The following is a 141020-nucleotide window of genomic DNA, read 5'->3' on the forward strand; positions in this document are numbered from 1 at the left end:
CCGGGATTAGTGTGCGCTTCTGTTCACTGTGCTGAGTGTGTTTCACTATTTCACGGATTGGGATAAATGCAGAAACCAAATTTCCATCACGGGATCAAAAGAGTATACTTATATACTTTGGCGCAGTGCTGCTTGCAACGTACAATCTGAACCCGGCTTAACATGATTTGATGATTTGACTGTTAAATAACACGATACAATAATACAATAAAATATGTTGTAGATAGGCGTTTCATTTCTCATTTAACGATGCGCATTCCATTTTATTTGGAGCATGACAAGGGGTGGAAACAATTAAAGCTGTCTTCCTTTTGAGTCAGATTTTAGCAGACGGTGTGAGTGACGTATTCTGAGTTGATTGGGCTAGACGGTCCCTAGAGCCTCCCCTTCTGCAAATCCAACCAATCGTTTAATGGGACGCTAAATCGCGTCTAACAGCCTGTTAACCAATCAGATGTGAAGACTTTTTTCAGTGCAAAATTTGAATCTACAAGCTAGGAGGAAACACTGCCGGAGTTGTTTAATTTGAAATCGCAGTCCACTGTACAACGACGTAGATATTTAGGCAGTTATATGTTAATTCGATGTGCTGGTAGTAGTCTAAAAGTTTAAGACTAAGGCGTTTGGTTTTTGAAACATGAGGAAGAGGTAGGTAACGGGCTTTATTTCGATACTGTGTGGATAAGTTAAGTGAAAATACTGAATCGAATTGCTAGGACTAACGTTAGCATAACTGATAACGTTCGTTTGTTAGCTACCGATAAGTTAGCATACACTGCTAACGTATGGTTAGCTGATGTTTACCCTATATTAACGTAATGACAGAACAAATATTGTGCTAACTCATAATGTCATTAGATAACAATGCGGATTACTTTAGTTAAAACGTGAATGCTGATCTTAAGGATAGACTTCTTGAATTTCCCCTTGAGGATCAATAAAGTATCTATCTATCTATCTATCTAGACTCATGTCGAAACTTAACAGTATTTAACGTAAACGTTGTTTCCGTCAGCTGTAACACTGACGTTAGCGTTAAACACCAGAAGAAACATTGGAATGGTGTTAGTTCGATAACTAGGGTGGGTCACAGTAAACGCTATGCTACTTAACTTTTGCTTAACTTTTATGTTCTTGATTGCTAAAATAGTAACGGTAACTAGCTAGTTAAGATTAGTAAGTTAAGTGCTAGCTGCTACCTGTTGCTACCAAACATAGTGTCAACAGTCTTGTGGGGTAAACTTGAATCTTTCATGGCTGGGTCTCTTCTAATCTGGTTTGGTTGGTTTGCAGTGAGGTGCATGCATCAGAATCGGTGGCGTGCCTGAACAACGCATTGAACCACTTGAAAGACATATGGGAGGAGATAGGAATTCCCGAGGACCAGCGCCTACAGAGGGTCGAGGCAGTTCATATGCACGTCAAAGTGAGTGATATACAAGTTTATGTTTTTCAAACAGTCTAAGATGCTAGATATGTGCCATCTGTCATCTCTCAGTTTTTCTTTTTTGTGTTTTTTATAAAGATCTAGAAAGTCAGAACCCATGCTCAAATACTTATCTCCAATTTTTTAAAGGTCCAGTCACAATATGTGGGCCAACTAACAGAGTTGTTTTGGCTTATCTGTCATAATATATACTTTGAATAAAGTTATTGAATGAAGTAGTAAGCTGCTACATGAGACATTTTTGATGCTCAGAAGGGACAGATTTAGTTGGGGATCAGCCTTTAATTAGAACCCATGCATATTGTTTGCAGAATCTTTTGGATATGATGATTTCTGAAGAGGAAGGACTGCGGACAAGGTTGCTGGCCAGCATTGAGACATGCCGTAAAGACCTGGACGTGTTGTGCAAGGAGCTGCACCTAAAACCTTTTCAAGTAGGCTTTGTTGTTCATTCTCTCTGTACTTTGTGCTACATGAAGGAAACATGTCAATGATGCATCATGCTATGTACAGTATGTCTTTGGGTTAAGGTTGTTGTGTAATGAAGCATTTAAAGGACAATGTTTTCGAAAAGCAACTTTTTTGTTGGAGCCCATCTGTAAATTGGTTGCATACAACAACATGGCAAGGAAGGTTCATCTTTGCCATGGTGTCTTTCTCTAGCACAAATACAGGTGCTTCTGATGGTCACTCAATCAAACATGTCAGTGAAAGATTTTACTGGCACACTGATGTATTTGGAACATGTCTCTATGAATGGCCCAGGGAAGAGCTTTCATTCTGTCTGAAAAGCACATAGTTTGACCACTCTTTTTTTTTTTTACATTAAATTTGTTTGCTGTTTTTTGTGTGTAGGAAGAGGGGGGCTATACTATGCTGCAGTTAGAGAAAGACATGAGGACCTGTCTGAAGGCAATGATTCAAGAGAAGACCCAAAGAATGAAGGACTTGAGGGAACTGAGAGAACGGGATAAGGACCTGTGTGATATCTTGTGCACAAGCCTCTATGCCATTGAGATGAACTCGGTTCCTTCCTCAGAAGAGTTGGATGGATACCGTGGTCACCTTGGTACACTTAGTGCTGAGAGGGTAAATATCCATGTGTAGTTTATACAAAATAAGTTCTTCATATACAAGAGAGCTCTCAAATAACATGCCAATGTTATACATGCATAGAAAAATACACATAGTCAATCACTGTTATACCGTTAAGCTGTAGTACAGCACTGGCAATTTGATGTTCATGTTCCAGTTAGCTACCCCACATACAATTTTAGTCTTTTAAAATGACTGAAAATCATAACCTTCACTTATTTTATCCCATATAGATATTAATGCCCATACATAGCTTATCAGATAATGTGTTTTCAGGCTGTAAAACTGAAATGATGCAGAGAGCTAAAAATACGAAGACACATTCTAATGAAGAAATATTTTGCAGACATTGGTTTAGGGACCCATTCATGATATAGTCAAGGTTTGAATGAAATGGCAACAGTTTAGCAGCAGCCTTATCTGATTGGACATAGAATGACCCATGTAGACATTCAAAGTGTTTCTTGTAGTGTTAGTGAAGTCTGAGCTGTTGGCTGTGATAAAATCTGTTTCACTCCAGTACAGCTCTGAGCTTAGGGGGGAGTTAAGCACCTGTTTGCCCTGTCTCCTCAGGACCGCCGGCATGCAGAGTTTGTGGGCATTAAGAGGCTGATCATATTTTGCATGGAGGAGTTGGAGCAGGAGCCAGACACCAGCTTTGAGCGTGATGTGGTGTGTGAGGATGAGGATGCCTTCTGCCTCTCAACTGACAACATCGCTGCTCTGCAGTTGCTGCTCAGTCAGGTAGGACTGGTCAAGTAGTAACACTCTCACATGTTCTACCTTCACACTAACAGTCAAGAGGTTGCCTTCGTTTACAGTAAACACAGTGAGTTGGTGAGGGTTCTGTACTCACTCCTTTAGTAAAAGTCCCTGATGACTCCAGCAGCCCAGTCCAACCACACCCACCGAAATCAACATGTTTTATTTGCCAAGCCAGGCTTTCCTGGTTCAAGTTGTGAGGCAGTCAGATCACTAGCAGCTTGTACTAGTGGGATTACAAAATCTGAATGTTAAGGAATGACGCTCCCCCAACTAAAAGTTGATTGAAATTGCAATCTTGTACATGTGATCCTTTGATGTAACTGCAAATGTTAAATGACAAGCATTCAGCCCTAGGGTGTTCAGGAGTAGTGTTGTTGGTGCTGGTGGTGGTTTCTCACCTTGTACTCTTGGCCAATTGTGGTTCAAGGAAATACTCTTCTGTTCAAAGTCAGTGGAAACAACTGCTGGAGGTTTTTCAATTTTGTTTTGTTTTGTTTTGTTTTGCTTTGAGAACAGCAGCTGAAGCACCATTTGTAAGCAAACTTTTCCAGCATGTCCTTGTGTTGATATTCTGTGTTGCCGTGCAGCTGGAGGGCCGCAAGGCTGAGAATGAGGCCCTGTGCGCCTCCTACCGTGCGCGCATCCAGGAGCTGTGGGAGAGGCTGCAGATCCCGGCTGAGGAGAGGGATGGCCTCAGTGAGCACATGACCGCATGCAGGAAGAAGAACAGAGAAGCGGTGAGTCCACATGTCATTTCACCCAGCCAATTGACTGAGTATCAATCTGTCCTGGTATGTATGTGCGAGTGTAGTAGAGCAGGAGCAGCGTCACCGCTTGACAATTGGTTGGCCTGTGTTCAACTCCTGAGCCTGCCACTGTAAACCCGCGTCACTTTGGATTCTTTTTCATTTTAATTAGGGATGCTATATATATATATATATATATATATATATATATATATATATATATATATATATATACATACACACACACACACACACTCATACAGGTGTTAAAGCTGTTACATCGTTATGTTACAATGAACTTTCTTCTCTGAACGACCGGTTTCAAATGAAAAGCCCCTCACCCCTTACTACAAAAAGGCATAAGGCCTCTTCAGTCATGAACTAATAAACACATTTCAGACATTATCAAGAATATGATTTATAAACGGATAAATTGCCTTAATTAAATAATGGGGTCATTTACAATAAATATCCTTGATTAGGCTATGCTGAGTTCTGAAAGGGAAATGGGCTGTATGTTTTAGTAGTAGGCCTGCAGTATGGAGTTATATCATCATTTGGATTTGCAACAGATGGATTCACAAATACATTACATTTTGCAGGATACTTGATATACAGACTAAATGCAAATATGACATCACATGTTTATTAAAACAAAATATATACGAATAAAACCGACCAAAAAGGCACTAACACTAATACCAAAAAGGCACAAACAACATTACACTTACGTGGTAGTGAGTAGAGGGTCCCTAAAGCCAAACCGAAGTATCCCGAGGTCTTTATGTGGTCGAATAGAGAGTCCAGAAGGAATTTCATCAAGCCAGTACCTTTCCGGAAATGTTGCTGCTGCAGCTGGCGTCTTTAGGGGAAAGTCCGTAGGAGTCGATTGCTGAGTGTGGAGAAACATTCACAATTTCGTTGCTGGTTTTTTTTTTTTTTAAACATAGTTTTTCGGTCTGGCTTTAGGGACCCTCTACTCACTACCACGTAAGTGTAATGTTGTTTGGAACTGTAGAAGAGGTATAAAAATAGCGTTTTGTAGCGGCGAAATGACTTGCCCTGGTCACTTCCAGGCTAACGAGTTTTGATTAAAAACGGTAAAATCGAACTTTCTCAAAACACATCCGAATGACATGATTTTGATGTCAACTCAACGTATGTACTCCCAATCATCCGTAAAGTGCATTTTACTCCGGATAATTCCTTTAATGTGTTTCATCCATCTATTCATTCTTTTATTTCACTTCACTCCTACTTCAGTTAGCAACAGAGGTTCAGCGTCTGGAGGAGCTGAAAATCCAGAACTTGCAGAACTTTGTTCAGTCTATCCGTGAAGAAATTGACCAATACTGGAATATCTGCTTCTACAGTCAGGACCAGAGACAAGCCTTCACCCCATACTACAGTGGTAAGATGCCAAACTGAACTGATACTCACTTGTCAGGTTTTCCGTAGGGTACACATCTTGTGTGCTGCTGGTTTGTTTATGTTTATGCCATGTTTAATACTAACCATATCAGGGCAGCCATTGATTGTGTACAAAGTGGTGCCAACCGTCCTGTCACTGTATAAAGCCTGCCCCATTTTAAGCCTTTATTTGACAGGATAGTGAAAAGATGACCAGAAATGAATGAATGGAATACATAACATGTTGACATGACGTATGAAATTTCCTGTCTCTGTTTTGGCAGAGGACTTCACTGAGGAGCTTCTGGGTCTGCATGAAGCAGAGATGGAACACTTGAAAAAGTACCACGAGGATCACAAGGAGTTGTTCACTGGAGTCCACCAGTGGCAACAGAACTGGACTTTGTTCCTGGAACTGGAGGTTAGGACTGCCTGCTCATCTGGTATACAGTAAAGATTTGCCAGAATAGCTGATGCTATATGTTATTTTATAAGGAGTATCAAGTACAGAGCTTACTGCTAATCAAACTCAGAAGTGTGGTGTTCGCTTTGGAAATCAAAGCCAATGTTTGCCCTATTAGTTGACATTACAGGGTCTTTGGGTTGATGTAAACCTATTAATATTGAACTGATCAGGACTCATTTCTCCCACAGAAAAAGGCAACTGACCCGTCCAGATTCAACAATAGAGGGGGAAATCTTCTCAAAGAGGAGAAACAGAGAGCAGATCTGCAGAGGAGTCTGCCTAAGGTAGCACTATCCAGCAGTATTACTTAGGCCTACCTAGAGCTGCAACTATTAATAGATTAGTTGTCAACTACTATAGTAATCGCCAAATATCTTGGTAATCGGTCTTGGCCATTTTTAAAGGGAAATGCATCAAAATCTGCCAATTGCAACTTCTTAAACATTTTCTGCTTCACTTACTCCTCTATGATGGTAAACTAAATGTTCAGGGAGTGACAAAACGAGGCATTTGAGGACAAAATGATTACTTTCTAGATTAATTGATTACTTGTTTTAATCTATGTTGTAATCAACAGATCTACTATGAATAATACAATGATAAAATAATCGTTAGTTGCAGCCCAAGTCCTACCGTTTTAAAGCACCGAATTACGCCTTGAGATGGTAGCCCCTCTTTTATGGACTAGAAGCTACACAGTTTTATACTGTTTTAAAGCCCCTTTGAGTTCTTAAGTCCTGTGCTCTTACTCAGTTGGAGAAAAGCCTGAAGGCACAGATTGACCAGTGGGAGCAAGCACAAGGGCAGTCCTTCCTGGTGAACGGGCAGAAGTTCCTGGAGTTTGTTCAGGAGCAGTGGGAGCTGTATCACACCGAGAAGGAGCGGGAGAAGCAGGAGCGGGTAGGAGTCCTAAATGCACTCCAGCCACTCCATCTCATCTTCTGCTTACCCACACGTTTCCTGACCTGTTTTATTTTTTTTCTCCTGTCAAAAATAAAGCAATTGAAGAAGAGCAAACAGATTGAGGAGGATATGCTTTATGGAACAACAATGAGGACACCCACGAAAAGAAGATTGGCAGGGACTCCCACACCAGGAAAAACACGCAAAGTATGTACACTCTTGGTGTTCCCTTTCAGATCAGAGTAGCCGTAAGCTTTGTCCAAATCAGATTGGGGACTTCCATATTGTTACAAATAGAAATCCCAAGATTCTCAAATCTTAGGTTGTGCAGAAAGTAACCTTTATGGCATCAGGGGGGAAAAAGTCAATTTGATGATGTGATCATGTTTCTCTTGCCCCATCTCTGCAGATGAACACTACATCCATCATGTCCACGCCAAACACTACACTGCGCTCCACTTTCCAGTCTCCAGTCTTGAGACCACCTCTGTCTGCAAGCAGGGTAACGGTCACTAAATTGGCAGCAGCAAATAATAAAAAATACAGCAGAAGCCTATTGTCCTACCATGTAACTGATAATGCCTTGTTTTGCAATTATCTTTATTCTGTCCAGCCATGGCTGTAGGTTTTATCTGTACTCTAAGAAACATGTGGCATTAATCTGTGAACCCCAGGTTGGCCTTGGGCTGCGCACTCCAGGGCGTGGCAGGACTCCCCTTGGGCTGGAGAAGAACAAGGAGAACATCTCTCATCTCGGAGGCTCTCTGAGGACCGTGGCTGCGAGTCCACAGAAGAACTACAGCATTAACTCGGTTGCCAGCACCTACTCTGAATTTGCGGTAATTCAAACTTTTCCATTTTAATCACTTCTCATCCTGCTTTTGCAACATGTTGTGAAGCTCTGGGCCTTGTTTGCACCAAAAGCGTTCCTTTGAAGGAGTAGTCTGGATGTTCATGATCTGCACACACCAAAGCTGAATATGTAGTTTGCTAGAGGGCTGGAAAGTCTAAGTCTAATTAGTCAGCTGAGGGGGAAAAATTTCTGGTTGGGCAGGGTCAGATTCCACACAACACCTGTATCGGAACTCCCCCTATTACCGCCGGTCCCGTATTTCTGCCGGCTTGCGTGTATGTGTCACTTAATATCCATTTCTATACAAACCAAAACGGTGGATTCCTAAAGAAATGCAAACACCCACACCATAGGTGTATCTAAATTAGCTATGTACCAAAAATTACATTTTACTGTGACTCGAAGAGCTGTAAACAGTGTTGTAAGGCTGCGTGTACACATCCGCTTGGAGCTCCAGTGGAATTTTAATTTCATGACGAGAATTCTCATACTAACCGTTCATGTGCCGTTGAAACGGCGTAAATAGGCGACCCATCAGGCCAGCACTATAACTCCGAGCGTGGTAAACAAAATCGGATATTTCAGGCAGTAAATGTTACCGTTAAGAACCAAACCAGATTTTGTTCAAATGTACACACCTATGGCTACTGAAACATGTAAGGTTAATTTAGCAAATGTTATTTTGAAGTGTTAAAAAACATCGTTGTTTTAGAATTTCTGAATAAAAGTGGTGATAATTGGGGGTGTACCGATACAAACTCTTCAACTTTTGACGAAATGTGTCATTTTGGGGTCATGGATTTAGGTTCAACGCAGTAATTAAGCTTATAGGTTAGTCAAGCCACTGAAAAGTCCATGGCTTTTCCATTTGCTTTCATCTTCTTGTCAGCAGAGGGCACTTGTAGTCCAGAGTAGCTCACTACCTGGTTGGGTGTTATGTAAGAGAGTGGTACCTGTTCCCATCATGGTAATTTATGAGTTTTAAAATTCAAACCATTGCTCAAACACGTTCCAGTTAGCCATGTCCATGCTGCACTGTCAGTATCCTAATATAAGTATTCACTCACAATAACATGTTGCGCAAGCACCAATGCCACAAAGACACATGGAGGGACATTAGTCAGTCAGCTGACTGTTCTATGAATATGGCTCCTGTTGGAAACCCTGTGTCTTCACTCAGTCACGTAGGAGTTGGATGAAGTTGAATACTGATTATGAAGTATGACCCAATCCCATGCTTTGCTTTTTTACCAGCCGTTGTATGGTAAGACATTGAGTTATGGTTTACATTTTGTTTTTAGAGGGATTGTATCAACCTTGAGTCTACCATCATAAGGTTTGTATGCATGTTCAGTACTAACACATCACCAAGAGATCCCTCTAACTCCCCACCTCTTGAGTTCGGTTTCCTTGGAACTCCTTTTTATTGAACTATGAAGGGCTACTTAGACAGTAGGGAATAAAATGACCCTAATAGAATTTGGTGTTCTGAGAAGTTGGCTTCCTTTTTGTATTTTTTATTGACCATGTTCTGAAAGGTTTTCTCTAACACTAATTTCACCCTGAACTAGGCTTATATCCCTCTGCTTGGCATTTTAGTTTTGTTCTCTACTTCTACCTTCTTTGTCTCTCCAAATGATATAAGAATGTACATCCTGTAAGTAGGTCCTCCCCTGTTATGTCTGCCAGTCAGGTGCATCGACTAGTATTGACTTCAAAAAGTTGTTGATTATACAACACCAAGAACAAATTGGGGGCCTGGTTCTGACTAGGGATGCACTGATGCGGCTGCTGCTATCAGGCATTGGTGGTATTGGGTGCTGCTCATACACTTGTACTTAAAAAGCAATTCTGATACTATGCACCATTACCAGTTCATGGCAACATTACTTTATTTTTTTGTGTATTTTTGGTTGGAGATTGCCTCCAGTTACACAGGAATACATTTTGTGATTTATTTTCATCCATCTGATGAAAATTAAACCTTTCTTCAAATTCACTGTGTTAAGATGGTAACACTCCCTTAGTAAGTACAGTAATGTCCTGTGTATTAGCCGCATTGTGTATAAACCGCAGGACTGCTGTATAGATACTTTTGATTTGTACACTTAGTATGGAGCACTCATTCTTGGTTTACTGTATCAGTGCATCTCATCATGACACTTTTGTAACTTAGGGCAGACCACCTGAAATGTGTATACTATTAAGTGATGTATATATTTTGCATTATGGAATTTGTTTTATGTATATATCCATGTATATATCCTATGATTGTATGTATGTATGTATGTATGTATGTATGTATCCATGTATATATCCTATGATTGTAATTGTTCTCCTTTTCATCCTCCAGCGTGAACTCTCCAGTGCCTCAAAGTCAAACGGAAAGAAAGGATCACTGAACTCTACCATTACACACTGATAGCTGAAGAGACTCCTCTCTGCTTGCCATTTTAATTATCTATATGCCTTTGAAGGAAAATGTAAGCTCTCTACAGGATTCTGCTGAATGTAAATGTACTTTAAAATCGTTAATATTGTGTGTGTACAGTATTTTTCTTAGCACCTTTATTCAGAACTCTACACTTACTTTTATTTTTAATCAGTTAAACTATTGCTGATCACCTCTGTCTGAACTTTATCTGTTATTTTATTATTATTTTAGCAGTGTACACAGTACATTGTATGTTTTAGGATGGGGAATTATGCAGGTGGCTTTCTGCACAGTATTCTGTATATTTGTGTATTTTTGTGCTCCACCGGAAATGTAATGATCTTTGAAGATTCTCACTGTATAAATGACATCAGCAGTAGCAGTGGCCCTGCTGTGAAGGCCATAAATCAACTCCAAAGGAATGTGTTCTTACTTTTTTGACTTGGGGCACACACAATGGGCAGAAGAGTTTGTGATGTTAAATCAATACCAAAGGCCTACACACTCTATACAGTATCAGAGTGAGTTAGCTTACTATGGCCATAGAACTCAGGTTCAGCTTTTGTCAATACAGGGATGAGCAACTTGCAATAAATGTTTTAGCGTTCCTATGTTTGGTGCTGTTGCTGTTTGTCTTTTCTACATTAGTTACTGCCTTTGATTCCTACCATTTGCCTCTGTTGACTTTTACTACCATGCTGCGTAGGGGCGGAACAAAATGTTTAATATTGAAATATATTGACAGTGTTTGTAATACGTTATTGATATACTAGTGTGAAATATCAATATTTTTACAAAAAACATGCGAGCGCGCTACATGTTTAACCAATTTGACCAAACCAATCTGATGTTCTAGTCACTTCATGACTTGGGGCATATCAAAGAAGAAACTAACAGGGAGAAAATGAACTTTGTTGTACATCAAATACACAATTTTTGCCTACTCGGGAGTATTTTTTCTTCAGCAGTTATATTGTGATGAATCACAGATAGTTTTCTATCAATGTATTCAGTGTTGCAGTTTCACTGTATTATGATATTGTTATCGTGTCTGCATCGATTCATATTGGCCCACCCCTAATCCTGGGTACAAAATGTAGTTTACACCACATGGTTAACCATCTGTTGAAGAAGAAAAAAACACCATTGGGTTTATGTCTACTGTATTTGTATAATTTCTCCATGTGACCACGTCAAAATTAATTTCGGCCTAGTAAAGTGTCATGAATAATGTTTCTATGTGCAAGCATACAGTTTTTTCCGGTTATGCATAATTTCTGCAAAAACAATTCCTAAAAGGGGACTGGGTGGTAACAACTAATCAAAAGCATGTGTGTTGAGCTAAATGCAGAGTTTTCACAATGTGTTCATCATGAGCTCCTCTAAGGCCCTCTCCCGGTGGTTGCCATGCACCAGCAGCACCTCTTTAATGGCATTCTCTTTAAAGCCCATCTCGTTGAACTGGGTCAGGAGGCGCAAGAACTCTGAAGCCTGAGGGGAAAACAAAGACATTGTCACAGACAAATTCTGGACAGCTGTCATGTAACTAGTCATGTAGTTTCCACTCTACTCCACCTTGGACTGTTTCCCAGTATGTCAAGACAATTAGCTCTGTGCACATGATCGGTTCTCTAAACCCTTGAGGAAGCAGTCACCTTGCTTTCGCTGTAATGGAACATTTCCAAAGCCTCTTCCACCTGGACTTGGTCATAGCCCAAACCACGTAATCTTTTGCAGGCCACCAGGTAACTCAGGATCTGTGAACAAAAAGCCTTTGTCATTGAGGTCAATGTAAAAGGACTATAAGTAAAACAGTGTGAACTGCAGCAATTCTCCTATAGTTTCTCCAGTGTATTGGTTGATAAACGCCACAGTAAAACTGAGCAGAAGCAATTATTACTGAGTATCAGACCTGTTCAGGTTTGCGAAGGCCGGTCTTCTGCAATGCAATGATGGCTGTCCGGAGAGAATAGCCCCGCTCAGTTATGACGTCCAGTAGCTCCTTCTCGTCCTGACTCAGGGCAGAGAACAGCTCTGTTGCGGAATCTTGCCCTGATGGTCGTCCATGTGAAGTCTTGCATCGCTGAGTCCTCTAGAGATTCACAAAATAGACAGTTCCATTGCCTTGTTCTAATAATCAAACAGATCATGTTTAGGAGGTAAAATTATTAGTTTTAACTGTGGTACAATGTCTCCTGGCAACTATGGGAAATGTGATATTTTCACTTAAATCAAAAAGTTTGTCATCTAATTGGCCATACCTGTGCAGCTGGTTGGTGATTTCTGGATGTAGAGATGTGCCCAGCTGAGGATGGCCTGGTCTGTATCAGCGTGGAGGACGGTGTGATTGTGGCTGGATTCAGTGTGGCTGGATTTCGGCTCTGTGAATGCCTTCGACCACTGGAAGCAGGAGTGCCACGCCTGTTGGATGTCCTTTGGCTGTGGCACTGTGGGCTGGCCAGCCGCTGTGGTGCCAGCTGAATGTCCTGGCCAGTGGACATGGATCTCCTGGGACGTGACGTGGTCCGTGGGGAGGACTGTCCGGACAGACGAGGAGAGGTGTTCTGCTGGATCTCAATCCACCTGGAGCCCAGCCGCTTTGGCCCTGAGCTACGGGGCCTATCCCCACACTGGCAGGACTGGCAGTGCGCACTGTCCTCTGTGGATGAACCTTCATCATCTTCAGAGTATCCACCAGCGTCACACTCGGACTCAACAAGGAACTTGACTGTGCGGTGCTGTTGGGGGTAGCCCATGTCGGCTGCGCCCAGACTGTGGCTACGCGGGCGACGCTTGGACTCCCAGCTTTCACTGCTTCTTCGTCGGGACATGCGACCTTCCTGAGGGCTGCTTAACATCATCCAGTGAGGGGGGCAGGAGGGATGCGTGCTTGACCAAGAACCACAGGAACCTTGAAGACTACTTAGAACCCAGTTTTCCACACTAAAGTCATACTATAGAGGATAAACATACACATTATGTAATAACCAAGTGTCTAAACTGCAATAAATGTCAGAACTCTAAACTGTCAATATATTATGCATTATTTTGCAAAAACAGTTGGTGTGGTACTCTGGCCAACTGATAGCTGAAATGTATCTTGTGAAACAGGTCTCCACAATTATAAAGTATGGCAAATATCAGTGGTTCCCACCTTTGTATCTTGAAGTATTTGAAGGCAATCTGGAACGTTGATGTCCGGAGCTGTTACCTCTCGAGTCTCTTCCAGTGGCTCATCTAGGGCACCCATGGGGATCTTAAAGGGGATGTCCTCAAAGCTACTCATGCTGTTCACAAACACACCACAGTTATATTTTCATTTACTGAAGTGTATCTGGAAAAACAGTCTGCGTGTTCATAACATGATGACATATCTATTGTTGTTCCTGATGTTTAAGTTCATCCTGTGGTCCTGTATAATACCATGCGTAGTGGCATTATCCTACTTTAATTAGTCAGTGCTTATCTTTCACGTGTCCAATACACACGTATACATCTTCATATCTTTGTACAAGTCTGTTCTAGAAATATGTATACCTAGATGCTGAAATAAAACAACATAACTATTTAGGAGAAAATCTAATGTTACATTTACACTCAAAAGTCAACCACTGCATTGCAACTTCAAATTCATTTCTAGATATATCATACAAGTGAAATATATTAGTCTAGATTCCCAGTACCCAACAATACCACACAATACACAAAATACTTACAAACACAGAATGGATAAATCCCAAAAACTGAAGAAACAGGAGAGCAACCTGCACTTCTGGGTGTAACGCAGTGTTCAGTGGCAGCCCGCTGGATGGTCTGTACTGGAGGCAGTGTCCCAGTGAGGCACAGGCTGTGCTTAAAGCTCTTATGGCTTACACATGGCTTACACATTCTGAGTCACGCATGATTCATACAACTTGTTTACAAATGCAGATCCTCTAGGAACCTGTTGCATTTGCATAGTGCATTGGCTTTTTGGTATTTTCCTCATGCATTTGACACATTATTGTAATGACTACAATAACATGGCTATTTCTTGCTTGTAAAACTATGATGCTCCCTTTCACCATAACAGGAAGATGAAATGTGGTCTGTGTTACTGGTCTACATCAAAGCTGTAGAGGACTTAAGTTTTTTTCCTTCATCAGATTATCCAAAATGGATATTAACCACTAAATTACTAAATGGGACTGGCTTGAAATTCTAATTCCAAGGTTTTACTTTCAGATCATTTTTACAAAATGCATTCCTCAAAGTCATAAGACAAATGGTTGTGCTCTTGGTTTGCCCACATCATGTGTGCACACTATTACAGTGATCACTTCAAATCCTAGAATCAATTCATTAAACATACAATGAAGACAACTTTTACAGATATACATTTTATTTACGTATTTAAACAATCATATCTATAAATTCTTTGCTTTTCCAAACTTAAGGGCATATAGGTTGTCGTGTCGACCTCTGAGGGAGAGAAAAAGAGCAGCAGGATCCTAAACAACTAAATGAATCAAAAAATAAAATAAAAATTAATCTCATTATGTACTGCACTTTAAAATCACAGAAATGGTAATGTGGTTCTTTTTGGATGCCATGTTTAACAATGTGAGATACAGTGTGAGTTAATGGTGAGGAGACCCATGACAGCCTAGTGTAGCTCACACCTCCATCTCCTGCCATTCCTCAGCCTGCAGGCGACTAGTGCCGCTGGGGCAGAAGGACTCCAGAGGAGACATTTCAAAAGAAAACAATACTTTCTTAGCCATTTCAAAAACAGGTCATTATTTCTATCTGTGCTGGTTTTGGTGTGATATGTTCTTTTAGTATAAAGACAGCCTGGACATTAGCAACTCTACTGAGCAGAATAGCTTTAGATTCCATGTACCATTTTTAAAATGGTGGGGAAAATAACATCACAGTTATGATGTGTTTCTGGAATAGTATGCCCCAGTAAAAAGGGGCATGGTAGTAGTATGTACTATCTTAAATGAAAAGACTAAAATTCAAACATTCCTTTCCTACCCTATGCCTTCAAATGTATCATATGATCCCATTCAGGGCAATTCTTTCCCTTACTGTTGTCGCGACACACTTGAGGAAAGGAACAAAATACCCACAACGAAAATTATCTTTACACAGATAAAAATGTTAACAATCCCCAGAGATTGAACAGAACATAGTCAATGTGCATCCTTTTCCTAATGAGTCCAATAATCCGATAGGTAGAACCAAAAGAGCTGGGGAGGGTTGTTCGTGATTACTGAAAGAGAAGGTCTCTTGCATTAGCTAATATCTTCCGCAGTCTACCAGCAAGGAGCAGCAAGACCAGATCAGGAATCCAGATCTCCGCTCCATGACCGTGTACTACAACTCATTGTTTAATTTGAGAATTCGTGAAAATCACTGAAGGGTCGACAATCAGTTTTTGGCAGCGTCCGCCTGCCGTGGCCAGTTCTCCTCCTCCACTCCTGAGTCGTATTCCTCCTCAGCGGCGTCCTTGGCCGGCGCTCTGGTGAGGAAACCACAGGATTTTAGAGGAGGAACTTCATTCTAACCTCTGTCCAAGTGAGATGGTTATAATTATGGTGTGTACAGAGTTCAGAGTTATTTCAGAGGCTTCACTTGCCTGATATACAGAGGATCCATCTTTCCTTGAACAACTTCTTGGTTCAGTTCCACAGCAACTATGTCAGAATGGGGCACCTCAAACATGGGTTCCAGTAGAAGTTTTTCCTGTCAAAGACATTCAAGAGCACCAAGATTTCAGACACACAGATTTTGAAACATTAAAAATATGCAGTATATATTTTGGGAAATTTCTCAGAAATTATGCAGTATATATCGGGAAATTCTCTATACAATCTTAGGCCCCGTTTACACGAAGGGAAGGCGCAGATATTTTCCTGCGGTTTGGCCTCTCATTTACACGAAAACCCCGTTTTTATCACAGAAAACGATTATTTCTAAAAATTCTGGCCAAAGTGGAGATTTATGATAACGCCGGTTATGTGTTGTCGTGTCAACTGGGAGAAACGGGGTTTTAGGTTCTCAAACGTCACATTACGCGCCAGAAAATGCTTAACGTCATGTGAGTGCCCTATGTTTAGTTTGTTTGGCTACTGATTATGGATGCTATTAAGGTGGTACACATTTTTACGTTTGTGCAAACGCTTTAGGCCTGTTTGCATTGGCAAATATCATTCAAAAGAGAAATAGGAAGTGATTTGTTTCTGTTGTTGCTAATTTCGGGATTCTGATTGGCTAACGTGGGATTGAGCTTCTCCTTACACTGCCACCGACAGGTTTGGCATGCTCTCGACGGCATATATATACACGGGGAAACTTCTCTGAAAACTGACAGGTGTGCATGATGTTATTTTTGAAAACGGAGAGGGTGAAATGTCCGTTTATGAAAATAGCCGGCCATGTATAAATGTAGCCTTACTGATTGACGCAACAAAATGGTATTGCGTATGGGTCATGGGTCATGTAAGTACTGTAAAGAGGTGAACATGTCTTTACCATGATGGACCTCAACCCTCGGGCTCCAGTCTTCCTGTCCAGGGCAAGTCGGGCGATGGCCCTCAGGGCGTCTGTAGTTACATTCAGATCACACTAGGAAAAAGTGGAAAAAGAGGAAAATATACAATTAACATTTGGTTCAATGTGCATCACAACTGTTCAGATATCTTGAATACTACTTTAAATAAGCAACTACATGTACATGTGCCAAACAAACAGAAATGAAATAAAATAAAATCAAAACAAATGAACATGCAAGGTCTAATGGTGGTCTGTGTCTACCTTATCCATGCTGAACAGGGCCTGGTACTGGGGCACCACGGCATTGCGGGGCTCCGTGAGAATGCGAACCAGCGTCTCCTCATCCAGGCTGTGCAGGGGCACCACCACAGGCAGACGGCCCACAAACTCAGGGATCATGCCAAACTCGATTAGGTCCCGGGCCTCCACGTGCCGTAGCAGTCGATCCTTCTCCTCCATCTCCGCCACCGCGTCCAGCTCCCCGCCCGTGGTGTTGGCCAGGTCTGCTGCCGCCGCTGCCCGCCGGCCCTTCCCCAGGTTAGACGGCGTTCCAAATCCCAGGTACTGCAAGGGAACAACGGAAGGTCACTGGTGCAAGTGACCACTTTCACAAACACCTAGGGATACTGAAGAGGCTGAATCTGTATGTGGCGGCCTTTGTTAGCTCACCTTCTCATTCTTCCTTCTGCTGATGATCCTGTCCAGGCCATTGAAGGCCCCTGATGCCACAAACAGAATGTTGGTGGTGTCCACTTGCACGGTCTCTCCCCTCAACTTCCTAGAATTCTTCTCAGGGACATTCACTATTGTGCCCTCCAGCAGTTTTAACAAACCCTACAGATACAGATACAGACAGAGACAGAGACAGAGACAGAGACAGAGACAGAGAGAGAGAGAGAGAGAGAGTCCATCACATGATTTCCAAGAATGGTCCGTCCAGTCAAGGCTATGAGGGTCGAGCTAATCAAATTAAGCCAAAAGCAATCTTAAATATCAAGGCGTTCACAGGGGTGGCCTAAAGCACACATCATTGGGAATGGCAGTGAGAGCAGAGCGAGTGCACTCCAACCTGTTGAACTCCTTCTCCCCCCACATCTCTCAGCTGATGGATTCCAGGAACACTGCCAATCTTGTCCACCTCATCCAAGAACACTATGCCTGCAAAGCAAGGAGACTGCCATCACCTTCTGGACACTGGTTTATGATTGACTACATGACTAATCTATAATAAAATCAATAAGTCATAAATTCCCATTAGATAAGATATCAACATTTTGATGGATCAATTAACTTCCTGAGGAGAGATATACTTTGTGAGGGTGTGCAAAAGGTGAGTTACAGAAAATTCAACACACACTTGCACCCTAAGGCCCCAGAGCTCATCTATACTCAGGCTTAGGATGCCTTCTACCACGACCCATTCTGAGCACAGCTGTTTACAGAGAAAATCCACAGGACTTGAGGAAGTGCAACTGCAAAGCTCTTTTTTTACCTTGTTGGGCTTTATCTACTGAGTAGTTGGCATCCTGCAGTAGTTTGGCTATGACCGACTCTATATCTTCCCCAACATAGCCCGCCTGAGTCAGGGTGGTACAGTCACAGATGGCAAAGGGTACATCGAGGCATTTGGCCAAGGTCTGCGCCAAAAGAGTTTTACCTGCCGATAAGATATTGCAAACATTAGGGTCAAGTTCACTGTTGTGTCACACAAGTGGCATGTCTAAAATGTTTTCATTGCACGATATTGTTTATCAGTGACTCATTTCATTCAAACGAAAATAGAAATCGAGGTCTACCTCAATCAACATAAAAGATTTGTTTTATTATGCCAGTCTTATCCAGCTCAACTACTCCCTGTTTCAGCAGAACAATCATCAGAATGAATTATCAGCGCAAAGCCAAGACCGACCTGACCCAGTTGGTCCCAGCAGCACGATGTTGCTCTTCTCCAGTCTGATGTCACTCTGGGTGGAGTCTAGCACCTCCCCGCCCCTTTTCTCCTGCGGGCTCTGCTGAGTGGCCTGCTGCTGCACGGATGCACCCAGAGCGTTGCCATGAGGACTGATGCCCGCAATTTGAAGCAGCTCTGAGAAATAAAGGATAAAAAAAAAAATATATATATATTATATATATATATATATATATATATATATATATATATATATATATATATATATACACACACAGTATATTGTTAGGATCGGTTAGGGTCACATGTTTGGGGTAGCACTGACTTACAGGCGGGTATGGTATAATTATATATATATATATATATATATATATATATATATATATATATATATATATATATATATATATATATATATATATATATATATATATTTATTAGGGGTGTCACGATTCTCCAAATCCTCGATTCGATGCAATTTTCAATTTTTAAGTCACGATTCGATTCGATTTTCGATCTTTTTTTCAACATTACTATTAATGCATTCCTTATATGTTATTTACTCTTTTTGGCCTTTTCCTTTTCTGTTTCGGGGGGCTTTTATTTTGAAACCGTTCCAACTGCAAGGTTGTAATATAAACAGAACCAACATTAGGCTAAAACAGAGACGTGAACATAGTGAAATGAAACAACACAGAATTATAATTTGATCGTTTCAGCACACTTCGAATAGACCCAAGGTTAGTGTTCATGGATACTTATCAATGTGCATTTTAAGCCTTAAAGTAACTTTAGACTGTAACTAGATCATCTTTTCACTTGCTAAGTTGAGTAGGGTAAGTTAGTTTTAATTTCAAGTGATTTCAAAGTAGCAACAAGAGGGGCTTTGATTTCAGTAGGTTGATGTGTATATTTTAACTGGCTGCAGCCTAAAATTAGAGGAGTGTTGATGCTGCAGTTCAGCACGTGCGTGTTTGTGCGTCTTGGCATACATGCTGGATGTGACATTGGGGGTGTGGCTGCATCGTCGATTCTACTTTTAAATTCGAAGTTCGAGATTGAGATGTAATTTTGAACGATTTCGATATAAAATCGAAATCGTGACACCCTATATATATATATATATATATATATATATATATAACCAGTAGCATAATTTTGCAGCCTGACTATTTCACCAAATCCCTAAAAAGTATTGGTCCAAAACGTCAAAGCACATTTAAAACAATGGCAGTTAACCAATCTGCTGAACATTAAAAACAAAAGATCTGCAAACATAACAGTATACACAAATATAATCAGTTATCAAAACTAATCCAAAAAGTAAAAAAATGACGAGACAGCAAATAATAATAATACAAAAATACTAAAGGGTGTAAACATAAAAAATAAATACTTAGAGTAAGGTGATGCCATCTATAGCAAATCAAGTCAAAATTAGTTGATCAGTTTTGTCTGTGTTATATTAGCTCTGTAGGTTTAGTTGTAGTAGGCCAGTGGGTGATTCGGGGTAAAAAAAAAAAAAAAAAAAAAAAAAAAAAAAAATATTCACTGCTGCTTAAATGTCACAGGTAACAAATAATTCTGACTGTCTGACTGAATTTTTGCAGAAATGTAGGCAGAATAGATTGTACATTTCAATCCAATTCAGGTTTGGAAAATACTTTACTCCAGTGAGCTGTGGGACACGGCATAGAAGTCCAGTTTTACAGAAACAAAGAGATGTGCTGTAGAACTGCAGTACTCTGCATGTGGGCCCCAACTACAGTAGGCCTACTCATCTATAGAGTGGCAGCCTACTCAGCAGCTCCGTGTCTTAGTGTTTGTTTCTACGTCTTGTTTACTTTTTACTTCGCAACTTTTTGGATTACACACTTTGAGGAGTGTTTTTATTCTATCCTATGGATACGGACATATTACAACGCTCCAGCGACAGCAAGCTTGTGTACACAAGGAACCAGCTGATCGCACTACGATGGAATGCTGGCTGTGTTCGCGACAACATTCCAGAGGAACTGTGGTGCTTTTGGGGTTGCAGAGCGGGAGTTGACTGCCCTACAAGGAAAAACAGGACAATAGAGGAAGTGCATACAGTGCAAACCCCCTCCCCCACTGGGAAAGTCAGACCACAACCTCATTCATCTCCAGCCAATGTACAAGCCCAAAGTACAGAGGCTACCAATTGCCACACGCACCTTCAGGAAGTGGACACCTGAAGTGGATGAGGCTCTGAGAGACTGCTTCAAGTGCACTGACTGGAGTGCATTACAGAATGGAGAGGACTTAGAGGAGGTCACACAGTGCACAACTGACTACCTGAACTTCTGCATGGACATTGTTGTTCCCACCAGAACTGTACGCTGCTTTCCCAACAACAAGCCTTGGATAACCAGCAATGTCAAGACCCTTCTTAACAGGAAAAAGATGGCGTTCAGAGAGGGGGACATGGCAGAGCTGAGGCGTGTGCAAGGGGAACTCAATTTCAAGCTGAAGGAAGCTAAGGAGGACTACAGAAGGAAGGTGGAACAGAAGCTCCAGGAAAACAACTTGAAGGAGACATGGGACTGCATGAAGGTTATCACTGGCCTAAAGAAGAACAGCAGCTCTGTGGAGGGGGACCTGGACAGGGCGAACCAGTTGAACCACTTCTACAACAGGTTTGACTGCCCTGCTCCAGCTCCAATGGCGGTGGTCTGTCCACCATCCCCCACCCCCACACCCCCTCAATACCAGTGCAACACTCACCTCCATCATCACAGGCTATCGTACCCCCACCATCACTGGATTTTGCACCCCTCCCCCACATGGCGATCATTAACAATGAGGTGACAACGACCTCAGTCAACAGCCATCAGACACACATTTCCCAGATGCACCCCTCACCATTACAACAGATCAAGTGACAGTCCAACTAAAGAAATTGCGCAGCAATAAAGCAGCGGGGCCTGACAGACTGTGTCCAAGGCTACTCAAGGCCTGTGCTGCTGAACTGGGGGAGCCACTAAAGCACATCTTCAATTTGAGCCTACGCCTTGGACAAGTTCCAACACTGTGGAAGACATCATGTCTTACCCCTGTCCCTAAGAAGCCACACCCTAGTGAGCTTAATGACTACAGACCTGTCGCTCTTACATCACATGTGATGAATAGGGATGGCCTTTGCATGGAATCATTGCCTCAATATCAACAAATCAGGATGGAGGCTATGAATCTGATTGAATTAAGTATTGGCCATCCCCAAAATGCACCAGAATACAGAAAATCACATCAAACAAATTAAAAAAAATTCCCCCAAACCCCCTCCTCCCACATATACGACAATAAGTATTAATTATTACATCTGGGCCCAGGGGCCCGAAAGTTCATAATCCGCCCATGGTGATGAAGACAATGGAGCGATTAGTCTTAGGTATGCTCAGACCCCAGGTACGCCATGCACCAGACCCGTTACAGTTTGCATACCAGGAGAAACTTATCACTTATCTTCTACACAGGACACATTCCCACCTAGACAAGGGGAAAAGTGCTTTGAGAATCATGTTCTTTGATTTCTCAAGTGCTTTTAACACCATCCAGCCCCTCAGATTGGGAGACAAGCTCTTGCAGATGGGTGTGGACACTCACCTGGTAACCTGGATTTCAGATTACCTGACCGAGCGACCACAGTTCGTCAGACTGAAGAACTGTCTCTCTGACACTGTGATCAGCAGCACCGGAGCGCCACAGGGAACTGTGCTCTCTCCAGTCCTGTTCACCCTGTACACATCTGACTTCTGCTACAACACCGAGTCATGCCACATGCAGAAGTTTTCTGATGATACTGCAATTGTGGGATGTATCAGGAACGGGCAGGAGGAGGAGTACAGGAGCCTGGTGGAGGACTTTGTGCAATGGTGCAAACTCAATCATCTTCAATTCAACACTTCAAAGACCAAGGAGATGGTGGTGGATTTCCGCAGGTCTAAGCCCACTCTGCTACCAGTCCACATTGATGGGGTCAATGTGGAGGTGGTTAGCACCTACAAGTATCTTGGTCTCCACCTGGACAATAAACTGGACTGGTCAGCCAACACTGATGCACTCTACAAGAAAGGGCAGAGCAGGCTGTACTTCCTGAGGAGGCTGCGGTCCTTCAATGTGTGCAGCAAGCTCCTCAGGATGTTCTACCAGTCTGTTGTTGCCAGCGTCCTCTTCTATGCAGTAGTATGTTGGGGAAGAAGCACAAGGAAGAAGGATGCGGGACAAATTGACAGGCTGGTAAGGAAGGCTGGCTCTGTAGTGGGAGCTGAACTGGAGTGCATCACTTCACTATCTGACAAAAGGACCCTGAACAAACTGATCAACATCTTGGACAATGAGCGTCACCCACTCCACAGCACTATTGTTAAGCAGAAGAGCCTGATCAGCTGGAGACTTCGCTCACTGCCTTGCACAACAGACAGACTGAGAAAGTCATTTGTCCCCAGGGCCATTGAACTGTTCAATGCTTCACTTAAGGGAAGAGGAGAGATAGACTTCTCTGCATAGTCTGTCTGCCTCTTCACCCCCTCCATGATACTGTCTGTCCACTAGCCACTTTTACCACTGTCCTTCTGCCTCACTGTGCTGCGTGCTATATTAGCACATTAGCACATATGCATAACCCCTCCCTCCATGCCACAGCCGAACTGTGGCCACACTTATACCTTTTCTTAAAATAGTTAAATATATAGATATATAGACTTTACATTACTTCTGCATTGTTGCATCACCATGACCACCATCACCATTGCACTATCACCATGACACTCATTCACACAGAGCACCTTACCTTACCTTACTATGCACAGAGAATCACAGGCTCAGTCCCTGCCTCAGTCATTGCAACGCCTCTGATTGATTAAATCACCACTATGTGGATACTGTTGTTAGAATTGATTTAGATTAAGTGTTAGTTAGTATCATTTGTATTTTAGTATATTTAGCATATTCTTTATCTTCTACTGTCCTTATTGCTTAGTTGTGTTTTTCTATTATATACTTTAATTAATCTTTCTGCCATTAAAGAATGTGTTTGTGTTGTCTGTATGCTGCTGAGACCTTGAATTTCCCCTGGGGATCAATAAAGTATCTATCTATCTCTGCATGAGGGTGCATTTTTGCAAAGTTAAACAATTTGTGAGCTTCTAAATGGGCTAGATGCTATATACTTGAAGGTAATTTAGCAAATGTCTATCCTTATCAAGTTATGTGTCTATGTGGCTATGAATATGTGAATATGAGACATAGCCAATAATTTTAGCATTAAAAGGGACACTAATGGCATTTAGCTTAGCATACCCTTCTAAAAATACCTCAATAGCAGTGCATAGGGTGTGTCTGTATGTTATAGGGTAAACATGCCATTGATACGGTTGGCCCCAGTGCAGGGCCTGTAGACATACCCAAAGTAGGTCAGGCCAACTTTACAGCACAGCTGATAAAATACACTAATCATCTGGCTATCTTCCCAGTAACCCAGCTGCACTGATACACCTGAACATAGCAAAATAGCACACATTCACATGCACGCATACACAAAGTTAGAAATGTATGCTGTTTTTGTCCTCAACTGCACGTATACAAATAACAGAATGTCGTTGATGCAGCAAACATAACTGACTGGATCTGGGGATTCTGATTAGTGCAATTAATGCAATGCCACTCTCACTAATGATACTGTTATTATGTCATAAGACCAACCTAATTTCTAAGCCCAGCTGCCTAGGAGCTAAAATGTCATTTCAGTGGAGTTAAGTCCAAGTTTTAAATATAACCAGCTTGAGCTACTGAATGAAGGCCGGGTGACAGACAGTGGGTCCCCAGACTGGTAAACTAGGTCACAGGAATACAGTAGTTTCCTTACATAGGTCAACATCAGCCTTCGTCTTCACCTTTCACATCCTAGGCCTAGTTTATACTCGTTTATAAGTTTATTTAGTTTATAATAGAACATATTAACAGATCTCATCTGTCTAGATCTACAGAAGTTGGGCATTTTTGTAGCATCAGTTGCAAGGGCAGGCTTCAAGCACACAGCCAAGGGGCTGATGTTGTCCAACAACAAATGGAAAAATAAACAAGTTCACTTCTACTCAATCACCTTATCAAGTTTCCTTTTCAGCAAACATGCAGAACAGAGAGAATGGTCATACCACTCATCTTGAGTTATGATTTGGAAAATGTCTTTTCAGACTCTTTATCCAAAAGGCGCCCTAGTGGGCTAGCCTGGCCACGCCTACCTAGATCTCCTTTCAGAGAGATACTAGTCTGGAACACCATCGTTCACTAACGTTTCCATCGGCAAGTGGCTGTGGTAAACGGTGGTAGCAACGCCTACAAACATCAAACATTGCAGTTGGTAGAATGTGTACATTTATTTACAGCAAAGGTAGGCCCACATACATTGTTTCCTGACTGCCAGTGCTGTTTAGTGTCAGTTTGTAAAGTTCAGGCAAATATGGAAGAATCCCTGATTAATGTGATTGGTTAGGCTGGACCAATGATTTGGAAAGAAAAGGAATCCCAATTGTGAGTGACCAGACTCTATTCACTTCCTGAATGAGTTTTGTTTACCAGGCTATGGCGGGGCTACTCAGATACCTAAACGCATCTGGTGCTTATTCTGACTGGAGCATAAATCACTTTTAATACCTCCTGAGTGTGTGACGATGTGACACAAGCATACAGACATGTCTGTAATATTTGGCATTTGTACAACCACAAGGGACCAAAATAATAAAACAAAGTAAATAAAATAAAGACAGAGAAATGGGTGAATGATGTCAATTGTAGTGTCTGAAATGTGCCGGTGTAGTCTATTGGACATGGACTAGACATTATGTGAGGTGGAACTAGCAGAACACTTACTTGTGAATCTGTATTCATCCTCCCGTCTTCTGAGCTCTAGTTCTACAGAGAGAGGGGGACAGTTATCTTACCGTGGCTACTGGGACTACAACTGTACACCAAAAACCGTTAAATGCTCTGATTCCATGAGGACGGGATCGCGTTCCTTCCCATGAAGGTAAAATGCCTTTCGCTGCTGCCTTCCATCGGTCATTACTCATTGGACAAATGCCAAACCATACAGACAAACACACTTCAACATGGAACTGGGGAGCTTTCACAGGTCTAGGTACAATGAGCGGCGCATTAACACAGTCAGCTGACAGCAGAGCAGCAAGTGTGCGTTTCCATGCGAGAGCTCTACCCACCCCGTGGAGTGAGGGAGGTCTGCTTCTCCACCTCCACCTGCTGCCGGCCTCCTGCAGGGATGTTGTTGTAGATTCTCTTATAATGGTTATACACAGCTACTGCCAAGACTTTCTTGGCATAGGACTGGCCAACAACATACTTATCGAGGTAGGCATAGATCTGAAAAAATAAATCAAAGACAAAAAAAAAAAAAGGATCAATTATGATAGATAGTAGTGATGGGCAAATGAAGCTTTGGTGAACCACTAAATCACAGCAGTGTGAAGCTAGCAACACTAATGAAAAAATCCAATATGGCTGCCACATGTAGATTTTTCAACATAAAAGTCCTTACCCAAACCAGTATATGTAACCAAAAATATTGGTTTGCTAAGGACTTTTATATTGAAAAATGTATGTGTGGCGGCCATCTTTTCAGCTAGTGTCGCTAGGTTCACACTGCTGTGGTTCAGTGGTTCACCAAAGCTTCATTTGGCCATCACTAATCGATAGCTGAACCGGTAAAACTATTGTGACCGACTTAAAACTTTGGGACAGGCAATGAAATTTATTGAACTGAATAAATGAAATTTATTGATTGATCTATGTATGACCGGACGAAAAAAAGCCAGAGCCACAGTTCAAACATCTGTGTACATTTGAGAAGATGTGAAGTCTGGAACCAAAGCTTACCTTCTTAGGGGGAGGAGGTGGCTTCTGTGCAAAGGCCAGTTTGACAGCTTCAGCAGCAGATTCAGCCTCCTTATTCAGACCTTTTTTGGAGTCAGTCTCTGACAGCACCACAAAAAAGTGGTGACATTTTTCACATTTCACAAACCGCGTTGAAGCTGACAAACACAAAAAAGTATTTAGGCAAGAAATACACTGTTGCAGAACAATTAACTGCTCCAAATGTACAAAGGTATTACATCTCTTAGACAACTGCACACAGATAAATCACCCAAACTTTGCCATAGTCCTCACAGAAGGATATCTACATGAATCTTTCATATGAGTGTCACTTACAGACGAAGGTCTCCACGTGAGTGCAGGGATCTCCACACTTTGGGCATCGGAGCTGACCGCCTCCCTTGCCAGAGCCACCAGAGCCTGACAGCCTCTTGCCTTCAGTCATACTTTTCTGCAGAACAAAAATTACAGTACTCAAGAAATACATTTGTCTTCGAGAAACTTAAAACATGAGCAGACACATAAACAGATGCAAAATACGTCCAACAAAAATTACCGTAGAAAAAGGCATACCTTTGCTCCATCACCTGAGCCTTCCTTAGTGGTCCCATCTTTTGAGGCAAAACACACAACAGTTTCCGAGAATGACCTGACACGCACTGAGGGAGGTAGGTGGGTGTCACGAGATACTGGTCTGCATAAGGCAAACAGCTGAACCCGTGAACTGGAGAATCCTGCTGTAGGACATAGAACATTTAAATCACTCCACACAGTACAAACAACCATATCCGTTCACTACAATCACAGACAAATACCTGGATATAATGACGACCGTGGTGAGCATTTAAGAATTCAGTTGGACATAATGTGAAACGCTGTTAAAAATGCACATTTACACGTTGTAGGCCTATATATAAACATGGACAACAAGGACGCGGACATTGTGCGGACAAAGGGGCAATTGTCCCTCTCCCCTGGACAATTGCCTGTTAAGGTGTCCATGACCATGGCAACCTTGACAGGGACAAACATTTACCTCAGGTTTTAACAAAATGTACCGATACAATTTTAAAGATCATAACAACCGATCAATTCAAAACAGTTCAAAATCATTGGTAACTCATCCAAAACAGTTTTCTGTCCAATAGTGTGATGTCCAATCAAAAACGAATGATAATTTGCTATACAAATTTGCTGACAACTTACTAAACTGTAGTTCTGTAGATGTTAACACAGGGCTTAATAAGTAACTGTACATGTATTGTATACAAATATTTAACTGTATACTAATGCTGATGGCAAGAAACATTTGTTCCAGGTATCCAGGGGCATTCTGAAAAACGTCTTACATTGATTGTGAAATTGCAGGCAACAGTGCATTGACATATTTAAAATTATTTTTCGATTCAAGCAAATAATATTAAAATGTTCCTCAAGTTCAAAGTCTGCATTCCAAATCAGTAGCCTTTGCACCCCTCATCAGCATACTTGCTGACATGTATGGGCAGGTGTGTAGTGGTAAAATAAGATGTGGGTAAACTATGAATTCTGGGATCACGGTAAGGTGGACTGTGCCATGTGGTATCAGATTTGTAAAAAAAAGGCATTCAGAACATGTTTGATATTTTCCAATGTTTATAACAATACCAGTGGTATTAAATGGTTGCTAGAGTGTTGATGAGTGTACATATTGTGAATTTGGATAATGCAGTGGGATTTTAATGTTAAAAGTTACAATTGGTAAATAAACTCTTTTGAGAGGTGGATAAACTCCATTTCTGAAATTTCAGGTGGATAAACTGTGTTTACTTGCGTTTAACCACCACTACAGCCATGTTTATGGGGGTATCGCTTCAGAGGCGTTACATAAACCCTCCTCAACTATTTCACAACCCCACTGGATATTATGCCATAGAGGAACGTGTCTACATAATTATTGGAACAAGCACATTTTTAACACTGTTAATTGGAGTATATTTTATTCATACCAAGTTCCAACAGGCTGTACAGGGATAACCCATAAACTGTATAAAATAGGGATAACCATGTAATGTATCCAATTTACCAGGAATGTTACATATATGACTTAATAAGCTAGAGAAACTTCATCAGACTGAGGCGGACAAGAATAATTCCATCCCTAGCTAATCATTAACGTTACGTAGCCTAACCAAAATGAATGAACGTTCATGTCAACTCTTAGACAATTTACCGGAACGTATAAACGTACCTTTCTGTGCTGTATTAAGAAGTACCCTCGCAGCAGACGTGCATGTGCAGCAGGACATGTTTCTGTCAAGGTCTGGGAAAATTCAGAAGCACATTATGACGCTTGAGGTTGGTGCTTTGATGCACACAGAATCACAAACACTACACCAAGCGCAAATTAAAGCTCAACAATTGTGAGTTATCTGCTACTGGTTCTGGTAATCCTATAGGCCCATGCCTATGGAAAGAGAAGGAAATTCATACCAGCAGAGTGGAAAACCACTGGCTGACCATAGAAACAGCTAGGTTAGCATTAGCAGTCAGGGACGAGCTAGTTAGGTTAAAACCACAACACCCCATAACATGCATCGTTTCCAAAGTTAAACATTAAAATGGAACATTGCATACAGAGGATTGAGCAAACCTCGATAATGAGGTTTGGTTCTAATAGATTCACAAGTATCGTCACTTACTGGTTTGTCCGAGATAGGACCAAATAAGTATATGGCAGGATTTCCACCAGCACTTCGTTAGCTCGCCAGCTAGCAAATAATGTTAGCTAAATGATTTCGTCGAGTCACTGTGTGGATATCACGGATAACGTAACACGGACATGAAATATGTCATGCCAATGTCACAGTATGCAGATCGCATGAGTCTCTCTCACTCAGTTATCTCACTGTCAAGGGCCTACTTTTGTGATGTAACCTCTGCTGTGGTGAACTAGGTCGGCCAAACCATAGACCTAGGGCTAGTTATCAAAGCGGCTAGTTTAAGTTGCGTAGACGGGTCCCTTGATGACTGTTTGCATCACATGGTACAAAAGGGGAGGGCAAGGTGTTCTTCTGCAGATACCAAGGGTGCATTCAGGGCACCTCGGAATGACAAGGACCGCCCCCATGGCTACTTTGTTTTTCTGACAGCAAGTGTTCATGTGCTTTGCCATCGGAATGTGTGACAAACACAGATGCCACAACAAAGGTTAAAACATACACTCACTAATCCTAAATAAACAACTGTATTTGCTTAAAATATAGTGTAAGATGCTTGTGAAAGAAAGACATGCAGCTTTCAAGTGACAAAAACGGCAAATTCCCAAGTTCACATGAAAACTGTTGGACATGAAAGGCCACATGGACTACAAACTTTTACTTTTCTTTTACTGTCTATGACTACAAACGAACTACAACGTGACGACAAAAGTAATGACGAGCCCCTAACTGGGCAACTCCGTTAGCAAAATCTAACCCGTTTCCGACCTTTGATTCACACATTAAGTGACGTGAATGACGCGTAATGATGATGTTTTCACTCGGAGAAAGATTTTTCCGAAGCCCATGAACGCTAGGCAACCATGATATGAACGTCACATATTACCAACAGTCACGCATGTCCAACCTCTTACGTGTATGTGTCACTTAATATTAATGTCTATACAAACCAAGACGGCGGATTCCTAAAGAAACGCAAGCACCCACACGATAAGTTTACCTAAATTAGCTATGTACCAAAAATTACATTTTACCGTGACTCGAAGAGCTGTAAACAGTGTTGTAAGGCTGCGTGTACAAACCGCTTGGAGCTCCAGTGGAATTTTGATTTGCCGACAAGAATTCTCTGGCTAACCGTTCATGTGCCTGAAAAAGGTTGGGAATAAGCACCCACCAGCCCAGCACTAAACTCCGAGCGTGGTAAACAAAATCTTATATTTCAGGCAGTAAAAGCCCCGTTAAGAACCAAACTAGATTTTGTTCAAATCTACACACCTATGGCTACTGAAAAATGTAAGGTTCATTTAGCAAATGTTATTTTGAAGTATTAAAAAACATCGTTGTTTTAATGGTTGGTAATTAGCACGTTTACGTACAGAGTGATGGTGCCGCCTACCGTGGCGGCTGACTGACCCCGTTGTATGCGACAATTTCATAACAACACGTCACAGACAAGCATAGCACAACACTGCAATTTTAATACAAACATATCAGAGTCTATTACATGCCTCTCATATTACAATCTGTATCCGTGGCATGTTGGACCACACTTCAATAAATAAAATAAAATCGTTAAGAAGTATCAAAAGGGGTTTCCAGTTTGATTGCAAGTGCTAGGAGAATCCAGCATAAATAGTTACTTTATCATCCCTTTTGAATGTTCATGTGTGATGAAATAAAATAAAATAAAATCCAAGTGATACATTCACACATCCTGTTTGCACAAGAGAACATAGGCTAACTGAAGTTAGACACTCCAGAATCCGTCCCCATGCAGTAAAATAAAGTTTGTTTGGCAGACATGCAAAGAAAGATCGAGTGGTTTCCCTTGATTATATTCAGATTATTCATGTCCCTTTCCCCCCAATACTTTAGTGAAAATCAGGCAACAGAATAGGCTACACGGCCATCCCTGATGATAATTGTGTCGTAATATTTTAGGCTTTTGAAGTTGGGGGGTGGGGGGTAAGTGCAACGCAGGTTCAGTCGAAGAGCTGTTCTCTCATCTTGGCTGTGATTTCCTCCCTTAGCTCACAATGCCTACTTAAGTCTTTCACTTCAAGGGGGAGGGTGCTGTTCCAAACCATCAGTACAGAGTCTTCATCTGGAGTAAACAAATGTATAGATTAACATAGAGTAACAAATGTATAGATTCATATAGATTAACAAATGTATAGATTAACATACAGTGGCAATACATCTCACTGCAGTGTCTGACATGTGGCAGGAGTTATGAGAAAGCTAACAAAAACATTCCCCCTACCACACTGATTCCTGACTTGATCTTGGGCTAGTCGTTGCCGTTTCCCCAGTACCATCACAACACTTTTCCTGTTGAGCGTTTCTAGGTTTACAGAGGGGAAAAATATTTACTCCACAAGACCCGTGTAAATGAGACAATTAGCCCATATGGAGTTGAAATTAAGACATGTTGAAAAAAGAGACCACCTAATTTAGTGTTTTTAATGTAAATGTTTACATGAGTCTGTCTGCTTGTCAGCTTTATGTTTGTGTGGATGATGTAAACATTCAAATACAGACTATTTCTTTAAGTTATATTATCTTACAAGAGTTTGCTTAAAAACAACAGTGAAAGACAGCTGGATTTGTTCCGTACCGATCAGCACAGATGCCATGCTCCGGACAGAGTGGCAGTGGAGACTGATGGCCTGCAGTAGTTGCCTGTTGGTCAGTTCCACCAGCAGGATGTGTCCAGCTCTGGTTCCGATCCATAGTGTGGTGCTGTGCTGCACCAACAAAGCTTTTACAGTGGCCCAAGATGGCTCCATCTCCCCAAACATGTCCGAGCTGGCTCTTCTAGGCTTACGGCAGGCGTTCGGTCTGGTAGCATTCACAATCAACACATGAGCTGACAATTACTACAACTCTTCAACAATGGCAAAGCATAATGAAATTGTCTGTTACCAAGACATTCAACATTACAGCCTTGTATTTATTTCATGCTAAAGCTTTGCCTGCAAGTGCTTTATATAAAAGTCACTTGTATACATGTGTGATGCGGTCATGAACCCACCGAAGTAACTGAGCGCAGTCAATGAGGTCAATGGTCTTATCACTCTTCTTGTCCCAGACCTCCACCACCTGGCCTCCAACTTTGCTCAGGAACACATGCTTGTCCACCACCAGTCGCGATACATTTGTGTCACTGCTTACTCCACAATGTTGCTTCCTGAGAGTATGCGTGCGTACACACACACACACACACACACACACACACGTAATGTGTTTCTTCTTTTGTGGAGGAATGGTATGGAATGGCATGAAGAATGGACTATATCTAATTCAAACACACTGGTCACAAAACTACAAAAACGTTAAAGCTATGGGTGTAATGGGTTTCCCTATAGGCAGTCTCAGTGGTTTTGGACTGATTTAGACTTGTCTTTATAATAATGCCTTTGTTATACAAATTTTGTCTTTTTGATTTTTCCTGGAGTGCCTTGACATCTTGTGATCAACACTGAGTTATGAATGTATTTTCAATTCCTCATATCTCATTTTGTAACATGCACTTACTGAGTCAGTTGCCTGTGTTTTGTGTCTATGGTTTTCCAGACGTCGTAGTCGGTAGTGAGGGAGAGCACCCTGGTGCCACAGCCTGCCCAGACTGTGCTCCTGTCCTGCGAGTGAGTGGACTGACAAAGACTGACCAGCGGGGTGTTGACATTCCCCACCTGAACCGTCTTCACAGGTGCCCCATTCTTGTGCTGTGACCAAAAGAGTACAGAGACCTACTAAGACATGGGTGTGCTTATCATAACAATGCAAGAAATCGACAGCAGGTCTGCACTGTCACTTAGGTACGTTTGTGTGGGTAGATCGTTTTTATAACATCAAATTCATGATAATGGCACGTGGTCATGTGTAGGGTACATCCTAGGAAGTGCCTAACAGATGCTGGTGTCTATTAAGATGACTCAATAGTACACACCAAAACATGAGTGAACCAACCAAATACTTTTGAATTTTCACTGCAAGGGAAGGACATGAATTCAGATAACACTCAACGTTAAAAAATAGTGATCCTGTACCTTCAACACTGAATCTTCATATATAACCAGCATTCCATCTGCAGTCCCAATCAACAGGTAATTCTTCAAACCACTTGTGAATAATAGAAAAAATAATCTCCATGAATAAATGGCATGTGATTTTGCAACAACACACCAACAAATCTGTGTATGCAGTGGCTAATCAAAATTATGTAAAAATTATGTGCAATAAACCAACACTTCAAATAGCCCAGGCTACTTTGGACTTGAGACTTTGAATAAACAAATGACAATTCCGAATGCAAGGTCCCAAATTGAAACAAGCGATAGGCAAATGGTCCCGAATTTATGGACGTTTTAGAATGTCACACAGCTACAGGCAACGAGTGGCAGACATATCACTTATGTTACCAATGACTGTTTTTGAGTCACATCGTTGGAAATTGTTCCTGGTCTGGGCGAGGAGATTTCTCACCTGCGTGGTGTGTGTGTGTGAAAAAACAATGACGTCACAGCGTCTGACGCCTTCTGGAGATGATGAAAACTGGAGGGGTTACTAGTGTCGATGACAATAAGTGAGCCAGCCTGTGTTCCTGCCACGAGCCAGTCGCAGGGCTCTCCAGGGATCCGCACACTCACCACACAAAGCACTGGGCTACTGTCAACCTCCTGCAAGTTAACATCACACAGAGAATGGAAACAACATCTCAGTATGTGAGCTCAACAAGCAAGTTTGTAGCTCCCACTTTTGAAACTGTCAGTACCTGAGAAGAGGATTTCTCAGACTGTAGATCCACTGAGGAGATGCAGCCAAGTCTCTGGGTGCAGCTCCCTCCACCCAGCCACACCTGTGAGCCCTGGTCTCCGGAGAGAGTGAAGCACTCTGAGGGCATCCCGTACACGGTCACCTCCGTCATCAGACACAGCATCTCCCCTGAGTTCAGCCTGTCAAACACCTACACTCCAATCAATACAGGGGATTTGCTGAACACGTGCTGTCCACAGGTTACACACCACTGACACTCATGCTGTACAGCTCACTCATATATTCTCTATATGGAAAAGTAATTGGTGGGCAGCTCTACCCTGACAGGGTTGATGTGGCTGCTGTCCACTGGAGCTGGACTGACCTGTGCTGAGGTGGGCCTGTCCTGTGGGCTCTCCTTCAGGCAGTCCTTCATCAGAATCTGGAAGCCTGGCCACGGGGAGCAGCCGTAGTACTTCACCGGGTCTTGAAAGGAAGTGGAACAATCAATCCCTCTCTAAAAACCCTCTGCTTCAATGCTGGGTTAAACAGACTAGTGTTAAAGGATCAGTAGGAAATAATGGAAAATTAATTGTAACCATTCCAAAAATGATCACCATATATGTTGTCAGAGTAAGGAAACACGATGCATGGAAGGAATGACTTATTTGACAACATTACTATAACTCGTAAAACCCATGGAAAAAAATGAGTTACGGGGCGGAATCTCTTGGAATTTCTGTTTATGTTTTGAAAGATTAATTCTAGAATAGCGTATTAATAATGGGCTGGCGTGTCCTCTTATTTGTGTTGCCAAATTAGCAAAGGCCAACTGTCAACTTGCTGTCAGTTGTAGTCATGAACGCCTACGAGAGGCAGGCAAATTTCCAAAATTAAAACAAGAAACAAATTAAAGGAGAATTCCGGTGTGATATTGACCTAAAGTGTATCGAAACATGATACCGAGTGTGAACGTATGTCTCATAGCCCATCTCGGCTTGTCCCCTGCACTCCAAAATCTGGCGCTAGTTAGCCGATGCTACCAACATCTTTTTCAATAGTGGTGCTTCGGCATCGGGCTAGCCATGCAAATAAATCACTGTTTTACACCCATTTACGAGGCTCAATGTATCTCCACACTTCATTGGTAGACTTCCGAGGGCCCTGACATTTAAAACGAGACATTGAGAACTTTGAAAAAGCACTGGTAGTTTACTTACAAGACGATTTATACAGACAGTATCTTCACGAAGTTTAGCGTTTGCAGCCATCTTGAATTTAGTCACGATAAGTCGAGCAACGAGTAAGAATGACCAGCTATGATAAGGGATCAGATTCCAAAAATAATTCAGTGGAAATGCATGGATTCCAGTTGCTGCTACTGGAAGAAACTGGAATCCATGCATTTCCACTGAATTATTTTTGGAATCTGATCCCTTATCATACCTGTTCATTCTTACTCGTTGCTCGACTTATCGTGACTAAATTCAAGATGGCTGCAAACGTTAAACTTCGTGAAGATACTGTCTGTATAAATCGTCTTGTAAGTAAACTACCAGTGCTTTTTCAAAGTTCTCAATGTCTCGTTTTAAATGTCAGGGCCCTAGGAAGTCTACCAATGAAGTGTGGAGATACATTGAGCCTCGTAAATGGGTGTAAAACAGTGATTTATTTGCATGGCTAGCCCGATGCCGAAGCACCACTATTGAAAAAGTTGTTGGTAGCATCGGCTAACTAGCGCCAGATTTTGGAGTGCAGGGGACAAGTCGAGATGGGCTATGAGACATACGTTCACACTCGGTATCATGTTTCAATACACTTTAGGTCAATATCACACCGGAATTCTCCTTTAAGTGGACATCGGAGGAGCTTCCTGAGATGGCGATGTCTTCGTCAAACGAAGAATATCAAGTCTGATGCAGAGCTGGCCATATTTCTCCACGACAGGTAGCTAAACTTCATCTGCATTGCTAACAGCTGCAAGTCAACTAACGTTAGCTAAGTCTTCATTAGGCTACATCTGGCAACCCAGAAGAGGCTCGCGTCTGGTAGTCGCCTACAGAAAGTTGGATAACAACCCTACAAATCGCTCCTTTAAACTGACTCCTTTAAACACTAATGTTAAACTGGCTTTGAGAGATTTCTGAAGCGCGTTTACCTGGTAGTTTGCCCTGTACCGCTATCTCATCAAACTCGCTGGGGAACTTCATGCCGTCAGCGATGCGCTCTCCGCAAGTCAGGAGGTCATACAGCAGCAGACCGAAGGAAAACACATCTGCCTGCAGGTTATAGATCACTCCACCACGGGCAACTTCAGGTGCACGGAAACCTGAAGGAAAGATAGTAGACACAGAACATTGCCCATAATATTATACTATACTCTTTTATACTATACTCTTTCACTCATCTGATTTGATCTCATTTATAAAACTCACTGATCTGATCTACAAGGCAACTATTTCTCTATTTATATTATTATATTCATGAATGTATTTATGTATTTAAGTAAGGCCCACTGATGTCAAGGCTAACAGGCTAAAGCTAATCCTTGAAGTGTGGGTAGAGGGCCTACCTGGTGTTCCCTCAGAGCTTCTGACGCCCATGCTGCAGCAGTACTGGGAAATGCCATAGTCAGTGATCTTGGCAATGATCTCAGAGTCTGTCTTCAGGTTGAACAGAAGCACATTATGGGGCTTCAGGTCTCGGTAAATGATCATGGAGGAGTGCAAATATCTACCCACACACACAGAGAGAGGGGAGTGGGGGAGAATAATGTCTGTTTAGGATCTACAGTTTGAATTCCTATTAAACTTAAAATAGAAGAAAAAACAAAAGTTTTTTAAAACGAAAGTTAAAATGTTTAATGAGTCAGTAGAGTCATTAAAATACACATATTTATGAAATGGGAATTGAATAAAGTATTTATGTGAATATTATTGTGGGATGTTTAATTGCCCTTTAGTAGTGAAGCGTGTTTTAGGCTATACATGAACACTCTCTGTTAAAGACATAAATGCTCACTCTGGATATCGCTGGATATGAACTGAACTTATGGTGGGGACGGTATCTGAAAAACATGCTAAGCTAAACAGTCTTTGGTGATTGGGGTTGTGTAGTGTGTGTAAAAGCAATCTTTGGCGAGTGGGGTTGTGTAGTGTGTGTAAACTACCTCAGGCCATCGGCCACCTGTAAGGCGATCCTATGCTGGAGCTTGCGGTTCAGGCTGCAGTTTTCATGCTCAAAGAGTGAGTCCAGTGAGCCGAGCGGGGCCAACTCCATGACCAGCACATGGCGGGGGAGGATCCCGGCGGCCAGCAGACTCACCAGACTGGGGTGGTGCAGGCGGCCCAGTACGGCCAACTCCTACGGGGAGAGGTTAAGAGACTCTGCATGTCAAACCCTCTCAAAACCTGTTTTGTAATGGAACAGTAATGGAATGGAAATGGAATGCTACCCGTGTGTGTTCAGCCATGATTGACATAACAGGGTTGAGTTCATACGGGAAAAACAGAAAAACAGATTGTGCTACAGGGTTAGGCCTGTTACTTGATGACTCATTGGCAGGGGCGTCATGCAAGCCAAAATTCAGGGGGGGCACAATCAGGCAATTTTGTTCGGGGGGGGGTCATGTTAGAGGGGGGCCGGAGATTTCTCCCCCTGGAAATGTTGAAGTTCTGGCTGCTAAACATACCATTTCAATGCAGTTTGGGAGGGACAGAAATAACAGAGCAAGCAGCAACCCTCCTCTATCTGAGGACTAGAGTATCTATTTTGTAAGTTAATGTAAAACACATAGGTTGGTGAAAGAACTGTAAGCTCAAATTCAGCTCATTAAAGTGTAAGCTCATTAAAGCATGTTTAGACACACACATTTACACTTAGGCTTACTACACATGATTTAAAAAACAGTAGGCCTGCAGTTGTTATGATTTGATTGATATGTGACCTAAGAACAATCTTACATTAAAAAAGGTGCTGAGGTCTGACTTTGTGGTGCTCAGAAATTAAATTATTTTAATCTTAATTCATGTGATAAAGGACTTTGAAAGAAGTTTGACGGGTTTCAGTGCTGAGTATGGTTAAAGGGGTGGTTCAGGATTTTGGACATAGGACCTAATTTCCAAGTAAGCAAGTGTGATATTTATCAGTGGAGACCGTTTTCAACACGTTTCATCCAGTCCTTCTAATTGCAGAGTTCGCAGGTGCTAGGCTAGCGCAAGTCAACGGTATGTGCTAGCCTGCCACTAAAAACAGTCTTACCCTGACTCCACTGCTCATTGGTGTCTGAAATAGCATTTCCAGGCGGAGCAAACAATGCCACTGATACAAGACAAACATGACACGGCAGAATGAATCAGGAATCTGAGCCTTAGTTGTTTGCATGGCTGTGACTTCAAGTGCTAGCATGGCTGAGTGAATAGCTAACCTGTCTGACCAGTCGGTGGATGTAGAGGTCTGATGCATGCTTGTTGAAGATCTTGACTGCAACATCTTCATTCTTGTAAATGGCTCTATAAACTGAGCCAAAACCTCCATCTCCTTCAGGTATACATGCATCCACACAAAACACACAGTTTATACAATTTAACATTAAGTTGAAGAGAGTCACGGAGCATCAACCATCAAAAAGTAAGTATAGAGTTGTAATATTTAGTTGAGTAAAGTTTTGAGAAAAGAAGTCAACACGGCTTCAGGATAGACCCATATCGTCTACTGTACGCAGCTGCGGGACGTGCCCAACCACACACATCATCAGATTTAATCTGAGCTGCTGTTTAATTTCCTGATCTTTTACGCCTCTATGAGGACAGGTAAGACTAAACAATGATGTCTATCTATCAAATCATGCCAGTTTCTTTTGCCATGTTTGGCATTCTGTGCTAACATGTTGTGCATACCTGCCACTTTTTAAAGTCCTTGAGATACGGGAGAAACCCAGGAAAAATGGGAGTGTTGGCAGGTATGATGTTGTGTCTTGTATTTCATGCATGTCGGCATAACCTCTAAATAAAAGGGAGATTCATACTAATGTTACAGAATAGCTCCTCTAGTCCTCTCACCCAGAAGATACTCTTTGGAAAGGTCCATCTCGAGCTCCTCACTGTTGAGCATTGTGCTGGCAGGCTGGTCACTCAGAATGAGGTCAGGGGAGATCTGAGCGATGGGCACAGTGCAGCGGGAGTCCTCTGAATTCACCAACAGGCAGTCTGAAACACAACAGTCACACATGACCCCATTCAGCCCTTTGAACGAATATGACACCAAAATGTGGATATCAATGTCTGGGTCATGGACAACCTGAAGCACCCATGCATTTACATCATGGCATTAATACGCACGCTTGTTGCATGGTTGCAAACTAAAACAGACCTTCATCTATGTGGTTGAGCACTTCCTCAAGCAGCATCCTGTTGCACTCTTGTCCATCATCAAAGCTGTACAAAACCCACTTCTTCAGCAGGGTCTCTCCATTCCCATGGATGTCTGTGGTGAGAAGACCAGGGAACCACTCCTCCAACAAGGAGTCAATGTGGTCCACCACTTGCCCAAGTAAAACACGACCTACAGGAAGAAATACACAGTCAACTGAGATGCCAGGCTATCAGCTACTGTTGGTGATGCAGTCTTCCCCTGGTCTGTATACCTTCAATGGCATCTTATTTGGCTGATCGATACCTTACTAATGACATTGATGTAAGCCAGGTGTGTTTGGAGAAGTGATAGATTAAACATACACCAAGATACTCAAAGAACTTTGTCAAGACAGCATTGACACCTGATGCAAATATAGTTTTACTGTTTCTTTTTCCCCAGGATGATACTGTTGCACTAGAAAAACATCTCTTAAAGTGAATCTAAGAATTGCCTCTTTAGGACAGAAAGCCCTTGTTGAGAGCAGTTACCTTTGCGAGAGCAGGGAACAGTGATCTTTATGACGTTGGCTGGGCCATTTTCCACGGCATCAGCCTCTACTAGGCAGTAGGCCTCTGGGGACCAACTCAGGTAGATGCCCCTCCTCCAGTACAATCGGTTGGGTTTCAGAACCCTCTCTGTTCAACACAAACCCACCACAAACACTTGACAAAGGAACAATAAACCACCAAGTTAGTTCAATGTTTCTTGTTATGGTTCTTGTAACTGGTTATGCAATACATATTATGTATGCACAGCATATGATACACATCACTAGTGTTGAGTTCTGTTGTTAGATGGCGGTACCTCTTCCACACAGCATGAATGGAGAGACCTCCAGGAGACGGTTGATCTGTCTGGACCAGTAGCCCATGGGAAAGTAGGGCATCTCGTAGAGTCGGATGATGACCTCCGAGTGCTCACAGTGAGGCAGATCAAAGATGGGTTTCTCCTCATATAGACTTGTGCAACAAACACAAGGAATAGTGAAGTCAGAGTTACCAAAAGCAGGTCAACTAGGCCTACATGGACTGCTGATGATGATAATATCAACATATTTATCTCTCTGTCTAGTTCCTCTTCTGCTTTGTCCATATACCTTTGTGCTTTTTCTCTGTTAATGCATCCTTGTCCATGTACCCCGTGTCTTTGCATTTATGTATCTATGTGAAAACTGTGAAGTGTCTGAGTGTTAGGTGCCTTGCTCAAGGGCACTTCAGCTGTGCCTACTGGTCGGGGTTCGAACCGGCAACCCGCCGGTTACAAGTCCGAAGCGCTAACCAGTAGGCCACGGCTTCCCCCTAAGTAGAGTAAAGAGTAAAGTCTACTTTGTCTACATATACACAATTAATACTATGAATAGATTCACCACCAATGGTTTGCTAGATGGCAATAGAAAAGGCTACCTGTTAGGAACCAGGAACTGGTCCTGGCCAAGAGGGAGAGCGATCTGAAATTTCTCAAGCAGTTTGAGGTACTGAGTCAGGAGGCTCTTGGGGAAACTGCGGCTCTCCGTGAGAAACACCTCCAGAACAGCGCGCTGAACCACTCCCCTCAGATGCTCCCCACCACTACAGATCTTCAGGCCCAGGGTCTGTAGGACAGTGCCAGGCCGTTAGAACTGGAACACAGCCATGCTTGTGGACAGGAAAGTGATTTGTGTGGAGAGAAGTTGCCATTGATAGAGCTAATCATGACTGACTGGATGCACAGATGATTAAATATGGATGTAAGAAGGAGATGATCAAACATTCAGTTTTCTGACACTGTGTGGGTGACCCGTGTGTGTGTGTGTCTACCTGTGAGATAATATTGCAAAGCCATTGAGGGTCTATGAAGTAGAGCTCCCCAAGCTGCAGGGCAGGGTCATCAAAATGCAGGAGTATCCCTAAAATGGTAAACACAGAACACAGGATGAAGTTGCAACTTGTAATACACATTGGGGCATTTTGACATCTATCCTTTTGTCAAAACATACAAACAAAAATGACTGAATGCCTTCAGTTTGGCCACAGGTGCAATTTAACATACAGTAAACACCATCCCTATTTACAAGAGAAAATGGCCATCTGAACACAGAGAACTACTTCTGGGAGTTCTGCCCAGGAGACCCACGGCTGCACTGGACTGGAGGAAACTGCACTTGCTCTCCATGCACTGCAGGCATGGAATGAGTTCAGATATTCTTATTTAGCCTCCCAATATATTGTGCCTGTGACATGGGGAAAACAGTGGCTAGTCTGGCTCTTGTAAACTTTAGCTTTAAAATCTTGAGCATTGTTGTTCATACATTTTACATATCTAGTCACTATGCCACCCTGGATTTGCAGTTATAGTATATTCCTACTACAGTTAGAATAGGACACACTGTGTTCCCCTATGTTTATACTGAAGATTTTGCTTAAATGATTATTGTACTTTTAATTTTTGTATTACTGGAGAAAAATATGTTCTAGTGGCTTGAGCAAGGCTTATTATGGATATAAAAATCAAATGAGCACATTTAAACACCACTAATAGGCACCATTTATAACCAAATAAATGTTCATGTTAGTACATTATGTTAGGCTTATGTTGTGGTTCACAGCAGCACAGTTGAGCTGGAGTAAGATCCTTTGTGGTGATAGGGCCTTGAGTCTCACCGGTCTCGCTGAGGAAGCTGATGGCGTGTGGTAGCTCCGCTTCCTCCAGCTGCAGCTGGCTTTCCTGGATCATCTGCAGCAGGTGGCGGTGCGTGAGCACGGGGAACTCCGGGACCACAAGCTCACGCTCCCGCAGCAACCTCCGCTCCAGCTCCACATAAGAGTCCGGCACCAGCTGGCCCATCACATGCTGGCCCTGGATCTGACCGGCACACACACAGCAGAGCAACAAGATGGGCCACACAAAACCACATCTGTGCAGTTGTATGAAAGCACATTCTAATATCCTAAACCTGGAACCTGGATGATCCTGCTTTCAGTCACATAATCCTGATTTCCATATACAGTGCATACGGAAAGTATTCACAGTGCTTCACTTTTCCGACATTTTTTATGTTACAACCTTATTCCAAAATGGATTACATTATTTTTTCCCCTCAAAATTCTACACATACCGTAATACCCGATAATGACAACTTACAAAAAGTTTGTTTGAGATTTTGGCAAATTTATTAAAAATAAAAGACGAAGAAATCACTTGTACATAAGTATTCACAGCCTTTGCTATCAAGCTCAAAATTAAGCTCAGGTGCATTCTGTTTCCACCGATCATCCTGGAGATTAGGGTTGGGCGAATGAAGCCCCATGAGGCTTTGGAAGGTTCTTCCTGATTGTATCGTAAATGTTTCGAAGTGTCAAAGCATCGAATACAAAACAGTGACATCTGGTGGTTAGCAGACATAACGGCGGCTCTCATTAGCGATTAAACAATCACAGACAAAGGCACATGCCGACCAAATGGCCCTTCTCTGACACTGGAAAAACAAAGCGGAGAGACAACGTGTTCTGTTCCCTTGTGAGTAAAAACTATTAGGCCTACAGTCATTGGAATAAACATTATAGTTTTCATATGCTTCTAATAATTTGAATTGAAAATGTAATGTGCTTGGTTTTAAATAATGCTATGTTTCCATGAAAATCTTAAAATGGCCTTGGGAGGGTGGTAGCGTGTTCGTATACCGCACGCGCGACCGCGGTTCAAATCCCGCCATGTTCATAATTGCCATGAGTTAGCATTATTTGATATTGCATGCTTCTCTATTGTGGTTGTGTTTAAGACTCCATTTGATGTTTTGCAAAAACTAATGGCAAAATAACGTAGGCTAATTGCTGTAGATGACCACAGTAGTGTCAGATAACAGAAACACAAAACAAGCATGAAGTTGAAGGAATTGTCTGTCCAAGACAGGATTGAGGCACAGATCTGGGGAAGGGTAAGAAGTTTGGGACCACCAGGAGACTTAGAGCTGGCCGTCCCTCTAAACTGAGTGATCAAGAGAGAAGGGCTTTAGTTAGGGAGGCGAACAATAACCCGATGGTCACTCTGACAGAGCTCCAGAGTTCCTCTGTGGAGAGAGGAGAACCTTCCAGAAGGACAACCATCGCTAAAGTGAAGCATGGCGGTGGCAGCATCATGCTGTGGGGATGTTTTTCAGCGGCAGGAACTGGGAGACTAGTCAGGTTTGAGAGAAAGATGAATGCAGCAATGTACAGAGACATCCTGGAAGAAAACCTGCTCCAGAGCGCTTTTGACCTCAGACTGGGACGACGGTTCAGCCTTCAACAGGACAACAACCCTAAGCACACAGCCAATATATCAAAGGAGTAGCTTCAGGACAACTCTGTGAATGTCCTAGAGTGGCCCAGCCAGAGCCCAGACTTAATTCCATTGAACATCTCTGGAGTGATCTGAAAATGGCTGTGCACCGACGCTCCCCATCCAACCTGATGGAGCTCGATAGGTTCTGTAAAGAGGAATGGGCGAAACTGGCCAAAGATAGGTGTGCCAAGCTTGTGTCTTCATATTCCACAAGACTTGAGGCTGTAATTGCTGCCAAAGGTGCCATCAAGTATTTAGCAAAGGCTGTGAATACTTATGAAAATATTATATGTTCGTTCTTTATTTCTAATTAATTAAATGAACATGAAAAAACAAGGTTTTTTTTTTTTTTTTTTTTTTTTAAATGTTGTCATTATGGGGTATTGTGTGTAGAATTTGAGGAAAAAAAATGAATTGAATCCATTTTGGAATAAGGCTTTAACATAACGAAATGTGGAAAAAGTGAAGCGCTGTGAATACTTTCCATATGCACTGTAGTTACGTAGCAAAACGGTATAAAGCATTTAACAATAACACTGTTCATGGTGAGGAACAAGTAGAGCAAATATGGATATGCAAATAGTGCAAATCATTTAGATTACCTTAAAGTTAACCACCTCCCTGACAATGGCTTTCCGGAGTCTGTTGACAGAGTCTGCGTCATCAAAGATGGAAACCACGTGATAATCCCGGATGATTGGGAACCCTGGCTGTCCAATCAACTCCTCCCGCACCTTCTCAAAACACTCCTCCTTCTGTCGCTCGTCACACTTGTCTTTGTGAGTCCCCACCAGAATCACAGGGGACAGGGGGGCCACCGCCTACACAGGGCAACAGCAACACAGCTAGCATCACCCGAGTGAAGAAACAGTGACTGAAGCCATAACGAACAAGCATTTGGACAGAGCGTACTTTGATGTTGAAGAGCCAGGGTTTGATGGCATCCACCTCACTCACACCCTTGCTGACATCGTAAACCACAAGGTAGAGTGCACGAGGACCCATAAAATGAGGATTCGACTCGCTATACTCCTCTCCACCTGTTTAAACACGCAAGTTTGAGAGGTCAAGCCTGTGCTAAACAGCAGACCACTGACTAGTTTGTATTCCAATCAGTGGAGTGGTAATTGTCCTTGTATGGTGTCACACACCTGAGAAGTCCCACACGTTGAGCACCATGTTCTTTTTGTCGCGCTCGCGGATGCTCCAGTCCCTGACGTGGATGCTGGCGGGGCTCGGCCCCTGGTGCCCCTGCACCCTCTTCAGCCTCATCAGCTGCTGCATGAGCGAGGTCTTCCCACTCTGCCCATTGCCCACCACCACTAGCTTCATGCGGTGGTAGGGCACCGCCTTCTTCAGCCGCTGTTGCAGAAATCTGCACAAATGAGCGACAATTAATCAAATACACTTTTAAAACATTGGGTGATTTCTTGTGACTTAAAAAAGCATTTAGTAAACTTGTAACTTTTTTACATTTTTGGTTGAACAAACACTGGCAATGTAAAGATATCATTGAAGTGGCTGTACAAATACTCCAGGACATTTTAAAGCCATGGCAATATGAACCTGACAATGTCTTTGGTTTTGTTCCCGATGTGTTTCAGGTCCAGTTGGAGTTTCAGCCCATCCAGGGGCAGGTCCCACAGCCGCCCCAGTTTTCCCATCTCATCCGGGAAGGACCGCAGGCCGCTATTCCGGCTTACATCTAGAGATGTGAGCTCCTCCAGCAGGCCAATCTGTGGAGGAATCTGTGACCACAGACACATGTCTCAGAATGAGGTCATCAACAGTAACTCTTTTAGTAGCACAACTGTCCTATGCACAACAGAGGACTGATGGAATGGTGAATACCTCAGTAAGCTTGTTGTTACACAGATGGAGCTTCTCTACCCGAGCCCATTTGTAGGCTGGTCCACTCAGGTCCAGCGTGGCGATCTGATTGTGACTGAACATGATCTCTCGGAGATTCACAGATGCCCATGCAGATGGTCCAGGCAAGACGGAGATCTGATTGTTCTTCATGTCCACAGATTGTAAACTGAAGGGAGAGAAGAGTTGTGTCTTTGAAGTTGCCTTAAGTATTTCACCTCTCCAGCAAATGAAATACAATCCCTTTCCTTTCAATGGGCAAAAACTAATCAAACCATGATCATAACCAAAATCATACATATCAAAATAATGCCATCATATTTCTTTTGTGCAGAAGATCTACTTACTTTGGCAAATTCACAATGACATCAGGTACAACTGTGAAGTCATTGTTTGAAAACTTTAGAGTAGTTAGTTTTGTGGGAAGGTGTGACAAAGAACCTAGGAACAGAGTACATCATGACAATATTTAATTCTTTAGAAAAAGAAATATCAGAAAAAGAAAATATTTCCATTTCAATCATTAAAGTAAACTGTGAACTGATTTCTTTAACTTACTGAGTTTGTTCATGGAGGCATTCAGAGTCTCCAGTCTGGGGCACTCAGACAGGCAGTCACTGGAGATGAGTTCTATACTGTTCTTACTCACATCGAGAACTTTCAGTTCAGATAGACAGAGGGCACCAGATAGAGCACTGATCTGGTTCCTGAAAAAAAGTGTCAGAGGAAGTATGTAAATAAGTGATCTGTGCTGTCCAAGACAACTCCATTTCCCAGCAGTCAACTCACCCCTCAAGAAAGAACTCCTCCAGTCGTGTCATGACGTAGCCGAGCTGGCTCGGGAAGGTGGTGATGTGGTTGAAGGACAGATTAAGCTGTCGCAAAGTCGGACAGCAGACCGCAGGGTCAAAGGTTAACACTGGGCCCACACAGTTCCGTGACACGTTGAGCACGCTCAGAGCCGGCAAGCCCAGGATTTGGGCTGGCAGTGACTGTAGTTGATTGCCTTGGAGATCCAAACGAGTCAGTCTCCTGAGACACTGAGACACATTACACAGATACAGATGGGTGCTTTCATTCAGCAGAACAGAGTTTAATCCACTTTGAACTACCTGAACTATTTAATCCACTATCTGAACTTCTGAAGTTCACACAGGAGCAGTGGATACCTCACACAGGGAGCTGGGGAACTTGGTCAGGGCGTTCTGACTCAGGTCCAGGCGTTGCAGATACTCTAGCTGCTTCTGGACTGTGAGGCTGTCCATCAGACAGCTCAGGCTGTCCAGCTCATTCCCGGACAGGTCCAGCAGGCGGATGTGCTCTCGGTCTCCACCCGACAGGGAGGGAGAGGGGCTCTCACCAGAGTTAAGTACTGACCAACACAGCAGAGACCACACAGAGGCAGATTCAATTTAAAACAGGTCCTTAAAGAGTACCACAGCAACTGGCCTTGGAGAAGGAGGAGATATCTGGCAATTCTGTTCCTGCTTAAAAGCCCACAATCATCTTACAATAGCTATCAAAGCCTTCAAGCTTTTATAGGCCTTACATATGACAACAAACATATATGTTATATTATAAAATCAATATGATCTGATAAGTAAGTCTCAAAGAAAAAAACAATACAAATCACTCAGAATATTTTCCACTGTATATATTCCTACCTCTGTGATTCTGCACGTGTCTATTAAGCTTCTTGTGTAAAAACTCCTGCGAGTCTGACTCTACTTGGCCTCCCTGTGAGAGAACGAGAGCACAGGCTGAAGTAAGCCATCAAATGAGACCATCGTAACATTGGTAAACAGATGGCATAAATCCACACATTACCTCAGAGCTGTTGTGTCTGGGTCGGCCGTTTTGTCTTGGTGTTGACCTGGCCCTCTGCTCCTCCGGCGAATCACAACAGAGCTTCAGAACACTGTGGGCTCCTTCACTTCCTGTGCACAGCAAATGATATGGGGTCAGATCTCTGTTTTAGTCTAGTCTGATTTATTTTCTTGACTGGTTTAACTGCTGTTGTTTTTAAATGGGCTATATAAATAAAGTTGACTTGACCATAGATTATTTTCCCCCTGAAATATGTCAATATTATATTATTATATTATATAAAGTAAAAACAGCTGAAAACAGAGCGAGACCCACCATCACTCTCTATGTCCTCAAAGGTAAAGACAAGGCTGTCTTCAAGAGAGATGTGACTGGAGTCATCACTCTCTTCCCCTGAAAGGTACCCAGAGAGGTCATTCAGCATTCCTGGTGAGCCCACAGTTCCTTTCTTCTTTTGGAGTAACTGGATCTGTCGAGCTAAACTTTGGCCTTTACCTACACACACACACACACACACACACACACACACACACACGTATAAATGGGTCAGCACCCTTTATATGGCTACAACAGTGGAAGGGACTTGCAGGAGACACTTACAGTTCCTCCTGTGGCCACTGGGAGGAACTCTGCGCTCGGACAGGAGAGGGCTGAGCCAGGCAGCCTCCAGGCGGCCCAGCCTGAAGCCCCCCAGGCAGAGCGCACTGTTGTTGAGGTCCAGGCCCAGGCGGCCCAGCAGCAGGATGACCACGGGGCCATCCCCTCGCCTCACGCACGCGCCCAGAGCTCCCCGCAAGTGCTGCTCGTGAACGCCCGCACTCAGCAGCAGCTCCACCAGAGCCAGTGGCCCGCCACGCTCACACACCTTAGAGGGTGACAGAGAGGGAGAGTGTGAGAGAGTGTGTTGTGGACTGTGAAAATGATGACCACGTCATGAGCAGTGAGGGTCATTTCTCTGACAGGGCCATCATATCATATCACCACACACTGACAGGGTGTGCCGTGTGTTAGGATAGGCTACTGACCTATACTGCCTTCATGCCGGCTGTAAACTCAGAGGACCCGACTTTAAGTGTGTTCAGCTCAGAAAACAAATACAGATCAGCTCAGAAAACAAATACAGGACATGCAAAATAAGTTAGAGCTGCTTACTATGGTTGAGCAAGAAGGAAAATGTCTTGGGGGAGTGTTTCTATCTGTAGTGTTAATTTGGTGATAAATTACCATGCCTATTTGTCATGAGAGTGAGATTCGCCTCTTGTGTTGTTGCAAGGGAGGCCGCTGTGGTTGGAGAATATGATAGTGACGTCAAGTCGGATACCTCAGGACACAAGAGTTCAGCACGAGTCTCCATCAAATCCAACCCAACTTTGCATTCAAGTCATTCTTCCGAATTTCCGAATAGCCGATGTGGCATGAAGGCAGCATTACAGGCGGAGCATCAGTGATGTCACTACCTGTGGCTAATTGGTAAATTACACCTGTCCTTTCAATCAGGTCAGACAATGAGTTGAGGCCTGCTGTGGGAGCAGGGCCGATATTCTTCCCTTTTGTTTGTAGCCACATGAACAGTAGCATTAGGACAACCTTTTGCATTGGATTTTACACCACCTTAAAGGAAAATAAAAACTTGAACTTAAAACCCGAAACGGCTAGGGCTGGCCCAGCTTAATGGAGGAGTACCAGGCAGGGAGTGCCAGCACGTCACCGGTATGTTGGCCGCTCTCTGAGGCTCCTGCCAAGCTGACATGCAGATGCATTCATATATGGTTAGAACCATACTACCCAGTTCTGCACCACATGTAGCGCTAGCATGTAGGGAGCAGTAAGGTTCTTTCATTGTTTGGTTTGTGTTGCTTTAGTTTAGTTTAACCTCTCGACGATGTACAGCTGTGGCCTTCCTACTTTGTTACACGTGCCCCCCCCCCCCACACACACACACACACACACACACACACATACAACTCAGAACAAAGATAGCGTTCTGAGCGAATTGATCATTACACAACATCTCTCTTGCCTGGTATATGAGGGACTCTGTTTTGGTTTTCTTGTTGATGTCGGCTCCCAGCAGTATGAGGCATTCAGCCATGAGCAGATCCTCCGCTTCACAGGCCTTCTCCAGCACGGTGTACTTAATCTCGCCATCAGCCACCATCTTAGACAAGCACAGGCAGCTCAACCTGTGCAGCTGCCACACACACCAGCACACGTTTACATTGCAGATCAAATAACATACCTTTTACATATCAGCAAGCAGAGAGCAGAGTATGTATGTAAATCTAACTCCTCCTGACAAAGTTGTTAATCACCAGCTCATACTTACAGAATCGCTACGTTGTTCTGAGGAGTGTTGCCTCAGCTGATCAAAGATCTCCCTTGCAAAGTTTTCACTCTCGAGCGCAGCCGCTGCAGCAGAGCAGGTGTCCATCAGTTTCCATGCTACCCTGAAACCCTAGAAAGAGCGGGTGTCAGCCTCATACGCAACAGAGTAAACTAAACAAAAACAGAAAACCAATGACGGTCACAAACATTCGCACACCCACTTTCATTCGCATCTCTCCATCCTCCATGTACTGCCGCATAGACTGCACGAGCACCGAGGCCAGGACAGGAACGATTGTGCGAGAGAGCTTCTTTTTGCTGATGAGGTAGACCAGGAGGCTTAACCCCCAATAGTGGATTTCTGAAAAGGAGGAAATCTGCTCATTAATATTTCTTATTATGCGGCTCGTAAAACAATGGAAAAACGCGTTCAACACCTCCTGAGAATTAGACACTGGGTGCTGGATCCTTACATGTAAATAACTGAATATCAAGGAAAAGAACCGCACTCACTTGGTTACTAATCGCCGATGACTCGCTGAAGAAGAGCTTTTTGCTCAAAACGTCTGTGGGGCGATTAAACATTTTGTTTAAAGGAACTGTGAGTGCGGTTCTTTTTTTTTTTATTATTCAGTTATTATACGGCTCTTCAGAATGCTGCAGAGTTCTAGTGCCCTAGCTGTTAAACTACAAACCAGTGGTGGTGGCATGTGGTTTGCCAAATAATGTATAATCCTTGAGTAAGCATAGCTCATATACAGTGCATTCTTCTTCCCTGAAGTTGACTCGCTAGTAATTGCATTTAGATTTGTCAAAAGTGTTCCCAGACTCACCACGTTTCCTTGGAAACATCTGTAGTGTATGTAGGACTGTATCAATGGCCCCTTGTTGGCACATGAGGTCAACGGCCCCCGAGCAGCCGGCCAGCTCAGAGAGGACACAAAGGCCGTACTCCTGAATGTCTTTGTTGCTGATGAACTAAAGACATAAGACATAAAACACCAGCTCATCGACACATTCAACCCACCAAAAGTCCACTCCGATATGTAATGTGAACAAAAATACATAGGCTGGCAGCGGTTTTACCCAAAATCATGTTTTAGTGTTTATGTCTGATTTGTTGACAACTTAAAGGTGCTCTAAGCGATGCCACGCATTTTTTAGGCTAAAACATTAAATGTCACTTACTGCAAACAGCACCTAACCAACCGCTAGCTGTCTGTGTCCTGAATACACTGTAAAAAAAGGCAATCTCTGTGGACAGCCCAGGCTCCAAGAACGGCAACAAAAACAACCTGGGCAAACCTAGCCCATGAAAACATAACAAACTGTTCCAGCAAATCACAGACGAGATGTGTGTTTAGGAGAGTTTCAATTGCACGGGAGCAGCACGGGAGGGAGGGGAAGGGAGGTAGCGAGCTAGCTCTCTGTTTTGTTTGAAAGTTAACAGAAGTGACGTTGCCCAGCATCACTTAGAGCACCTTTAATGTTGCAACTGAAGATGTGCAATTTCAGTTATGGATTGAGATGCCACTGAGAGATGTTTATCTCTTACTCTGTTGAGAGCCTCCAGGTAGACTGTGTGAGCTCCCTCTAGCACACACTGATTCTTCAGAACCCTCAGAGACACGTCCTCTGCATCCGGATCCGCCACAGACATGCCATGCTCCTGCAAACTCCTGTCTGCTCAGCAAGCAGTCACAACATTGACTTAAATAACACCATCTTCCTTTACCAGAGAGCAGTTGAACATATCGCTGTACTACATTGTTTCATTTTAGGGTGTTGTAACACCTGGTTTCATTTAGAGCAGCTGAATCTGAACGTGGAGCATTTCCCCCCAAAGCTCAGTTCGATTGGGTATATGTGAAAGCAGCAAATGCACCCTGTTTTAGAACAAAACAAATGGACCGAGACTGCTGGAAAGTTTTGTTTTTTCCAGCCAAAATCAGCATGATATTTTATTTGTCAAGCCTTTCCTTTGTATGCCCAAATAAACCAGCATGATTAAATATTTTAGGAGATATCTTTGATGTTGGGGACCACACAGAATCAGAGAACAATTTATTTGAGCGTGGGTTTGTGAACACAAAACAATCCCAGGGACAATGGAAAAAAATGTTGATTCAGCCTGTGATTCGGAAACAAAATAGGTATGAAAGCGCCCTTACTTATTTTGTAGGTTAGATTGTATATGGAAAAACATAAAGACCATAGTCCTTACCTGGGCTTAGGAACGTTAGGCTGGCTTGTAGACCATCTAACTGAACTTGTAGTTGAAAGTTATGCTTCACCATAGCTTTTAAGATCAGATTCATAGCCATGGTGGCCTCATCTAAACTTGCCCTCCTGTTAACAGAACACAGGAAGAAGCATTTTGGTTACCCCTGGTTTCCATATCTCTTCCCACAGTAGCTGTATACAAAAGCAACACCAACAGTGTCTCTAAGAGAGTTGGTATTTTCAGGAACAATATGCCGAGTTCACATTCCACAAATGGTGCAAAAAAGATTATGCTTTTAAGAAACTGAAGCATTTTTGTGATATGAAAATGGTGCTTCCTTACCATCCCTGAAAGAGCTGCTTGAGCAATCTACAACCACTGCTGGACACTCTAGTAGAATGTATGTGCAGCTTCATAATCTCCACAACGTTGAAATGGATGCCATGGGACAGCAGCTGTCCTCGGATTTTACCTGAATAAAACATAATAAATAGTTCCATTAATTTGTACAAATGTGTAGTGTTGTAGGCTATAGGTTGAGCAAGATTAACCAGCTTGTCAACTCAGTGGAATTTACACTGACAAACCAATGTATTAGGTACACCGTGCTAGTATCGGGTTGGACCCCCTTTGCCTTCATAACGGCCTTCATTCTTCGTGGCATGGATTCAACAAGGTGCAGGAGACATTCCTCTGAGATTTTGGTCCATATTGACATAATCGCATCATGCATTTGCTGCAAATGTGTCAGCTGCACATCCATGATCTCTGATCTCCTGTTCCATGACATCCCTAAGGTTCTCTATTGGACTGAGATCTGGTGACTGGAGACCATTTGAGTACAGTGAACTCTTTGTCATGTTCAAGATACCAGTTTGAGATGATTAGAGCTTTGAGACTGGTTGCATTATCCTACTAAGGAGCCATCAGAAGATGGGTACACTGTGGTCATAAGGGGATGGACATGGTCAGCAACAATACTCAGGCAGGCTGTGCAATTATCGTGAACCCAAAGTGTGCCAAGAACATATCCACTGAACCATTGATACAAGGCAGGATGTGTCCATGCTTTCATGCTTTCATTCTGACTCTACCAATGTCTCTTCCGAATGTCACAGCAGAAGTTGAGACGTAGCACACCAAGCAACATTTTTCCAATCTTGTTTCTGTTGTCCAGTTTTCGTGAGTTAGTGCAAATTGTAGCCAGAGTTTTCTGTACTTAGCTGTCAGGCGTGGCACCCAGTGTGGTCTGCTGCTGTAGCCCATTTGTTTCAAAGTTGACATTTTGTGCATTCAGAAGTGCTCCTCTGCACATCTCAATTGTAAGGAGTAGTTATTTGAGTTACTGAAGGAGTTTATCAGGGCTGCACTAAAGCTCCATAAAGATTGTCAGCCCCATAAAGGCTCTCAAAAATCCTTTTTACAGGGCGGTTCCAGCAGTGAAGACACGCGCAAACTGCAGAGACCCCGTAAAACTACCCTGAGTTCCTGTAGTGGTAACCCCCACATGTCTACATGGCATGCCTACATCCATTGAGTTGCTGCCATGTGATTGGTTGAATAGATGTCCGTTTTAATTGGTAGTTGAACATACCTAATAAAGTGGCTGGTGAGAGGATATTGAGTGGATCCACCTGTTCCTAAACTTCCTGTGGAGTTGGGCCAGTAAATCAGGCATTGACCAGGCCAACTCACCGTTACGCTGAATGAGATTGCAGAGAGTAACAGCAGTTGCCTGGAACACTCCCACACAGTTGGAGTGCAGCAGCATGGCTGCCATGATCTTCCTCTGGACTGGATTCCTGACACAGACATATAGGAGAAGGGTCAGTGTGTGTGTGTGTGTGTGTGTGTGTGTGTGTGTGTGTGTGTGTGTTGGTTCTGTTCAGCAAGCGTACCTCCCCTCCTCCTCCTCACAAACATGATCCCACATGAGTCCACTGCCATGTATCAGCAGGCTGTTCAGTGCCAAGCATGCCGCCTGCTACAGAATGACAATAAGACAGTAGCCACCAATTGTTAGATAATCATGTTCAATTCAGTTGTCTGGAGATTAATCCTTTTACTTTAATATTGCTCTCTACTTAAACACTATTCTTTACAAGTCTGTTTAACATACAGGTCATGTGTAATCAGAACCCGTTTTTGAAAGAAGATAAAGAAAGATTTTTCTCCATGATTAGATGTCATGACAGGATCTTTAATCAAAGCAGGAAAAGGTGAAAGAGTGAGCGACATTCTGCCAGCTCACCTGTACTGCAGCATCTGCTGTGTGAAGCTCCAGAGCTCTGCAGCTCGCCTCCATCCAGCACAGGTCTCCACCCTCTTCCCCCTTCATCTGATGCCTCTCCGCCTCACCCTCCTCCTCCTCCTCCTCCTCCTCATCCTCACCCGTCGCATTCTCAAGCCCTTTGTTCAGCACAATCGTTTTTGCTAGGTGAAAACACAAGAGTCCCCCACACATTTACTGCAACTCAGTTTGGACTTGCATGAGCAAAGGTTTGGAGTTCATGCATTGATATGCTGATATCTGGGAGAGACTCAGTGTTGTTTTGGGTGTGAAGATGTGTGTGCGTGTGTGTGCATGTGTGTGGGTGGATGCGAGTCAGAAAGTCTGAATAGATGGGCATCTATCGCTACTCACTGAGGGCAGCCAGGCAGGTTAGGGCAGATGCTTGTAGTGTTGCATTTTCTGGGTAAGTGAGGCACGCTGTCACTGTGACTCCATGTATTCCATTCAGTACCAGTATGTTGTAGTAACTCTCTGTGAATTCCACACAGCAAGTGAACTTAATTATATGATAACCTCACATCAATAGCAAATCTTTACTGACCTAACCTGACAGTTTTCTTCAAACTTCAAACCAGACTTCAAAGAGCCCGCGGTGACCTGCAATGTTAGCAGAGGGGGCCCACCTGAGGTGAACTTTTGAAGCAGGCAGCAGCCAACCTCCTGCAAGGCTTCCGAGTGGGGAAACGAGAGCATGGAGTGACTGATGAGGGAGTAGCACCTCTCCTTTTTGGACATGAGGATCTCCACATTACTGGCTGCAGAAAACAAACACACAAACAAAGTTTGAGTGGAAATTTAGAGAACAGAGGGCGAGACAGATGGAGGCAGATACCTGCCCGCGCTGGGAGACACGACACTCACGGGGGTCAGCCAGGGGCAGCAGCACTCTAAGGGCGTGCAGGAGCAGGTCCTCATTGTCCCGGAACTCGTGAGCTGCTCTCACCACCACACTGTGATCCTGTCTGTCCACAAAGTCCACCAGGTGCTCATCTGAAACTGGGCATGGGATGGAAGATGTTGCATCATCCCACAAATACTTCAATGACGGCCAGGTAAATGTGTGTTTTACTGCACATTTTAGGTTTTAAAATACATTATTATCCATTTAATTGAAATACATAATGACGATATACTGTTGCATTTCATATCACAAAAGGCTCAAATTAACCACAAGAACATATATATTAGTAACACCTCCTCATATCCACCAGACATAAAGCAACACAACATAACTCACAGGTTCTGTTCCACATCCTATTAGTGCACACCCGCTTTCTCCACAAACTATACTTCCTTACATATTCAGTCAGGAGAAGATATACACCAAATGTTTTAGTCTGTTTTGCCTGAAATTGTATCATTTAATAGCAAGTAGCACACCATTCTTGGAATGGAAAATATGTTATTTCACCAATTCTAGGTATTCTTTTAGGGGGCAGCCGTGGCCTACTGGTTAGCGCTTCGGACTTGTAACCGGAGGGTTGCCCGTTCGAACCCCGACCAATAGGCAAGGCTTAAGTGCCCTAGAGCAAGGCACCTAACCCCTCACTGCTCCCCGAGCGCCGCTGTTGTTGCAGGCAGCTCACTGCGCCGGGATTAGTGTGTGCTTCACCTCACTGTGTGTTCACTGTGTGCTGAGTGTGTTTCACTAATTCACGGATTGGGATAAATGCAGAGACCAAATTTCCCTCACGGGATCAAAATAGTATATATAATTATATATATATATAACGGCATGCCAAACAAACCTCTTTCGAGAAGCAATTGCAATGCCCGACAGCCCTGCAATTGCAGCTCTTCACTACCTGGAAAAGACTTCATCCCTTCTACGATCAGGTCAAACACATCCACATCTTCTTCCAGAACCTGCAGCAGTATGTCAGCTGGCAAAAGAGCAAAACATCACTAGTATGTTTATCATCCTAGTAAAGGCCAAAATGTGTTTAGCATGCAGGCAGTATCTAGTGTGGATGCTCTTCAAACTTTTTTATTGTCTGGGTGGTATAGCACTTTACAGTCAGTCTAGAGCTCAGGTGAAGTGTAGAGTGAATAGTGTAGTGAATAGTTGACAGTTTTACATAATACTGGAACTGTATGTGTACCCTATGATTTCAGTTCATCTAATGGTTTAAGTTGATTAATTATATCCTAGACCACAATCTGACTTACATTAGGGGCAGCCGTGGCCCACTGGTTAGCACTCTGGACTTGTAACCGGAGGGTTGCCGGTTCGAGCCCCGACAATTAGTGTGTGCTTCACCTCACTGTGTGTACACTGTGTGCTGTTTGTGTTTCACTAATTCACCGATTGGGTTAAATGCAGAGACCAAATTTCCCTCACGGGATCAAAAAAGTATATATACTATACTATACTAAGACTACTACAGAATGCCTGTTGGCTTACAGCCATGCACTCAGCTATATTAGACAACAATGCATATTATGTATCATGTAGTTTTGCAAATGACCTACAAGAACTACCATAAGCAACTGCAAAAGCAACATTTTCAAGACATTCAAGACATAACATGTGCTTTGATTAAAAAAAAAAAAAAGTCAATACAATTAAATATTTTGATATGACACATAGTCTACATGATCTCCTGCACTGACTCCACATCTGAAGCGTGTTGTGAATAGCTCTGAACTGCTTTCTTGCTTACGTGATCTGAGAAGATGTGCCAAGGCTCGCAATGTTACCGTAAAGACCCCACAGTCTGTGATATGCATGGCCAGCACCTTAAGAATCTGCCTGTCCACACACACAGAAACATACATACTTGGGTTGCTTTCATCTACACATAGAAACATACATCTTTCAAATATTATATTTCATAATAGTTTAATATCATAACCAAACTACAATTAGCAAAATTAAATGGCTGCCAACATAATTAATACATTAATTGTGCAGACATCCACTCTGCTCCCACTCACTCAGACATAAACAAGCGATGTGTATTATTTATAGGCTACTTACTGGTGAACCCCCAAAACCTCCCATTCCTTTGATAAAGCCAAAGGTTGGGCCAACTTCTCCAGGGTTGTAGGACATATTTCTACCAGCTTGCAAAGCAGTGACCACCCTGCCTGTAAACCAGACAACCACAGTCTTTCAAAGAGTATTTTTTCTCTGGAAACTGCCTTAAAGGTGTAGGTTTTTGAACGTTCTAAGTTCCGCAACAATTGAAGGTTCTAAAATTCTATGTTGAATTCAATGAACCCAGATATTCTTTAGAACGTTCATTTCTCAACAGTACTCCTTTAAGGGTTAACTGCGTGATGACAGTTCTACTTACCTGCTGTACTCCCTTACTGCTGGTATACGATAACAACACTATCAGCAGTGGCATGTGTGCATTTTTGCCTTCAAAGAGTTCAGCAGCTGAAAATAAATACATTCATCACCAAACGTTACAATAAAAAAATAGATCATAGTTCGATCTATTGTTGACAATTTCATCTAAATGGAATATTTCCACCACTGCGGAGGATGTAACCCAGGCTATACGTATTGCATATGCACACTGCCTGATGCACAGTGTAAAAAGACTGAAATAAATGTTATGCACAAATCTCACAACCGTTCAAACAAAAAAGGGTCTTACCACAACCATCCGTGTGCGCCAGAAAGAGCAGATCCTCCATGATCTGCACCATGGTACTTAATTGTTTCCCCTCCTGTATATTACTTAGCCGCACGAGTAACTTTTTGAGTCGCTCCTCCAACTCCTCTTTATTCACCATGTTCCTCTTCGTCGAATTAGTGCTATCTTGCCCTTGAATACATCTACAAATCCTTGTGTTGAGTTAAAATCACGTGGCTTTGTAAAAATGTTGCAGCGATGCTAAACTGTTACAGAATGTACAGACAGACAGATGTTGAAAACATTCCATAATGCGTGACAACATAAGGTTACACCACGCTCCATTGCTCCAGATAACGCAGGTCTTCCCTACAAATGTAAACTGCGTTATGGTAAGAAAAACGTAGAAGTTTCCTGTTGGCGTATTCACCCTGAACGCAGGGGCTTTCGATTTGAAAATCACGGCTGTAGGGGACCACAGGCGTGCCCAAATCTATCGCCAAATGAATCATATGACTCCTGTAACTTCGGAACTTCCTGTTTGGGAACACCGGGAGGTAAGATCGGCTTGAATCAACATGGTGCGTTTTCAAGTTATTATTGGTTCTGGTGTTTAGTCAGTGAACCTACATTTTATTGCGTTTAGCACATTGATTTACTAGACCTTTATGGCAATCCACCGCTGGTGTTAAATTACTATGCCTTGCCTAGGCTACTAGCCTAAAAATATTGGAACGAACAGCCTCTTGGGTTAGAGAATTTTGAGCTATGCATGCCCATAACCTAGCCTATTCAAATTTGATATACATTGTAGCCTACAGTAGGCCTAGGCTAATCAAGCGTAGTAAGTGAAAGAAGAAGAAAAAACAAAGTGAAAATAGAATGCAGATCTGCTGGAAATTATGCTGATGATGGAGATATTATGTTTATATGCCTACACGCAACTAATTCGTTTCCTTGTTGCACCAACATTAAAAGCACTTGCAGGTGCTGTCATTTCAAATAAATAAATAAATATGGGAGACAATATTACAGTTGGCTAGGAGATGTAGGCCTATTTGTTGGTTGGTTTGCTCTATAAACTTCCGTAACTTAAAATGGACACGCCCCTCGATCATGACGTAAGAAAATAGTCATATGGCAAGCGATCGAGCTCAGTATCTCGACAGACAAAAAGACATCAACCAGCCACAGTTGCTTTATTATGGGCCAATCGTTGCATATGCAATAACATTATGTTTACAGCATGCTGGTCTTGTAGTAGTAGCCAAGCAGCTAGGTCTAAGTGTTTGGCTTTCACGCTAGGCCTACTAGAAATAGCCTGTTACCGGTTAGGTTAGGTTGGTTGTCCGTCTGACAGCTCTTCTTCCTATGTTTTCTAAACAAGGTGACAATGGGCACAAGCTGATTAATATGACCAAGTCCATGGAGTCAGAGGGGAAGACAGATGACGAGCGAAGCCTCATCAGGACTTCCGCCGACCAAAGCATTAATACCCCAGACTCTGATCATGTCACGGGCTTCAAGGATGCTACTCATTCATTCGTCTACGTCTTGTCCTTCTTCTCCGCCCTTGGTGGCTTTCTGTTCGGATATGACACTGGAGTGGTGTCTGGGGCCATGCTCCTGCTCAAGAAAGAGATGAATTTGAGTGCACTATGGCAGGAGTTACTGGTCTCCAGCACGGTGGGCGCTGCGGCGCTATCTGCTCTGGCTGGCGGGTACTTAAATGGACTGTACGGGCGACGAGTCTGTATCTTGCTGGCAAGCTTTATTTTCACTGTCGGTGGCCTTATGTTGAGTTTAGGTCCGAACAAAGAGGTTCTACTTCTTGGGAGATTAATAGTTGGACTTGGGATAGGTAAGTTAATTTCTGATGAGTTGTTCGATATTTCTCATGGTGAATTCATCAGGCCTCTGTAACCAAGTCTGATAGCTAGTCTGATTATAGTGATTAATACAAACAATCAATCAAATGTATATGATAGTAATAGTTATATTTACCCTGCTGATCTGTTCCGCAGATTAACCTAAGTATGAGTAACCTGTTTTATGAGTAACATGCATCACTCCTGCACATAGGCCTATGCATGGTCTGTATGAGGCTCATGAGCTCTCTCTGTTTTCACAGGGATCGCCTCTATGACAGTGCCGGTTTATATCGCCGAGGTTTCTCCGCCACATCTCAGGGGACAACTGGTTACCCTCAACACCCTGTTCATCACTGGTGGCCAATTTATTGCCAGTATTGTTGATGGAGCTTTCAGCTATCTGCACCATGGTGGCTGGAGGTATTTCCAATTTAACCTTGTAGTTATTAACACTTAACACCCAATAATAGAATATGAATATTAGCTCCTTTTAGTTTAATCTCTTTAGTATTGGTATAATAATACCACATACCATAGTATCCTTGTATAATATGGTAAAATGACATTACATAGTGGGCAATATCTCAATATCTCTTTTTCCGCATCTGGGCAGTTCACACTACCCTGAATAATCCTGGTTGTACTCCATACTAATGTTTTCTCTCATAGTATAGTTATGTGGATTCCCCCTTGCCCTCAGGGAAGAACATCAATAATCTTCTTGGTTGTAAACAATAAAGAGTAAGCAGTGCGTTGTAATGGTCTTAAAGAGCCGTGTTGTGATCACTTCAGGTACATGTTTGGCCTCTCAGTGGTACCAGCTCTGCTGCAGTTCCTCGGCTTCCTCTGCCTCCCTGAGAGTCCACGCTGGCTCCTCCAGAAGGGACTCCTCCAGAAGGCCCGGCAGGAGCTCAGCAAGATCCGAGGAACTGCACACGTGGATGAGGAATATGATGCCATTAAGACCAGCATTGAAGCCGAGAGGGATTCTGGAGGAGGTGAATAAACAAATATGTATCTGTGACAGCATCCATTTATGGCCTATGAACATTTGTAGAATATATGTCAGTATTACATTCTCACTGATTGCCTTCCATCATGCAGAAGGTGGGTTAAGTTAATAGGATTTGTTCTTTGAAATCTCTACAAATGCAGGCAATAGAGGCTGCTTGAAAATGTAGTCAGATTTTTTTGCATCATAAAGGGAAATGGCTCAGCAAGGAGATCAAATCACTGTACTTAGAAAGAAAGAAAGCATTTCAGAGTGGTGATGTATGTCAATACACTATAGCTAAATATACTTTTGAACAAGCAGTTAAAAAGGCTAAAGCCAACTACAGGGCCAAACTAGAAACCAAACTCAATGCTCATGACAGCAAGGGTGTTTGGAACAGCCTATAGCAGATTACCAATTACAAATCTAGCAATGCAGTTCTATATGATGACCCCCTGCTCCCTGACAAAGTAAATGAATTCTACTTCAGATTTGACTATAGGTCCATAGACAGCTCCAACCTCCCCTATGATGCCACTCTCCTTGACCCACCATTTTTGATAGAAGAGCATGAGGTCAGGAATCTGTTGAAAAGACAACAGCAGGAAAGCAGCTGACCCTGACTCGGTCTCTGCAGCCACTATCAAATGGTGTGCCGATGAGCTGTCTATGCTATTTACTGACATCTTTAACTGGTCTCTGAAAGAATGTCAGGTCCCAACATGTTTTAAATCTGCCATAGTTATTTCCATACCCAAAAAGACTAACATCAGTTATCTTAATGACTATAGACCAGTGGCCTTAACTTCCATCATAATGAAAGTGTTTGAGCGACTAGTGGCTAACCACCTGCCTAGTGGGTTACTTGATCCATTTTACTCATGACATCTTACAACACCTAGAAGAGAAAGCCACATATGCACGGGTACTGTTCATTGATTTTAGCTCTGCTTTTAATAACATCATCCCAGTAAGACTGTTTGAGAAACATATTGAACTTTTTAACCAATACGTAGATGCACTGTAAGTCTCAACATCTCCAAAACTAAGGAAATGGTAGTAGACTTCCATAAAAATAGAAATAGGCTTTCACCTCTGATCATCACTGACCAAGCCGTAGAGTGGGTGAACAGTTTCAAGTTCCTGGGTACCACCATCTCCTTCAACCTCAAATGTTTTCTTAATGTTAAACACATTGTGAAGAAGGCTCACCAGTGCCTGTTCTTTCTTCGCCAACTGAGGAAATTCAAGGTGTCTAAGGCTGGAATGAGGGACTTCTACAGAGCTGTGATAGAGAGTGTTCACACACCCTCTGTCCGACGACAAGAGGGTGCTAAATAGGGTTGTCTAGACAGCGTCAAAAATCATAGGGCAGGACCTCCCTGACATCAAGGACATAATAACACTCGACTGCTTAAAATGGGAGGGGAAATAGTCAGGGAGCCCTCCCATCCTGCCAATGCCCTAGTCACCCCTCTTCTTTCAGGAAAAAGGCTTAAAAGCATCACAGCCAGAACTTTTCACCAAGATTCACCAACAGTACCCCAGACAGTAAGAACCCTCAACATCCCAACATCCCAGAGTATCTGATCTGCACAGGACCTGGTTACGTCCTCCTCAGAGTCAGTTTTAAGGCACTAACACTACTGATTTGTTTTCTTTATCTTTTTTATTTTGTTTTATTGTGCAAGTAATTTATTTAACTATAGGGCTTCAGACACTCCTGTATTTTATCCATTTGCATTTTATTCTGTCCTCTGTGTATGGTGTCTTACTGTATGTGTTGTCTGTCTGTACTATATGAGCCTAAGCACTAAACCAAATTCCAGGCTATGTTCCATCACACTGGCAATAAAGCATTGACTTGACTTGACTTGAAAAGCCTCTAGACTGTAAGATGTTTTAAGGCATGATGGAAGAACAGCATTACTAGGGGTGTAAAGGTGCACATTTGTACTGAACCGTTTAAGTGCAGGATGTTACAGAAACACATTTGACACACTTTTCAAAATACTATTCTTTATATGTGTTGAGCATCAGCAATATTGTCAGTGAATATCAGGCTAGCAGTACTTACAGGTTTACTGTACCGAAAATGAACCGATCCTGTCCTGCAGATGGTCCAGTGCTCTGTCGTATCCTGGCCAGTCCCCCAGTGCGACGGGCCCTGCTTGTTGGATGTGGGCTTCAGATGTTCCAACAGCTGTCTGGGATCAACACAGTCATGTAAGTTTTCTAAAATCTCCTCAATTATATTTCAGGACTGAAATCTAAATGTCAGCCTTTCATAGTTTGTGTGAATGTATACTTTGTCATATGTTTGTTAAACTGGAGATCCTCTTAGTTGTACACAGGTTAAGCTGTGAAATTCCTTGGGCCCTTGTTTGGCGGAGGAAACTTGGTCAAAAACGGCCTATTCCACCCTGGCACCAAGGTGCGGTTGTGGGAGTAGTGACATATTCTTCTCTGACAGGGAACTTTCAATGTGTCAATCATATACAAATCTGGTCTCATAAAAATGGCAACAATACACTATCAATATTATATATTATATTATATATCAATATCGCAAAGTGACACTATGCTCCACTGTGTCCGTGTTATAATGCTCCAGTATAAGCCAGCAATCCCACACCCTAGATAGCAAAATCAGATTGGCAGATAGTGGACTGCCAGTGGTATGCCGTAGGTGGCGTGCCACTTGTGGTCCGCCGTTGGACCACCATCTCTTTTTAAATTTAACTCGTCATCAATATAAAAAAAAATATTAAAATGATATATGGAGTATAACTGAACAAATGAAAACAATTTTAGACCATTAGTGGCAATATATTGGGCAATTTGTCTGTAACCCGCCAGCGGACTGCCAGAGAACCGATGAGCAAAATGTCAGCGGACCTCCAGATCTGCTCCCAGTGGGCCGCCAGTGGTCCAGCAGCCCCATGCTATCTGGGACTTAAAGCCCATTTTCAAGTGTTTTCTGTATGTTTCCCTTTATCTGCCCTGCATATACAAAAGCAACATTTCTGTCCATGTCACCAGCAAAGAGTTTCAGTACATATAGTGTTATAGAGTCAAATGATAATGAAACTGGCATTCAGCACTCTTTCATTTGTATAGAGTGATTAAGTAGTAGCTTGTTTATAATTGTTTGCTTATATTATTGAATTCCCAGGTAAATTAACCACCTTTAGTCTCTTCTCAGGTATTATAGTGCCACCATATTACAGATGGCAGGTGTGCGGGATGATAAAATGGCCATTTGGCTAGCAGCGGGCACTGCTGGCACCAATTTCCTCTTTACTCTGGTGGGGGTGTGGCTTGTGGAAAGGGTTGGGCGCCGGAAATTGACTCTGGCCAGTATTGTTGGTAAGGCAAATGCAGACTTGCCAAGTAATCAATTGGCATATTTTATAACCAGCATAACATGGTGTTACCGTGTTAATGTAAAGACAGCTTTGTTTTCATCAGACGTGTCTGTGTGTGTGTGTGTGTGTGTGGGTGTAGGTACAGCTTTGAGTTTGGCTGTGCTGGCTGTTGGGTTTCTGTTGTCCGCCCAGTTGTCTCCCCCAGTCAATTTCCATCCCATCGGCCCTGTTCTGAACTCCTCCTGCACACAGTACAGGTAGGAATGCTTGCATTCAACCTCTCACTAATCAGCTTACACACTCAAAGACAGCACACCTGTGTTTTGTTACAGAGTCCCTATGTTTTTTTCTGTTCTTAGAATTGTGAAGCATCTAAATCTATTCTAGTAGACCACAAAATGAAATGATGTACAGTGAAAATTAGCAGAATAGGGTCTGTAATAATAACTACTGTATTCTTTGAGACTGTATTATTATATGAGGGCAATTCCACGCAAAACTGTCACATCTATAATGGCAACACAATGCCATGGTATTGTATTTGCATTTGATTGCATTTCTTTTTCTTTTTTTTTTTTCAGATTTTTTTTTCCGTAAGTGTGGAATAGTGAAGTAATAACCTGACATTTTTGTTGCAGTTTCTGTGAGCCCTGCATGCTTGATCCAGATTGTGGTTTCTGCTACCGGGAGAATGGCACGTCTTTGTTTGACACATCTTGTGTCTCTGTCAATCAAGCCAACACCGAGGAGGCCTTATCGGGCAGGTGGGGAACTGGGAGAGACCATTTTTATCTCCTCAGCATGTCACATCTTCTCTTCTTGTCAAGTCATGTTGTGGTCTATATGACCTATGCTTTAGCTGGATGTCATAAATAATTTTTGTTTTATTTGTAGGTGTTCCAATTCCTCTCAGGAAAATTCTGGGATATTCTGGGCTTATAATTATTGCCCTACTCCCTACTCATGGGTTGTCCTGCTGGGACTTATTCTGTACTTGGTCTTCTTTGCTCCTGGTAAGAACTCAGAGTATAGGAGGTCAGGCAGCATGTTTGTTCAATATCTGTGCAGTCGCTCTAAAACTGCATTAGCTGAATATCTGTGGTGGTTGACCCCTCTGTAGGTATGGGACCTATGCCCTGGACTGTCAACTCTGAGATCTATCCTCTGTGGGCAAGGAGTACAGGAAATGCTTGTTCAGCTGGCATCAACTGGACCTGCAACGTCTTGGTGTCTCTGACATTCCTGCATGTGGCAGAGTACCTCACTTACTACGGTGGGATTGATTATCTGATAATATGATCTCAAAATGATGTATATCTGTTAAGTTTTTTTAATAGTATAGAATTAAAAAATGATAATGTTGTATGTATCTCTTATGTTAGAGAAGTAGCCCTCTGCTGTGTTGGTGGGAGTGCTGAAGTGGTGTTGTATGTGATGTGTCAGGTGCGTTATGCTGAAGTGGTTTTATATGTGCTGTGTCAGGTGCGTTCTTCCTCTACTCGGGCCTGGCTCTGCTGGGCTTCCTCTTTATCTTCAGCTGCCTGCCCGAGACTAAAGGCCAGCAGCTGGAGGACATAGAGGCCCTGTTTACGGAGCAGCTGTGCACCTGTGGGAACTCTGGCGCCTCCCACAGACACTACATCAGGGTAAACGACGGCAACTATCAGTCTGAAAATGAGGTGTCGGATGAAGAGTTACCCTAAGAAGGTGTGGAGACTGGGTGTCAATCTTTCGTTTCTGTTTCCGGAGTTAGGGTTGGGTGAGCGAAACTGCATTCACTTTGATGACCTTTGCTCTGCATGCACTCCAGAGAATCAGCACTTTTGTTCACAGAACTTCAGCTATTTCGATGACCCTTGCTCTTATTGCTTTTCAAACAAGTTTATGCTGTGAAGGTCTATGCTGTTGATCAGTATAGCATATGTTACAAAATAGTGAAATTATTTATTTACTTGAATATGTGTTGTGAATTAAAATAGTCACGTTACAAAATTAGCACACCCATGCTAAAGTTGTCTAAAAAGAGGAATAAAAGAGGGGTTATTATTTTAATTCCAAAAGCCAATGGAACTTTATCAGGATGCATAGTATCATGGATCCATGAAATAACTGGCCTTTAAAAACTTTGTAATGTGACTGTAACTTTCAATTCTGGAAAGAGAAAGATACATTGAAAAACTGTAAATCATATGCCTTAAATATATTGTAGTTTTCTAAGCTACACCAGTAAGCAAGAAAAACCCTTGAAAAAAAAAAAAATGTTCAATCGTGAAAGGGTTATGTTGAGCTCTTCTTGGGCGCTTTTTGTTCACTCATGTTAATTGAGACTTTCCAAGTAAGTATAAGTATATATACTCTTTTGATCTGCACTTATCCCAATCTGTGAATTAGTGAAACACACTCAGCACACAGTGAACACACAGTGAGGTGAAACACACTAATCCCGACGCAGTGAGCTGCCTGCTACAGCGGCGCTCAGGGAGCAGTGAGGGGCTCAAGGGCACTTCAGCCATTCCTACTGGTCGGGGTTTGAACCGGCAACCCTCCGGTTACAAGTCCGAAGAGCTAACCAATAGGCCACAAGTGACAAGTTTCAATTAGGCTGATTATGATAATGTCAACAGTGCGCAAAGCAGTCAAGAAGGTAAATGGGCGGATGCTATTTTGAAGAATCTAATACATTAAATAAAACAAAGTATGTTTCATGAATCAGTTTCTTGAAAGTAGCCTCCAATAACTTTCATGACTGCACACTATTGGCATAATCATAACCAACTTCAAGAGATGATTATCTGGAGTGCTCAACATGTATAGGAGCTCCTTCAGGACTGTGGCTGAGAGAATGCCAAGATTATGACATTTGAAAAGCCTAAAATATAAAACATGCTTTAAAAATAGTAGAATAGATAATATAGGAGTAACGGTGTCCAAACGTTTTACTGGTAGTTTACATATTTGATCTGCTTATGATAAATACTGAGAATACCTCATAAATATCTTGTAACTAAATAACATGTTATTTTGGTGGGATGACAAGATTCTATGGTGATGGAACTGTAAAGTTGTCCAACAGCAGATGTCATTTGTACGTTTTGACAATTCAACAATGATTCATTTCCCAGCCCCAAATGGAGTTAACCCAAATGCACTATGGATCGCTGAAACGAAATACCGCTGTTTCATACATAACAGTGAGTAATGCAAACGCACATTAATGGACATGGCACAACTACATGAATAATAACAGTAGTTATTGAAGCCTTATTCTGCACTTTACTAATAGTTTTACCCTTCTTCACACCATCATTTATCTTCAGTTGTCGTAGTGCTACAACAGTTCCCCCTCATGGAATGCATTACTGGGAACAATACAGTGTAAGTAGCTTTCTTGAAGACAGAAGGCCTCTGTTTCTGTTAGTTTTCTTTCTTTGGTTTGTTGATTTTTGAATTTCAATCATTTTTGCCTTTTGCAGAACACATGTTGTCGCTGCTTTTGGAGTAGGCCTACTCTGTGTAATTTAACTGATATGTATTATTTTCTGGATGGCATTTTGTTGTTTTGGAAGCAGTCCTCTTAATACACAGCCACAGGGATCCAATTGTATTGTGCAATGCAGTGTATGTTGCTAGTTTCTAACAGTGAAAGGCTATGATCTGCCATTTATCAAAGGGACGGTTTATTTATTTGTCTAGATGAATGATTGCATATTTGGTTTTAGTTGACCACATCATAAAGTCTGTATAGGATTTCTCTCGAAAATGTATAAGATAATGAATAATTATTTCTGTCCATTAAATTTTGATATTGAGACTGTTGCCACTGAAATGTCTACTTTTGTGTGTGAGAGCCAAATTATTCCTTACTAAACTAAAACCAAAGGGGAGGATTCATTGTAATTTCCCTTGTGTCTAGGGGCAGGCATTTACAGACGAGTAGAACGGAATCTATGAATTCCAATAACGTGTTAGTGGCGATTTTTATATAAATTTGATTTGATATAAATTGCAATAGTCAGAGTAATAAAAATCAATTTTATGAAAAGGAGGATGCCGTGGACCTTGTCTCAGACCTACACGCAATAGCCAGCGCCTAGAGAGGACAATTTAGTCAAATGAGTGCACTATTTAGTAAAACGTGCGCACGTTTTACTAAATTGAGAGCACAATTTAGTAAAATGAGCGCACATTCTCTCGATACACAAACATATAGTGCAATGACACCTCCTGGGCTCCGTAGTAATGACATTAATTAAGGTGCTGATGGTACAAATTTAAAAACCATGGGGTTGCACTATGTTCCCATGGCCACTTCATTTCTACAGTAAGGCTGGAAAAGAAGATAGTTGGCTCAATATTGATCATATGCTTGTTTCTTTTTTTACTATTACCTAGCAGTGGTAAAAGTAGTCAATTGTTGTTTGTGTCAGATCTAACAGTGCTATGAGACAACCCCATATTCTTGCCACTCATGCAGAAGTCCAAGTCCACCTTAATAAAGGATCTTTGGTTTGCTCACTATCAATCTTTTGACATGATTTGCCAGCCTGGGTTGGACTAGGACGCAGCCCAACTTTTCAAGGTAGGTAAGGTTTTATCTCTGTTGGTTTAAGCTTATTCAGAGACAACAACAAGCAGCCGAGCAATTGATAACTTTACTGTAAGGTTATACTATTATTTTCCAGCAATATACTAGCTTAGCTTGAGCAAAACAGCCCTCACAATAACTATTTTGGAAAAACAGTGATAACGCTAGCTGCTAACAGGGTCACTGATGAAAAAACGAGTGTAATTGTGACTTAGCTGCTAGCCTATTTTCAAAAAGGAATAAATGGCTAATGTTTATTTTGTGTTGTTTCAGATTGACCATGGAGATGACTGAGGCCTGGATATCGATGGGAACAGTGGAATTAACACGACTTAAACTTTGTCTGGGATTGCACTTCTACAGCCAGGTTGTTGAATAAAAAATAAGACTCTTATGTGTAAAGTTTTTTTCCCCCCCTATTGTGTTTGTAGCCTAGCTAAGTTGAGCTGTTGGGAAAACGTTACGAACTTTAACCTGGGTGAACCTATAACGAACCTGTTAGCAAATGTGTAGCAAATGTGTTTTCAGGATAATTAACTACCAATCACATTTCACATGTCAAATAAAGCCGGCTGATATCTGATAAACGGGTCCGTACCACACACAATAAGCGGACCCTTATTAAGCAGATTTGGAACACGTCAGTAACACAGACTATCATACGGAACTGGGCGCCAGTCTTAGCCCTTATTGGCACCAGATCCGTCAAACGGATCCAGACCATTTTTGGACCGATGTGCGTGTGGACGCCAGAGCCTAGTTTCCCGAAAGCATCTAAGCCTAAGAGCGTCGTAAAGTCCCTCTTACGAACGTCTTAAGATTTGCCGACTGCTTCGCGAAACCATCGTAGCTTAAATAATTACAATTATTTAGTTATGTGTGTGGTAACCTGGCCTACTTGAGATGCTTACATGCAGATGTTAATGTTTCTATTTTCGTATTGATGTGAATTAATGTGTAGATCCGAAGTTTAAATGGAGGCCTATAGCTGTGACGTGCAGTCACCTGACATCACCATCAAATTAGAGGATATTTCAGAACTATTAACGTGGACAGCTCCTCTTAAGAGCAGTGCATGCGCGTTCACGCTACGAGCATGTTCGGGAAACAGTCGGAAAAACCAAACGAACGATCGTAAGATGAATCGTAGAAAACCCTCTTAAGAGCGTGTCTCCGTCGTTATCGGGAAACTGGGCCCAGTTCCGTCCCAGTGTTTGCCATCTGGGCCGTGATGTTCGAATGGAACCCATCTTTGCTTCTGTCTTCTCTGCTCTGTGGCGTCAGCATTCACTGGAATTAGCCGTCACAATCAAACAACATTTATGTGACCCTGCCTACAGCAAAAGTTCAAAATAGCGTTTGATAAGAGCAGGCACATTTCTAACACATTTTGCTCAGCAAATTTTTCGAATATGATACAAATTCTGGTAACATCAGGTATCTATTTCTATCTATTATGTATATTTAATTTTTACTTTCTGTAACTTCTCGAAATGTAACTTTAAACGTTGAAATTCGAACATCTATTAGGATGTCTAAAAGAAAAAAACAATCTTAGCATGATTTTTAAAAAGTTTCTTATAGTTAATTTGTCCCAGTTAATTTGTCTGCTTTTCTTATACATTGGGAAAACTAAAATCATTTCATGAGTATATGAAACATCTTACTCTAGGCTATATAACTATAATGCATTAGCAACCACATTGCTCTGACTGTCTTTATATAGCCTTATATAGACTAGTGTTGTATTCTGAGATATTGAGTTCCAACCTTCTCCCATACTTCCATATATCCAAAAGGGCTATAGCTAGCATCAGTCCTGAGACCATGGCTTGCCATGTCACTGGTAGATCTGCATATCCTGACAACTGGAGATCAGTTGTTGGACAACGCAGTCCAGGCCAGTGGCATCAGGGTGACTGTGGATCTCCTCAGTACTACAAGGTAAGAAAATGCTCCTATATGGGCATGGACATTGTCAGAAGACACTGGTCCCTCAGGAATATTTGGTATCACACATATGTTGGTGGTCTACTGCGGGTGGAGCAGCTGCATCTGCTTACATTATCAAGATCACTCACTGTACTGTATTGTACTAGGTGGACCCCAAAGATTGCAGGGGCTTTCTGGGAGTTCAGGACAAGTAAGTCAGATATACCATCACACCATGATTTAAACTCTATACACATTCATAGACATCCACTCTAATTATTTTAAAAGATATGACCACATTTGTTAACATTTGCACATTATTACTTTAGTTGACAAAAATGGCTTTTTTATTCATATTTTGTTATTTAACGACAGCAATGACCCTCCTAAAAGTGAGGTCATGGCCTTCTTAAAAGGGAAGGCCTTGGAGTGCCTCCGTGACCTCAGTGTGGAGGACCGCTGCTCAGCATACCTCTGTTGGCAGCTCACAGCTCTGCTCTGCCAAATGAACGGAGTGAGTTTCAGAGAACATGATATACACAAATGCCAGAAACATATAATTACTTGATCGTCATTAGGATTATGGATGCTATGGTTGTTGCTAGGTTGACAAAGGTATCGGAACTCCCTCTATATTAGCCTACCGTCGGTCCCGTATTTCGGGACGTCTTGCACGTCTTGCGTGTATATGTCACTTAATATGCATTTCTATACAAATCAAGACGGCGGATTCCTAAAGAAAGGCAAGCACCCACACCATAGGTGTATCTAAATTAGCTATGTACCAAAAATGACATTTTACCGTGACTCGAAGAGCTGTAAACAGTGTTGTAAGGCTGCGTGTACACATCCGCTTTTGGAGTTCCAGTGGAATTTTAATTTCATGACGAGAATTCTCGGTCTAACCGTCCATGTGCTGTTGAAACTGCGTAAATAGGCAACCCACCAGGCCAGCACTAACCTCCGAGCGTGGTAAACAAAATCGGATATTTCAGGCAGTAAAAGCTCCTGCTAAGAACCAAAACAGATTTTGTTCAAATCTACACACCTATGGCTACTGCACGTAAGGTTCATTTAGGCAGAAAATGAAAGCAGCTTAAAGCAGTTTTGATGCCCCATGGGTCTGCTTTAAGCTGCCTGTCCATAACTTGGCCTACGTTGTCCCAAATTGTCTAATTTTTTTCCCCGATGGGCTGCATGTGGTGAGCTTATACAACAAGGCTATGGGTCAATTTACACTGAACTTACACTTTAACTGTTACCATGTCGCCTTAGTTAAAAATGCGTCAGCCAAATGTAATGTAATGTAAAAGTCAAAGTTACACACCTGCAGATAATAATAAGGTGCACACTTTTTGACCAATCAGTTGAGCATATATGTAGGCCTACTTTAGCCTTTGATTTTCTTGGAGTAGGGGGATTCCTTAGCCTGAACTTACGTACGTCAGGCTATTCCTTGTTAGTTTACACAAACCAGGCCAAAAAGGCTGATTCTATATGATCTGCACAAAAGATAAACGTTACTTAAAAGCAGTCGTTAATTTACAAGGTCAGCCTATATGAATTTACTTGATGACCCTAAATAAAGAAAAACAGATGATGTCACGGATTAAACTCAGGTAGTCCATCATTAAGTCTCTGTTATGTCCAGGTGTGCCCGTTCACGTGCTACTAAACGTCATTATACCTTAGTCCAGACTACTGAAGTTTGGAAACTATCATGGTCCAAACTTACAAAGTACTATGTAAGTATAGGCCTACGACAGTTTTGGGAAACAGTCGTAACTTACATGTTGGTTAGTTGAGCAATGCATCGTAGGCCTACCACGTTAGTAAAAAGCTAACCTCCGTAGTTGTACGGGAAACGCACTCCTGGTTGCCAGGTAGATACTGGGATCATGTTGAATGCTATGGTGGTTGCTAGATTGATGGTAGTGGTTTGCCAGACAATTGCTATGGTAATTGACGTGGTTGTTAGGTTGTTGCTACAGTAGAGGTGGTGGTTGCTATGCTGGTTTCTATGGCAATCATGTTGGTTGCTATGGTGATTGCTAGGTTGACATAATGTGAGTGGTTGCTACGGTATTGCTATGGTAGTTGGTTGCTAGGGTGTTGTTAGGGTAATCATAGTGGTTACTATGCTATATAAAGTAGTTGCTATGCTGTTTGCTAGGGTAATCATGTTGGTTGCTATAGTGGTTGCTAAGTTGACATAATGCTAGTGGTTGCTAGGGTGTTGCTAGGATAATTAAGATGGTTGCTAGGGTGTTGCTAGAATAATCATAGTGGTTACTATGCTATGAAATATAAGTGACTTGACTTGATATAAAGTGGTTGATCTGCTGGTTGCTAGGGCAACCAATGCTATGGCGTTTGCTAGGTTGACATAATGTTAGTGGTTACTAGGGTGTTGTTATGGTAATTGAGATGGTTGCTAGAGTGTTGTTAGGGTAATCAGAATGGTTACTATGCTATATAAAATGGTTGCTATGCTGTTTGTTAAAGTAATCATGTTGGTTGCTCTGGTGATTGCTAGGTTTACATTATGTTAGTGTTTGCTACGGTGCAACTAAGGTAATTAAATGGTTGTTAGGGTGTTGCTAGAGTAATCATAGTGGTTACTATTCTATATAAATGTGCTATAAATAAAAGTTATTTGACCTGACTTGATATAAAGTGGTTGCTATGCAATTTGCTATAATCATTTTGGTGTTATATTGGTTTTTACTGTAGGTTGACATTATGTTAGTGGTTGCTGAAATGTTGCTAGGGTAATTGAGATGGTTGTTATTTAGGGTAATCATGGTGGTAGCTATGCCCAAAAAGTGGTTGCTATGCTGGTTGCCAGGATGATTATGTTTCTGATTATGTGTTTGTTAGGTTGGTTGACATTAGGCTATCTTATGGCTGAGGTTGGTAGGGTTTATTTTTCTTTCAATATTTCTTGTTTTGTTTCAGGCATTTTTTCAGGACACTGGGGCACATGCAACTTTGTGGGCATGTAGCACCACTAGGCTGATACTGAAAATAAGCTTTTGGTCCCCAGGGGCCACTGTGACTTAAAAAAAAAATGTTTTTGTCTTTTCACTCGTCGGCTTCTCGTGCACACACTCTCTCACACATTCACACTCTGAAATATATACTGTAAGGAAAACGTATTGCGTACAGTAGGCTACATAATGCAAAATAGCCTTGTAATAGCTCTTGAAAAAATATACAGATAACTTCAGAGTGCATTCTTCAAAAGTTTCATACACACACAGATGCACAGACCCCTTTCTGTCAGAAAAAGTTGCATGTCACAACAGCTTTGTGAACAGCAGTTTCACTACATTTTCAACTTCCCTCTAATCGCTCATTCAGAGTATTCTTCCTAGTGAAGAACCACATATTGTATCCTTGATGCTTTTCTACCCAAAATAGAGAAATGCATAGTAATGAATAGAAAGGTGTATTAGGTTGTATACTGTAGATGAACATGCACATCTCCTATATACTGAAGATACGTAGCTTACATATTCATTTGTTTTCTACAGAATGTTACAGGCAATGATATAGCTGAGCTCCTGCTCTGTAAGGAAACAGCAAAATTAAGACAGGAGGAGGAATCTACAGTCTACGATTTGGTAGATATAGATGGCAAGGCAAAGCGTAGGGCTAAGGGGACCCTTAGTGTAAAGGCTGTAGATGTCAGCAAACCTGGCGACTGGAGCGCCGCATCACAGCGCTTCAGGCAGTTGCTCTGTGCTGGCAGGGCAAAGGTAATGGTAATGTGTTGTTTACTGTCATTATATTAAGGCTGCAGTGCATGTGAGTTGTCAATGTAAAGGTGAAAAATGTGCTGTGTTATCTGGAATTCTTGACAGGAGGCACTGGAATACGCTGTCCAGAAGGCGTTGTGGGGCCATGCCTTTCGACTGGCAAGCAGGATGGGCACCACAGAACTGCAAAGAGTTGTGGCAAGGTGAGAAAAAGTACCCCAAATGATCTACTATTTCTTTTATCATTATTTATTCATCCTTTTATGTATTAAACTATTATTTAAGTTATACATTGTATTACACCATTACTACTATATCATTATTCTTATGTTTTTATGTTTACATGTTTTACATTTCTATTTCATGTATGTAAACATGTGCACAGCTGTGATGTACCCTTTCCCTGTAATCCTGACACCATTAATAAGGGAGGTTGCCACAATGTGTTACCCCAGGATTAAATAATGAATTTAATTAATTTAAAATGTCTTGTAAAATAAGCCAATTTATGTAAAGACACTCCATGAGACTGTACCATTAAAATAATTACACACAAATCTAAACTACACTAATCTAATATTGATTAGATTAAGGGAACAGAATTACACAAGGAGGGCCCAGATATCCCAGGAGAGGATGTGATATATACAGAGACAAAGAGCAGGGAAATGGGGGAGGCAGTACTGAGGCAGGGGTCAGGCCATGCTGAACAGATGGGGATTCAAAGGAGAATAGTGTTGTACATGGGTGATTTAACACATTTTTTTTCATAACTATACAGACCTGTAAATCATGTCATATTGTCAACTCTTAGATTTGCTGATTCTATGGAGGAGGGTGATCCCCTGAGGACTCTATATCAGATAGAGTCTGGAAGAATACCAGACGTTGCCACGGTATGCATTCCCTAGTTGTGCTGGTTCTGTATTTGTGGTGTGAGAAACATATTTTGACCTTTACACAATGTCAAATGGTTCCTCTTCCAGCGTTGTGGTGAAAACTGGTACACTCATCTGGCCTCTGTTTTGACTGCGGTGTGTCCGAAAGATCTACGGATCACAACAGCAAAAATGATGGGAGAAAGCTTGAGTAAATATGAACAATTACTATTGCTTTACTTTCTTAATGCAATTTCTTAAAGACGTTCTACTACATTCTACCATCACAAACATTAATGACTAACCTTGAGTCTGTCATCAGGATCGAAGGGCATGATGGAAGCATCCCATTTTTGTTTTGTGGCTGCTCAGATCCAGGTGGGCACACTATATAAAGTGCCATTAAAAGTTGAAATTGACCCTGACCAAAGGTGAGAGGTGGAGTGATGGTGTGTATGCATTTGGTGATATCCAGGCAAATGTATCAATGTATTTACCGGTACAGCATGTCTTTCCTTCTACCCCACAGAACTCCTCTTGTTCTAGAAGCAACGAAGGTTCCACTAGCTTTCAAGGTTTGACTTCTTAATTACCATCCTTATAAATTGTTTAAATGTGCTCTTGCATTTCTGTCTCTGAAATATATAAGCCTCGTTTCCATTGGATTGCAAATTTAGAAAGTGGAAAAATTACAGGCTACGTACGTTGGCCCTCTCAGCCGTTGTGTCTCCATTACAAAAAGGGATCGTAGCGGGATTTGCCAGACTCCGGAGGTGACGTGATCACCACCCAAGCTCATTATCAGTCTACTTTTCATACATTCTTGTCCTTGTTCTTGTCATACTTTCTTCTCTTGTCTTATTTTCTATCTTCTGCTAGTCATCACTCTTCTTCGACTGGCTTTTAAAAATGGCACTGTTGTTGTAGCACGAGGGTCGACTTTTATTTACGTGACATCCCGCCTTTAGTCATATCAAATCAGCATTGAGGATTTGTTCGCGATCGAAAAATAGGCTACCTTTCACTGGGTAAGTATTCTTTTGGCCCTGAAAAAGCCTCGAAATAAGCCCTTAAGGGCAGGGTCTGTGAAGGGAGACACACCCAGACGGGTAAATTTACCGGATAAATTTGTTGATGGGTTGAGGCTATTTTAACTCTTATTCCAACAAATTCAACATATCATAATCCTTGTCAGAAGGAGGTGACGGCGGCAAAAGCCGAAGATCCTACTCTCGCTGACATGGAGGCTTCAGTGCCTATCTCTGCAGGGCCAGCACAAGTGCCCATCCCAGCACCAATGACCATTACCGTCCCATTGGGAAAAGTGAAGCAGTCATATGCTGACCACTATCATCTGAATAGTGAGTGTGTTTGTTTATCTCATAACGGTGTTTCTGAAAACCATTGCCTTGGAAATAGACTCCATGTAGCTGATCAGTCTGGAGCTGACATGTCCCATAATATCTCTTCGAATCAGCTGTAGGTTCAATTAGATGTAGTTTACCATACTATAGCAAATGCATTGATCGATGTATCTCGATTCACATTTACAGATGAGACTGGACAGTGCATAAAAACGACTCTGTCTGCTCAGGTATCACATAATTGTTCAATTCAAAAGTAAAATCAATTCAAAAGTAAAAAAAATACATTTCTGTTTTAAATTATACAAATTCAAACATCAATATGTCACACCTGTCTCCTCTCAATAGGAGGTGAAGGCTGTCTCTCCTGCTCCTGATGTGGAGGCTGCTCAATCACAGTCTCTGATAGAGCAGAAGCTTCTGAAACCAGCTGCTGATAGTGTCACTGGCACTCCATCACTCAGAGGAGTGAACACTGTGGATCCTGGCAAGATGGAGGCAGTGAGTCCTCCAGTAACAGCTGCCTTCACTAAGGATGACGCACCATCCTTTAAGGTTTGGATGAAGATCCTGGATAAAACAAACAAATGTTACTGTATGTCTTATTCATCACAAGATTACATTCCTTTTGCTGGAAAAAGCTCACAGATTTTACAAGTTGAATTTATTTAAACATCATCAGAAATAAGTAACTACGGTAATAGGATGATGTAAGGACGACACAATGTTGTGCAATCAGTTTCATTTTTGATCCAATAACTGCATTCAGAAGGAAAACGTACCTTTTCTTAAGGGTTATTTTGAACTCACTGTCACAAATGTAACCATTACAAGCTATTTTAACTCCAACAAATACAACATATCATACCCCTTGTCAGCAGGAGGAGACAGCAGCAACAGCTGAAGTTCCTCCTCTCGCTGACATGGAGGCTTCAGTGCCCATCTCTGCAGGGCCAGCACAAGTGCCCATCCCAGCACCAATGACCATTACCGTCCCATTGGGAAAAGTGAAGCAGTCATATGCTGACCACTATCATCTGAATAGTGAGTGTGTTTGTTTATCTCATAACGGTGTTTCTGAAAACCATTGCCTTGGAAATAGACTCCAAGTAGCTGATCAGTCTGGAGCTGCCATGTCCCATAATATCTCTAATCAGCTGTAGGTTCTTATGGGATGTTTAGAATGTTTACTGGTTTATAGCAGACATATGAACGCAGCTCTGGTCCTCCTTTCTCCAACAGGGCCCAGGCGGAGGTATGTGGATGTATTTGCAACATCAGAGCTGACAGTGCAAGTCGCCCCACCCAACATGCTGGACCTCATGGCACCAATGGCCATTCCTGACCTCATAGAACATCAAGGTTAGTCACACAAAAGCACACTGTGCAGACATCCATTAGTGTCCATGGTATCTGTGTGAAGAAGTCATTTGAAAACAAAAAGTATGGCTGACAAAATTAAATGTAGTTTACCGTACTATGGCAAATGCATTGATGGATGTATCTCAATTAACATTTACAGATGAGACTGGACAGTGCATAAAAAAGACTCTGTCTGCTCAGGTAATCACATAATTGTTCAATTCAAAAGTAAAAAATATATTTTTCTGCGTTAAATCATTCAAATTCAAACATCTTCAATATGTCACACCTGTCTCCTCTTAATAGGAGGTGAAGGCTGTCTCTCCTGCTCCTGATGTGGAGGCTGCCCAGTCACAGCCTCTGATTGAGCAGAAGCTTCTGGAACCAGCTGCTGATAGTGTCACTGGCACTCCATCACTCAGAGGAGTGAACACTGTGGATCCTGGCAAGATGGAGGCAGTGAGTCCTCCAGTAACAGCTGCCTCCACTAAGGATGATGCACCATCCTTTAAGGTTTGGATGAAGATCCTGGATAAAACAAACGTTATGTCTTATTCATAACGAGATTACATTCCTTTTGCTGGACAAATCTCAAAGATTTTACAAGTTGACTTTAAATAAATATCATCTGAAATAAGTAACTACGGTACGATAGGATGATGTAAGGACGACACAATGTTGTAGGAAAACGTACATTTTCTTAAGGGTTATCTTGAACTTACTGTCACAAATGTAACCATTACAAGCTATTTTAACTCCAACAAATTCAACATATCATACCCCTTGTCAGCAGGAGGTGATGGTGGCAACTGCTGAAGTTCCTCCTCTCGCTGACATGGAGGCTTCAGTGCCCATCTCTGCAGGGCCAGCACAAGTGCCCATCCCAGCACCAATGACCATTACCGTCCCATTGGGAAAAGTGAAGCAGTCATATGCTGACCACTATCATCTGAATAGTGAGTGTGTTTGTTTATCTCATAATGGTGTTTCTGAAAACCATTGCCTTGGAAATAGACTCCATGTACAGTAGCTGGTCAGTCTGGAGCTGACATGTCCCATAATATCTCTTAGAATCAGCTGTAGGTTCAATTAGATGTAGTTTACCATACTATGGCAAATGCATTGATGGATGTATCTTGATTCACATTTACAGATGAGACTGGACAGTGCATAAAAACGACTCTGCCTGCTCAGGTAATCACATAATTGTTCAATTCAAAAGTAAAAAAAATACATTTCTGTTTTAAATCATTCAAATTCAAACATCTTCAATATGTCACACCTGTCTCCTCTTAATAGGAGGTGAAGGCTGTCTCTCCTGCTCCTGATGTGGAAGCTGCCCAGTCACAGCCTCTGATAGAGCAGAAGCTTCTGGAACCAGCTGCTGATAGTGTCACTGGCACTCCATCACTCAGAGGAGTGAACACTGTGGATCCTGGCAAGATGGAGGCAGTGAGTCCTCCAGTAACAGCTGCTTCCACCAAGGATGACGCACCATCCTTTAAGGTTTGGATGAAGATCCTGGATAAAACAAACAAATGTTATGTCTTATTCATCACAAGATTACATTACTTTTGATGGAAAAAGCTCACAGATTTTACAAGTTGAATTTATTTAAACATCATCAGAAATAAGTAACTACGGTACAATAGGATGATGTAAGGACGACACAATGTTGTGCTATCAGTTTCATTTTTGATCCAATAACTGCATTCAGAAGGAAAACATACCTTTTCTTAAGGGTTATCTTGAACTCACTGTCACAAATGTAACCATTACAAGCTATTTTAACTCCAACAAATTCAACATATCATACCCCTTGTCAGCAGGAGAGAGCAGCAACAGCCGAAGATCCTCCTCTCGCTGACATGGAGGCTTCAATGCCCGCCTCTGCAGGGCCAGCACAAGTGCCCATCCCAGCACCAATGACCATTACCGTCCCATTGGGAAAAGTGAAGCAGTCATATGCTGACCACGATCATCTGAATAGTGAGTGTGTTTGTTTATCTCATAACGATGTTTCTGAAAACCATTGCCTTGGAAATAGACTCCAAGTAGCTGATCAGTCTGGAGCTGACATGTCCCATAATATCTCTAATCAGCTGTAGGTTCTTATGGGATGTTTAGAATGTTTACTGGTTTATAGCAGACATATGAACGCAGCTCTGGTCCTCCTTTCTCCAACAGGGCCCAGGGGGAGGTATGTGGATGTATTTGCAACATCAGAGCTGACAGTGCAAGTCGCTCCACCCAACATGCTGGACCTCATGGCACCAATGGCCATTCCTGACCTCATAGAACATCAAGGTTAGTCACACAAAAGCACACTGTGCAGACATCCATTAGTGTCCATGGTATCTGTGTGAAGAAGTCATTTGAAAACAAAAAGTATGGCTGACAAAATTACATGTAGTTTACCATACTATGGCAAATGCATTGATGGATGTATCTCGATTCACATTTACAGATGAGACTGGACAGTGCATAAAAACGACTCTGTCTGCTCAGGTAATCACATAATTGTTCAATTCAAAAGTAAAAAATATATATTTCTGCATTAAATCATTCAAATTCAAACATCTTCAATATGTCACACCTGTCTCCTCTCAATAGGAGGTGATGGCTGTCTCTCCTGCTCCTGATGTGGAGGCTGCTCAATCACAGCCTCTGATAGAGCAGAAGCTTCTGGAACCAGCTGCTGATAGTGTCACTGGCACTCCATCACTCAGAGGAGTGAACACTGTGGATCCTGGCAAGATGGAGGCAGTGAGTCCTCCAGTAACAGCTGCCTCCACTAAGGATGATGCACCATCCTTTAAGGTTTGGATGAAGATCCTGGATAAAACAAACGTTATGTCTTATTCATAACGAGATTACATTCCTTTTGCTGGACAAATCTCAAAGATTTTACAAGTTGACTTTAAATAAATATCATCTGAAATAAGTAACTACGGTACAATAGGATGATGTAAGGACGACACAATGTTGTAGGAAAACGTACATTTTCTTAAGGGTTATCTTGAACTTACTGTCACAAATGTAACCATTACAAGCTATTTTAACTCCAACAAATTCAACATATCATACCCCTTGTCAGCAGGAGGTGATGGTGGCAACTGCTGAAGTTCCTCCTCTCGCTTACATGGAGGCTTCAGTGCCCATCTCTGCAGGGCCAGCACAAGTGCCCATCCCAGCACCAATGACCATTACCATCACATTGGGAAAAGTGAAGCAGTCATATGCTGACCACTATCATCTGAATAGTGAGTGTGTTTGTTTATCTCATAATGGTGTTTCTGAAAACCATTGCCTTGGAAATAGACTCCATGTAGCTGGTCAGTCTGGAGCTGACATGTCCCATAATATCTCTTAGAATCAGCTGTAGGTTCAATTAGATGTAGTTTACCATACTATGGCAAATGCTTTGATGGATGTATCTTGATTCACATTTACAGATGAGACTGGACAGTGCATAAAAACGACTCTGCCTTCTCAGGTAATCACATAATTGTTCAATTCAAAAGTAAAAAAAATACATTTCTGTTTTAAATCATTCAAATTCAAACATCTTCAATATGTCACACCTGTCTCCTCTTAATAGGAGGTGAAGGCTGTCTCTCCTGCTCTTGATGTGGAGGCTGCCCAGTCACAGCCTCTGATAGAGCAGAAGCTTCTGGAACCAGCTGCTGATAGTGTCACTGGCACTCCATCACTCAGAGGAGTGAACACTGTGGATCCTGGCAAGATGGAGGCAGTGAGTCCTCCAGTAACAGCTGCCTCCACTAAGGATGATGCACCATCCTTTAAGGTTTGGATGAAGATCCTGGATAAAACAAACGTTATGTCTTATTCATAACGAGATTACATTCCTTTTGCTGGACAAATCTCAAAGATTTTACAAGTTGACTTTAAATAAATATCATCTGAAATAAGTAACTACGGTACAATAGGATGATGTAAGGACGACACAATGTTGTAGGAAAACGTACATTTTCTTAAGGGTTATCTTGAACTTACTGTCACAAATGTAACCATTACAAGCTATTTTAACTCCAACAAATTCAACATATCATACCCCTTGTCAGCAGGAGGTGATGGTGGCAACTGCTGAAGTTCCTCCTCTCGCTTACATGGAGGCTTCAGTGCCCATCTCTGCAGGGCCAGCACAAGTGCCCATCCCAGCACCAATGACCATTACCATCACATTGGGAAAAGTGAAGCAGTCATATGCTGACCACTATCATCTGAATAGTGAGTGTGTTTGTTTATCTCATAATGGTGTTTCTGAAAACCATTGCCTTGGAAATAGACTCCATGTAGCTGGTCAGTCTGGAGCTGACATGTCCCATAATATCTCTTAGAATCAGCTGTAGGTTCAATTAGATGTAGTTTACCATACTATGGCAAATGCTTTGATGGATGTATCTTGATTCACATTTACAGATGAGACTGGACAGTGCATAAAAATGACTCTGCCTTCTCAGGTAATCACATAATTGTTCAATTCAAAAGTAAAAAAAATACATTTCTGTTTTAAATCATTCAAATTCAAACATCTTCAATATGTCACACCTGTCTCCTCTTAATAGGAGGTGAAGGCTGTCTCTCCTGCTCCTGATGTGGAGGCTGCCCAGTCACAGCCTCTGATAGAGCAGAAGCTTCTGGAACCAGCTGCTGATAGTGTCACTGGCACTCCATCACTCAGAGGAGTGAACACTGTGGATCCTGGCAAGATGGAGGCAGTGAGTCCTCCAGTAACAGCTGCCTCCACTAAGGATGATGCACCATCCTTTAAGGTTTGGATGAAGATCCTGGATAAAACAAACGTTATGTCTTATTCATAACGAGATTACATTCCTTTTGCTGGACAAATCTCAAAGATTTTACAAGTTGACTTTAAATAAATATCATCTGAAATAAGTAACTACGGTACAATAGGATGATGTAAGGACGACACAATGTTGTAGGAAAACGTACATTTTCTTAAGGGTTATCTTGAACTTACTGTCACAAATGTAACCATTACAAGCTATTTTAACTCCAACAAATTCAACATATCATACCCCTTGTCAGCAGGAGGTGATGGTGGCAACTGCTGAAGTTCCTCCTCTCGCTTACATGGAGGCTTCAGTGCCCATCTCTGCAGGGCCAGCACAAGTGCCCATCCCAGCACCAATGACCATTACCATCACATTGGGAAAAGTGAAGCAGTCATATGCTGACCACTATCATCTGAATAGTGAGTGTGTTTGTTTATCTCATAATGGTGTTTCTGAAAACCATTGCCTTGGAAATAGACTCCATGTACAGTAGCTGGTCAGTCTGGAGCTGACATGTCCCATAATATCTCTTAGAATCAGCTGTAGGTTCAATTAGATGTAGTTTACCATACTATGGCAAATGCATTGATGGATGTATCTTGATTCACATTTACAGATGAGACTGGACAGTGCATAAAAACGACTCTGCCTGCTCAGGTAATCACATAATTGTTCAATTCAAAAGTAAAAAAAATACATTTCTGTTTTAAATCATTCAAATTCAAACATCTTCAATATGTCACACCTGTCTCCTCTTAATAGGAGGTGAAGGCTGTCTCTCCTGCTCCTGATGTGGAAGCTGCCCAGTCACAGCCTCTGATAGAGCAGAAGCTTCTGGAACCAGCTGCTGATAGTGTCACTGGCACTCCATCACTCAGAGGAGTGAACACTGTGGATCCTGGCAAGATGGAGGCAGTGAGTCCTCCAGTAACAGCTGCTTCCACCAAGGATGACGCACCATCCTTTAAGGTTTGGATGAAGATCCTGGATAAAACAAACAAATGTTATGTCTTATTCATCACAAGATTACATTACTTTTGATGGAAAAAGCTCACAGATTTTACAAGTTGAATTTATTTAAACATCATCAGAAATAAGTAACTACGGTACAATAGGATGATGTAAGGACGACACAATGTTGTGCAATCAGTTTCATTTTTGATCCAATAACTGCATTCAGAAGGAAAACATACCTTTTCTTAAGGGTTATCTTGAACTCACTGTCACAAATGTAACCATTACAAGCTATTTTAACTCCAACAAATTCAACATATCATACCCCTTGTCAGCAGGAGAGAGCAGCAACAGCCGAAGATCCTCCTCTCGCTGACATGGAGGCTTCAATGCCCGCCTCTGCAGGGCCAGCACAAGTGCCCATCCCAGCACCAATGACCATTACCGTCCCATTGGGAAAAGTGAAGCAGTCATATGCTGACCACGATCATCTGAATAGTGAGTGTGTTTGTTTATCTCATAACGGTGTTTCTGAAAACCATTGCCTTGGAAATAGACTCCAAGTAGCTGATCAGTCTGGAGCTGACATGTCCCATAATATCTCTAATCAGCTGTAGGTTCTTATGGGATGTTTAGAATGTTTACTGGTTTATAGCAGACATATGAACGCAGCTCTGGTCCTCCTTTCTCCAACAGGGCCCAGGGGGAGGTATGTGGATGTATTTGCAACATCAGAGCTGACAGTGCAAGTCGCCCCACCCAACATGCTGGACGTCATGGCACCAATGGCCATTCCTGACCTCATAGAACATCAAGGTTAGTCACACAAAAGCACACTGTGCAGACATCCATTAGTGTCCATGGTATCTGTGTGAAGAAGTCATTTGAAAACAAAAAGTATGGCTGACAAAATTACATGTAGTTTACCATACTATGGCAAATGCATTGATGGATGTATCTCGATTCACATTTACAGATGAGACTGGACAGTGCATAAAAACGACTCTGTCTGCTCAGGTAATCACATAATTGTTCAATTCAAAAGTAAAAAATATATATTTCTGCATTAAATCATTCAAATTCAAACATCTTCAATATGTCACACCTGTCTCCTCTTAATAGGAGGTGAAGGCTGTCTCTCCTGCTCCTGATGTGGAGGCTGCTCAATCACAGCCTCTGATAGAGCAGAAGCTTCTGGAACCAGCTGCTGATAGTGTCACTGGCACTCCATCACTCAGAGGAGTGAACACTGTGGATCCTGGCAAGATGGAGGCAGTGAGTCCTCCAGTAACAGCTGCCTCCACTAAGGATGATGCACCATCCTTTAAGGTTTGGATGAAGATCCTGGATAAAACAAACGTTATGTCTTATTCATAACGAGATTACATTCCTTTTGCTGGACAAATCTCAAAGATTTTACAAGTTGACTTTAAATAAATATCATCTGAAATAAGTAACTACGGTACAATAGGATGATGTAAGGACGACACAATGTTGTAGGAAAACGTACATTTTCTTAAGGGTTATCTTGAACTTACTGTCACAAATGTAACCATTACAAGCTATTTTAACTCCAACAAATTCAACATATCATACCCCTTGTCAGCAGGAGGTGATGGTGGCAACTGCTGAAGTTCCTCCTCTCGCTTACATGGAGGCTTCAGTGCCCATCTCTGCAGGGCCAGCACAAGTGCCCATCCCAGCACCAATGACCATTACCATCACATTGGGAAAAGTGAAGCAGTCATATGCTGACCACTATCATCTGAATAGTGAGTGTGTTTGTTTATCTCATAATGGTGTTTCTGAAAACCATTGCCTTGGAAATAGACTCCATGTAGCTGGTCAGTCTGGAGCTGACATGTCCCATAATATCTCTTAGAATCAGCTGTAGGTTCAATTAGATGTAGTTTACCATACTATGGCAAATGCTTTGATGGATGTATCTTGATTCACATTTACAGATGAGACTGGACAGTGCATAAAAACGACTCTGCCTTCTCAGGTAATCACATAATTGTTCAATTCAAAAGTAAAAAAAATACATTTCTGTTTTAAATCATTCAAATTCAAACATCTTCAATATGTCACACCTGTCTCCTCTTAATAGGAGGTGAAGGCTGTCTCTCCTGCTCCTGATGTGGAGGCTGCCCAGTCACAGCCTCTGATAGAGCAGAAGCTTCTGGAACCAGCTGCTGATAGTGTCACTGGCACTCCATCACTCAGAGGAGTGAACACTGTGGATCCTGGCAAGATGGAGGCAGTGAGTCCTCCAGTAACAGCTGCCTCCACTAAGGATGATGCACCATCCTTTAAGGTTTGGATGAAGATCCTGGATAAAACAAACGTTATGTCTTATTCATAACGAGATTACATTCCTTTTGCTGGACAAATCTCAAAGATTTTACAAGTTGACTTTAAATAAATATCATCTGAAATAAGTAACTACGGTACGATAGGATGATGTAAGGACGACACAATGTTGTAGGAAAACGTACATTTTCTTAAGGGTTATCTTGAACTTACTGTCACAAATGTAACCATTACAAGCTATTTTAACTCCAACAAATTCAACATATCATACCCCTTGTCAGCAGGAGGTGATGGTGGCAACTGCTGAAGTTCCTCCTCTCGCTGACATGGAGGCTTCAGTGCCCATCTCTGCAGGGCCAGCACAAGTGCCCATCCCAGCACCAATGACCATTACCGTCCCATTGGGAAAAGTGAAGCAGTCATATGCTGACCACTATCATCTGAATAGTGAGTGTGTTTGTTTATCTCATAATGGTGTTTCTGAAAACCATTGCCTTGGAAATAGACTCCATGTACAGTAGCTGGTCAGTCTGGAGCTGACATGTCCCATAATATCTCTTAGAATCAGCTGTAGGTTCAATTAGATGTAGTTTACCATACTATGGCAAATGCATTGATGGATGTATCTTGATTCACATTTACAGATGAGACTGGACAGTGCATAAAAACGACTCTGCCTGCTCAGGTAATCACATAATTGTTCAATTCAAAAGTAAAAAAAATACATTTCTGTTTTAAATCATTCAAATTCAAACATCTTCAATATGTCACACCTGTCTCCTCTTAATAGGAGGTGAAGGCTGTCTCTCCTGCTCCTGATGTGGAAGCTGCCCAGTCACAGCCTCTGATAGAGCAGAAGCTTCTGGAACCAGCTGCTGATAGTGTCACTGGCACTCCATCACTCAGAGGAGTGAACACTGTGGATCCTGGCAAGATGGAGGCAGTGAGTCCTCCAGTAACAGCTGCTTCCACCAAGGATGACGCACCATCCTTTAAGGTTTGGATGAAGATCCTGGATAAAACAAACAAATGTTATGTCTTATTCATCACAAGATTACATTACTTTTGATGGAAAAAGCTCACAGATTTTACAAGTTGAATTTATTTAAACATCATCAGAAATAAGTAACTACGGTACAATAGGATGATGTAAGGACGACACAATGTTGTGCAATCAGTTTCATTTTTGATCCAATAACTGCATTCAGAAGGAAAACATACCTTTTCTTAAGGGTTATCTTGAACTCACTGTCACAAATGTAACCATTACAAGCTATTTTAACTCCAACAAATTCAACATATCATACCCCTTGTCAGCAGGAGAGAGCAGCAACAGCCGAAGATCCTCCTCTCGCTGACATGGAGGCTTCAATGCCCGCCTCTGCAGGGCCAGCACAAGTGCCCATCCCAGCACCAATGACCATTACCGTCCCATTGGGAAAAGTGAAGCAGTCATATGCTGACCACGATCATCTGAATAGTGAGTGTGTTTGTTTATCTCATAACGGTGTTTCTGAAAACCATTGCCTTGGAAATAGACTCCAAGTAGCTGATCAGTCTGGAGCTGACATGTCCCATAATATCTCTAATCAGCTGTAGGTTCTTATGGGATGTTTAGAATGTTTACTGGTTTATAGCAGACATATGAACGCAGCTCTGGTCCTCCTTTCTCCAACAGGGCCCAGGGGGAGGTATGTGGATGTATTTGCAACATCAGAGCTGACAGTGCAAGTCGCCCCACCCAACATGCTGGACGTCATGGCACCAATGGCCATTCCTGACCTCATAGAACATCAAGGTTAGTCACACAAAAGCACACTGTGCAGACATCCATTAGTGTCCATGGTATCTGTGTGAAGAAGTCATTTGAAAACAAAAAGTATGGCTGACAAAATTACATGTAGTTTACCATACTATGGCAAATGCATTGATGGATGTATCTCGATTCACATTTACAGATGAGACTGGACAGTGCATAAAAACGACTCTGTCTGCTCAGGTAATCACATAATTGTTCAATTCAAAAGTAAAAAATATATATTTCTGCATTAAATCATTCAAATTCAAACATCTTCAATATGTCACACCTGTCTCCTCTCAATAGGAGGTGATGGCTGTCTCTCCTGCTCCTGATGTGGAGGCTGCTCAATCACAGCCTCTGATAGAGCAGAAGCTTCTGGAACCAGCTGCTGATAGTGTCACTGGCACTCCATCACTCAGAGGAGTGAACACTGTGGATCCTGGCAAGATGGAGGCAGTGAGTCCTCCAGTAACAGCTGCCTCCACTAAGGATGATGCACCATCCTTTAAGGTTTGGATGAAGATCCTGGATAAAACAAACGTTATGTCTTATTCATAACGAGATTACATTCCTTTTGCTGGACAAATCTCAAAGATTTTACAAGTTGACTTTAAATAAATATCATCTGAAATAAGTAACTACGGTACAATAGGATGATGTAAGGACGACACAATGTTGTAGGAAAACGTACATTTTCTTAAGGGTTATCTTGAACTTACTGTCACAAATGTAACCATTACAAGCTATTTTAACTCCAACAAATTCAACATATCATACCCCTTGTCAGCAGGAGGTGATGGTGGCAACTGCTGAAGTTCCTCCTCTCGCTGACATGGAGGCTTCAGTGCCCATCTCTGCAGGGCCAGCACAAGTGCCCATCCCAGCACCAATGACCATTACCGTCACATTGGGAAAAGTGAAGCAGTCATATGCTGACCACTATCATCTGAATAGTGAGTGTGTTTGTTTATCTCATAATGGTGTTTCTGAAAACCATTGCCTTGGAAATAGACTCCATGTAGCTGGTCAGTCTGGAGCTGACATGTCCCATAATATCTCTTAGAATCAGCTGTAGGTTCAATTAGATGTAGTTTACCATACTATGGCAAATGCATTGATGGATGTATCTTGATTCACATTTACAGATGAGACTGGACAGTGCATAAAAACGACTCTGCCTGCTCAGGTAATCACATAATTGTTCAATTCAAAAGTAAAAAAAATACATTTCTGTTTTAAATCATTCAAATTCAAACATCTTCAATATGTCACACCTGTCTCCTCTTAATAGGAGGTGAAGGCTGTCTCTCCTGCTCCTGATGTGGAGGCTGCCCAGTCACAGCCTCTGATAGAGCAGAAGCTTCTGGAACCAGCTGCTGATAGTGTCACTGGCACTCCATCACTCAGAGGAGTGAACACTGTGGATCCTGGCAAGATGGAGCCAGTGAGTCCTCCAGTAACAGCTGCTTCCACCAAGGATGACGCACCATCCTTTAAGGTTTGGATGAAGATCCTGCATAAAACACACAAATGTTATGTCTTATTCATAATGAGGTTACATTACTTTTGATGGAAAAAGCTCACAGATTTTACAAGTTGAATTTAATTAAACATCATCAGAAATAAGTAACTACGGTACAATAGGATGATGTAAGGACGACACAATGTTGTGCAATCAGTTTCATTTTTGATCCAATAACTGCATTCAGAAGGAAAACGTACCTTTACTTAATGGTTATCTTGGACTCCCTGTCACAAATGTAACTATTACAAGCTACTTTAACTCCAACAAATTCAACATATCATACCCCTTTTCAGCAGGAGGAGACAGCAGCAACTGCCGAAGATCCTCCTCTCGCTGACATGGAGGCTCCACAGTTACAGACTCTCATTGATCCGTTGCCGGTGAATACTCCGAAGCAGCCTCATGTTGCTCCTGGCAGCATGAAGGCAGTGAGTCTTCAAGTGAAGACTGCTTGCACCAAGAATGACGAACTATCCTTTAAGGTTTGGATGCAGAAACTGAAAAACTGAAATAATTTTCATAATTGCCTTTCTTGTTTGTGATGTTATTCTGGCTTATTCTTACATCATTTTCACTGAATTGGTCTTGCTGTAAATGCTTTATCTAATTCAAGTTCCTAATTAATTATCTAGTTCAGTCAGTAATCATTGTTGTGTTTTTAGGCTATGTGATTACTATAGCTTCTGCTTCTGATTGCGTTTTCATGTATTTGCCGCAGAGATATTGTAGGGGTTGGCTCTCGTGGATAATTCCTCGAAAGAAAGAAGCTCATCTCCCTGATGACAAAAACAAATCTGTAAGCAATCTAGTTTGTAAAATAAAACCTGCTGAAATGGTATGAGGAAGATGTTAAACAAATGTTTAAAAATTCTTACAGATTTTTTGGGATGAGTCTAAACAAAAATGGGTGGATCGGAATGAACCAGAGGAAAAGGTAACCTATTAAATGAGCAATGAAAATTAAATAGTCAATCAGACAACTATTGCCAGTAATCTTTTATTACACTCTTAAATGAAAACGAAATAGTACCCGAGGTTTACACAATGAAATACCAGTTCATGATTCTCTTACTGATTTTGTTCTACTCAAAAGACCAAAGCCGTCCCACCACCACCCATGGGCCCTCCACTGATGCCCCCCAGGAACACAGGCAGTCCAACAGGAAGTGGTGGTCCATCTACTGCACTCTCCACCAATGGACCACCAGTCAACATGTTCCGAAGAATTGGTGAGTTCATCTTCAGTGTGCTATTACAGTTTTTTCTGATTGCTTAAGCACATTTTTTGTAACTATGGCTTTTTTTTGCAAAACTCTACACACAAATAGGAAAACCTTTCACCCAATCAGCAAAACATTGTAGTTCTCTTGCAAAAGCTAACACACCTTGCTTAACTCTTCACACCTTCGTAAAAATTGTGTTTTTCGTATCAAACAGTAAACACAAGCCATCACAATAGGAAGCACACAATGTGCCAACTACACACTGATGGTATAAATAAAAAACACATCTGGCTTTTGCTTTCTCTGTGCACAAGGTAGACAATGTCAGTTTGAGGTCATACTTTTGTCATAGTTCTGTAAACATACAGGGATCCAAACTTCAAGTATTTGTGCTTATTTACACACATCAAAACAAACACAAGTGTGTTTTTCTAAGTCAAAACACAAAATAGCAATTTCACTACAAGTCAAAACACGAAATAGCAATTTCACTGAGACAAAACAAATCAGTCTACATCGTGTCGTCTCTCTCAAAATTTCGTCTACATCACATGCAATGTCCTAGTCCAAGGCACCGGGGAAAATATATTGTGGAATGCCGTATCCAGGCCTGACATGACAATATCCCCACATGTAGACTGATTTTTTTGCCTGTAAAAGGGCTATTTCTTTCTCTTCTTACCCTTCCTCTTCCTCCTCCTCATCCTCCTCTTGCTCCTCCTTGTCCTCTTCCTCTAACTTCACCTCCTTGTCCTTGTCATCCTCCCCCTCTCACTTCTTCACCTCCACGTCCTCTTCTTCAGCCTCCTCTAAGTCTTACTCTTCTCACTCTTCCTGCTCCCTCCATTGTACCCATTGTACATTACCTGTGGCTTATTTATAGTGCTTAGGCTGATTGCAAAGTGAACTAATTATCTAAAACAGTTTTCACATGAGAAAGTGTGCCAGAGAGTTGGCAAAATAGTGAAAATAATAGCCATAGATGTGTATAGATTTGCTAGGAGTGTGTTGGAAATCATCATTTGGAAATTGAGTGTAAAGCATGAGTTGTGTTTACAGTTCTGCAAAAAGAGTGCTGTGCAGTGAATTGTGCCTACAGTTGTGCAAAGTGTGTGTTACAAAATTGCAAACTGAGTGCAAAGCAGTGTTTGTGCTTTTAGTTTTGCGAACTCAGTGAGTGGTTTTGCTATACGTATTAATAGTTTTAGAAATTGTGCTATAAGAATTACAGTTGTGTTTAAGCATTCAGAAAAAACTGTAACAGCACCTGGCCATTGGGTCAGTCTGATAATTCAACTCCAGACTGAGAGATGTCTTGTGCTGAAAGTCCTGTCTTAACAACATCAGATCACTTGTTTGGCAAAATTATCCTTAACATTTTGCAGCCAAGTATAATTGTTTTAACACATTTGACCAACATCAGACCATGACGCATCATATTTTTCATCATTTGACATTTTTGAGCAATCGATTTGTAAATCTGGTATGAAAAGGGTTTTGTGTTAAGTGTTAGCACATACAGTAACTCAGCCATATTGAAGCCCACTTGTTTTAGTGAATAACATGTTCCAGTACCGGGTCATTTACCCCCCACCCCCACCTCCCCCCAACATTCTAAATCAATTGTATGCACCATATTGCTATGTGGCATAGTAATGTTATACACCATTTCAAAGCTTTGACTCTTGGGAATCCAAAAATGCCAACTTTTTTCATGTACAATCTGTATAGTGCTGTACATTCTCAAATTAATCTTATTATGTCTCAATTAAATTTGATCCAAAATGCCCCCCTCCCCCTCCTCCGCTTTTGGTGCTACTCTGACTTCTGGCTGCAGTGTAGCTGCAGCACCATACAGTATGTAGATGCAACATATTGGGTACTGAAAATTGAATCTTCATGTTGTATTATCCAATATTAGTTGTACAGATGTATAGTTTATCTTATACACAACCATTAAACAAACAAAGTAAATACAAAAATTTTGACTTTTTTGTAATTATTCCATATTTTGTGTAGTCAGTCTATATCAGAACACCTGACATACAATCTAAATAGTCCACAAGAAACCACAAAGTGTTACCTTTCATCTGAGACCAGGATTATGCTTTTACACCAAGAGGTTGCCACACAGTAAGCCTTTTATTGTCAGTGTGCATTTTGGGAACCTAAAAGTCCTATGGGGAGTTTCCATAGGGCATTTTACAAAACGCATGAGCATACCTTGGCAAATAATAGTCCAAAGCAGTCAAATTTTTTTCTATATTGATCTACTTTTGCACACAGCTTTACAAGACCTGCTGCTAGGGCTCAGTTGTGTTTCTAAGTCATCTCAAGTGACCTAGAGGACTGAAACGGTGGTCAGTTCAGAGATATTTGTTATCCAGCAGAAATATAAAACAGTATTCTAGCCTCTGTACCTCTGTGCCAGTACTTCCCACAGCTATTTTTTTTTTTTTAAAGTATATTTTCTGGGCTTTTTATGCCTTTAATTAGATAGGATAGTGGAGATTGACAGGAAGTGAGTGGGAGAGAGAGTCGGGGTGGGATCCGGAAAGGACCACGGGGCGGGAATCGAACCCGAGTCACCGGCGTACGGTGCAGGTGCCCCAGCAAGTTGCGCCACTGCTGGGGCCCCCACAGCTATTCTGATTGTTGTCCAAGAAACTACAGTGTCTAAGCTTTCCAAAGAGGTCAGGCATTTGATTATAGGCAAAAGTATGTAGGAGCAATGATCTCCTAAGTAGATGATGTACAATGCCGGGCAAAATACTCAAAATGGGCCATATGCAGAAGAATTTAACAACAAGCTACTGACATCAGTGGTCATCTTGTGTGTCTTCTTCACTATATAGGAAATAAGAACCGATATGTTGACATCATGAAACCAAGTGGAGACAACACTAAGCCTTTGGAGTCTTTCGTTTCACCAAGCATGCTGACCCTGTGGACTCCTGTGGTCAAGACAAATATATTCAACCCAGCTCAAGGTCAGTCGTAGATGTATTGTCCTCCTTTTAGGCATTGATTGTTTCATTCCAAGGCAAAGAGGCAATTTTTGATGTTCCTGCAACTGGATAGAAATGGCTGCCTTGTTTGTTTTGCAAACAGTGAGTGCAGGGGATATGGTTGAAAGCGTTACACAGCCTTGTCCACCTTTGGCTGAGCTCTCAAGACCCCCTACTGAGACTGAGGTAACGCTTACACACCAGTCATATACCATTAGTAAGAAAATAGCAAATGTAGATGTTTCTGATATATTGCAATGCTGATTCTTTGGTCAACAGACTGTGCATGACCCTGCTTAGGGATTTTAATCCTTCTATAGATCAACTACATTTTGGTGGTAAGTTTCTGTCAGTAAAAGCAACCTGAAATTGCAAATTCATTTTTGCATACTTTAACTCGCATTGCATTTTCTCAGTTTAATCTCAATGATTTTGTTTGTTTGTCTGCTTGTTTTACAGCCTTACAGAATGCAGGACATTCTAAAAAACATACAAAAGCCAGACACTTTAGTTTACTGTTACAAAAATAAATTTTCATTCAGCATCCTAATTGCATTCTCCTTTCATCTGTTCCTGGATGCTACCATTATGACCGCCACGGCACAGCAGTGGTCATTTAGGTTTAGTCAGAGTTGCTTTACTTTTTTCTTCAGTGATTTTGTGTCAGCAATTCCTGGGAAACTGAAAGACCGGGCTGCACGAAACTTGGTGGGCATGTAGACCTACAAGGATGACACGGAACCATTGATTTTTTAATCCGTCACCCACCCATTGCACTGAACCCCCAAAAGGAGTGTAGGGCAGACAGAGTTTTCTGTGAATATCTCAAGAATTGTAGGGCCTGACCAGTTTTTTGTATGTGGGTCTCAAGGGGCCATCTCAGCCTATCCCATAACCACGATTTTAGCACTACATAGTTAAAAATTAAAAAGCAAAAATGAGGCGTAATTGCAGGTATCTGCAGGTAGCTCACATGTTCAAAACGAATTTGAAGGGTAGGGTCGTTATGACACCTCCTGAATGCATGCTTCAATGCAAGTTTTGTGAAACATGGGGGGTCATGTTGAGTACTTACTACATTTTTACAAGCACGCACACAAATGCATGCACACAAACACACACACACACACACACACACACACAAACGTACGCACGCACACACACATACACCTGCACACACACACACACACACACGCACACGCATATACATAAACACATGCACAAACACACTTAAAAACACAAGCACACATGCAGGCACGTATACACACACATGCACACACAACCATGCAAACACTCACACACACACCAAGCACATACATAAACACATGCACAAACACACTTAAAAACACAAGCACACATGCAGGCACGTATACACACACATGCACACACAACCATGCAAACACTCACACACACACACACACACGCACACACACACACACACACACGTGCACACGCAGGCACACAAACACTCACACACATGCACACAAGCGCGCACGCTCACGCACACACAACCATGCAAACACTCACACACACACAAGCACATGCATACACACACGCGCACACTCTCTCACACACACACAGGCACGCACGCACATTCACACACACATACATGCACACACACACACACACATCAGGGATGGAAATTAAATATTTTGTCCACGGTGTACTCCAAAAAGCTAAATCTTCGTCTCATCAGATCAATGAACCTTCTTTCATTTGACCTTGGAGCTTTTCACATGTCTTTGGGTGACTCACGCAGGAATACTTATTGACCAGTGAAAGGACCTTCCAGAAACAGATGCCTTTATATTACTATTATACACATTCACTGCACTCAGGGGATCTCCATTTCACTGATTGTGTGACTACTAGCACCAATTGGCTGGATCGCTGTTGATTTAGGTCAGTCACTTTAACAAGGGGTGGGTCTTCTATCTTTCTATCTGCTTACACTATGACATTATAGAGGGTTTTTTTTTTTGTAAATTATTGTAAAAAACGCCAAATTCAATTGATAAAGATCCCATTTCTAAAAGCAGTAAAAGGGGAAATATCCAAGGGGGGTGATTAATATGATTAATAATCTATAGCCACTGTATGTAGAACAAGTGATATAAGTGTTTTGGATACCCTAAAAAGGGTATAACCAAAGTCCTTTTAGGCAAGTCCCTCCACTTGGCGGCCATATTGCAACGCTTTTTGGGCACTCATCGGGCATCCTATTCGGCAGAAATGTGCGTGTGCAAGGCTTCACCACACCAATCTTGCTCCAGCTGCGAGTTCACAACACATGATTGGCACGATGTCTTCACAACACACCATATGATTGGCTCAATGTATTCACATCACACCACATGATTGGCTCAATGTATTCACATGTCGACGTTTTGCCGAGGAAGGGGTGTGTGATATGTGTAGACAACGGCCATATTGCCGTTACAAACTAGCCCCATGCATTTCTATGGAGGATTTTTTGAGTGCTGTGTCTTCTCATTAGAAAGTCTCTGGCATAGCTACATCTACAGTAGGTTGCATTGTAACTGAACTCTTGGTTCTCCACACTGGGTGGCAGCATTTCCTTTCTGAAGCACTTTTCATTCACTCTAAGCCCTACAGGGTAATCTGGATACACCATGCATTTAATGGACTGTTGCATTTATTACTTGTGATATAGTTCACGTTGAAAAGTACATACTCTGCAAATACTCTGAAAAGCCGTACTTTGCTTCTAGCTAGTAGAATCTAGATTGAAAATGTACACAAACTTGCACATGAGGATAACCAAGAGATGCAATAAAGACATCTGTCAACCTCCAAATGTTCTGTATGGGAATGTAAAAAGGGATGTGCAACCTACACAACCCAAAGAAATGTCATTAAAAATCTGCATTCATGAATAAAACAAGATATAAAGCATAGCGATGCATATTATGACCGCCACATGGTACTGCAGTCCATACTATCAAAAGAAAATAAATCACGCTTGTCAACTTCTCCATCCTACTCTTGCAACTCCTTGTAAACTGCAAGTCTTACATGCTCTCCCCTTGGTTGCTACAATCTCTTTCAATTCAGCTGCCTCAAGATGATTAACAGAATGCCAGATTTCCTTTCCAAGGAAACTAAACAGCTGATTCATCCGTTTCAACAATTTACAACTCTCACCTAAATTATGAGTTTCTCATGTGGGGATCTTTCCCAAAGGCACACCATGTTTAAAGTTTAGAGAGAAAACTCATATTCAATATGTACTCAACCTCTGGCATCAGATGGACTCCAGTGTGTATCAGACATCAGACCTGTCTCTGAACTTCCTGTTTAACTCAGCAGTTAGTTGTCAAAGTTGCCGATGACATCATCACAAAACTTGGTTCAGAGACGGATAAGAATTCTATTCTCCCACATGTGACCTCTCTACAGTCAAAAAAATAAAAGTGCTAATAGTGCAATATCTGAGGATTTCTTACTGTTGAATATTTATATCTTTTCATGGAAGGAAAGCAAAGTAGAATGTAGAACACAACGTCTATGATTGTAAACACAACTGCTGGCTGAACAGTGATCTGCCACAGAGAGGCATCCTGATGAACTATATGAGGATAGGATGAACTATTAACTTGACAACGTTCATTTATTAGTCTGTGAAACTACAATAGAGAAACTTTGGAATATCATGGGGGCACAAGACCTAATAGCCTATAGCACAATAATTCTATTTTGCCTTTTGTTCAAGTACATCATGGATTTTAATTATAATGTGGCACAGAGTAAAGCAAAAGAACATTATAGGTTATAGGATTAATATCGACTTCAAATAGGCCTAGTCAAGACCACTTCTACTTTGCATGATATGTGCTTCATTCCCACCAACCGGGCCTATGATGAAGCTTGTGGCTTTACCCTTTACTGGTCAGAAGTTTCTGTAGCCGCTTAATGCAATGTGAGATTAGATCAAATCGAATGTCTCATGTCAAAATAGTGAAACTAGCCTAATTCGAATAAAGCCATGATTAAAACAGCTTCATTGAATATAGTGATGTCAACTCTGAACCATGTTCCGGCGCGGAGGGCGTGGTTTTGTGATGCATTGCGGCTCAGTTGCTCTAGCCAGTGAAATGTGTATGAGGGCGAGGAGTTGCCTGTGGTCCCGGTGTTCACTGCACACACCATGCTGAAATGAAAGAATATGGCACGCCACCGCTAGGGATTCCGCGGATCGAGAATGAAGGGGAAAATGATCTGGAAAATATGCAATACTGCACGGGAGTACAGCAGTCTATTCATTTAACACAGTTGTGTAGTTTGACAACATGTATCGGGTAAATCAGAGGTGAGTTAGGGCTGTTGCTTGCCCTCTCACTGGTTTAGAAAACTGCGCACTCTCGCCTCCTTGTCGATTGGGAGGTGCACCGCTTGCTGGTCTAGACCGATCATTTTTTCCACCTCGAAACAATAACATACGGAAATCATGACAACGGGACAAGACGAGAGCTCCGTTCGTGTGGCTCTACGGTAAGATGCTGTCATCACCTTTGTACAGTGATGCTGCAACGTAAGCTAACATTCAAAGAATAACTTGGCCTCAGAGTTATCTACCTGCCGCCGCACAACATACATGTCTGTGATGCCAAGGGACTATCAACACATAGGTCTATGATTTACACTATAGACCTACTATCCATTGCTGAGTAACGTTTTACCTTCTCTTATTGTTGCGAGTGCAAGGTGCTCTTTATCTACGCACCGTCGTGTTCCTCGAGGACATGTCGCTTGCAGCGCAGCCTGTCCAAGCGATAAACCAGGGAATGATCATCACGAGCATTGTTGTTTACTGTGATCACGTTAGAGCCAGCGCATATATGGACAATAAGTGGCAAAATGGAAAGATGATTATCGATTAGGCTACCGTGTCCCTCCCCATGCGGCTCAGGCCTAGGTGTCTCCAGTGCTGATAACGCAACGCCATACCACGCCACGCCACGCAGCAACAAATAGGCTACACATTATGGGCCTCTGTAACCACCTAGCGCTGAACTGGGTGTTTATTTCGTTCAGTGTTGTCTTTGCATAGTATTTAGGTCAGTGTGGCAAATGCAGGTGTTTTTTTCTCTCAAAGTAGACGGTTGAACGACGGGTAATCAATGAAAGGAAAGCTTTATCGACCTTGTGAGGAAGACGCAATTCGCTGAAAGACTCACACCGTTAGGTTGTAAAAAGTAATTAAGTTTTTGTTTTAATCACTGCCGTTTACCCTTAGGCCTACTGCTTGAATGTGGCCTTTTCATGTAGCTCCACCATTGTAAACCAATTCCAATGGTAAAATATGTAGCCGACCACCTGCTGTGCAGACGTCATATTTCACCCATATTTTCCCCAAACCAATTTACTGCCAATTTATTGTGTTAGACTGGGCGTGGAAGTATGACATAAAGGATGTGACATTTGCATCAGTAGAATTTGCTAGTACTAAGTGTTTTTTTTTAGGCATATCAGTGGTAAAATGGATTTGCCTCAACTTCCTTCCACTGTCCAGCTGGTAACCTGTGTCCACAGATTTCACCCAAAATGAGTCTTAGTGCCCTCAGGTCTGATTTTGAGGCCTCAGACTGGTTACATGGAGATTCACTAAGAAACTTCAGAAGGGAATATTTACAGAGTCTGTCAATTGAGCCTGTATATTGGGGACATATGTGTTCATATTAGCGTTGCAAATAAATAAGAAATGGCAATACTCCATATTGTAGCTTAAACACAAAAATAAGTTGTGATATACAATAGCACTGGTTGAATAAGTTGATCAACTTATTCAACCAGTACTTTCTTGGTATTTTCTTTTTTTCATGCGTGCCTCACAGTGTTGACTTTAGGGCAATAGCAGTCTCATTAACAAATGGCTTTGCAGGGTGTCAGTTTTGCACATTTGACCTACACTGGGCTCCTCACAGCTTCTTACAAACTGTCAACACACAAACCTCACGCCATAGGCTCAGCACCTGGTTTGTCTCACTTAGCAAGTTATGCATTTTGAATGTGTGGTTCTGACTATATATTCCTGTAGAGAAAGTATGTGCTGTGTGTTTCTAACTGAATGGTGATACTTTATGATCTGTATGAAATTTGCTTTATTAATTTGTTGTAAGGTATGTTGTCTAATACTCAATACTTATTGAAAAAACAATGATGGGCAAAATGAAAAGTCACAATGGCTTGACATGAAAGAATGTAATTGTATAGCATTACACTGTTTGAGAGATATATGAGACATTGACAGTTTCTCAGTTTTTCTTTTGCTAAGGAGTGGAGTGACGAGATTGACAGTAGCCTACTGACAAGAAGCGTACTAAATATTTGGTTAATGTTTGAGGTCCAAAAATGCTTAGTATAGAAAAAGAAAATGCCTTGGGAACAAACTCAGAATTCCAAATTGGCAGAATATAGTAGAGACATAGCCTATAATACAATATTATATAATAATTCCTCTGTGTCAGCAAAGTATGTCATGTTTTAGCTGACCAATGACAAGGCAGTGACAGTGCAGTTTTACTGTGATGACAGACCTGTTTTACTGTGATAGCAGAAGTACTGTAGCCACTACTGGATGAGTCGGCATCTCCAAGGACAACTGTAATCTGGTATAGGCATCCCCTGGAGAGCTAAAAGGATAATGTACATAAATGGTATACATTTAATTTCTTCACATCGCACACCAACCACATCTCCTTTTTATTCACATAATCTAATTTTAAGAATGAATAGAAATAGTTAATCCATGTGACATTCAAAAATGCTGTTACATTAGCTTTATATAGTTATGATCCAGTAACCCAACGGCCTCAACCAGTGTTTGGGATGGACATAAAGACACTTTAGACAGTAGAGTATACTGACTTTTTAAAGTAACTGTGTCATTAACCTAATCTCATTTCCTAAACAGTTTAATCTCACGAAAGTTAAAAGTCCCTCCAGCACTGGTCATGAGGTGTATCTCTCTCTATGTTTGCCCTGTAATGAAATTAAAATACAGGATCAAAATGGAATTTGTAAGCCCTGTATATAATATCTTCTTATTTTTTCTGTTGTGTATTCTTACAACCGAGAGCTAAGCATATAGAGGGAGAGCAGCTTCATAGAAGCGAACTTCTGACGGCAAATTTGAGGAAAAGTTGGTAAACCACCCTTCTTACCTAATTTGAGGGTGCTGATTCTGAATATTTTGTTTACCAAGCTCAATTCTGAGATCTAAGCCGCATAATCAGCATTTTAACATAAAATAGCGATTATTTTTCCCTAAATTGGGTTGATTTCAAAAGTAATCACTAAAACCAAATAAAAGTGTTCTCTAAATACATGTTTGAGCATTAAAGAAGCCATACTATAGTTTATTAACATATTTAATGGAAACATGATTACAGTTAACACGTAATAAACTCGGAAATTCTAATCAAAACACAACCATATTTTTATTGCTAACATAGTGAGTCACTCGTGGTGTTTAATGCATTTCATCACAATAACAAATTGCACAGATAACCTTCAACTCAGAATATATCCTACAGTACATATGAACTTAGATAGCGGGAATAAGCCTAATGCAGAACTGCATCTACCGTCAGCAACAACCGTCAAGTAAAAAACATTTTACTTCTAGTAACACTGGATTTGGTATGTGTGCTTGCCTCTATACTAGCTTGATAATGTGCTCTTCTAATATGCCATTGAGCAGCATCACTTGTTGGTGGTAGAGCCTCCGATCCTCAACATCTAGAAAACAGAGTGGCTCTGGCATAGTGTTGTCATGATACCAAAATTATGACTTCGATACAATACCTGCCATAAATATCTTGATACTCGATACTGAAGCGATATTGAAATCCTAAAATATCTGGAAAAGAAAGGATGCAGGCCTCCTCCAAGTGTATTGAGTCATTTGTGCTGAATTTGGTGCACTTTTGGTCAATTCTGGGTTTCAAACTTCTAAACTTCCTACATAATTATTATTTTTGTAGTCAGATAAAATAGTAGTTTGTGTGTGATTAAGTCCTTTATTGTTTGTTATAGCTCATTTATATTGTGTGATGTTTTGGCAATAAATTACCTTTAAATAGCCAAAGTAGGCTAGATCAAGGTCAGTGTTCAAATTACTGCATGCAAATCACTTAATGCTATGCAGAAGAGCCTAATCTTTAGGCCATCTGATGTAGGCTACCCTAGGCCTTCCTGTATTTACAGTTGCAAAGGGAAAAAAGTGAAGATGGTCTTCTTTGCTCCAGTGTAATTTAATAAGTACGTTTCAACCACTCTTTGGGTCTTAATCAGATATGCCTACACCATTATTACATTACATTACATTTGGCTGACGCATTTTTAACCAAAGCGACTAACAACATGGTATCGGTTAAGTTTTAAAGCAATTCTCTCAACAATTTTAGGACAATTTAAAAAACGGTAGAGTACAGTAAGAATAAGTGCATCAGTGAGTGCTGTTTTTAAACAGTTGAGTGTCAGTTCAAGACGGGTGGTAAGTGCTAGGATCAGCAAGACTTGTTGTGGTGCTATGAGAGGATATGTTCTCTAAAGAGCTGGGTCTTCAGGAGTTTTTTGAAAATGGAGAGGGATGACCCTGCCCTTGTAGGAACTGGCAGTGTGTTCCACCAACGAGGAACAGATGAGAAAAGTTTGGATTGGCCTGAGCGTATCTGTTGCAATATCTGTGTGCATTCCTACATTAGGTCTATTTCTTTGATAGTCAACATCATTTGCTACCACATAACAAATACCAAATAAAAATACAAAAGTTTCTTACAAACTTTCCTGCATACTTCTTTAATGTGCTGCAGTCAGATGGGTGCCCTAAAGACATAACTAGATCTTGAGCATCTATTACCAGTGTTGAATGAGCAGTTTTTGCAGTGATCACTACTGGACATTCCACATTGCTAGACAGCACTTGAGTGAGGATGACTTATTTCCACTTCACAAATAACCATCGCTATCTGCAATAGCTACAGTACAGGGACATTAATCAGTTCATAGCTGAGGATTTGTCCTAGGTCCACTTCCCTTTCAGCATCATATGCAGTAATGATGCACTGGAGAATGTTTCTTTTTGTTGCACTATAAAGGATATCTTGTCTAAATTTTATTTTTATTTGCAAATAATGCAATCTCCATAGCATTCTTCAGCAACCCTCAAACATGCACACTCTTCCATTTTTTTGCATGGCTGGGATTTGAATGATAGGAAATAGCACCAGTGAGATGTTTTAACTAGGCAAGCACAGTCGCCTTTACAGTAAAAAAAAATACAGTGTAAATCCTCTGTAAAGACTGACAACTGTCCATAATAGTTAGTAACAAAGTACTTTCTACAGAAAAATGAGCAGTCACCTACTATTCTATCAATTTATTATCAAGGAATCTATTTTGCTTCTAAACGTCATACTGAATTTTAGCTATTATTTCAATTTATATTTTAATTTTGGCTTATTTTCATTTGCTACTTGAGGGTCATTGGGGTAATTCCTGTCCTGTCCCACTACATGTCTGATACATAAAGAGTATATTAATGTCTTATTTTTTGCAATTCCTATGATATCTGATGGCAATACCAAAAAGTATGTGAATTATGCTAATTAGCAAGCTTAAAACTCAAAATTGAGCTTGGTAAACAAAATATTTGAATTCAGCACCCTCAAATTGTGTGAAATAGCCCCTTTACCGACTTTTCCTCAAATTTGCCAACAGGACTTTTTCTGAACGTTTGTTAGCTATCTGCTCTCCCTCTAATAGTCCTCCGTTAGACTGAGGCTGTGCTAAAATAGACATCAGCCTGTACTGCGGGCACACAGACCCTCTTATTTGATCTCAGTGCAATAGGCAGATTTTGCAAGTTGTGTCCTGAATAGTGTGGAAAAAATGCCATGGTGGAGTCCATATACTAATTTGTCTCTCACAAAAGGAGCAGAGAAATCCAAGCATGTGTTCTACTTACAGAGCAAACAGTCTATGCTAAACAGATCAGGATAATTATACAGTGTCTGGCATGCTTGCCCCACCCATCCATTCCCTTGTGTTTTCCACTTCCCTGATTCTGCTTAAATGAATGGTTGCAATGTGCATCTCAAAGCAAACAAAAATCTTAATTTGGCATGAACATGCACCAGATTACATGTAATAACTATATGTCCTAATGCATTAACATTATAGACAGTGTCCAGTACTCCAGTGCTATTTTTACCTCCACCATTCTTCTTGCAACAGTCTCACTCAACTTTTGACCCCACCACACACCCAACACTTCAGTACTGTCCACATTTGCAATCTTCTACTCCCTCTGAGCACACTTGATCAGTATGTTTTCTACAGGCGCCCTTCTAAACCCAGGCCGGAGACATATGGTGGTCATCTGGCACTCTTCCAGAATGTAATCCAATATTAGCTAAGGATGAATAATGCAAAGTGCTTCCTAAGAGGCATGTACATTTTTTTTTTTTACAGCATTGTATAGTTGGAGTTTTCACAACTCACTGTAGGTTATCACCTCTTGTGACTGCCTCGTCCTACCACTTATCACGTGTTGTGATGCCTGAAAAGCCAACATGGTGACAGTCCCCCACCCCCCAGTGGTTGGTCTCTGCTTTGTGATGCTTTTTGTGCCACTCTATGACCTGTCAAGGCTCTTGTTGACACAGAGTTGAGAGTCCTCTGTCAACAAGTCACGCTTGAGTAGTGGTGAACTCAGAACTGGGAGGTGGCTGAAACCAGCGAGATGAGTTTGGCCCATACCTCTCTATACCTACCAGTGTCCATTAATCTGTCTCTGGCCTCCAACATGACTTGCATCTAAATCAGTCTTTCCAAAATTGTCATGGCAGACCTTGAGCAGCTAACATTTAAATTAGCTTTTCATTAATATTTAAGCAAGCATCTTTGGGTTTAGAGTTCTCTTTCTGTTTTTTTTCACCCTCAACCCACACCACCCTTGCAGTAACCCCCTACCCCAACACACCCACACACACACTCCCCTTTTCAGCATCACCTTCACTACATGAAGTGTTCTATGGATCTTGATTCAGTCTAACAGAAATGTTTCATAACTGCCCATTGAATCATTTGGCGTGTAATGCAGATCATGTTCTTAGTTAAGCTGGTCAAATAGGCGCTGGAAGGCCTCCAGCATGACCCGGGCCTCATACAGCTGACTTGATCCCCCAACTCAGCATGTACGGGATTAAGAGCAGAGCTCACTGGGTCACTCTCAGTATATGGCACAGTAGCCTTAAATCAGTGGTTTGACTATTTTAGTGTACTAAAAATGCAGACTGGCATTACTGAAGACTACTCTTTTACCCTATATGATTATGTGACTCAAACTGTTAAATGTGAATGTGGTCTTGTGTGTGTGTGGTAGAATTTAGTTTCTCTCTTACTTCAGATTATCACTTGTAGGCTACTCTTCTCTTTATGACAGAAGTACATTACATTACATTACATTACATTACATTTGGCTCACGCATTTAATAAGTAAGTAAGAAAGTAATAAGTAAGTAATGACACTAAGAATATATATAGCTAGTATTTCATTCACTAAGTTATTTTACTGGATGTTTTAGTATCATGACCTACAACAGTTTTCAGCTGACCCCAGTGGGAATTGTAGTCTTGTGCAGAGGCTGAAGAGTTAACACTTTGGCTGTACACGACTTGTTGGTGCCTGCTGAACATACTTGTTTGAAGTAGTGAGATACACCGTACAGTTTTAGAAGACACAGAGTTATGTGGGAATTGTCCCATATTGGTGTTCTTGTGTTATATTTATATTTTACTTATATTTGCTAAAGAGGCTGTAAAATTGAGGGGATACACATGCAGACTCTTGGTCATCCAGCACCATGAAGAATATAAAAAAAACTGAGTTTAAGACTTCGCCCAACTCTGACTTACTGTATCATCTGGTAGGTTGCCATATGAACCCCTGCCTCAGTGTCAAAAGGTTAGCAAAGCAAGCACAGCCGTGAAAATAAATATATCTGTTTATTCAGCACAGCAGTTTCTGCAGCTTTTGAATAGCAATGAGCTGAGATGGCATGTTTGTAATAAAACTAGGGCTGTCAATCGATTAAAACAAATTAATCTAATGAATTATATACTCTGTGATTAATTAATCTAAATTAATCGCATTTTGCTGTGAAAGTATTTTAAATATTTAAATTCAAATTAATCATTGAATAATCAGCATTAGTGACATTAAAGTTCAAAAACTCTTTTATTATTATTTTCACTGTTCAAATAATGGCCATAATAATCTATGATATGACCTAATATGCTGAGGAAATAAATTCAAAAGTGCTTCGGGAAGAATTTTTTCACATACAAGGCATTTCAGGCCACAGATATAACCTAGGGGACACAATGAAAATAAATTAACACTCCCCTCAATGTCAACACTTATTTCTTTGCATTGATGTGCGACTATAGAGTTGATGAACTCCGGTGATATGCAAATTCCTTGCTGCAGACATTGCAGAGGACTTTATTTTCAACACTTTATTTTTATCAACACCATCAGGCCGTTTTTTTAAAAGTAAATGTTCCAATCAATGATCCAGGCAGCACGTTCTCTTCTCTCTCCTTCATTTTACAGTCTTATTTTTACTGACTAGAACGGCTCGGGGTCAAAGGTCATACGGAATCGATTAATCTGCACTAATTTTTTTAATCAGTTATTTTTTCTCAAATTAATTAATCGAAATTAATCATTTATTTTGACAGCCCTAAATAAAACCAATACAAGCAAGTTGAGATATGAACTGAAAACTTGCTTATTGTACAGTCCATTTGGATGTGTAGTACTTTTAAATTAATGTTCTTTAAAAATAATTCTGTGGAAATGCATGGATTCCAGTTGTTGCTACTGGAAGCAATTGAATCCATGCATTTCCACTGAATTATTTTTGGAATCTGATCCCTTATCATACCTGTTCATTCGTACTCGTCGCTCGACTTATTGTGACTAAATTCAAGATGGCGTTGAACGGTAAAATTCCTTAAGGTACTGTCTGTATAAATCGTCTTGTAAATAAACTACCAGTGCTTTTTCAAAGTTCTCAATGTCTCGTTTTAAATGTCAAGGCCCTCGGAAGTCTACCAATGAAGTATGGAGCTACTTTGAGCCTCGTAAATGGTGTAAAACAGTGATTTATTTGCATGGCTAGGCCGATGCCCGAAGCACCACATTGAAACACTGTGGGTAGCATTGGCTAACTAGCGCCAGATTTCTGAGTGCAGGGGACAAGCTGAGGTGAGCTATGAGACATACGTTCACACTCGGTATCATGTTTCAACACACTTTAGGTCAATATCACACCGGAATTCTCCTTTAAGGTTACTGATGGTCCAATGTAGAGTTTTATGAACGTTGAAAAAGCTTGTGAAAACAAAACTTAAAATCCTGGAATCAAAGCTTCATCTGCAGATAACACAATACATGGAAATTTAGTCCATTTATTTATTTGACCTGCTGGCAGGTGGGAAAATTAGCAGTCATGGCTCTGTTCAGTCCTACTTCCCTGTAGATATTTAAGTGATCTACAAAGTGCTGCTACTGTAGATTTGTGATTTATGAGAATCTGGGGTCCAGGGACATACACTTTATGTTCAGTTACTTCATGACTTTTTTTCTGCATATCACTCTTCTTCAAGTTGCTGCCAGAAATTCTGGTGTTGAAAAACACAGGGGAAGTCTCAATGCATAGCATTAAGGAACCTTTAATGAAGGCTTATACAGCATACGATGCTCTTCTTCACTTTCGTGTTACAAGCTTTAACTCTGCGCCATGGTGGTGATCTTTGCTCTGGATGAACCAGTCCTGAAATAGAGTTGCCATCTTGTGGTGCTGCCATCTATCTGACCCTGTCCAACCATGCCTAACCTTTGACCTGCAAACTGTAAACTAAGTCTTGTAATTGGTTGAGATACAAATAGCTTGCTCTTCAGTTAAACGTAAGGTGCAAACATACTCACTTCCACTCACACCCTATTACACCAACCAAGAGACTCTGGTTCCATAAAGACAGCTGTATTGCTGTCAACTGTCAACTTTACAGCTCGGTTATACAGGTTTTTTGAGTTCTGTATTGGCACGTAGCTGCATCCTCAAATTAAATCTCATGCTATATGGTTATGAGAAAGAAATTGTCACACCTGTTGTTTCCTGTTTAGATTATTCACTATGTTGGCCTATAATCTGGGTCAGAAACCCACAGAACAGCGCTTACAGCATGACTTTGTTTATTGGCTGTTAACTAGTTGGCTAATGCCTCTGTAAACAAAAAATGTGAGGATATGAGAGGATGTAAGATATGAGTTATTTATGACCAGCACTTGTTTTGCCAAATGACAACTTGACAACTACTAGCTCTGTTGCTCTGTCCTACTTTGTCACTATGGTGTTGGTCTCGGTGCTAAGATCTCAGGTTCCACCTCGCAGGCCCCAGCGTGTTCTTCAGAAGAGATGGAGAGCAAATTCCCCAGATACTGGAAAAAGAGGAGGGATAATCAGGATTTGGGGATGAGCTCTGGAACTCGGTGGGAGAGGGGATACAGACAGAGCAGGATTACACAGACAGTTGGAGAGGAAACAGGCTAAAAAATGGAGATAAAAAGAAGCCATGCTCTAATGGAGTGCTTTTGTTCCATCTGTTTCCCATAATGTAAGAAGGATTCAGTTGCTTGATTCATGCCTGGTTTCTTCTATATGACTAATGAACCTGGGCTGATCATAACCCAAAACGAGCAAAGATCTTAAGCCTCAAATGCACTATGGTTGTGGCTACCCTTTTAAGGGTTTAACATTTGTGTCCACAGATAGACAGTTCAAGCTTCTTACAGACCCAGCATTTATCTTCGCATGAAACACTTAGGTTCTTATCCTATTTTCTCTGTAAAAGTGACATGTATCCATTTAGCAGACAGTTTGTGAGTTTACTACAGTTTAGTCTGGTTCGCAGGTCAGAACCAAGGCTGCCAGAATAGCTGATTTTGCTGTATTCTTTCAGATGCCAGTGGAGGACTGGCACTTGTTCTTCCTGTAGAGAACATACCTTTGTGTGACCTTTGTGTCCTTTAGTGCAGGCACAGAAGGGCACATGGAGCCTGTCCTCTGCCTGTCTTCTGAGGTCCCCTCATTCCTCTCTTTCTCCAAGTTTTATCTCTCCCTCCCTCTCTTCTCGGTCCAGTGCGAAACTGTGCCAGTGCCCAGGTCCAGTGTCACCCACAGACACAATGGAGCCAGTGTTGTTCTCTCAGCGTATATTGTCCTCTGTGCCCAGGGCTCTACAAAGCTGCTGTTATGCGGCCTGTGAGAGGCAGATAGAGGGCACAGTCAGGTGCCTCTCTCAGCCACTGCTAGTGTCCCATTATAAGTTGGGTTCTCTTTTCAGCACCGAGCGAGCTTCTCCAAGACGTTTGCTTTTAGATTTTGCCAGATTTGTGGCTTAACACTCATACAGCACAGACATAACACTGTGAACAATGCATCTTGTGGATCCAGCAGAAATATTGACTAAGGAAGCCACATGACTCAGTTTGTGAGAGCTGAATTTAACTTGTGAATCCACAAGCTCAAGCACACATAATTGCACATAGTAGATGGCCACGGATAGTTATGCCAAAGTAATTTGGTCTCTTTTATCAGATGTTCAGTCTAAAATGAGTAAATTCCTTCAGTCTGATGCCATCCACATTTAGTCTCTAAATATGCAATTTCTGCCATGGATATGGTATCAATTTGTCTGTTTGTCTTTTTCTGTTAGGATTCGTCCACAGCTTGCCCGAGAGAAGATCGAGGGATGTCACATCTGCACGTTTGTGACCCCTGTAGAGCCTCAGGTCATCCTGGGAAAGGACAAGGCCTTTACATACGACTATGTGTTTGACATGGACTCCCAGCAGGACGCCATCTATGCCAACTGTACAGAGAAGCTGATTGAGGGCTGCTTTGAGGGCTACAATGCAACCATATTTGCTTATGGACAGGTGAGCAAGCAGGAGAGCTCAGAGCAACACAAGTCATTCTGTGCCTTGTCTCAAGCTGAATTTATATACAACTAACACCACATTGATCTTTGTGCAGCAGTGGAACTCTACTTCCAAATTCCTCTCCAGAGGCCGTGTTCACCCTTTTTCCTTACATTCACTCACTAAGCTAATACTACACTAAGCTAGGACAGCACCAATCAAGACATGTTGTGGGGGTTTTTGTGATGGGCCGCAATACAGCGGGACAAGCACCTGTCTCTTCCAGCTGACTCAACAGTGCCTGTCTATAATTCCGTGTGTTTACAGAGATGAGCCGCTCCCTCTATTTCCCTGTCAAATCCTGCTGATTACTCTCCTCCAAGCATGCTGCCTTTCGGCTTTTCATGGGTCCCCCCCCCCCTCTCTCTCTCTTGCTCTCTCTGTCTGTCTGTCTGGCTTACTCTGTCTCTCTTTAAAGATCCTCTCACAGAGGATGACAAGTTTGGCTCCAGCTCCCTTCCTTCCTTTCCCCCTCGCTGACGTTACCATGACAACCAGGCTCTTGTCTGTGGGGCTCATTCAGGGGGTATTTAATTACAGTGGCATGGTGGGTGGAGCAGCAGTGAGGGCAACTTGTAGGAGGCATTAAGCACACTCTTCTGTGCTATCCATGTATATTTCATATGGTAGCCCCCCTCCCCCACACAGTAGGCAAAGAGTGATGACCTACATCATGGAGCCGCCCTGCTTTCCCCTCTGAGTTTGACCCCATCCCACCAGCCCCACACCCGCCTGCCTGCCTCACGCTCAGTCCTGTCCTCATCCATGTGCTAATCCCAGCTTTGTACTCGCTCCAGAGTGACCTCAGCCTCCAGGCCATGAATGCCACCTCTGGAAAATCATCACTGTCACTCTCACTGCTTTGTCTGCACCATGTTCACCTTAACTTGTTATGCTCATATTCAGATTATCAAGGGGGACATGTAACTTTTCGTATTGCCTCATTATCTGTTTGAACTTACTGTAACTAGATATCTCATAATAATACTGTTAGATTAAAAGAACAAGCCAACGTTTTGAAAATAAGCTTATTTGTCGTCTACCCCTGAGTTAGATAAGAAGATACATACCCTTCTTTTATCTGTGTGTGCAATAACTCGAATTGATACGGCATAATTTACTGGATGTAGGTTAGGCCAGTTAGCCTCTAGCTCCCTTTTAGCCAATCATTGGCATGTTCCTTTAAGATCTTATTCACGCCAATTTTGAATAATCTGCTGGCAGATATTGAACAAACAATGATTTTTTTCACCTGCACACCACCACAGGTAATGCACTCTGAGTGTTGGCACATCCCCCCAGGAGGGAAGCTTGGGGAAATAAGATCCAGCATGTGTTGATTAGTGTCCCCCTCATCACCTTATCACACAGACGGGCTCAGGGAAGACGTACACCATGGGCACGGGCTTTGATGTCAACATCACGGATGAGGAGAAGGGCATCATCCCGCGGGCGGTCACGCACCTCTTCAAGGGCATCGAGGAACGGAAGCAGACCGCTATCGAGCAGGGACGCCCAGTACCTGAATTCAAGATCAACGCCCAGTTCTTGGAGGTATACGCTTTCTTTCACTGTGCAGGACATGCATGTACACTGTTGTCTATATTAGCCACTGAATTCAGCCTGCTCTTAGTTTGACCCTAATGCTCAAAAGCTGATTTGACCAAAGAGGACTTTCAGGATATTTATCTTGTTTATTGGCGTATCATGCCAAGCTGATTCTGGCATTGGGCGCCTGCTGGCCGTGTGAGCCAGCCCAGTACTGTCCACTGTCCCCACACTGTAAGGTCTTCAGTCCTGAGTTCCATGACAGGTCTCTTGGGTTCACGGCTCTATTTCTGTCCCAGTTTATTGAGGATGGGTGTTATTTATCGTGTCCCCTCCCCTCCTCCCTCCTCTCTCTCGTTCTTAAATTAACCTCTGACAAGTGCCCCCCTCAGCTGTTTCACAGGGGAAGAGTGTTGGGCTGGGGTGGGCTGTTAGAGTAACAGGGAGCTAATTAATCTGCACTGTACTTCCAATCTCCATCATTTTCTCATAGACTCCTTCTAATATGTTTATATTTTTAACATCTCCTGAAAAAAAAACTGTAATTCCTTGAGTTTCCTGAGTAAACACATAGGATTGTATCTTTTCTGTAAATGGTAAATCTGGGCTATTTTATTGAAGGAATGAGAATAAATATAATTATCTATTCTTTACTTTCTCTCTCTCTTCCTCTCTGTGTGTGTGTGTGTGTGTGTGTGTGTGTGTGTGTGTGTGTGTGTGTGTGTGTGTGTGTGTGTGGCTTGTTTGGAGCAGCTCTATAATGAGGAGGTGCTGGACCTCTTTGACTCCACACGTGATATGGAGGCGCGAAAGCAGAAATCTCACATAAGGATCCATGAAGATGCCAATGGAGGCATCTACACGGTGGGGGTGACCACACGCACTGTGGCCTCAGAGGCTGAGGTACGTAGACAGTCAAATGTGGCTGATCTTTATGTAATGTGTATCTGAAAGATGCATTCATCTTTTTTGTCTTATCTTCCATGTCTGTCACATATTCTAAAACTTAACCTAAAAGTTAAGCATTTGAGTCATTTAGAGTAAGCCTTCCTCCCTCTTTCTATCTATCTCTCTTTTTGTGTGTGTGTGTGTGTGTGTGTTTGTTTCAGATGCTGCAGTGTCTGAAGCTGGGGGCCCTCTGTCGCACCACAGCCAGTACCCAGATGAATGTCCAGAGCTCCCGCTCCCATGCCATCTTCACCATTCACCTGTGCCAAGTCCGCGTCTGCACTACGGACAATGTAGGTTCCAGCTCACTGATCAGTCTCCCGTATTGCAATAAGCCGGTCACAACAAATGAAAATGAACTTTCCATATGTAACATATTCAATTTTATGTTTCTTTAATAGAGATTATAATGTCAAATTCTTCAAACATGATTAATTAAAAAGCGGTTAACAGTTAACTGCATAGTGATTATTTTTCCACAGTACTATATATTTGCTCTGTGGTTCAACATCTATAAAAAACGTATGACTTATTATATTGTGAGCTAATATTAGATGCACAAGCATCCACAAGACACTGTATTATATTGTCAATCTGTCAGGAATTGAGGTGGTAATAATTTTTTTCTGTGGGTTGAAGCAAGGCGATGAGACTGACAATCGTCTGGCAAATGGCTCATCTGAGATGGATGAGTTTGAGACCCTCACGGCCAAGTTTCACTTTGTGGATTTGGCCGGTTCGGAGCGTCTGAAGCGGACTGGAGCCACAGGGGACCGAGCCAAAGAGGGCATCTCCATCAACTGTGGCCTGGTGAGACTCTGCTGCCAACCCTGGCCTTTGGCCTGCTGCTGTCTGATTGTCCATGTTGTGAGCTTATGTTGAACTGATGTCATTGATTGGAGTTTCACAGCCAGTAGAGGCTGATCTATTGACAGATTGTTCTCTGTTGTTTTGCTGCACTTGTGCACTCCTTACACTGGCAGGAAGCTTTTTACGATTATGAAAAAATTCCATGTTTCCAGCCTCAAACCTTCACGTTAACGTGATGGCCATCTAGTGGCCAGAAGTGATATTGAATTGATCAAGCAGTTGAAAGTGAATATGACATCCAATGTCTTGATATGTTGTTGAATAATCATCTTTTCTTGATGCAGTTGGCGTTAGGAAATGTCATCAGTGCTTTGGGAGATAGAAGCAAAAGAACGTCCCATGTGCCTTACAGGGATTCCAAACTCACCCGACTCTTGCAGGACTCCCTGGGGGGGAACAGGTGTGTGTGTGCAGCATAGAGCTACCTGCTCTCAGTAATCTCTCATGCCTGTCCAATATGTCCACATGAACCTGCTGTCTGTGACTCTTGTTGATGTGGTCATGTCTCAGCCAAACAGTGATGATCGCCTGCATCAGCCCGTCCGATCGTGACTTCATGGAGACGCTGAGCACGCTCAAGTACGCCAACCGGGCGAGGAACATCAAGAACAAGGTGATGGTCAACCAGGACAAGGCCAGCCAGCAGATCAGCGCTCTGCGGACGGAGATCGCCAGACTACAGATAGAGCTCATGGAGTACAGGACGGTGAGCTACAGAGCCGGACGCTCCACAGTCAAGAATGGACATACTGTATCAAAAACCTACACGTCCATGACCTCACACTTGCTCTAGGGGTTCAGGTCTTGGGCTCTGTAAACTGTTTCGAGACAATGTATATTGGTAATTAATTTGAATATTAGAAATGGAATAATTTATCAGAATATTAGACATTGGACTGAGAACCAAGAAAGAGGCTCATAAAAGGGAGTTGAAGAGTAGATTTTGGTCATCTTCAATTTATTTCAGTCTCATTCATTTTGGTTTTATACCAAAAACCAGAGGTACTTAGAGGTACTTAAGATTTAGTTACGATTCAGGCATCCTTAAAAAATAGAACTGCTGGCGTCTCTGAATCCCATGGCTAGCAGTTTTTTTCTAGTCCAAAGCTAATTACAGTTCTGTCTGCGATGTGCAGGGAGTTTCCTCGCCCCAGGCACTAACCTCAGCACAGTGATGGACAGGAGAGACTGGATAAGGGCCGGCTCCTCTGTGCGCTCTGTCCTGTTCAATAGAGAACTGGTGGACAAGTTCCGTTTAGTAACAACTGGATTACAAAGGGGATCAGATCAGACTAGTCTACTGTAGCTTGAAGGCTCTTTCAGTCGACTGTGTCGTGATGGCGAAGTACCAAGCTAGCCACACAGACAGCTATAAATAATATGTCTAGCCAGAACATCTGGGTCAGGCCTATTTAAAAAGTCCTGCTCAGTGTTTTACTTGTTGCTCTCTTGAATGGTTGTGCTTGTTTTGAAGTCCTGATTGAGTCATGCCGGTTGTGTCGTGTCGTCACAGGGGAAGCGTATGGTGGGGGAGGATGGCATGGAGAGCATCAACGACATGTTCCATGAGAACTCCATGCTGCAAACGGAGAACACAAATCTGCGGGTGCGGGTGAAGGCCATGCAGGAGACTATTGATGCACAGAGGGCACGTCTGACCCAGCTCCTGAGTGAACAGGCCAAACAGGTCCTGGCCAACATCGGTACGAGCGGAGGGGTGCAGGAACCCAGAGCCAATCCCACAGTATTAACTTCAGTGTTCACTTTTCCTGGTTACAGTTTCATATGGGCAGTTTATCCCAGTGCCGTACTCTTGCATTGTCATGAAACATTTAGGGCTCTTACCGAGCATCACTGTTCCTGTATATGTTAAGATTTATATTTTACACCTTGAATATTTCTTAATTCATAGACAAGTCCTTTCTCAATGCATTGTTAGGTGTTCATCACCATCATCATTTTCAGCACAGGTTCTGACTGCTTATCTGTTTCATAAGTCAGGAGTCCCTATTTGGGTCTGCATGGTAACCAGTGGTTAATATATCTGAAGTACTATTCATATTGAATTCACATAAGGAATGGACCAGGTTATCTGTATGAAATGGTAATGACATATGAAATAACATGCAGTGGTTATTAATGAAACCATGCAATTTATATTCACGCAAAATATTGTTTTTCTGCTCTATCCTACTCAACACCGTAGGTGAAGGGAGTGAGGAAATCGGTAATATGATTCAGAACTACATTAAAGAAATTGAAGACCTCAGGTACAGTGTAATGGTCTATGCATATTGACCCATCTTGTGTGTGTGTGTGTGTGTGTGTGTGTGTGTGTGTGTGGTTCAGTATTTATATGCATGTCTCTGAATGTAACTTGCAGGGCAAAGCTGCTGGAGAGTGAAGCAGTAAATGAGAGCTTGAGGAAGAACCTCTCTCGTGCCTCTAGCCACTCCTTCTACGGAGGAGCCGGAACCTTTTCCTCTGCGCTGCTAGGACCAGGTCCAGACAAGGAGACCTCCGACATCATCGAGCTGGCCAAGAAAGATCTGGAGAAGCTGAGGAAGAAAGAGAAAAAGAAAAAGAAGAGGTAATGAGGACACATAATGATTCTTTTGTGTGTTCTTTAAGTCATCGTGCATATGAAATTTGGCTTTCTGGACCCTGAAGTAAGAGAGATCAAATGATTTATCCTGTAATCACAGGATCACACACTTTACACTATTCTCTCCAACCTCCCTGACCTGTGCGTTTGTGTTGTTTAGACATGAGAAAAGACATGGCCGTCATTCAGTGTAAGAAACAATGCGATGCTTGAGATGGAGGACAACAGGAATAGCCATATAGTGTGTTCTTGCCTAAACTGTTTGTACTGTAGTATATTACTATTTGGATGTAGAGGACTATCAGTGAGAAGCTACATAGGGTTTCTGTCAGGTGCTAATGTTAGTGCATCATGGTGTTTTTGTATATTTTGTCTACGGAGATGTACAGTATGCACATTTGGGCACCAGTGTTTGTGTATCAGTGGTTGCTAATGGTACCATGCTCTTGTTATCACACAGAGTTATCAGCAAATCCTCACTTCCAATGACACTTGGTTTTAGTGGTGGTCTCTGGCCTCCTCGTCATCTCTCATCTCTTTATCTCTCTTTCTCTCTCTCTTTCTGTCTTTCTTTACCCTCCCCCTTCTCTCTCTCTCCACGTCTCTTTATCTGTTTGTGTCTGTCTGGCCCTCTGTGTCGTCCGGCCCTAACATGTCTCCCCTCCCCCTGACCCCTGCCCCCTGCCCTCTCACTTGGTCACCTCTGAGTGAAGGCTTCAGCAGCTGCTGGAGGAAAGGAGGGAGGAGGAGATGGAGGATGACAGGTTTGTCGTTTGTCGCGTTGCCCCCCCCCCCCCACCCCCTGCTCGTCCTTCCACGCTCAGTGGATCCACCCCTCTCCATTCTGACCCTCTAAACCCTCTTTGTTTTAACAGGTAGTTGCCACACCTGGAGAAGAGCCTACTAACACTCTTCAAATCCAACAATGTCATTTTACCCCAGTTTAGCTCATCACCGTCCACTCTGAGTGATTTACTGACCGCTCATGTGTCTGTTTGGACAGACATAATCTGTGTGTGAAACTCACACATAACATTCAAAAATGCTATTTTTCACTATTGTGTCTGTGGTCTGGTAACTACCTATTTTCCTCTCCAAACTTATTTGTTTACATTTTCAGTTGCTGCAAATAGTACACTTTTTTTCCCTTTGTTTTAATTCATTTTTGATTTGATTTGATAATAATTTATTGTTGAAACATGTTCACTTCATGACTCTCTGAGAGATTCTTATTTAGCGTTTGCGAAATTCATACCTTTTACAGTTGGTTTTAGGCTTACAAAGTTTTGTTTTCTCCTTGCATGTTTTCTCATGTTTTCTCTCTCTGTACTCTGTAAATGTTTTGCATTTTCATTTTGAAATAAAGCTATTATTTCAGCTATTCCTTTGGTCAGTTATCTAATACTTGACATGGTCTAACATGCCTTCTTGTGTCTCTCAGCAATGTGAAAGAAGAAACTCCAGACAATGAGCAAGAAAAGGGAGTGGAGAAAGAGCAGTCCGAGCCAGCCAATGAGGATGCTGAAATGGTATGTCTCTACCCTGGTTGTCTTTGCTGTTTGACTGTGGAGATCTTTGCTTGATTATTATGTGCTTTTCCAGGAGCAACAGGACGGTAGTGACCATGAGGAGGATGAGGATGAAGACGATGAAGATGAAGATATGGATGCTGAAGAGAGCTCAGATGACTCAGACTCTGAGTTGGATGAGAAAGGTAGCTTCCTGACAGACATATAGTTTCTCAAATACAACTAGCTGTTTCATACAAAAATATTATTATTTATTTTTTCTTGGCGCGGAGATTAGCTGTGAACATGTGTCTTCTGTTTCCCGTGTGTACCAGAGAACTTCCAGGCGGACTTGGCTAACATCACCTGTGAGATCGCCATCAAGCAGAAGCTGATCGACGAACTGGAGAACAGCCAGCGGCGGCTGCACACGCTCAAGCAGCAGTACGAGCAGAAGCTGATGATGCTGCAGAGCAAGATCCGTGACACCGAGCTGGAGAGGGACCGCGTCCTGCATAACATGGGTACGGGCCAGCGGTCACTTGAGCCCTTTTAGACTTTACAATGAGCGCATAATGTCGGAGTGCAGAAGGTGTGTGCAATGTAAACATGCTTGTGTTTGCACACAGGCTCTGTGGAGACTAACACGGAGGGGAAAGCTCGCAAGATCAAGAGCGAGTACGAGAAGAAGCTGAGCGTCATGCACAAGGAGCTGCAGAAGCTGCAGTCCGCTCAGAAGGAACACGCCAGGCTGCTGAGGAACCAGTCGCAGTACGAGAAGCAGCTCAAGAAGCTCCAGTCAGAGGTGGTGGAGATGAAGAAGACCAAGGTGATGAGCTCACAACATTAGCATTCTGCTGCAGCACTGAGGCCCAGCACTAGTGCTGTCTCTCATCTCTCTAACCCAGTGGTTCTTAACTGGTATGGCTTTGGGACCCACAGTTTCCCATGTTCATGAAGTCACGACCCATATTTTATAGCGTTCAAGACAACATATTTGGTGAGCTACATGCTAAGAAAGGCGAAGTGCCTGTAGGCCTATTTGTTTGGAACATGCTGTTTGGCATTACATTTGTGAAGTCTCCAACTCCTGATGTCATCTTAAAGTACTTGACAGGTCTATCTTTGACAGGTGTACTTTATTATGAGGCATTTTCACTCATGTTCCAGCAATTGTGAACATCGCACACTGTGGATTCTGCACCATTTCGTCTCAATTTAAGTCTATTTGAAATGGGCGATTTCTTCTCTTTTTTTAACCACAAGCTCCGTGACCCACCCAGAATGATTCCGCGACCCACTTTTGGGTCCCGACCCACCAGTTAAGAACCACTGCTCTAACCTGTTCCCCATGTTCTACTGGTTGATATTCCTGATGTGGTGGACTGCCATACGCAGACAGCCCTTCTAAATTAATTAACGTGGTTGTTGCTGCCTCCTGCTACGGCTGTTGATGGTTGCCGTGTGAACGTTTGTGACAGGTGCGACTGATGAGACAGATGAAGGAGCAGCAGGAGAAGAACCGCATGACGGAGTCCCGCAGGAACCGGGAGATTGCCACTCTGAAGAAGGACCAGAGGAAGCAGGAGGTGGGGCCCAGAACCACAGAACCACACAGAGGGAGGCACAGAGGGGTTCATGGGATCATATGAGCTGAGTAGAATATCTAGTGGTTTTGGAAGGATGGGATATTTCAATTCAGATATTCAGAGAGAGAGGTGTCCATTGCCTTGTGCTCTAGATAGGGGATTTCCCACACCACACCACACCACACCGAGCATGTTAAACTTCACACAACATGACGCAGGATGCAGCAGCAATGCACAGTTGGCTGGCGGCAGCTGCAAATGTGCCGCATGTTGTAGCCAGGATGCATAACGGCCCTCCTTCATGGTGCCACATGCACTGCCATTAGCCTGAAATGCCAACCAAAGAACCAAAGCAACAAAAACAAAGTCACCAACAGAGCAGCGTTTGTGAGCATTTCACTGGTGTTATCAAGCAGGCACCTTCCCTCACCTGTGTTGTGTGGAATTTCATTGAATATTAATATATTTGAAACCAGTTAAGCTCAGGTATTCAGCACGACATTCAAACAATCTTTACTGGCAAATTGAAGTGCTTAAAAAATCTGACCTCGGGGAATAGCAGAGAAGCTTTGAGGTGGACTTAGTTTAAAACATTCTCTGTCCTCCACAGCACCAGCTGAGACTTTTGGAAGCCCAGAAGAGACAGCAAGAGCTGATTCTGCGCAGAAAGACTGAAGAGGTTTTTAAACTGTTCTCTTGGCATTTAATATCCAATCCTATTTGTTTATTTAAGTTGCATCAGTTAAGTGTGTGTGTGTGTGTGTGTGTGTGTGTGTGTGTGTGTGTGTGTGTGTGTGTGTTGTGTAGGTAACTGTTCTGAGACGGCAGATGAGGCCTGTTTCAGGAAAGATCACCCGTAAGGTCAACCCCCAGGACTCTCTGCAGGACTCTCGCTACAGCACAGCAGTGCGCTCTCACACAGGCTCTGGCCTGAATGGAACCGGGTGGGTTTGTGTGTGTGTGAGTGTGTGTGTGTGTGTGTGTGAGTGTGTGTGTGAGTGTGTGTGTGAGTGTGTGTGTGTGAGTGTGTGTGTGTGAGTGTGTGTGTGTGAATGTGTGTGAGAGTGTGTGTCTGTGAGTGTCTGTGAGTGTCTGTGAGTGTGTGTGAGTGTGTGTGAGTGTGTGAGTGTGTGTGTGTGTGTGTGAGAGAGAGAGAGAGAGGGGTACATGTGCCTACAAATGTGTGTCCATGTGCCTGTGCATGATGTCTCTAGAGGCTTTTCCTGACCATGTTGCTTTGTGTCCAGGCTGTACCGCCGCAGGACAGCAGGGCTGTACTACTCTCGAGTGGCTCGTGGGAAGTGGCAGACCCTGGAGCGTCGCATCTCTGATGTCATCATGCAGCGCATGACCATCTCCAACATGGAGGCCGACATGAACCGTCTGCTGAAGGTGGCCTGGTCACTCAAAACCCATAACACAGTAACATAATAGCGAGAAAAAACAATGGCACTAGTCAACAGTGAAGAGACATACTTAAACAATTATTAACTGTTGAAATGACTCACAGGCGTTATGTCACTGTTACTTTGACTACTTGTGTGTCTCAGTTTCATTCTTTAAGCTAGCTTTTAGACCGCTTTCAACACAGAAGCAAGAGTTATTCTTGTAACCCATAGCAACGGGAGGAGCTGACTAAGCGTCGGGAGAAGCTGGGCAGGAAGAGGGACAGGCTGTCCTCTGAGGGGACGGAGTCCGAGAAGGCCGTCCAGTCTCTGAGCGAGGAGCTGGAGTCTGTGGTGGCCAACATCGACTACATCAACGACAGCATCGCCGACTGCCAGGCCAACATCATGCAGATGGAGGAGGCCAAGGTGGGTCAGAGATGGAGAATACAGCTTGGCCAGGACATTCCATTCAGTAATGAAAGAGAGATTTGACCATGAAAGAAATAGCAGTGTTGCTTTATACATGAAATGTGAAACTTTGATTTAAATATGGTTGAATTGCAGATGCGTGTGTTCCCTTTTATGTGACCTGTTCCTGTGTGTGCCACTGTGTGTTGTAGGAGGAAGGAGACACTGTGGATATCTCAGCAGTGATTAGTTCTTGCACCTTGTCAGAATCACGCTTCCTTTTGGATCATTTTATGACCATGGCTATTAATAAGGTACAGAGACGGACTACATTTTTTGTACCTTGGTATACTGCATGCCTAGAAATAAAAGTACTGGATCTGTCACTCAAAGACAGAGGTCATGTTGTGTTTCTACCATCTGTATTTGCTGTTCCAAACTCACTAGTCTGTACAACATACTCATGTGATCTGGGAAGTAAATGTGTGTGTGTGTGTGTGTGCTCACCGTAGGGCCTGCAGGCAGCTCAGAAGGAGTCTCAGATCAAGGTGATGGAGGGTCGAATGAAACAGATCGAGATCAACAGTGCCACTCAGAACCAGCTGCTCTTCCATATGCTGAAGGAGAAGGCGGAGTTCAATCCTGAGCTGGATGCTCTGCTGGGAAATGCGCTGCAAGGTAGAGCACCCCCCACCACCACCACCACCCCTATCTGTGTCCGCTACCAGGCTATTAGCTAATCAAAAGCCCTGACTTTGCATCTGATCATCTCTCTAGAGAAAGCCTCTATTGAAAAAACTCCTCATTCTGTATGTTTAGTTACAATCCCCAAGTCTTTACATGGATTCCATTGAAGTTGCGCAGGGTTTCAGGCTTGCTACTGAGAGAGACTGATCCAGAGTCAGGACAGGGCTGCTGTGGCAGTGCATGGACAGGCCTGCTGTCTTGTGCACCTCTACTTTGTGTTTGTGCCTGCATAGATGCTGGACTGAAATAAGGCTGATCTGATATATTAAACATAATGAGCCAAGTTACCGTATTCAGTTTTAGCAGTAAGCAGTTTTAATATCTTGATAAATAGGACTGATTATGAATATCTGTGATTCAGGTTTGTATGGCAGGTAGTGGATGGAATAATCACAGTGCATAGGACATTCTAGTCATTACAGTCTGTTCTTTGGACAGCCTCCTGTGATTTGTGTATGAATTGTCACATTTCAACAGCATCTATTCAGCTTTGTCAGGCCACTCTGTTGAAAAGTGGCAGCAGCACTGTTTCTTTTCTTTTGGAGATTTGGGTTGATTTGTGTTTGACTTGGGGGAATGTGTTTTGATTTGTGTGTTACCTCTTTTCTGTTCCCCCCACCCCTTTTTACATGAATTGAAACAGAGCTAGGTAACATGCCACTGGGTAAGTAGCAGATGCCAAATTTCTCTGTTAGACGTCCTCTGAGTGCATGGACCCTTTCTCCTGAGACTAACCTACGACTATAACAACATGAGCCGGTGCATGAGGTGTTGCGCTGTTGGGTGTCCATCTGTCTGCTACCCCTGTACCTCCATTAAAATGCCCACCTGACCCAACCCCATGCTACAGCAACCTCCCATTTAGCAACATGCTAGCAAGTCATTACAGCAGAAGGACCCAGGAAGCTGTAAACCTGCTTTATGTCCAGTCTACTAATGTTTCTCTTCCTTATGTGTACTATAAATTATTTAAATCCCCCCACCCCACCTCAGCCAAACCTGCCCCACCCCATACCCTGCTTACTGTGAGGTCAGACTTCAGTCCCACTCCTCTCTTTCCATCTCTGATGGTAGGTGTGGTAGAGAGCAACAGCTCCTAGTGACCCAAGGGAAACGCTAGCATGGCCCTGCAGAGCTGGCATCTCCCCAGCATGCCCCTCCTGCTGACCTTCCCATCTGCTTTCCTCATCATCTAATAACTGTGACTGTGACCCACCCAACATAGCAGAGGGTGGAGGTGGATTCTGGATGTTGTTTCCAGGAAATGATTAAATTTAAGACAGTTGTAAGTACATCCTTCAAATGAGTTTGGGGGGAAAAAAAAGAGTTGAAAATTGACTTTTTCTTTTTCTACTGATCCTGCCTGCAGAGAATGGAGATGACAGCAGCAGTGACGAATCAGCACAGAGTCCAGCTGCAGATGGAAAGTAAGCACCCCTCTCATTTTCTGCCTCTCTTGGGTTCCTCTGTACTACTTTGGTAGACAGACCAGTTGAAACCAGTTAAAAAGCTTGTTAAAACACTTACATTTTAAAGCCTTACATCAAAGGGTGCAAGCATGTAGCATTTGGCGACTCTGACCCTAAACTGAGACATTTTCTTGCTTAATGTCTCGGAGCAATATTGCTGCAGCTATTATGTTGAGTGTGCACATGGCTTGAATGATGAACTGAACCGTTCTGATTGAACGGTCATAGCTATCTTTTCTTCTATCTTTAATTATAAACAGGGAATGAAAACACTAAAAAAACACTGTTACATGGACATGCCAATTTCATTTCACTGTATTTGAATGCAAGGAATCATGCACATGTAATCTCAATTAATCCATTCCAATTGCAGTTTCTGATTGGATTTAGTTTATATATGTTCAATTCAGCAGTCCTCCACATTATTTATGTATGTATGCATGTATATTCCAAACATATTATGCACATGTGGTCAATGAGAATCACAAGGCCTATCACAGCTATAACAACTATGAAGCTTGTGGATCATCCCTAAGTTTAATCTTTGATAACAGATGTTCTCTCCCTCCCCAGCACACTGACATCTGACCTCCTGAAACTCTGTGGAGAGAGCAAATCCAGGAGCAAGGTGCTATTCTGCATTTACTCTTCATGTTACAGAGAAGATGATGATAATAATCATTATAAATGTAGATGTGAAATCTTGTGCTTGACTGCAAGTGAGGGGGTTTAAGTGTGTTTGGCCCCTCTCAGGCTCGCAGGAGAACCACCACACAGATGGAGCTCCTGTATGCCAACACCGGTGACACCACCCCCGACACACCAACTGGGGACTTCTCTCACCCCCTGGGTGAGGCCCTGGACGGTGGTGGAGACGCGGATTCTGCCGGCTCGTCTGTCAGGGACAGGGACTTACTGGCTCCTGCCTCAGGCTTCTCCTCTAAGCTGGGTAGCATGTAAGTCAGGGCTGCTGCTGCTGCTGCTGCAGATGCCGTCGCTTCCTGCATGACCACATTGCTGCTTGTTGTTTGACATTTGCATGACATTTATGCAATTCTCAACCCTCCCTCCCCACTCGATCCCCTCCAGCAGTACAGAGGACAAAGCCCCTAAAGGAGCTCTCACAGCTGATGAGCATGTTGTAGGCCGAGAGGTGCACTATGCCCTATTCACTACTGTATCATGTACAGTACTTTTCAGGCGGCTGGTGTGTGTTGTTTCTCAGAATGGTGATTAATCATCCTCACACTTGCTATCTGCCTAATTCTCTCAGACGCTTAGCATAGAATTGACCACCGCTAATCTTTCCTGACCAAGCTGTTCTGCTTCAAACTCTGTATTGCTACCATTTAACATATCCTGAAACCTTCTCACTAAAAGTAACACAAAGTAGTCAGTGCATAGCGGCAAATAAAGTATTTTATACAAAGGACCTCAACAGTGTGCTTCGACCCAGTATCAGGTAACAGTCTGTGTGTGTGTGTGTGTGTGTGTGTGTGTGTGTGTGTGTTTGGTGTTTCTGTTTTATTGGTTCCATTTTGTGTGTTTTGAATGTTATTTTATGTTATGTTGTATTATGTTATTTTTCATTATGTTCCTTCATATTTGCATTATTTTTCTGTTTGTCTGTGTCTCATCACTTGTGGAACTTAAAACATGTCAGATCTGGCTCGAGACCACCATCAGGGCCAGAGAAACGAATTCCAGAACCTTCCCCGCTCACCCGCCGGAAGACTTTTGACAAGGGACAAGCCCTGACTGACAGGGTAAAAAGCAAGGAGATCAAACCGTAAGCACCAGTGACCACCAAGCCGGCAGAACCTCTGCATTGCAAGTCTGTAGCAGTGGTCATCCAAGGTTTACAGAGGCCCTGTACATACTGAATTTATTTAATACTGATCATTCAGTTGCTCTGCTCTGTTAGTTGTAAATAACATTTAAAAGTATGTCAAATCTATCTTATTTATATTATATCTAAGATGACTCAGCAGTAAGGGCAGTGTACTCAGGGCCTTAATCCAGAGTGGTCCCCTCATGATTTGCCCCTTTTGGGGAAGCATGCTGTCTTACTAAATCAATCAACAAACTCTGCCATGTTAAATAACCAGCCAACAAGTCCTGTCCTGAATGAATGTCACATATTCTTGAGATGAGGGAACAAATATTGCTATGTAAGAGCTACAGGGTCAAAGCCAACATTTACATAGACTCTTTTGTACAACAGAACTTTCTTTGAATGAAGATCATGCAGGGTTCAACTGAACCTTTATCCTTAAGTCCCACATGAAATATAACAATTCTGTTATATATAGTGCACATAATTAAAGCAATGTTCTTCTCAGACCTAATTATCAAAGATTGAATACAACTCTCCCAAATGGCAACCACAATCAACCCCTAGAGGATGTGGGGGAGATCTGTTTTTGGAGGGTGGAGGAAATGTCTCTGTGAGACTGCTGATCTAATAAGACATCAGTGAAAAATATTGGAAATCTATTCAACTGTGTCAAAGCATTTGAGCTGTTAATGAAGCTCAAATTTGAAGCTAGAAAGGTCAGTGACAGTCAAATCTGTTCTGAAGATTTCACCACAAATCATCCAGTTTAAGTCCAGCCCACAACACCGAGGCTACACAGGAAAAGAGTGCAGTGTTTGCAGGTTCGCAAATACAATTAGATGGTATTGGCTCAGTAAATGACAAGTCTAGATATGGCTCTGGTTTAGCAAATATATGTGAAAGTTACTACAAACATACAAGAAGTGCTTTTTGTAAATTGCTGGAGGATGGTTCTGTTCATCCACTCTGCATCTGAGAGCAGTGTGGTGGAAATTCAAATTAATCAGATTGAGGCGTCTTTCAAGAAGTGTGTGTGTTTGTGTGTGTGTGTGTGTGTTGAGTTTGTAAATGTGTTCCGTGTGCAGTTGAGATAAGGTTTTGCATATCTATGTTGAGTTTCTAAGTTGTCACAGGCCCTTCAAGCCTGGTGCCTTTACCTGACGAGTAAGTAAGGCTGCTCTTGTTCGTCATGGTAACGTTACTGGTATGGTCACATGACTGCTGACTGGATGTGTTCAGATTGGGGATGGAATGCTCGACTCATCCATGCTTTCGTTTCTTTTCTTTTATGTAGCTGCATGTGGAAGAATGGATGTATAAGGTCCACCAGCATTTATGCATGCATTTGTGGGTGTACAGTTATGTTTATGTTATTTTTAAAGAAATAAAGTTGTAGTAGAGCTCAAAGGATTCAGAGGACATTGAAAGACAGGTCAAAGGGTTCCTGTTCGAGTTCCTGTCTCATGGTCATCTGGTTGTGTTGCGTAACGTGTGTGTTCTCCAGAGGTATAATCAGCCCGGTGCCCGTGCCCAGGAGTAGCCGCTCGGACACACTGCAGTGTGTGCACGTGGCCGAGGGACACAGCAAGGCCGTCCTGTGTGTGGACTCCACTGATGACCTTCTATTCACCGGCTCCAAAGGTCAGTCTCCGCCTTTATGTCTGTCCATCACACTCCTTCCTATAGTCGTCTCTCAACATTGACATCAACAGGAACGTGGAACATAAGACATAAACAAAGTAAAAACGTTTATATTTTCAAACCAGAGCATTGCATTGATTTTGCAAAATGTCTGACTGAGGTGGTCGACTTCCCTTGGTGTGTCAGATCGGACGTGTAAGGTGTGGAACCTGGTGACTGGACAGGAGATCATGTCTCTGAGTGGCCACCCCAACAACGTGGTGTCGGTGCGCTACAGCTCCAGCATGGTCTTCACTGTGTCCACCTCCTACATCAAAGTGTGGGACATCCGGGACTCTGCGAAGTGCATACGCACTCTGACGTGAGTGAGCCTCTTCAGGGGATTCTGTGAAAAGCTTCTGGCTCCTGTTTTGTTTTTCATAAAGACATGTTTGCATTGCAGGCATGTTTGCATTCGCAGTGCTGCATTGAATGTATCAGTTATCTGTCCGGTATTCCTAGATACTGATAGACATGTACACAATTCCAGAAGCAGATGCACTTGCTGTTTTTTCTAATGTGTCTAGGCTCAACTGAATGTCAATGTAATTACCATACTATGTTTAGGCCATCAGTGAAATCAGGGTTATATCATCCTTTTTTCATCCCTCTCAGACCCAACCAATGATTACTTTGATTATTTTGCAGTTGTTTGTTTTCCATTGTCCCTCAGAAAAACTGTGTGTGTGCGTGTGCCTATGTCTTTCACAGGTCCTCTGGTCAGGCTAGCACAAGTGATGTGTGTGCTGCCAACACAAACCGAGCTGTGTCCATTCCTGCTGGAGAGAACCAGATCAACCAGATCGCCCTCAACCCCACGGGCTCTGTGCTGTACGCTGCTGCTGGGAACTCTGTGCGCATGTGGGATCTGAGGAGGTGATCAGCGGACCTGTGGTTCATACGGCTCTCTTTTTTATTTCTGATCTCGTTCTCTATCTTTTAATCTCTCAATGTGTTCCACAGGTTTGTGTCTACAGGAAAGCTTACTGGTCACTTAGGTCCAGTCATGTGTCTGACAATCGACCAGACTAGTAATGCTCAGGACCTGGTGTTCACAGGATCTAAGGATCATTACATCAAGGTGGGTGTGGTGTGGGTCTGTCTGCACTGATTGATATAACTGATCACTTGAGCTGCATTTCACTGGATGTTTGTTCTCCAGATGTTTGATGTGACCGAGGGCTCCCAGGGAAGTTTAAGCCCCACACACAACTTTGAGCCACCTCACTATGATGGCATTGAGTCCTTAGTAGTGCAAGGGGACTGTCTCTTTAGTGGCTCCAGGGACAACGGCATTAAGAAGTGGGATCTGTCCCGGAAGGATCTCCAGCAGGTGAGAGAAAAGGATAGTATGGACATATGACTAATTACACTCCTATACAAATGTCCTCTTCTTCAGACAGAATGAGTAGTGTGCTATACACATGCTTGTGTGTATTTAATCTGGTTCAACAGACTTTCCACCACATAATTTGCATTGTTTACATTAGACTGCCAAAGTTAGCACTGATATGGAGCATCTGTATATTTCGCCATCAAAATGTATACTCTTGCTGCACATCACCAGTACCTGGGACTCAAGAAAGGCTGTGCACATGGTCTTTGTTTAAGTCTATGTATATATGTTTATCCTGTGTTAGAATTGACTGTATGTATTGTTGTTCTGTGACGTGGCTACAGCAAGTGCCCAATGCGCACCGTGACTGGGTGTGCGCTCTTGGCGTGGTGCCCGGCTCTCCGGCGCTGCTGAGTGGCTGTCGGGGAGGCGTGTTGAAGCTGTGGCACTCGGACAGCTTGGCTCCGCTGGGGGAGCTGAAGGGCCACGAGAGCCCCATCAACGGCATCTCCACCAACAGCAGCCTTCTCTTCACCGCCTCCGAGTGAGTAGCACCGCACACACACAAGCGCTACACATTCCACACGACATAGACTTCAGTATGTTTCTCCACATTTTAATGTTCATTTTAATGTTCATGCCTCTCTTTGCTTTTGCTGAACAGTGAGCAGTTGATATTATTGTGTTTCAGTATTATTAGCATTATCATTACAAATCAGCATTAACGTCATGGCCTTGTGTTTTGGCAGTGATCGGACTGTAAAAATCTGGCGTGCACGAGGGTCTCTGGATGCCCCGTCAGATGGCATAGACAACACAGATGAGGCTGGGGCCAGCTAGGTCCAATGCAGCCTCCTCTCCGCCACTGTGGAGGGACAGAGGCCAGCGGCAATTTGCACTTTTTACCCCTGCAGCAACAGCAGCTTCTGGACATATTTCCCCTGCGTCTATCAGACCTCCTCTTAGTTGTGTCCATGGAGCTGACCCCATAGTGTCCTCTGATCTCCTTCCACCTTAAGGAGTCTGCAGTGCACATTTCATTAGGATGTGGTTTCCCCTGTGTGCGCCCTCGGGTCTGTGTAGTCTTCACGGGGCTACTTGGTTCTGTAGCTCATTTCTGTAGCACTTCCATGGCCGTGTTTGTGTTTTAGCCGATGCTCATCATGTCAAGCCCTCTTTGGGACTCCACTGGAACTAATGGGGATGGCTGTTTGAAGATGGGAGCTGGAGGCCCGCAGCTGTTCTGAGCTGTCCCACCCTCTGGACACACAGGGGAGGCACGAATATCTCAGTATGGAGGCCATTTGCAAGCAATTCAAAAATAGCTTTGTGGGAATGGGCTGGATTCACCATCCCCTTCAAAATGTGCCTCTGTGATCTTGCGTTGTTGGTACCTACAGATGCTTGCCAAAGCTCTTGTCAGCCATGCCATGATGAAGATAATGCTGTAGAGTAGCACACTACCACAATCACCTGGAAGTCTTTTTTCTGTGTAGTGTCACTTAGCTTCTAGTTCTCCTCTCTGCACGTCTTTCTAATAAGTCATCTCACTCTCACTCTGTGACTCTCACTGTCATTTGAAGTTGTCATTACGTATTGGCAGACGTTCTCTCTCTCTCTCTCTCATGTGAATTGATGTTTCTGCTGCTAAAGTTTAACTCTAACCTGTGACCTTAGAGGGCTCCCTTTAGAAGGCAAGTTGGGCAGCCTAACATCAAGGCATCCTGTACTGTACATGTTTGACTATAAGGAGAGAGGAGCATTCCTGTGCCTGTAAGCCTAATAATGTAGACCAGCCGTCGCATAAACCTGGTTCATGTAAACTGTTGTGTGCACTAGCTAACATTGTCACTGGCTTTGTTTATTTTCAGATGAGTACTGGAACTTTGATCCTGTGAACCTAAACTGCTCAAATATGTCTTATTGATTGCTCATGAATTTATCTGCCTGTACTAACCATAGGTCTTAAACTATTTTCAGTCTATTGGAATTCATCTAGAATTTAGACATTGGGAAACCAGGTCTGGGAGATTAGTGTCATTGACTGCACAGTAGGAGCACTATAATCTCTATTCACAATTGGTTTGCTCTCTATCCTGCATAGAGCAATCCTAGTTAGTGTTCAGATTGTATTTCATGTATGTATTTATGTGTTCCTGAATCCTGATTTTTCTGTTTTAGTTGGCAGACAACACAGCTGAAATCTAACAATGTTAGTACTTGAATTAAATGACATCTGTCAAAGCCAGTGTTTGGACTCTAACTCTCCTCATGTTTTTGTGCATACAATTCTGAAAATATAACAGTGACATCACTCAAATACACTGTCACCTTGTTTCAAGGTGTTCATATGATTTGTTCAAATAGAAAACGTTGGTATATTGGGTGATTTGTGAATAGATTATGGAGGCAATAAATCAAGGGAATGATCAAAACCTCCTGCAGAGTGAATAATGATGCAGAAAGCTCTCCAGGAACAGCCAAAGAACCAGTGAGCCAGTGACCCCTAGAATGAAAATGTAATGTGTGGCATTAGCACTAGTATGTAGTGTGTGGCATCAGCACTAGTAGAGGCTAATGCATTCATGTCAGTCTCTCTCAAGCCTCTACTTTTAATAGAATATACTTTGGGGCCCTTTAATTGTCCCAGCAGTCTGGGACAGGGCTGGAGTGCATAGAATAGCTCATGAATTTATTTGTAGAACAGGAAGAAGGCAGATTCACTAAATGTTTCCTGATGCAACTTTATTATGATGGTCACTTGCACTAGCACAGCTTGGTCATGTAGGTTTTGTCAGTTTGTCCCACTATTTTCCCACCTTTAGCTATTTCTGGTCAACGATTCCCGGGACAGGAAACATAGCATAGTGAGCATGTAGTCCCACTAGGCTGATAAGGAATAGAAGCTTTTGCTTTTCCCCCCACGTTGAGCCCCTCAAACCTGGGTAGGCTGAAAGCAGTTTTTGTGGAATAACTCTCCAACCATTGCAACCCAGATTTCCAAATTACTAATAAACCTCTCGTTTATGGTGTAACGCCACCTACATGTAGTGAAAGTAATACATGTAAAAATTTGACACTTCAATTGCCAATATCTTATAGCAAGAAGGTGTGAAACATGTGCATGCCAGGTTTTGTGAAATGGCCATGAGAGGCACTGCAGTTTACATATTTCTTTATCTCTCTTTTTTATTTGGTGTGCTATGCTTACACTTGGCAACATTTGCTCACATATCCTTAAGTTTCATTTGGCTCACTCAACAAGATGACAAATTCAGTAGCCAAAACAAACTTTGTGCAAATACCTAGTGATGTGAGGTTCAAAGTTCACATGCTGCATCACTACCACATTCTTCAAGTGCTTGCCAAATTTCATGAAATTCCATCCATAAGGGGTGATGCAACTGATATTTTTCGATAACTCAAGACATGCAGGTGCCAATATCTGGTAATGTGCACACACAATTTTGTACAAATCCGTCAATAGGGGGTGCTGCAACTCACACACACACACACACACACACACACACAGGTATTTACAGACACTTACAGTATGCAAATGTGCACACACACACACATGCATTGGCACACATATGCACGCGCACACATACACACGTGTTGTGCACACAGACACACTGGCAGTGCACACATATGCACTACTATCACACAAACACAGACACACACACAAACACAAAGAAGTACAGGGATAGGGGATGGTGAGGCCTTAAGAAGTGTGACTTGCACTTTACAAGGAGTTGCAGGAATAGGACATTACTGTAACAGAACATGAGAGAACAACATTTTCTTTGCATGGCAGGTGGCAACACCATGCGGCAGTCATGTCATAAACTGCTATGCAGTACATCTAGTGTAAAATACAATGTTCAGTATGTCCTGAATGATTATTAGATTTGTTTGACTTTCACCTGTGTAGCTTAAAATAGATGGAAATTCAAATTAGGTTGTTACTGTGTTATTATCTAATGTACAGCATTGTGATGTTAATAGACATTTTAATAGGTTCAACATAAAATTATATTTTCTAGAATATTAAGAAGTATTGAAATTGTGTCATTAAATTGTAGATTTTGGCAATGTATGTGAACATAGAACAATTAGGAAGCCAAAAGAGTAATCTGTTATTAAACAGAACCAAATGATGTGATTCACGCCAAGGAGTAGAATTTACATCTCTGATTTGCAGCCATGATGGACCATGCCACTGATGAGGCAACACTGAAATACCACTGGATGGCAGTATTACCAACCTATCATTCTGTGATAATTGTATGAATTAGATTTGCAGTTCATGCCAGTTTTGAGTATGCATAATGTATCAGTCATAATGAATAGACTTGATCTAAATCTCTTGCATATTTACATTTAATGCGGTAAGGTTGTGGATGCATGTGGTTTGGTGGGCCACCTATTTAAATATCATATTCCCATTAATTATTGTCAGCAGTAACATTTCCACTTTGTTCATATGCAAAATATTTCAGATATTTAACTCTTGTTTCTTTTTTTGAATGATATGTCAACAATCCAAGAATTTGGATGCCCTCCAACAAGACTTCTTGTATTGTGCAGAGCATGTGTGTAACTCCTTCATTCTGCTAAAATATGCCTTTTTCTGCATTCATTTTTAGAGGATGGCAGATGATATGTATCTATAATAATGGATGCCTGTTATGAGTCAGATTTTCCAAAAGGACTTGCCTGGGTGTTCATAAAGGCTCATCATAACCTGCAACACATAATGATGACAGTGAATTATACATTTGAGCCTTAAGGTCATCATGAGCTATGTTAGGGCAACGTTACCATACACTTAGAGGCCACTGGATGAAAAAGAGAACAGGCTTTCTCTCATGGCTCATTTTGGAGTTTTATTTTGTGCCATGCTCTGCAAGTGTACGCACAGTAAAATTATAATTTCTGGATGAACTTCACCTTTTGTTCTAACGGAGACCATTCCCTGTGTCTATGCAAGCAAATATACTGAAATGAAACAAGACTAAACCTTTTTTTTTTTATTGTTTTGAATCTCTGGTGTAAATAAATATTTCATGACAAAATGTCATGGAGTTGCCATCAAGTTAAGATGAAAATGCTGTTGCACACTATAACTCATACATTTAGCAAAAATAGTCATTTATTTTCATTTCAATAATCATATCTTTTTGGAATTTTTAAATAAGTAAAGTTAATGTGATATAGTAGGCTACAATATGCCCCCATATTGAGATGACGATGGATGGCAGCAGCACAACATAGACAGGAGCCCAGTCGGCAGTCTGAATCTAACTAGATATGAAGCAGGTGTGCCCATCTCAGCTCACTGGGCTGTGTCTACAAGGGTCAACCAGCCATTGCTGTCACTGCTAATCTAAACTGAACAAGTGTCCTGATGGACTAAAACCTTTGCCTCATTCATGATGGAAAAGGCATTTTCTGATACACAACTTGCAGACCTGTAGGCTATTGATAACACAGGCTTACCTTCTCAGTAGCCTAAAGGGAGTCTTGTCAGACTTTAGCCTAAATATCCTACACTAAATTTACGTCTTTTATTTTATTATAGGCCTACTTATTATATTACTTTATTATATGACAAAAGTAAGAGTTGCTAAAAGTAGACTGTTGAAGTATAATATTAGTGGGATTCACAAAGCTTCACACAGACTTTACGCACTGGGACTGTAGTGTCTCTCTATTTCCAGCTGTTACATTCATATAATGTTCAACAACAACACCGAAAATCAATCCATTTTAGGCAGGGGTAGAGAACCTTTTGAGTAAGAAAGTTGCAAAAACAGGGATTACATTTCATGTCGGATAAAACATCTTCTTTCAATTATAGATTTACATGACATTCCACTGCACAGATAAAGGTGTCTTCAGGGTTGTTCACTGGCATTTCCCCACTCGGCATCTCTCTTTTAATTAAGATGAGGTCGACTGAGTCCTGGTGACGTCGCGAATGTAGTTGGGTGACTCCCATCCGCGCGCACTATGCTCTGAGTCTGTCGCTCGCACTCACCAGGTCACCATCGAGAGAGCGGATCTACAAGATTTGTTTTTTTTTTTTAACTTGAGCAAAAATGTCGGATATGAGACGTAGCTCGACCATGAACAGCTTCGTAAATATGGCGTCAATAGGGGAGTTCGATCCGTTGACAGCTGCCATTCCCGCCACCAAAGTTGAAATCACAGTCTCGTGCAGGTGAGTATGCTAGAGCGCCCTGTAGTTATTATCGTCTTCGGTGTGCTGGCCAAACAGAGCCGTGCAGATGCAATTTTCAAGGGCTGTCGTGCATTACGGTATTGCTACAGTGGAGGGGAAACCGGTACCATAATAGTCCGTTTATCACTAGTGAAACATCATGCTTTTGTAAGCTATGGTGTGATAGGCTATAGAATAACCAAATTACCATCTCAGATGAATGTAGCCTATGTGTTGATGATGGAATTTGCTTCCATGAGAGTCAGATTATCACATTGTGAAGTTTTCTGTCATAACCTGCACCCCAAAACCATTCTGTTTTTCTTATAGATTAATACATTAAGAAAGGTTACATTTGATTTATCTAAGTTTTAAGCATTTTCACCCAAATGACTCAACTAAGTCGATGCACAGACTCGAACTAACCTGCTTGTAGGATGCATGTGAGCTGTGGCTGTGGGCACTTAGAATTCAAAGACGCTCCTATATTGGCCGTGACATGAATTGAGTAGAAAAGGGATTAGGGATGATTCACGGATGGCACCGCATTTCCCTGAGGTTGGCGTCTCATAGCGGGGTCTCGCCCGCTTTTTCCTCGTCCGCGTTGCGTAAGACTCGCGCTTCGAGTCAGTCGCAGCCTGAGGTCCACTGACTGGAGCCCTGGACATCACGCGCTCAGGTGCATCATGTCGGTAACAGCTGTTAAAACTCTTAGGGTTAGAGCCAGTATCTTAAATTAAATGTATCATACTGTCATCTTATTTCTTGCATAGCAGCAAAGTATGATGCCTATCAGAAATGTAGGCTATGTTAAGTGCAGCAAGACTAAGTTCCTATGGTTTGTTAACCTAGTAAATCCTGAGATTTAACTGAAGGTGACTGATGGTTCAGGTAAGAACAAAAAATGTAATTATCAAAGAAAGACTACCCTGATAACTTACAACAATCTCCTGATAAGTGTTGTATGTAAACCTTGTGGTACACATGCTAATTCATTTGTATCCACTTCACCTTTCTCTCCTTCTCACCTCACTCCTCCTCATTTTCTCTCCTGAAATGGCCTGAGGCAGACGGCCCACGCTTTTGAGTGGAGTTTCCTGTTAAAAAGGAATTCTGTGCCATGAATGCCCTCTGTTTACTCTTGTGATTTTGGCCTTGGTTTGTGAGAATTATAGCTTACTGTATGAATTAACATACATACAGTATGTTAATTCATTAAACTTATGCTAAATTCAATTTTGTAATGTAAGTAAACGTACATTTAGTAAATGTTTTGGGGCCTCTTTATTAGGCTGCTGTGTTTTTTCAGTGATTGTTGCCTGCCACATTTGGAAGAAATCATTCCATGCAGAAATATTGCAATTAATTATGCACTATTTTAGCCCCTTGAAACTGCAGATTTCATCCCTGAAGCAAAATTGTGAGATTGTTCAGTTTCAGCAAACTTTCCTCACTAATGGGTTTGACCTAACACACTCATGTTTAGACATCTGAATGAACTTTGAAAAAGTAGAAAATACATCTTTTGAGTTTCTTTCTAATGTCACTGATGTCATGTCACCATAGGTCTTCTCAGTAAATGTTAAATACCAATATACGTATGTGTCCCTTGGCCTTAGACCACTATCCGTCTGAAAACGTTTATATTGAATAATTGACTGAAGCAGTGTTTGTTGTTGTTGAAGAGTGTATTGCAATTTGCCAGAAGCTTCTTATTCCCTTTCAGTACCTTACTGCACACCAAGGTAGGGGGGGGTATCAGTGTTCACTCTGCCTTCTTTTTAGTCTTTAGTCTCTTTTTAGTCTTACTCCCTCCCGGTCACTTGATAAACCAGCTGCACAGTGTCACCATTATAGCAAGAACATCCAAACAAGCAAATCCATTTACAAAAGAGTATGCTAGTGAAAATGCAAAGAGGGAATTTAGGCTGCTGAATATTCCAGAATTATGTGTACCTAGTTTTATCTGATTTCAAGACATCATTATGTTTTTTTCCCAGGTTTAAATCCAAATAGAAATGGTTGTTGTATAATCTCATTATTGGTTCCTAAATGATGCATTTATCGTTTTTTTGCGTTTTATTGTCGTATTTTGTTTGTACAGTACTTTTAATTTGTGTACAAAACTCATTCAAGCCCTATAGTTAAACATGACTTTCCTCATTTCCTCCTGCCACCCATATGAATGGCCGGCACATGAACACCCAAATGTGCCTCGATGACAGATCAGCCCATCGACTTCTCAAGGTTTATTTTGAGTCCTCCATCAGACTCATTGATTAGACTTGAAGGTCATTTTCCCTGTGACCATCTTTAACCGTGGGAAAGTAGTTGGCAGTATTGGTTATTTGAGCACTGCTTTCAAGACAAGAAATCCATTCACGTGGGAACTGTTGACCTGCTGGCCTGTGTACAGGTGTACAGACTGGAGGCATTGTGTAAAGCCACTGTGAGGTGAAGGCATCAGCTGATAGCAAAATATTATTTTCCTTATTGGTTTTCAACCGGGAGATGTATTTTATTCAGCAACTGACAAAGCAAAAACAGAATGTGATTGATGCAGTACTCTGCTATTCTCTCTGTTACCTTGCTGGGAGAATTATGTTCCCATCCCCTGACGCAAAGCTCTAAGGCTCAGAGGTTTCAGTCTGATTTCCATGTTTCAGTCAGCCAAGGAAACCAGCCGATGCTGTTTATCAATAGTGCACGTTTCAACAAAAAAGCCTCAAACTGCCTCCAAAAGCCTCAAGGATAAGGATGGCTTACTTTCAGTTGCGATATAAGAGATCTGCCAGTCATGTCAGACATTACTGTATTTATTTATTCACGTATGCTGTTTACTGTACATCAGTGTACTTAGCAGTAAATTACTGAAAGTCATGTTTATTTAATCACAACTGCTCTAAAAGTTTTTATGTTTAATATTATTATGGCAACAATTATTCACATGCTCCTCAGTCAGAAATCTATCTGCAGCATAAAATGACATTCTGAAATGTAGTTTAAGCATTCATGTGAAGCATTATGACTATGTCCGAGTTATGTGGGAAGCAAAGCCTCCTATGGGTAAGGAACTGATGGGATTTAAAATGGGGATTTGATGTTATGTGGAGACTGCACTGTAAATCTTTCATAGGAATTCTGCTCTCTGCATGGCTTACCTTCAGTTTCCTAGAATTGCTCTAAACATAAAGTGCCTTGCCGATTGCAAGGGTGGAGTGTTTTCTTATACATTTTCTGCTCATAAGGTTGACTGGTTTAAAGTGTGCATAACTTTGCATATATAGCTATTAAGGATTTACCACCGCGAAAACCATAGAAATTGATGCATTTTAGTGATGGCGCTGATAATATTACATGCAATGATTTTTCTGTTGAGTATTTTATCTCTGAATTACACACAACAGAAACAGAGGAGGGGCGATTGACAATGGTTCAGTGAGTGTCCATTTCATGGATGGCCAGTTTGTAATCCATGACTCCTTGTGCACACTGTTAACACTGTTAACTGTTTGTTAAATTTCCCCTACTGTTTTTGGGAGATGAACTGTCATTGCTGTCCCCTCAAGTGACTGTGAATTGAGACATTATACACACAGTGGTGCTATCCGACCGGTTTTGACACCATAACATTAACCTTGACACCATACGTTTTGCTGTATGGGATATCCCACAGCACAGTGCGAGAAAACGCTCCGTGAGATGGAGAATCGTGGAGTGTTTTTGGTTGGCGCTGAGACACAAGTGTTACCATTTTGTTGTAATGGGTTTTATTGGATGTGGAGAGGCTATGCATATGCAGTGACACAATCAGCCTAGCCCGCAGCAACATCACACCATCTTCATATCACTTCACTTGAGCACCAGCGGGGCAGCTGATCTAGATACATCACTCCCAATCAATCGCTGAGAGATGTTTGGGGCTTTTGCATGACTACTTAAGTACACACAAGAAGGAAAGCCTCAACCCTCTGTGTTTCTGCCAGTTTCATGCAATAGATGTTTTTGGGAGGCCTGTTGAATAAATCATGTCATCATTTCGGGTCTGTGAACACCCTTCACAGAAAAAAAGGAACAGGTCATGAAAGGTTTATGTTTTAATGTAGGATTTGGCAGGACGTCAAGCAGCATGTTGCAATGGTGAACATCCCCCTCAGTTGGTGTTGCATCCTATTTAACTTGAACTTAAGTTTTGAGCCCTCTAAACTCCACACTTGATGTGCATGTGACTTGTGTGGCTAGCGTTCTGCTGCAAATGTGCTCCTGTCATTGTATATTTAAAAATATATACTATTACATGCAATTGGATAAAATCAACAAAAAATACAGTATTTTAAATAACCAGAATACTAGGCTATACTAAGGCTAGCTAAAACAAACAGTTCAGGGGAATTTCCTCAAGAACAGGTGTAAAATACTTTGAACTGATTCAAGTGGGCTGTGTTTGAGATGTAACTTGTATGTGAAAGGCAACAGTATGCTTTTGTTTTTTGTTTATATTTATTTAAGGCATATATATCAGAAACTAAGAGGTGATTTAATGTATGAGTAATTATCTATAGGTATTGCCTCAATACATTGTACAACGTAATGGGTTTCATTAATTAAGATTCAAATTGACATATTATGCGTAGCAACTTTACTGTAATGGTGAGACGATTATATTGGCAAACTAGGCTTTCAAAATACTTCCCTTAATAACCTTAAAACAATCCTATTGACGATGCATTTTTCTTATTACCCTCTACAGAAATCTTCTGGATAGAGACACATTTTCAAAGTCTGATCCAAGTAAGTTCCTCTAATTGTCTTGACATTTTTAATGCATGGTATTACAAATAGACTGGTGAATGCCCATTCAAACTTTTCTTTACATCACCAGTTTATTTTAACATATCTTGCTGTATTGTCATATATTTGATTATACTGAAATATCATGTGTTTTATTTTGTATTTGATGGAGCAACTGTTATACGAATTTAAATAGCATTGCACTATTAGGATCATGACATGTGAATAGTTTGGTATGGTTTCTGAGTATATTTTATGATCCTTAAACCAATTATAATCTATGCTGCCATCAGAAGATGCCAGAGTCTCCAGTATAGCTGTGTTTTTGCTGGGACACATTGGAGTGGGTGGATGTTTGTGTATGTGTGCGTGAAACGAATGTCTGTGTGGTTATGCATGTATGTGCTTTCTGCCATATGTGAGTGGGTGGATTTGTGTGTGTGTGTGTGTGTGTGTGCGAGCACGTGTGTGTGTGTATGTGTGTGTGGTAGTGTGTGTTTGTCTGTTTGTGTGTGCTTATTGCACCCTGCGATGCATATGTTGCAATGACTCTGACAACTTTGGTATGAATGAAGTTGTGTCTCCAAGTTCTGAGTCATTGTGCGTTGCGTTGTTCAAAGTGCATGAACAATTTCACCACAAAATGCAACTCTTTATGAATCTTTTAAAAGCCTTGTGGTTTAGATTATATTCAATGTGAAATATTGTTCCAAAACAAAGGACTCTATTGTGTCTCGTATTTTGACCTTTTTAACTTTGTTGTTTTTTGTTTTGGTGTGTTTTGATTTCATGTTAGATATTCACTTCTTCCTGAAATGCAGGGGTTTGGCTGCATATTATCTCAGGGAAATGCATTGTCCAGTATTTATCAGTTCTGCATGCATCAGGTCAGTAGAGTGGCCACTGTTACGTCTCATGAAGCTGGATGTTATAACCTCTGTGTGCCAGCAGCTGTGTGGAGCCAGCTGCTCTACTTGCCTGCTGCCTTTGGCTACTTCACATTGCAGCAGTGCACATATTATACCCCGCGATTAATGATAGGACTATTCCGCATATCCAGCTGCATTCAAACACAGTCCCTTTGAAGCTCAAAAAGGAAACCTCAGCAATATGTAGACAAGAGAGAGCAGGGGGAATATCAAGGAGGGGGGGGGGGAGAGTAGAGAAAGAGATGGAAAGAGAGAGTAGAGAAAGAGATGGAAAGAGAGAGGGAGAGAGTAGAGAAAGAGATGGAAAGAGAGGGGGAGAGAAAGAGATGGAAAGAGAGAGGGAGAGAGTAGAGAAAGAGATGGAAAGAGAGAGGGAGAGAGTAGAGAAAGAGATGGAAAGAGAGAGTAGAGAAAGAGATGGAAAGAGAGAGGGAGAGAGTAGAGAAAGAGATGGAAAGAGAGGGGGAGAGAAAGAGATGGAAAGAGAGAGGGAGAGAGTAGAGAAATAGATGGAAAGATAGAGGGAGAGAGTAGAGAAAGAGATGGAAAGAGAGGGGGAGAGAGTAGAGAAAGAGATGGAAAGATAGAGGAAGAGAGTAGAGAAAGAGATGGAAAGAGAGGGGGAGAGTAGAGAAAGAGATGGAAAGAGAGGGAGAGAGTAGAGAAAGAGATGGAAAGAGAGGGGGAGAGAGTAGAGAAAGAGATGGAAAGAGAGGGGGAGAGAAAGAGATGGAAAGAGAGAGGGAGAGAGTAGAGAAAGAGATGGAAAGAGAGGGAGAGAGTAGAGAAAGAGATGGAAAGAGAGAGGGAGAGAGTAGAGAAAGATATGGAAAGAGAGGGGGAGAGCCCTGGTGCTCCTGGGCCATGCATCACATTTGAGGAAACGTCAGCAGGACGAGACTGAGGGTGGAGGGCTTGCCATCCATTTATGCAAGGAGGCACTTGTGCTGAGTCCATGTCTTAGCCATGCTGACGTTATTGCCCAGGTCGCACAAGATTAGAGCGCCTCAGTAGACTCCAGAGCCAAAAGACACACGTTTCAGTGGCCGTAGGATGCTAAATTTAGAACCAGCTCTGATGCTGGGCAGTGTTGTGTATTTCTTGCTACAGTAGTTACTGCGTGTACATCTATGCATTGTTTTGGGCTGTGTGCGTGCCTGTGTGTGTGTGCGTGCCTGTGTGCTTTGTGTATCTGTGATGCAGATGTAAATAAATAATTTGCAGTGGTTTATGATTACGGGTGAGAAGAGGGGGCTACAATAATGAGTTGGAACAAGATGTTGGGTCCTGTCTTCCTTCACGCTCGTGTGCCCCAGTGTCTGCATGTGGTGTTGGATTGAATCTACATTCCCCCATGTGATGGAAGATGACATTTAGGGTGATATTTAATCAGTCACATTTGCTTGAACACACAAGCGCCACATACAGTAGGCTACATACCACAGCAGGAAAGCTTCACATTTTCTGATACAGAGAGCACTGCAAAATGAAGGCATTATATATGACACATTATAGATAATATCATAAATTATATC

The 141020-nt window shown here is 42.1% G+C and overlaps 8 protein-coding genes across 67 annotated transcripts in view; 5 read left to right on the forward strand and 3 right to left on the reverse strand.

Moving 5' to 3' along the window:
* Positions 1-419: 419 nt before the first annotated feature.
* prc1a (protein regulator of cytokinesis 1a) lies at positions 420-10732 on the forward strand. Of its 2 annotated transcripts, XM_042110139.1 has the most exons (15): positions 420-648; positions 1294-1426; positions 1759-1881; positions 2303-2536; positions 3116-3286; positions 3895-4044; positions 5317-5464; positions 5748-5884; positions 6118-6213; positions 6683-6829; positions 6929-7039; positions 7242-7334; positions 7507-7671; positions 8987-9021; positions 10039-10732. In XM_042110139.1, exons 1-15 carry the CDS (start codon positions 638-640, stop codon positions 10085-10087), a joined length of 1803 nt encoding a protein of 600 aa, XP_041966073.1. In that variant the 5' UTR covers positions 420-637; the 3' UTR covers positions 10088-10732. The 2 variants fall into 2 exon arrangements, with proteins under 2 accessions (XP_041966073.1, XP_041966074.1); XM_042110140.1 differs by lacking the exon at positions 8987-9021 and having other exon boundaries at positions 424-648.
* A 453-nt stretch (positions 10733-11185) lies between these two features.
* Positions 11186-14003, reverse strand: LOC121723919 (ubiquitin-associated protein 1-like). The gene is made up of 6 exons (XM_042110147.1): positions 13836-14003; positions 13274-13406; positions 12381-13073; positions 12032-12211; positions 11775-11876; positions 11186-11610 (listed from the first exon to the last, which is right to left on the reverse strand). The coding sequence occupies exons 2-6, from the start codon at positions 13403-13405 to the stop codon at positions 11476-11478; spliced, it is 1242 nt and encodes a 413-aa protein (XP_041966081.1). The 5' UTR covers position 13406; positions 13836-14003; the 3' UTR covers positions 11186-11475.
* Positions 14004-14478: 475 nt separating this feature from the next.
* Positions 14479-29496, reverse strand: clpxb (caseinolytic mitochondrial matrix peptidase chaperone subunit Xb). Of its 4 annotated transcripts, none has more exons than XM_042110125.1 (15): positions 29155-29495; positions 28704-28775; positions 27047-27207; positions 26810-26924; positions 26477-26631; positions 25804-25963; positions 25457-25498; positions 18569-18745; positions 18152-18316; positions 17729-17817; positions 17329-17493; positions 16921-17223; positions 16639-16731; positions 15743-15849; positions 14479-15625 (listed from the first exon to the last, which is right to left on the reverse strand). In XM_042110125.1, exons 2-15 carry the CDS (start codon positions 28759-28761, stop codon positions 15535-15537), a joined length of 1881 nt encoding a protein of 626 aa, XP_041966059.1. In that variant the 5' UTR covers positions 28762-28775; positions 29155-29495; the 3' UTR covers positions 14479-15534. The 4 variants fall into 4 exon arrangements, with proteins under 4 accessions (XP_041966059.1, XP_041966058.1, XP_041966060.1 ...); XM_042110124.1 differs by having other exon boundaries at positions 27047-27210; XM_042110126.1 differs by lacking the exon at positions 25457-25498 and having other exon boundaries at positions 27047-27210.
* A 1126-nt stretch (positions 29497-30622) lies between these two features.
* On the reverse strand, positions 30623-58217 carry lrrk2 (leucine-rich repeat kinase 2). Its single transcript, XM_042110113.1, has 51 exons — positions 57791-58217; positions 57482-57567; positions 57163-57272; positions 56846-56934; positions 55931-56065; positions 55044-55178; positions 54806-54937; positions 54534-54653; positions 54141-54322; positions 53788-53873; positions 53585-53691; positions 52232-52361; positions 51890-52014; positions 51221-51348; positions 50499-50643; positions 49887-50026; positions 49667-49795; positions 49361-49531; positions 47941-48205; positions 47656-47835; positions 47341-47450; positions 47178-47250; positions 46683-46885; positions 46303-46553; positions 46072-46220; positions 45861-45954; positions 45496-45682; positions 45211-45392; positions 44796-45019; positions 44557-44684; positions 44247-44465; positions 41985-42186; positions 41142-41230; positions 40749-40936; positions 40150-40304; positions 39834-39980; positions 39301-39492; positions 38991-39137; positions 38357-38469; positions 37100-37293; positions 36503-36663; positions 36089-36259; positions 34316-34416; positions 33950-34141; positions 33661-33854; positions 33225-33297; positions 32710-32900; positions 32207-32362; positions 31790-32013; positions 31436-31516; positions 30623-31276 (listed from the first exon to the last, which is right to left on the reverse strand). Exons 1-51 carry the CDS (start codon positions 57927-57929, stop codon positions 31155-31157), a joined length of 7647 nt encoding a protein of 2548 aa, XP_041966047.1. The 5' UTR covers positions 57930-58217; the 3' UTR covers positions 30623-31154.
* slc2a13b (solute carrier family 2 member 13b) lies at positions 55210-67818 on the forward strand. 10 transcript variants are annotated; one of them, XM_042110134.1, is made up of 13 exons: positions 58618-59630; positions 59901-60060; positions 60433-60638; positions 62752-62860; positions 63840-64003; positions 64142-64259; positions 64641-64766; positions 64897-65015; positions 65123-65275; positions 65485-65761; positions 67125-67193; positions 67320-67377; positions 67476-67818. In XM_042110134.1, the coding sequence occupies exons 1-10, from the start codon at positions 59141-59143 to the stop codon at positions 65703-65705; spliced, it is 1866 nt and encodes a 621-aa protein (XP_041966068.1). In that variant the 5' UTR covers positions 58618-59140; the 3' UTR covers positions 65706-65761; positions 67125-67193; positions 67320-67377; positions 67476-67818. The 10 variants fall into 10 exon arrangements, with proteins under 10 accessions (XP_041966072.1, XP_041966071.1, XP_041966070.1 ...); XM_042110138.1 differs by adding an exon at positions 55210-55234 and having other exon boundaries at positions 59157-59630; positions 67125-67818; XM_042110137.1 differs by adding an exon at positions 58232-58326 and having other exon boundaries at positions 59157-59630; positions 67125-67818.
* Positions 67819-69926: 2108 nt separating this feature from the next.
* Positions 69927-94078, forward strand: LOC121723730 (nascent polypeptide-associated complex subunit alpha, muscle-specific form-like). Of its 43 annotated transcripts, none has more exons than XM_042109718.1 (58): positions 69927-70024; positions 70387-70531; positions 70687-70730; positions 70895-71033; positions 74056-74280; positions 74386-74483; positions 75095-75176; positions 75267-75369; positions 75481-75589; positions 75688-75733; positions 76354-76519; positions 76712-76752; positions 76871-77077; positions 77401-77566; positions 77765-77884; positions 78045-78085; positions 78191-78397; positions 78675-78840; positions 79038-79078; positions 79184-79390; positions 79711-79873; positions 80072-80191; positions 80352-80392; positions 80498-80704; positions 80982-81147; positions 81340-81380; positions 81486-81692; positions 81970-82135; positions 82328-82368; positions 82474-82680; positions 82958-83123; positions 83321-83361; positions 83467-83673; positions 83994-84156; positions 84355-84474; positions 84635-84675; positions 84781-84987; positions 85265-85430; positions 85623-85663; positions 85769-85975; positions 86253-86418; positions 86616-86656; positions 86762-86968; positions 87289-87451; positions 87650-87769; positions 87930-87970; positions 88076-88282; positions 88560-88725; positions 88918-88958; positions 89064-89270; positions 89591-89779; positions 90016-90093; positions 90175-90231; positions 90391-90526; positions 93376-93510; positions 93632-93714; positions 93808-93866; positions 93988-94078. In XM_042109718.1, exons 2-57 carry the CDS (start codon positions 70415-70417, stop codon positions 93826-93828), a joined length of 7101 nt encoding a protein of 2366 aa, XP_041965652.1. In that variant the 5' UTR covers positions 69927-70024; positions 70387-70414; the 3' UTR covers positions 93829-93866; positions 93988-94078. The 43 variants fall into 43 exon arrangements, with proteins under 43 accessions (XP_041965652.1, XP_041965667.1, XP_041965656.1 ...); XM_042109733.1 differs by having other exon boundaries at positions 89594-89779; XM_042109722.1 differs by having other exon boundaries at positions 88563-88725.
* A 3556-nt stretch (positions 94079-97634) lies between these two features.
* On the forward strand, positions 97635-129783 carry kif21a (kinesin family member 21A). 4 transcript variants are annotated; one of them, XM_042109765.1, is made up of 35 exons: positions 97635-98040; positions 109342-109564; positions 110978-111160; positions 111908-112057; positions 112264-112395; positions 112742-112912; positions 113257-113372; positions 113483-113678; positions 114486-114675; positions 115179-115242; positions 115356-115562; positions 116291-116341; positions 117019-117106; positions 117180-117291; positions 117421-117609; positions 117715-117914; positions 118567-118674; positions 119285-119353; positions 119482-119618; positions 119922-120066; positions 120294-120488; positions 120683-120784; positions 120983-121148; positions 121861-121881; positions 122587-122644; positions 123260-123314; positions 123440-123642; positions 124350-124475; positions 126028-126164; positions 126351-126525; positions 126915-127079; positions 127167-127284; positions 127366-127536; positions 127884-128083; positions 128289-129783. In XM_042109765.1, exons 1-35 carry the CDS (start codon positions 97997-97999, stop codon positions 128377-128379), a joined length of 4758 nt encoding a protein of 1585 aa, XP_041965699.1. In that variant the 5' UTR covers positions 97635-97996; the 3' UTR covers positions 128380-129783. The 4 variants fall into 4 exon arrangements, with proteins under 4 accessions (XP_041965699.1, XP_041965702.1, XP_041965700.1 ...); XM_042109768.1 differs by lacking the exon at positions 124350-124475; XM_042109766.1 differs by lacking the exon at positions 121861-121881.
* A 3794-nt stretch (positions 129784-133577) lies between these two features.
* Positions 133578-141020, forward strand: part of cpne8 (copine VIII) — a 34520-nt gene continuing 27077 nt past the window's right edge. For both annotated transcript variants that reach the window (XM_042110344.1, XM_042110345.1), the window contains exons 1-2: positions 133578-133765; positions 138516-138556. In XM_042110344.1, the coding sequence (XP_041966278.1) occupies positions 133644-133765; positions 138516-138556 (163 nt within the window). In that variant the 5' untranslated portion in view covers positions 133578-133643. The remainder of the gene's footprint in view (positions 133766-138515; positions 138557-141020) is intronic.

The sequence above is a fragment of the Alosa sapidissima genome, chromosome 11, assembly GCF_018492685.1.
Source record: "Alosa sapidissima isolate fAloSap1 chromosome 11, fAloSap1.pri, whole genome shotgun sequence".
Classification (NCBI taxonomy): domain Eukaryota; kingdom Metazoa; phylum Chordata; class Actinopteri; order Clupeiformes; family Clupeidae; genus Alosa; species Alosa sapidissima.

What these genes read in the sequence shown, in the direction of transcription:
- LOC121723730 (XM_042109718.1), top strand. Translation starts at nt 70,415, where the DNA reads ATGGCTTGCCATGTCACTGGTAGATCTGCATATCCTGACAACTGGAGA. An exon ending in GAAATTGACCCTGACCAAAG is followed by an intron (nt 75,590 to 75,687) that starts GTGAGAGGTGGA and finishes TCTACCCCACAG; the next exon opens with AACTCCTCTTGTTCTAGAAG. An exon ending in ATGATGCACCATCCTTTAAG is followed by an intron (nt 84,988 to 85,264) that starts GTTTGGATGAAG and finishes ACCCCTTGTCAG; the next exon opens with CAGGAGGTGATGGTGGCAAC.
- lrrk2 (XM_042110113.1), bottom strand. Translation starts at nt 57,929, where the DNA reads ATGGTGAATAAAGAGGAGTTGGAGGAGCGACTCAAAAAGTTACTCGTG. An exon ending in GCTGCCCCTGGCTGACCCCC is followed by an intron (nt 54,938 to 55,043) that starts GTGAGTGTCGTG and finishes TGTTTTCTGCAG; the next exon opens with CCAGTAATGTGGAGATCCTC. An exon ending in CCTAACGTTCCTAAGCCCAG is followed by an intron (nt 51,349 to 51,889) that starts GTAAGGACTATG and finishes CTTGCTGAGCAG; the next exon opens with ACAGGAGTTTGCAGGAGCAT.
- kif21a (XM_042109765.1), top strand. Translation starts at nt 97,997, where the DNA reads ATGACAACGGGACAAGACGAGAGCTCCGTTCGTGTGGCTCTACG. An exon ending in AAAGAAATTGAAGACCTCAG is followed by an intron (nt 115,243 to 115,355) that starts GTACAGTGTAAT and finishes TGTAACTTGCAG; the next exon opens with GGCAAAGCTGCTGGAGAGTG. An exon ending in TGCAGATGGAGGAGGCCAAG is followed by an intron (nt 120,489 to 120,682) that starts GTGGGTCAGAGA and finishes TGTGTGTTGTAG; the next exon opens with GAGGAAGGAGACACTGTGGA.
- slc2a13b (XM_042110130.1), top strand. Translation starts at nt 59,141, where the DNA reads ATGTTTTCTAAACAAGGTGACAATGGGCACAAGCTGATTAATATGACC. An exon ending in CTTGGTCTTCTTTGCTCCTG is followed by an intron (nt 65,016 to 65,122) that starts GTAAGAACTCAG and finishes ACCCCTCTGTAG; the next exon opens with GTATGGGACCTATGCCCTGG. An exon ending in AGAGTACCTCACTTACTACG is followed by an intron (nt 65,276 to 65,484) that starts GTGGGATTGATT and finishes GTGCTGTGTCAG; the next exon opens with GTGCGTTCTTCCTCTACTCG.
- clpxb (XM_042110124.1), bottom strand. Translation starts at nt 28,761, where the DNA reads ATGTCCTGCTGCACATGCACGTCTGCTGCGAGGGTACTTCTTAATACA. An exon ending in GGGGAGAAGGAGTTCAACAG is followed by an intron (nt 17,494 to 17,728) that starts GTTGGAGTGCAC and finishes CTGTATCTGTAG; the next exon opens with GGTTTGTTAAAACTGCTGGA. An exon ending in GCAGAAGGAAGAATGAGAAG is followed by an intron (nt 17,224 to 17,328) that starts GTGAGCTAACAA and finishes GTTCCCTTGCAG; the next exon opens with TACCTGGGATTTGGAACGCC.
- LOC121723919 (XM_042110147.1), bottom strand. Translation starts at nt 13,405, where the DNA reads ATGAGTAGCTTTGAGGACATCCCCTTTAAGATCCCCATGGGTGCCCTA. An exon ending in GCCTTCGCAAACCTGAACAG is followed by an intron (nt 11,877 to 12,031) that starts GTCTGATACTCA and finishes TTTTGTTCACAG; the next exon opens with ATCCTGAGTTACCTGGTGGC. An exon ending in TCCATTACAGCGAAAGCAAG is followed by an intron (nt 11,611 to 11,774) that starts GTGACTGCTTCC and finishes TTTTCCCCTCAG; the next exon opens with GCTTCAGAGTTCTTGCGCCT.
- prc1a (XM_042110139.1), top strand. An exon ending in CAGTTCATATGCACGTCAAA is followed by an intron (nt 1,427 to 1,758) that starts GTGAGTGATATA and finishes TATTGTTTGCAG; the next exon opens with AATCTTTTGGATATGATGAT. An exon ending in GCACCTACTCTGAATTTGCG is followed by an intron (nt 7,672 to 8,986) that starts GTAATTCAAACT and finishes TTTTGTTTTTAG; the next exon opens with AGGGATTGTATCAACCTTGA.